Consider the following 140120-nt stretch of genomic DNA (forward strand, 5'->3'; position numbering starts at 1 on the left):
GGTGGAGGGAGAGAACAGATTCCTTGCAGGTTGTCCTCTGACCTCCACATACTCACACACTTACACGCAAAACAAATAAATAAAAAATAAATTCAAAAGTTTATTGTGAGGTGACTTCTAGGCCACCTCACAAAAGGCACCACCATTGTCTCGCTTTTCTGAGTCACTCGCTCTGAGACACAGTTTAGGAATGCACCGGGGAGCTGTGCCCATGAGCTAAGGGTGCACCTTGTAAACACCGAGGGACCTTTCTTGAAAGTGACTCCCCTAGCTCCAGTAAACTGGCCTATAATCCAGTCAATGTCTTTATACCACAGACTCTTAGAGGCCCTGAGCCAGGAACACTGACGTAGCGACTCCAGGCTACGTGATCCACCGAAACTATGATAATTGGTGTTTTATTAGAGTTGAAAGCTAAATTTGGGGATAATTTGTTTGGTGGCAAAAGATAATCTATAGATGGAGGTTGGGGGTGAGGAGCTGAGGCTGAGGTGGGTGAGCACAAGTGCCAGCCTGGGGTGTACATGGAGACCTCACCCCAAAAAGAGGTGAAGCCAGCAGGTGTGGCAGCTCACACAGGGAAACTCAGATCTCCAGAGGTTGTGCAGAAGAAGCAGCGTGAATTGGAGACCGGTATTGCAAATTCCTAACCAGTCGTGCTCACATATTGAGACCGGGTGTAGCTCAATTGGTGAGCTCTGGGCTCCACCCCCAGGACCACAGCAGGCCAGATGTGGTGGTACACACCTGTGGTCTCAACACGCAGGGGTGAAGGCAGGAGGATCAGGAGTTAAAACTTCTCCTCAGCCACTCACTGAGCTCAAGTCCAGTCTGGGATGAGACTCTTTCTCAGCAAACAAACACACAAATGTACCTTCAGACCAGAGAGCTCCGCCGAGCAGAGGTTAGCCAGCCCTGCCCACAGGACAATACGTTTTGTGAGGAACTGCCATAGATCAGACACAGGCTCCCTCTTTGTGCTGTAGAAGGCTAGTCACCATGAAGCCTAGACTCTTGGCCCAGAGAGATCTCTGCTCTACCCAACTGCTGTTTCACAGGTCAGCAACCTGACACACGGAGATGATGGCTACCCTGCCCGAGGTGACAGAACTGTTGTCCTGAAGGACTTGACCTCAGTTGCCTTGGTCCTCAGTGGCCTCTTCATGGCTCTCAGGGACTCGGGCTGTGGCTGCACCACACTTCACACCTCACAAAGCCCTTTCACGCCCTTCTTCAAACCCATCGATCTGCACAGCTGCCTCACATGCTTGGCGTCCACGTCTCCTGAGGCAACCCCCTTTATTTCTTTGATTTTTCAAGACAGGGTTTCTCTATGTATCCTTGACTGTCTTGGAACTATATAGTCCAGGCTGGCCTCCAACTCACAGAGATCCTCCTGCCTCTGTCTCTTGAGTGCTGGGATTAAAGGCACGTGCCACTAAGCTTAGCCTACAGTCCCTTTCTTTAAAGACCATCCACTCCCCAGAGCCCTCAAACTGTCAACAAGCGTTGTTTAGACCTGGGGACAATAGAAGAAGGGCCATGGGGCTCCTGGCCCAGGCTTCATGTGCTGAGTTCCTGGGACACTCTGCTCCTCTCTGTGGCACGTGGGTCAGGCACAGCAGACATTGTCCTGGCCTCTGGGACAGTGCATCATGCCCCAGAACCCATGGCCCCAACTCTGCCAACTGCTCTAACTTTTGCCTCCAGATCGAATGACCATTAGTTTGGTCCTGTGATTTGGGCTGATTCTTCACCGAGGGTGAAATCAAAGCCTATGACTGAGACCTCAGGTTCCTGAGGGAAAGTCCAGAGCAGAGGCAGAATGAACCCCACACCCTGCGGTGCGGGGGAGGGGAGGGGCAGGTTGGAGCAGGAAGACACCTGAGACAGATCTGCTTCTCGGTGAGCGGTGTACTGGGTGATTAACCCGGGAAGCATTTCAATGGGCTGGAAACAGGAGGGTGTGAGAGGGAGATGGAGTGATTCCTTCCCCCCTGGCATCACTACCCCTGCAATTTCATCATCGTGGGCCAACTCTCCCAAGAACAGGCCATTCCACTGGGGACAAACAAACATGAAAGACCCTTGGGGATCGACTCCAGCAGTTCTTCCTCTTGGCAGATGAAGCCACTGGTGGTGGGTGTGGCCTGCTGGGTATCACATTGCAAGTTTTGCTCAGAGGGAGTCACAGCCTAGGTTGCAGCCCTTGGCCAGGGCTCTCTCCTACGATCCAAGAGGCCTCAAACTCTCAGGTTTCTGAAAAGTCCCTTTTCTAGTGACAATCCCAAAGAGCACAGACTTAGGGACTGAGTTCCAGCCCTACCAGTACCAGTCGTGGACATGTGGCAACTCCATATAGCAATCTGTTCCCCATCTAAAATGGAGGCAACGATCAGGACCCGGACAGTTGAACATTCCAGCCAAGCCTGTTAGTGCATTTCTATAGGCCAGCTGCTTGGAGACTAAGTCATGAGAATCAGAATCCAAAAGCAAACAAGGCTACAGTGAGTTGAGATCAGCCCTGTCATCTCGGTGATTCCCCATTTTAAAAGAAAGAAGGGGCTGGGGATTTAGCTCAGTGGTAGAGCGCTTACCTAGGAAGCGCAAGGCCCTGGGTTCTGTCCCCAGCTCCGAAAAAAAGAACCAAAAAAAAAAAAAAAAAAAAAAAAAAGAAAGAAAGAAAAAGGGAAAAGAAGATTGGCCACCTGACTGTTTAGTCAAGAAAAAAAAAAGAAGAGGTAGTTGGTTTTTTAGCGGAGTCCGTGGTCTGTCTCCCCACCAAGCACTTTGACCAGGTTTACAGAACCAGCCATAAGTTCAGCACTGTGGGCCGAGCAGGCCTCAAGTTGAACCGGAAAGTACTTGGTTACCTCCACAACACCCATACTATACTACTATTACACCAGCGGGCACACATGCACTGTCCGGCAGTCACTGTTGTAGCTCGCAGGGGTCACAGCTAAGTAAGACAGTTGATAACTTCTCTCCCCCAGCGGCCTGCACAGCACCTTCTAGGATTCTGAGGGGCAGTCAGAGCGGAGGGCGCTTGGAGCTCAGCTCCATCTTTTTTTTTTTTTTTTTTTTTGGTTCTTTTTTTCGGAGCTGGGGACCGAACCCAGGGCCTTGCGCTTCCTAGGTAAGCGCTCTACCACTGAGCTAAATCCCCAGCCCCAGCTCCATCTTTTTTAACACCTCTATAACCCGGGACCGAAGGGTGGGTATCTTCAGCAAGAGGGTCTTATCAGCAAGTTCTGGTGGGCCACCAGGGACGATGGAAAGAGCCTGTGTGGTTTGGATGTGTACCAGAGTAAGATGTCTTCTGGATGTGACGTGGCCATTCCATTCATAAACTCACTGCAGCTGTGGTTATCTGACTAGAGTTGCACAAAATTGGGTGCATCAACATTTCATCGTGGGAGGAGGAGGGGCCCGAGAGGTGCCACTCTTCCCAGCATTCACTGCTGCTTACAACTCATGCTTGTAGGAGGAAGACTTGTTGAGAAGGGGTTCCGGTGGGAGAGGGAAGGGACTGAGTGGGGGAAGGGAGGTGAGGGTAACTAGCTTGCACGAGATCTTAGGTTCTTAGGTTCCTTCTCCAACAATACACACATGTATACACACACACACACACACACACAGAGACACACACATACACATACACAGACAGACAGGACAGACAGAAACATACATACATATACACACAGACACAGACACAGACACAGACACACAAATGCACACATAGATACACAGAGACAGGACACACACACAGACAGGACAGACAGAAACATACAGACACACACAGAGAGACAAAGACACATACATAAGACAGACACACACAGAAAGACACACAGACATACATACGCACACAGGCATACTCACACAGACACACATATACACACACAGAGACACAGACAGACACACACACATAGACACATACAAACACAGTCACACACACAGACACATTCACATACACACACACAGAGACACAGACAGACACACACACATACACACACAAACAGTCACACACACAGACATACATATACAGTCACATACACACACACAGACATACACAAACACAGTCACACACACAGACATACATACACACATAGGCATACACATACATTGACAGACACACATACACATAGTCACAGACACACACACAGACAGACAGACAGACAGACACACACACACACACACACACACCAAACCAAGCTGGGCTTGATTATAGGAGCTTGTTAGACTGTTCTCCCTACTTTCATATGTTTGAAATCTTAATTAAAGTAAAAATAAGCTGGGTATCATGGCATCCTGTACTTATAATCCCAGCACCTGGGAGGCAGAGGCAGAAGCATCAGGCCTTCGAGACCAGTCTTTGCCAAGTCCCAGGCTCTATATTAAAATAATATACTGTATTAAAATAATAAATCCTGTATTAAAATCCCTGTATTAAAATAATAAATAGGGGGGGCTGGGGATTTAGCTCAGTGGTAGAGCGCTTGCCTAGCAAGCACAAGGCCCTGGGTTCGGTCCCCAGCTCTGAAAAAAAAAAAGAAAAATAAATAAATAATTAGTAAATGAATGAATGAAGCTTGCAAGGCACACCTTTAATCCCAGCACCCGGGAGGCAGAGGCAGGTGGATCTCTGTGAGTTCACAGCCAGCCTGGTCTACACAGTGAGACTGTCTCCCCTCAAAACAGTCTTGGGTCCGACTCCTCACTGATGGTTTGTACTGATCTCTTCATCTGCCTGTCCCATAGCGGTTACCGAACCCAGGGCCTTGCACTTCCTAGGCAAGCGCTCTACCACTGAGCTAAATCCCCAACCCCATCCCACAGCGTTTTAGTTTGTTCTAACGACTGGTAGTGATTTGGTTTATAACTTCCTGGTGATGCCATTGGCTGTCACTTGCTTCTGGTGGAGCTTGACCAAGCAACTGTACCTCTCTAACCTCTGCACATCAGCCGGAAGCAGGTGCTACTCTCTGCCATGCAGAGTCACTTAGAAGACCTAATGACCGGAAGTATGGAAAAGTCCCGAAACAATGCCCAGCCAATAATAATAACTCAGCAACTGCTCTAATTCATGAGCATGGGTTTGAGAGTCGCTCTGCCGTTGGTGGCTGTGTGACCTAGGCCAAGTCATCTTTCTCTCTGGACCTCATTTTCTGTTGGGGGAGAGAAAACACAGCTCTCCCTGAAGGACAGGTGTGAGGCTCAAATGACCAGACGTGTTTGGCTGCCCGGTGTGGCCCACGTGGGAATTTCCCCATCTCACCCCTTGACTTTCAAAAGTGATGGCCTTACCAGGCTGGAGGCTGTCCCACTGTCCAATTTGCTGGGTCTCTGCACCTGGCCTGCCCAGTGTGGCTGAGTACGTCAACAGGAATTGCTCCTCCCAGATGACAAGCATGTCCAGGACACAGACAGCAGCAAGGCCCCTCCCCTTTAGACACCGCTGATCCAAACCCACTCTCCACTGCCTGGGCTGCTCTTGTTGCCTTCCGCTCGAGCTGTTCTTCAGGACAGGATTTCTCTTCGTAGTCCTTGGTTTTCATCTCTCCCTTCCCCTCCCCCTCAGGTGATCTGAATGTATCAACCTGTTCCCAAACACACCTCCACAGAGACACAAGCTCGTTAGGGGCTGTGTCTCAGAGCCACCGCTGCTGGCTGTGTGACTTTTCGGGGGTTGCTATGCCTCTCTGTGCCTAACCTGTCTGTCCACGAATGGGGGTGCAAGGGTTCTCCCACTGTAGACTGTTCAGGTGGAGACTTGAACCTAAGCCCTAATCCCATATGCTAGGCAAGTGCTCTATCATTAAGCCATATTGCTAGCTTTCTTTTTTTAAAAACCCTTTTTAAATAAAATTTATTTTTCTTCTTCATGTGCGTGTTTTGCATGAATGCATTTCTGTACACCATGTTCAGCCAGAAAAGGTATCGGATCCCTTGGAACTAGAGTTTCAGACAATTGTGAACTAAAACGTGGGTGCTGGGATTTGAACCCAGGTCCTCTGAAAGAGCAGCTGGGATTCTTAGCCGATGAGCTATCTCTCTAGCCCCTACTATTTTAAAATTTTAATTTTTTTTATTTTTATGTATATTATGTGCCTCACAAGCATGCAGTTCTCATGCCGGCCAGAAGAGGGAGCCAGACCTCCTGGAAGTGAATAACTTGCGAGCTGCCACCTGGATGCCAGGAACCAAACCCTGGTCTTCTGCTCTGTCTTTTTACTTTTAAAAACGCATTTTTAAACAAGGAGATGGTGACACACACCTTCAATCCTAGTACTTGGGGGTGGGGGGGCAGATGTTTACAAAGCACGTTCCATGATAGCCAGGACCACACGAGCAACTCTGTCTCTTAAAACCTAAAAACCAAACCAAAACAAAAAACCCCATATTTTAATACCTGTTCTTTTGGGGTTTGTGGTGAGGGGTCGTGGTGGTGACTGGGGGTGTGTAGTGACATTATTTTGTTATTTTGTGATAGGGTCTCATATAGTCCAGGCTTGCTTTGAACTCCTGCCTCTGCCTTCTAAGTACTGGGGTTATTGGCATTTACCCATCATGCCCTGCTTTACCTTTTATTCCAAGACATGATATCACTATGTAGCTCATGGCCTTAAACTTTGGATCCTCCTGCCTCAGCCTCCTGAGGAGCTGGGAATATAGGCTGCAGATCACCCGCTCTTAGAACTCTGTTCACTCCTGTCTCCAGAGAACCCCATATTCCAATGCCCCGGAAGTTCTTCCTGGGACCCAAGAATGAACACATATGTAAAGAGTCCAGTGGAGCCTCCTGTATCCACAGGTGTCAGGGCAGGTTCTGAGGCAGCACAGGAAGTTCCTGTTTGTCTCTGGGCTGTGAGCATGGCAGTTCAGGGAAAACACAGGAACCTGGGAAGGCAAGTTGTCAGCCTTGGCGGCAAGCACCTTTACCCACTGAGCCATCGAGCTGGCCCTCATGAAACCCTTGTCAGCATGTAGTGTGATGATTGGCTGAGGGCTGTCAGGGTGGGCTGCCCAACATGGGAGTCTCAAAAGACTCTAGTGAAATGCTTGACTGGAGTCTGGGGCAGGAGAAAGCCCTTTCACAGAAGGGCTATCCCAAGGCCTTAGAGCTGTTCAGAATCCAGAAGGGGAACAGACTTAGGTTGGTACAGGGGCGCTGGCTGTTAATCTTGTGTATGCCAACCCCACCCCCCACCCAAGTTCCACTCCCTTACTCCCAATTCACTGGAGGGGCAGGAGGGTGGAGACCAACTTCTTCATGAAACTAGGGTACCTGGCCCTCCCCTGAACCTGGCTCTGAACAATCTGTTCTTGTTTACGACCCCCATTGCAGGGCAACAGCGATTGCTCACCCCTGCATGTGATCTGAGAGGGCCAAATCTTTGAGGCCTGGAGGAAACTCAAGCCCTGCCAGCCGCTTGGCTTCGGAATGCTCAGCTGGTCCCCTCCTGGGGCTCATGTGACTGAAGGGCAGCTATAAATATCAGAAGGGCCTCAGACCAAGACAGAAGCCGGGTGTTCGGGGAGGAAGACAAAGAGGATCCGAGTGGGATCCCTTCCACTCGGTGTGACGCAGGTGGAAGAGACAGTCGCAGTTTCGAAGCAATATGGATTATAAATCTGGCTTGATTCCGGACGGAAATGCTATGGAGAACCTGGAGAAGCAGCTCATCTGCCCCATCTGCCTTGAGATGTTTACCAAGCCTGTGGTCATCCTGCCCTGCCAGCACAACCTCTGCCGGAAGTGTGCCAACGACATCTTCCAGGTCAGCGCTAGGCAGGGCCGGGACCTGGAATCCCCCCCCACCCCGCGCCCCCCCCCAGACCTCCCGCGGCTTCTCAGAGGCCCTTCCCCTCTCAGCCTAGAACACTTGCTCCATTAAGAAGCCATTCAGAGACCCCTGGGAAGGACTAGGGCTGGAGGTAGAGAAGGGGCTAAGGGGAAAGGGGGAGCTACTCCAGTCCTTCCGCAGTGTACTCATCTAGTCCCCACCCTGGCCACAGCTCTCTCCTCTGCTGGGAGAGCTTGCTGTTGATTCCCCAGTCAAGAGTCAAATACCTCAAGTGATAAGAGGAGGAGGTGGGTAGAGAGGAGAGAGAAACCAGGCCCTGGGGCCGGAGCCAGCTCCAGGTGGCAGGGGGCCCAGACTTTGGGAGGCGGGTGGCAAGAGGAACGTAACCTCAGCAGCATCTCAGAGGCTGCGTCCTCCAACAGCGGGCGAAGGGGCCCCATCTTCTGAGGAGGGAAAGGGCACAGTTGAGGCAACGCACTGGGGAGAGCGTCCAGAAGGACGACAGGAAATGCTCTTCCAAACTCAGGTCTAGTTGCCTATTCCAATAATCTCACGTTCAGGAACCTGAGGCAGGAGGATTGCTAAGAGTTTAGGGTCAGTCTGTGCTACCTGATTAGTTTGAGATAACAAGATCCTGCCTTAAAAACAAAACAAAACAAAAAAATTTCCCTACAGTTATCTTTAAGGTAATATCCTAGGAGCTGGCTCTAATTCTAAGAAAGACCTGTGGTCTCCGTGGTAAACTGAGGCATAGCGAGATTATAGTTGCGCGTCTGAAGTCACACGACTTGAACTCATGTTGGCTGGTACTGAACCTCTTGCCTGTTTGAGTGCTTCAACCACGATGCTTCAGCACATGGTTGGGCTGGGCCAAGGCCAGGAGCCGGTGGGTGCCCTTTGGTTTGGCAAGTGTGTTTGGGGCAACTGGGGCAAGGAGAACTGAGACCGGAGAGGATGGGAACGCCCGCCTTTTCTGCAGGCTGCCAATCCCTACTGGACCAACCGCGGTGGCTCGGTGTCCATGTCTGGAGGTCGTTTCCGCTGCCCCTCGTGCCGCCATGAAGTGATCATGGACCGGCATGGGGTGTACGGTCTGCAGAGGAACCTGCTGGTGGAGAACATCATCGACATCTACAAGCAGGAATGCTCCAGGTCAGTGTGCAGCTGAAATGCCCCGCCTCCTGACCACGCCTCCTGACCGCGCCTCTCCCCAGACCCCTCCCACCTCAGCGAGCCACATTCATCAGCAGGCAGAGCCAACAACCTCTTCCTCAGACCAAACCTCAGCTCTTGAGTTTTGCGTATACGGGGAGCTAGAAAAAGAGTCCTGAGACTAGGGTGCAGGGGCGTGTGTGTGTGTGTGTGTGTGTGTGTGTGTGTTTGCGCTCATGGTAGAGATTGGACCTCATTAGGCTAGGGCTCTTCCACTGAACTACATCCCCAGAGCTTGCAGTTTTAAGATGGAGCCTTGACATATAGTGAAGGTTGGTATCAACTTGAGATCCTATTGTTTTTCAATCTCAGCTTTAAAATTTTATTTCTTTTATTTTGCTTACAAAGAAGGGTGTGTGTGTGTGTGTGTGTGTGTGTGTGTGTGTGTGTCTGTGAATACCAGAAGAGGGTACTGGCTCCCTGTATTAGTCAGGGTTCACTATAGAAAAATAACATATATTAATATATATGATCGATTGGAATGGCTTACAGGCTGTGTGTGGTCCAGCTAGTCCATAATGGCTATCTACCAACAGAAGGTCCAAAAATCCAGTGGCTGTGCAATCCACAAGGTTGGATGTCTCAGCTGGTCTTCATTATGTGCCAGAGTCCCCCAGAGAGTAGGCTCTAACGCCAGTGAAGGAACAGACTTGCTATTGAGAGCGAGAGCAGCAGGCCAATAGACAGCCCCCTTCCTCCATGTCCTCTCTATGGGCTGCCAGGACAAGGTGTGGCCCAGATTAGAAGTGGATCTAGATTAAAAGTGGGGCTTCCCACTTCAAATGATTTAATTAAGGAAAAACTCCCTGGCTAAGCAGTGGTGGTGTACACCTTTAATCCCAGCACTCAGGAGACAGAGGCAGATGGATCTCAGTGAATTTGAAGCCAGCCTGGTCTACAGAGCGAGTTCTAGGACAGCCAGGGCTACAAAGAGAAGAAACCCTGCCTCAACAAACAAACAAACCAACAAGCAAACCCAGCCACTTGGATTTTAGTTCATTACAGATGAATCAAGTGGACAAGATTCAGCTCTCCCAATCGCCCTGAAACCAGAACTGGGGTTACAGACAGCTACGAGCTGCCATGTGGGTGCTGGGAACCAAACCCAGGTCCTTTGCAGGAATAGTAAGTTCTCAACTGCTTTCCCCAGCCTTCACAGTGACTACCATATACCTCTTTGTTACATCGTGTCTCTTGTTGCTAGAACACAGCACTCCAAATGGACGTTGTTGAGCCCCAGGCACGGTGGCGTAGGCCCTGTGGTCCCAGCTACTAGGGAGTCTGAGGCAGGAGGATCTCAGTTTCAAGGTTCATCCAGGCTACATTGCAAATGCAGGGCTTGCCTGGACAACTCGGAAAGATGCTGATTCGTAGTCAAACCGTACTAATGAGAATGAGGGGCTGGGATGTAGATTGGTGATAGAACTCCTATCTGACACAAGGCTCTGTCCGGTCCCCAGTGTCTTCTGCATACCATGTGTGGAGGTCAGGGAGCAACTTTGTGGAATCAGTTCTCTCCTGCCTTTACATGAATTCCAGGGATTGAACTCAGGTCGTTAGCCTTGTGCTGCAAGCACCCCTCCCCCCTGAGCAATCTTGTCAGCCACAGATGCCTATTTTGGATTGTGGTGGTGGTGGTGGTGATGATGGTGGTGGTGGTGGTGGTGATGATGATGATGATGATGATAATGACGACGACGATGACGACGACGTAATTTATAGTATACTTACGTCAGCCTAATGCTGTCGAGTTTTGAAAATTATGCTGTGCCTTGGAGGTTTTTCCCTAATAAGGAAAGACAATAGCTGCCCTTAAGCAGGGTCTGCTCAGAGCTCCGCAGGCTACATCCCGGCATGGTTGGCACAGCTCTGAGAGACACTGAGGTGTGAAGGACTGAGATCACAGAAAACAAGTGAGTGTTTGACCCTGAGGCCTGGCCACAGAGAGGGAGGTGTTCTCAGGCAGCCTGCAGGCCCTCTCCACCCGGCTACACATCCTGTACCACATTCCCAGGGCATCACAACAGGTGGCAGTGGCACTAGGGAAATCCTCACCACTGTGGCCACAGTATGGGGCTCCTGGGCTCAAAGATTGAAAATAAAAACAAAAAGATCAAAACTGAGTGTTTGGAAAGTGACTCCCTGGAGGGGGCCCGGTAAGCCTGGATGTGACTAGTCATGCAGAGCTGTGGGGAGGTATGACAGGGACACCGATGGGGGGGATAGTCACTGTTGAAGATGGATTGGTGTAAGGGGCTGGGGGAGTGTAGAAATGGCAGCTTATCCAACTGAATGTAAGGTCTATCTAGCCTCAACTCTAAAACCCCAGCCTAGGCTGGGAAATCACTTATGTGGGAGAGGAGCATGCCAGGTGCCCTAGTTGAAGAAGCCATAAAGGGAGGAGACAGAAAGCAGAAGCTGTGTGGGGCTGGCTAGATGGTTCAGTGAGTACAGGTGCTTGCAGCCAAGCCTGATACCAGAGTTCTCTCCCCTGGACAAACATGGTAAAAGGAGAGAACCAACTCCTTCAAGCTGTTTTCTGACCTCCATGAATGTGGTATGGCACACATTGCCTCCCCCTCCAAATACACATATACTAAATAAATGGCATTTTTTTTTCCTTTTCTTTTTTTTCGGGGCTGGGGACCGAACCCAGGGCCTTGCGCTTGCTAGGCAAGTGCTCTACCACTGAGCTAAATCCCCAACCCCATAAATGCCATTTTTAATATTAAAAAAGAAGAGATTCGGGGCCTTGGAGAGCCTTTGTATAGCGGAGGTTTGCTCTGGGCTTCTATGTAGCCTTGCCTTTGCCCTCCGACCAAGTGCGCATGTATGGCTTAGGGTGCAGAGACTGCCCCCTTCTAGGACACCCTCAGGATGTGTTTACTGATGTATTTCATTTCCACGGTCTCCACACAAGGTACTGTATGTTATAGACTCAGGCAAGGAAAACAAGTAGGCTTCCTGCCTAGCTTGAGGGTACAGTCTCATGGGTTAAATATAGATGTGAAAGCTGACATCAGAATAAATTGCCCAGGCCCCAGCAACCAAATCTGTGGGGGCTAAAATTAGAGCAGGAGAGTTCTGGTCTCTTCTGTCTGTGCTGCTGGGCCACCTTGGGCAAGTCCATTTATTTCCCAAGACTGTTGTGTCTCCCATATGGTTAGCACCTTCTGGTCTACCTGGGATTCTGGGGCCCTCCCCATACCCTCTGCACCAACTCAGGCCAGGTCCAATGCTGGGGGCCTGAGTTTTAGGGCTAGGAACAGGTTTGTTGGATATCATTAGCTTCTTTGACCTTGGGCTCCCAGAAGTTAAAAAGGAGACTGCTTGGGGCAGCTCGATCCACTGGGAGCTCGCATATGGATGGGTAGCTTCCTGTGCTTGAAGCTAGGACAGGACAGGGAGATGGGACACCCTGACCTGTGATTCTTCTCCACCTCAGTCGGCCCCTGCAGAAAGGCAGCCACCCGATGTGCAAGGAACACGAAGACGAGAAAATCAACATCTACTGTCTCACGTGCGAGGTGCCTACTTGCTCCTTGTGCAAGGTGTTCGGGGCTCACCAGGCCTGTGAAGTTGCCCCCTTACAAAGCATCTTCCAAGGACAGAAGGTACTGGCTACAGCTGCTGTGCCCAGAGGATTCTGGGGTGTGGATTTGACCCTTGTGGATGTGCTGAGCCGGCCTTTCAGGAATAGTCTCTCAGGAGGGACTTCCCAGGTCACAGGGACAGCAGCCGATGCCTCCCTGGGGGAGGTGACTGAGCTCATGGGTTATACTTAGAGTCACTTGAGAGCCCCTGGGTGTGGCCATGGGGAAGAGGCCATGGCTTCCCTGTCCTGTCCACTCTGTAGTCCCAGACCTCTCCACCTGAGCCTCATATGAAGCATAAGGCAGATTTGAGGCTCTTCCCTGGGCCCTGGCAACCCAGCATCCTGCCACGGAGTAAGCTGTAGCCCTACTGTCTGCCACACTTCACTCGTCTCTTTCTTCTAGAACTTTCCAATCTATTCCTTCTCTCCGAAAGTAGCAGGCTGGGGATGGTAGCACAGGCCTTTAAGCCTAGCACTCAGGAGGCAGAGGCAGGATCGCTATGAATTTGAGGCCAGCCTGGTCTATATTGAGTTCTGGGCCAGCCAGGGCAGCACAGTAAGGCCCCTGTCTTTAAAAAAAACTGGGGTGGGGGCAAGAAAGAAAGAACGAAAGAAAAGGAAGGAAGGAAGGAAGGGAGGGAAACTTGTTTTCTTTTGTTTCTTTATCAGTGCTTTGCTGTGTGTTTTGGGTTGCTCAGTTTCCCTCTCTGGGCCTCATCTGTCCATAAAGGATACATCTGTGGTAGTCTCTGCTTTAGACCTGAGCTGCACCTCAGAAGGAGGGATAGCAACCCTATTGGTGACTCTGTCAAAGACAGGGGCATGAACACCATGTTGCTATAATTCTGGAGAAGCAGCGGGCCCTGAGTCTATTTCTGTCTCTCCTCTCTCACGCCCCTGCCGTCCAGACTGAACTGAGCAATTGCATCTCCATGCTGGTGGCAGGGAACGACCGAGTTCAGACTATCATCTCGCAGCTGGAGGACTCCTGCCGAGTGACCAAGGTGAGGGTGTAGAGCTGCCCTGTCAGCGGTGAGGAGTTCAAGCCTCCGGTGCAGCCTGTCTCCGGGAAAGCCCTGAGCTATGGTGCAGATTGGGGTTTGGAGTCTTGGGTACCCAACAGAGATGGCAGGAAAGGACACAGTCATTTCTCCATCACCCTTGGCGAACACAGCAGCTGTGTCAGACCCTGTAGAAGGACAAGACAGACCCAGTTGGTCCCTGACTGCAGAGATTCACCAATAACTCCCTGAATTGTTCCAGCATTAATCATTTATCGATAGAGCAAGAGTCCTGACCTGTAAAAGCTCACACCTGACTCAGGACTGTGGAACCTCAGGGGCTCTGGAACAATTCAACATTCTGCACTTCTTCCTTGCTTGAATTTTATTTTCCATGTTTACTGGTGTTTTGCCTGCACATATCTGTGCCTCATGTGTGTGCAGTGCCAGAGGAGGCCAGAAGAGGGAGCCAGATCCCCTGGAAATGGAGTTCCAAGATGGTTGTGAGCCAACACAAAGGTGCTAGGAACTGAATCAGGGTCTTCTGGAAGAGCAGGCAGTGCTCTTAACCACCAAGCCATCTCTCCGGTCTTCTTTCTGTCTTTCTGCCTTTGATTTGATGTTTGTTTGTTTTTCTGGACAGCGTTTCTCTGTGTAACCCTGGTTGTTCTGGAACTCACTCTGTAGTTTGAACTCAGAGCTCCAGGCCAGCCAGGGTTATAGAATTAGACCCTGTCTCGAAAGAAAGAAAGAAAGAAAGAAAGAAAGAAAGAAAGAAAGAAAGAAAGAAAGAAAGAAAGAAAGAAAGAAAGAAAAGAACAGACAGAGGGAGGGACGGAGGGAGGGAGGGAAGAAAAAGAAAAGAACAGAACAGACAGAGGGAGGGACGGAGGGAGGGAGGGAGGGAAGAAAAAGAAAAGAAAGGAAAAAAACCTGGTCCCTTCTTGAGGAGGGTTGGAGCTGGTAAGTTGGGGAAGAGCCATCCATCATCACCACAAGTGGACTGCTCTGTGGAGTGGAGAGGACCATTGTAACCCTGAGAGGTATCTCATGCCGAAAGGCACCACTGCCAAGCCCATTCGACTTTTTAAGACCAGGTCTCACTAGGTTGCACCAATTCAGCCTTCTGTGGGTGCGGGCATTTTCCTCTTCGATAGCTTTGCTCCGTGTGCGATCGAGTCTTGCCTTGCTGCAGAGAGTCCCTGGGGCCCTTTCTGACTCAGAAAGTGGGTTGGCACTTCATGGGATGTGACTGTAGGATTTCTGTCCTCAGGAAAACAGCCACCAGGTGAAGGAGGAACTGAGCCACAAGTTTGACGCCCTCTACGCCATCCTGGACGAGAAGAAGAGTGAGCTGCTGCAGCGGATCACTCAGGAGCAGGAGGAGAAGCTGGACTTCATCGAGGCCCTGATCCTCCAGTACCGAGAGCAGTTGGAAAAGTCGACCAAGCTTGTGGAAACAGCCATCCAGTCCCTGGATGAGCCCGGAGGGGCCACCTTCCTCTTGGTGACTGGAATCTGAAGGGTTTGGGTAGATTTGAACTATTACTCTTTCCTGATCTTCAAATGGGCCTGGGCTGTTTAAATCTTGGTGAAATGTCAGGCATCTCCGGTCACTACAGGCTCCTGACCATAAATAATCCCAGTTCTTGGGCAGCTGAGACAGGAGGACTCCAAGTTCAGGGGAAAGCAGGACAGTTTGGTGGAATAGTATCTCAAAATAAAACATGCCAGGCTAGGCTTGGTGACACACGACTTTGCTATCCCAGTACTTGGAAGACACAGGCAGAGGCAAGAGGATCTCTGTGAGTTTGAGGCTAGCCTGGTCTATAGAGCAAGCTCCAGGCAGCCAAGACTGCATGGTGAGACCTTGTCAATAAATAAACAAAAAAAACAAACATAAGAAATATTGGGAGAGGAGAGATGATTCTACGGCTAAGAACATGTCTTATGTCGAACACTTTTAATCCCAGCACTGGGGAGACAGAGGCAGGCAGATCTCTGTGACTTTGAGGCCAGCCTGGTCTACAGAGTAAATTCCAGGACAACCAGAGCTACATAATATCGAGAACTTGTCTCAAAACAAAACAAAGAAAAATAACACTTTGGTTTTGTTCTTACAAAGGACCTGGGTCCAGTTCCCAGCACCCACATTGTGGCTTACAACTACCCATAGCTCCAGTGCCAGGGTACCCAATGCCCATTTCTCACTTCCAAGGGCACCAGGCACATATGTGGTTCACATACACACACGCAGGCACTCATACATACACTTGAAACAAAAATAGGTCTTTTAAACAATATCAGCAAAACCCAGAGGGGCTGGAGAGATGGCTCAGGGGTCAAGAGTGCTTACTATTCTTTCAAAGAACTTGAGTTAGGTTCCCAGAACTCACGTCTGGCAGCTCACAAATACCCATAATCCCAAGAGCAGTGGAACTTGACACCCTCTTCTGGCCTCCAGGGGCTGCAACATACATACATATACATACATATACATACATACATACATACATACATACATACATACACACATACACACATACATACACACATATATACATATATACACATACATACACATACATACATACACATACATGCATACACATACATACATACATGCATTACATACATATGCACACATACATATACATACATATATACATACACACATACATACATTACATACACATACATACATGTATATACACACATATATACATAGATACACACATACATATATTACATAAGTACATACATGCATACAAAGACAATTTTAATGTGAGTACACTGTAGCTATCTTCAGACACACCAGAAGAGGGCATTAGATCCCATTAGAGATGGTTGTGAGCCACCATGTGGTTGCTGGGATTTGAACTCAGGACCTCTAGAAGAGCAGTCAGTGCTCTTAATCACTGAGCCATCTCTCCAGCCCCCAAGAAAAATTTAAAAACATATTAAAAAAACTACAATACCCAGAATATATGCCTTCAAGCTCTTATGGTCTAGCTTTGTCCAACCCATGGAAGAAAGTTTGGTTGACTCTCGTCCAGGAGACTTCAGACATTTTGAGTGCTTGGTCAGAGAACCCTGGCTTCCTGCCCAGACAGTAGAAACAGACTGGGGTTCATGTTGGCCAAGATCTGTGAGAAAATGTCCGAGTTCTATTTAACAGGGCAGGATTCAAGTTACGCCTGTACCATGGAATGGTACCTCGAGTCTATCCTTTGGAATTTCGATGTTAACCTCTGTTCTTTTTCTCCACAGAGTGCCAAGCCGCTCATCAAGAGGTCAGTGTTCCCAGGACTACAGCCTGTGTCCCTAGTTCCCCTCAGGGCTTCTGACACCTGCCCAATGGATCCCTGTGCATTAGTTCTGCCAGGATCGGGGGGGATCGGGACTCACCCCAGACCATGTGCCCTACTCTGTTAGATCATCCACTCTGCTTGACCCTAAAGAAGAAATGTCCTCTGCCCCTTCATCCCCTCACTTCAGGGATGGATTGTGGGACTGGGACGGACCCACATAGAGCCAAGGCTAAGCTGTCCCTTCCTGTATGCAGCCCGAGACCTCACCCTATCTCTCTCCCCCACAGCATTGTAGAAGCTTCCAAGGGCTGCCAGCTGGGGAAGACAGAACAAGGCTTTGAGAACATGGACTACTTTACTCTGAATTTAGAACACATAGCAGAGGCCTTGAGGGCCATTGACTTTGGGACAGGTAAAGGACATGATTGTGCTACTTGCTTTGTGCATGTTTGACCTTGGAAAGGCAGTGCTCCTCTTGAGCGCTGATCGGAAGCAGATTCATATTTTAAAAAAGCCAGATTTACGCAGTCAATGTTGACAGGGCCTCTCTAAGGAGCCCTGTCGGTCTTAGAATTCTCTAAGTGGACCAAGATGGTCTGGAACGCACAGAGATCCGCCCGTCTCTGCTTTCTGAGTGCCGAGATGAAAGGCGTGTGCCCTCCATGCCTGGCTCCACAGTCAACTTAGTGATGAATCCAGGGCCTAGCACTGTGCCCGGTTCATAATTATTACTAAGTAAATTATGTGCGGATCCAAAGTTCATGACATCTGGCATTAGACAGATCTGACTTCAAATCCCCATTCTGCCATTTTTGTGTTATCTGTGTGACCTTTGGCATCCTTCCACCCTCCTCCTTTGTGGTCTCCCATTTCGTTGGATTTTTTGTAAAGATTTATTTATTTATTATATATAAGTACACTGTAGCTGTCTTCAGACACCAGAAGAGGGCATCAGATCTCATTATAAATGGTTGTGAGCCACCATGTGGTTGCTGGGATTTGAACTCAGGACCTCTGGAAGAGCAGTCAGTGCTCTTAACCACTGAGCCATCTCTACAGCCCTCGTTGGATTTTTGAGAGGAACCATTACTAGTGATTGAACCCAGGTCTTGGACTCTTACCTGGAAAGTTTGGGCAGGAACATAGTGAGTTGGAGGCCAGCCTAGGCTACATAGTCAAAAGGATAATTCAAGACAGGTTGCACTGTGTTAACGTAACATGGTGAAGGTTTGAGCGATCCACCTCCACCCCCAGCAGGGAGAGCATACCAACAGCGTTCCTTGAGTCCATTCGTGAAGATCGAGGTGGCCTCAAACTCACAGAGATCTGATGGCCTCTATTTATTGCCTGAGTGCGGGCATTAAAGTCATGTGCCACTACGTCCAGCCCCGAGCCCATTTTTTTGTTGGACTGTCTATGCTCTGAGCACTGAGATGCTGTCGTAAAGACGTAAATCCCATCTAGGATGCGGCTCTGTTAGCTTCAGTTTGTAGCGTAGGAAACTGAGTTTAGACAGAGCAATCCCTTGTTCAAGGCCACATAGCTCGTAAGTAGCTGGTGCAGACTTCACCTTGGGCCACTTGGCTCACAAGACCCTCTGAGGACATAGGAGACAACAGAAAGACACCATGGCACCTGCCCGTAGTCATTCTCTGGGGAGAACTATTTTGAGCAATAATTACGATTTAGATTCAACCACGGGCCTTCTGGATTATCGCGGTTATGCGTGGGTCCTGGGTGTTTGATTGGAGGTTTTAGTTGACAATTTTGTTGTCTTGCTTTTTTGTTTGTTTGTTTGTTTGTTTGTTTGTTTGTTTGTTTGAGACCGGGTGTTACTATGTAGCCCAGGCCATCCTTAAATTTGTGACTAATCTCCCACCTCAGTTTCCTGAGTGCTGGATTTACAGGGTGGGCGTACTGGTTTGTAGATGGGCTTGAGAAACGTTGACTCTGCAATTCTCTGGAAAGGAGTGGGGAAGGGGCAGGGTCCTGTTAGGAAGGTTTGAAGGTCACACCCCAGGATGAGAAAGTGAGAATCCAAGCTGTGGGGGTGGGGTGGGGGAAGGGAGGTGGGGGGATGGGGTGGGGACATGAGACTGTCCCACTCTCCTGAACAGAAACATCCCCCTCCCCACCCAGCCTCCACCCCTCCCAAGACTGCCTCTCTGAGGACTGAGGAATCAGGCAAACAAGGAGACCCTGAGCCAGCAGATTTCAAAGGCTGAGCAAACTCCTTTAAGCCAAGGACTCTGATCCCTAAGAGTAGGCCCTGTCTGCCCTGCCTCCCCTTTGTGATATGTCTGTTCCTCTGAGAAGCACAGAACCGTTAGTGTGACTCCTGCCTCCCTGAGGCCCCAGACAGGCCAGTGGTGAAGGACGCTGGTGTCTTGGAGAGAAAGGACTATGACCTGGAAGATGGAGGGAGGCAGGATATGGGGGCTGGACTCTGTGAGCTTGAGTCCTACAAGCCACTCCCAGGTCCCTGCTGCCTTTAAGCGCCCATTTGATCCCAGAATAGGGACTGATGTCCTCTGTAGGCCAATCTTCTCACAGCTGTTGTGAGAAGCCAGTCCCATCTTAACACAGTCGTCTCCTCACAGATGAGGAGGAGGAGTTTACTGAAGAGGAGGAGGAGGAGGATCAAGAAGAGGGCGTGTCCACAGAGGGTAAGGAAGGTAGGAGCTCTGCCCTCGGAATGCCAGGCTACACTTTGCCAGGGTGTGTGCTTAGTGTCTATTATTATTATTATTATTATTATTATTATTATTATTATTATCTTGGCTCACCTCTTTTGTTGCAGGGGGAGGGTTATGCATGCACAGATGCATGTTTGCACACTTATATGCTCAGAGGTGCCCATGCAGAGGCCCAAGGCTGACATCAAGGGTCTTTTGAATCACTCTCCACCACATTCACTGAGGCAGGGTCTCTTAATAGAACCCAGAGCTCATGGATTTGCTAGTCTAGCTAGCCATGTTGCTTAGGGATCCTTTTTTCTACCTTCTGAGCTCTGGAATCAAGGGGCTACCATGGTCACCTAGCACTTCTTTGAGTGCTGGGGATCTGAATTCTGGCCCTTGAATTTATTATGTAGGGACCCGCCCACCAAGCCATTTTGCTGCCCAGTTGCTGCTACTGCCCCCTCCCCTTTTCTTCCTCTTTTCTTATACCCATGGTTTGCCAGGAACTTACTGTGGGGACCAGGTTGGCCTCTTAGCTGGGATCAAAGGCATGCCAATTTAGTAACCCTAGTTACTAAAGCCAAATTCCAATCCAGCTAAAGTAACTTCAAAGAGTCTAAGGCAGAGGTTCTCAACCTGTGCCTTGCAACTCATTTGAGTGGGGGTGGGGGTGGAATGACCCTTTCACAGGGGTCACCTAAGGCCATTGGAAAACACAGAGATTTACATCACAATTCATAACAGTAGCAAAATCACAGTTACGAAGTTGCAATGGAAATAATTTTATGGTTGGGGTCACCACATGTCGAAGCACTAGGAAGGTTGGGGACCACTGCTGTAGGGTACCTGTGACCCACTGGATTCTGACTGCTAAGTTCTACCCAGGCTGGAGATTGGAGATTTGGTTTTATTTGGCTAGTCGCCACAGCTCAAAAGGCCCTGGGTCCTCTCCAATCTGTGTCTCACCATGAGCCTGTGTCTGGTTTTCTTTCAGGACACCAATGAAGAACTGGATGAGTGAGACGCCCTCTGGATGCAGAGATGGGGGAGGGGCGGGACAGGCCCATCTCGGGATGGGGTTAGGGCTCCTTGGGGGCACCATAGGGAAGTGTGTCTTCTCTCTGCTCAGAGAGCAGGGACTAGCATAGAAGCCCCACCATTGTGTCCAGCAGCTGCTGAAACACGATTGGAAATGTATCCAAAAATGTCCCAGGACACTTTTTTACGTTGGTGCAAAATGAAATATTTTGTATGTTTTTAAAATGTGATTTTTGTATAAACTTGTATATGTATGCCAATTTGGTGCTTTTTGTACAAGAACTTTTGTATGATCATGCCTGGTCATTGTGTGACCAGCGATTGTCACAAAGGGGGAAGGAAGCCAAGTTCATTGAGCTGCCCACTTCCTTTCCTTGGCGGGAGGGTTGGGTCTCACTCAAAGGCCTAGAAAGGGGCAATGTACTGTACTTCAGTACCCATCCCCAAACATGGGGAGAGGACTGAATTTGTGTTATATGTTGTTTTAATAAATGCAGAAGGGGCTGGGTATTGGGGGGTGCACACCCTTTGATCCCAGCACTCTGGAGGCAGAGGCAGTTGGATCTCTATGAGTTCGAGGCTAGCCTGGTCTACATGGAGAGTTCCAGACCAGCCAGGGCAACATAGAGAGACTCTCTGTCTCAAAAATAAAAAAATGAAAAAGAATAAAAAATAAACTCACAGCGCTCTTTTCCTGTAACTACAAAAAAAAAAGTGTGATTTCATTCAGCTTGAGTGTGAGTGTATGTGTATGAGTGTGAGTATGTGAGTGTGTGTGTGGGGGGGGTGTTGCTAGCAGTGAAACTGGGGTTCCTGAAAGCACTAGATGAAAGTTCTCCCCTGATTTACAGGGGGTCCCAGCATCAGCCAACCTTTCACCCCAGCACTTGAGAGGTAGAGACAGACACAGCCAGTGTCAAAAAGCAGAAACCCTGTTTGATGGCACGGCCAAGGCTAGGCTAACATACCCCACAGTCCTCCACACTTCCCAACGTGAGCTCCATGGAGAACCGGCTCTACCACAAGCCTCACGAAGCAGGTTCTAGTTCTCCCAAAGACCCACTCCTGGCCGGCTGTTAAGGGGTTTTATCCGGAGGTCCTATCCCACAGCAGACAGCAAAGGAGGATGAACTCCGGGTAGGAGAGGAGGGAGCAAATGTGTACAGTGTTCCGTGACTGAGCTGGCCACTGCTTCAGCACTCCAGCCTGGCTCAGTGGTGTGAAATGTTTCTAGTGAGTGGGAAAGGCACAGCTTGACTGAAATAGTTCATGGGGGAGAAGCGAGAGCTTATCTGCTGGCTTCTCCCTATCTCCCACTTCTCAGAGCTCCAGTTTGCCTCCTTGAGCAATTCCAGGTGGGATCCCTGGGTCCCTGGAGTCTTCGGAGCAGCGAGCAGGCTCTCCGTTGTAGTTATACTTGGTGATGCTCTGGTTTAGTCTGGTAATGATGGGAGGGGCCAGAGTTTCAAGGTCCAGAGGAGTTGGGTCTGGAACTGCTGCTGTCTATGGGCGACAGACTGAATGAAGGTCACAGTGGAGCCTAGACGTCTTCCACGTCTTCCACGGAAGACCAGAATAACCACCAGCTCTGGGGAATGATACAATGATACAAAGCCCAGCTCTCAAAGGGGCAAAAGGAGAGGCTCAGGGGCAGGAGAGGCTCAGGGCAGGAGAAGCTCAGGTCGGGGGAGGCAATGAACCAATACACCTTGTCTAATCTCAGAGAGCAGGGGAGAGTCTGCTCACCCATAGGCAAGCATAACACAGGAGCAACACAAATACCAGAAGCAGCCTACCAAAAGAAAGCTGGTGAGCCAGAGCTTGGCATGGTAGCCCATACCTTGAATCCCAGCACCTGGAGGCAGAGGCAGGATGACATCTGTAAATTCAAGGCCAGCTTGATTCCAAGTTCAAGGACAGCCTGACTTAGGCAGGCAGACCCTGTCTCAAAATATAACAAAACAAAACAAAACAAAATAAAGCAAAACAAAAACAAAACAAAATGCTAAAAAGCCAGAGAGCTGGTGAAGCTGGCTTGGTGGTACTCACCCATATCCGGCTCATTTCTAAGACGGAGGCAGGAAGATCCAATGTTTGAGGCCACCCTCAGCTACACGGCAAGTCTGAGGACAGCCTGAGAACCTGTCTTATAAAACAAAAAACTGGGCTGGAGAGATGGCTCAGCGGTTAAGAGCACCCGACTGCTCTTCCAGAGGTCATGAGTTCAATTCCCAGCAACCACATGGTGGCTCACAACCATCTGTAAAGAGATCCGATGCCCTCTTCTGGTGTATCTGAAGACAGCTACAGTGTACTTATATATAATAAATAAATAAATCTTTAAAAAAAAAAAAATAAATGCACACTACCGTGTTGTGGCTGTGCTTGGAAAAAAAAAAAAAAAAAACTGACAAAGCTGAATGGGGTGTACACCTGTCCTCTCAGCCCCCAGGAGGCTTTGCAACAAGACTGCCATGGGTCTGAGACCACACAGGGCTCATTGTAAGCAGCAGGCCAAATAGGGCTGTGTGACAAAATGTGGCTTTGACAATAACAAGGCTAGGGAATGTGGCTCGATTAATGGAGTGACTGTGTAAGATTCATGAGGTCGGAGGTTTGATCCTAGCACTGCGCAAACTGAGTAAGGTGACAAAGTTTATTATCCCAACACTTTTGGACTAGGAGTAGGGAGAATCAGGAGTTCAAGGCCAGTCTGGACTACAGAATCAGTTTGTTTTCCTATGTATGTATTGTATGTATGTATGTATGGGTCTTAGTTAGGGTTTTACTGTTTTACTGTTGTGAACAGACACCATGACCAAAGCAACTCTATAAGGACAACATATAACTGGGGCTGGCTTACAGGTTCAGAGGTTCAGTCCATTATCATCAAGGCAGAAACATGGCAGAATCCAGGCAGGCATGGTGCAGGAGGAGCTGAGAGTTCTACATCTTCATCTGAAGGTTGCTAGGAGAAGACTGATTTCCAAGCAGATAGGATGAGGGTCTTAAAAGCCCACCCCCACAGTGACAGACTTCCTCCAACAAGGCCACACCTCCTAATAAGTGCCACTTCCTGGGCTGAGCATATTCAAACCATCACATTCCACTCCCTGGCCCCCATAGGCTTGTTCAAAATCATGAGTCTATGAGAATCACACCTTGCCATAGCATAATAAAAATTACATTTAGTCCAACTTCCAAAGTTCTCAAAGTCTATAGCAGTCTCAACAATGTTAAAAATTCAAAGTCCTTTCTGAGATCCATCCAATCACTTAACTGTAATCCCCAAAGCAAGACAGGAAACCAGCCGGGCAAACTCCAAACTCTGCATCTCCATGTCTGACGTCAAAGCGGTCTTCAGATCTCCAACTCTGTTTTCATCTTTGTTGACTGCAACAAACTTCTTTCTCCTGGGCTGGTTCTACTCCCTGTTAGCAGTTTTCCTCGGCAGATAGCCCATGGCTCTGGCATCTCAAACATCTTGGGGTCTCTAAGGCAACTTCAACATACGGCTTCTTGTTTCAATGTCTGGGATCCACACACGATCTTCTGGGCTCCTCCAAAGGGTTTGAGTTCCTTCTCCAGCTCTGCCCTCTGTAGCACTCTAAGCTCAGGTTGACTCCACTCCACTGCTGCTGCTGTTCCTGGTGGTCATCCCATGGTACTGGCCTCTCCAATGGTCTTCTACTGCAACTAGGCTTCACCAATAGCCTCTCACAGGCTCTCTTCATGGTGCCAAGCCTTAACAAGTTTGCATGACCCCTTCAGTCCTGGGCCGTCAACTGCAGCTGAGGCTGCACCTTCACCAATGGCCTTCCCTGGCCTCTCACAGTGCCAAGCCTCGGCTGCTCTTCATGAGCCCTTCATGCCTTCAAAACCAGTACCACCTGGGTGACTCTTACACATTGCCAAGTCCAGCTGAAGTCCTTATGCTGCAGCACAAGGTACAACCTTGTCTATCTCTGAAACACAGCTTCTCTGTGCTCTCAGAAAACACCTCCCAGAAGATTTCACCTCCATGATGTTGGTCTCTTCTTAGTCACTGCTCCTTAGCTCCAGCCAACCAGCATCAGTTGTCCCAGTTGTCCCTTCTGATTTTGACTCTAAAGACAGAGCCACATGACTGAAGTTTCTGAGTTCTGCTGCTTGCTGGGGCTGGAACATGGCCCCCTGTTCTATGACATTATCACCAGCTTTCTGTTTTCCAACTCCTTCACTGACTAAACTCGGCTGTCCTGGATCTTGCTCTGTAAATTGGCTTTGAACTCAGAGATCCACGTGGCCCTGTCTCCTAAATGTTGGGATTAAAGGCATGTAACACTATGACTGGATTTAAGTTTTTCTCTATTTGGAACTCACTCTATACCAGGCTGGCCTTGAACTCAGAGATCTGTTTGCCTCTGTCTCCTGGGATTAAAGGGGTGTGCCACCATGATTGGGCCTACACATAGCTGGGTAGGATCTTGCCACAAAGTCACTGCTCCCTTCATCCATTTATCTCCTTGATCACAGGATTCAGCTCCATTCCACCTCCTGGTGCCCCTTTATTACTTGAACCATACATTTCATATTTTTCCGTTCTTAGTTTGTTCCTTTTCACTAAAATACTCTTCATACGACTAAAACAGAGAGCAAACTTTCTGCAGGACTTTTTGGAGACTTCCTTGGTCAGTGGAATCAATATAAATCTCTTTACCTTAGCCTCAGATAGACTCTTCAGACAGGGGCAAAAAGCAGTCAAATCCGCATTCTTCCAAACAACAACAACAAGAAAAAAAGGTCAGGCCTGTCACAATACCCTCCTCCCAGTACCAACTTCTGTCTTAGTTAAGGTTTTACTGCTGTGAACAGACACCATGACCAAGGCAACTCTTTTTTTTTTTCCAAGGCAACTCTTAAAAGGACATTTAATTGGGGCTGGCTTACAGGTTCAGAGGTTTAGTCCATCATCATCAATGCAGGAACATGGCAGTGTCCAGGCAGGCATGGTGCAGGAGGAGCTGAGAGCTCTACATCTTCATGTGAAGGCTGCTAGGAGAAAACTGACTCCTCAGGCAGCTAGGAGGAGATATGTATGTATTATGTCTGTCTGTCTGTCTGTATTATGTATGTATGTGTATGTGTGTATGTATGTATTTAAGGCAGGACTTTCAACAGATCCCTATTTGAGACAGGGTCTTTCTATAGATCTCTGGATATCCTGGAACTTACTATGTAGACCAGGCTTGCCTTGAACTTAGAGATTGGCTTGCTCCTGCCTCCTCAGTGCTGGGGTGTATGCCATCACACTCAGAACATACTGAATTTGAGGACAAGCCTGGGATCCGTGAGATGTTCAAAAACAAGACAAAACAAAAAACAAACCTTAGAGCTGCCATAGATATTTCTACAGGTCAAACACTTAACCCAGCAACTCTGCAATTTCCAATTTCCCTGTTCAGGTGACACGAGACACCGTTTAGACTTCACCTACCAAGGAACGCACATTGGTCAAGCTGCCCCACCTGTGTTCACTTCAGAGAGTTTCCCTGTGCCAGGTTGGGGGTCATTGCTAGTCCTGACACTGTGCTTCAAGCTTCTCTGTGTTCATGCGTGTGTGTCGTGTGCTCACAGAGTGCACATGTGAGTATGGTACGTATGCAATGGGCCTGCAGAGACCAGAGATTGATATGGGGAGCTGCCCTTGCTCTCACCACCTCCTCCCGCTTTTTGAGACAGGGTCTCACTATGTAGCCTTGACTGGCCTTGCCCTCTCTATGTAGACCAGGTTGACTTTGAACTCACAAAGGTCCTCTTGTCAGTATTGGGATTAAAGGCATTAAAAAAAGAAGAAAGTGCCCAGGCTCGTCTTCAGCTATCTCTGCCTCTTGAACGCCAGAATTACCAATGTGGGCCACCATGCCTCGACTAATTTTTTGGTTTTGTTACGCAATTTCTTTTTTAGTTAGTGATATGTACGCAGTTGTAAAATTCAGTGAATTATTGGAACATATAACTCCTTCACTAAAGTCAAGCTAAGAAAAAGAATACAAGCTAGCCTTGGAACCTTCCTATGCTCATGCTAGCCCAGCTCCTGACTGCAGGGGCTGTTACCCTGCTGTTTTTACTCTCACACACCTGCTTTTCTTCTTTTTCTTTTTTTTTTCTTTTAATTTTCTTTCTTTTTTTTGGGGGGGGAGGGAGAAGACACCACAGTTCAACCTAACTAAGAACAAAACAATTTGGGGGCTGGAAAGATGGCTCTGTGACTAAAAGCACTCGCTGCTATTGCAGGGGACCTGGTTTTGGTTCCAAGCCCCCACACCATGGCTCGCAACTGTCTGTAACTCCAGTTCCAGGGGACTCAAAGCCCCCCCTCTGACTCCAAGGCCACCAGTGCACAGATATACATGTAGACAGAGCACATGAAAGAAACAAACTTTTACAACTGAGGCCTTTTATTTAATTCCCGTCTCAAGCCGTGAATTCACAGGGAACAGGCTTCTATCTGCTAGGTCTCTCAGTGCGCATGCTTCTCGGGGTGGGATGGTGGCTGGTGCTTCAGCGGTACCCAGGTACCCTTTTCTTTGGCTTTTTCTTTCCTTCCCGTTTGCGGGAGTCGCTTCAGACCATACTCAGCATACAAGTTAGCTCTCTCGGAATCTTGCCCTTGACCTGTTTGTTTACAGTGCCAGTAGCACTGGCTGACGCGGCACACTGTGCCAGCTTCGCCATGGCGACACTTATGGTGTGTTTCACTTTGATCCATAATTGTTTCTTTGATGTCTGCAATAGGGCTGTTTTTGTAAACTCATACATATGTGGCCAAAGGAGTTAGTCCATGTTGCCTGAGCCCAGTGAGCAGCTGTTGGGTGCCCGCCCTCTCTCCCACTGCGACGAGACACCTTGTAGAATGACCGCTGGATGAAAGCACTTAGCTCCTTTACAGTCTTTTTTTGATATTTTATTTACCTTTATTAATGTGGGGGAGGGGAGACCCATACCACAGCCCATCTGTGGAGGTCAGAACGGAAACTTACATGGAGTCTGTTTTCTCCTCCCACCACATGAGTACCAGGTCACCTGGCTTGGTGAGACCAGCTTCGTCCGCTGAACCCTCTCCAGAGTCTTATTCTCAAGTATTTTCCCACAGAAGACTTTAAAAGTCTTTCTTCTTTTAAAAGTCTGGCTTTAGAAGCCAGAAAGAGAAACGGGGCATGGTGACCTTGGATTCCAGCACTCTGGAGATTGAGGCAGGAGGATTAAGAAGAGTTCAATCTAGTCTGAAATATATAGGTAGAGTATGTCTCAAGAGTGGATAATTTAGGGCTGGAGAGGTGGTTCAGTGGTTAAGAGCACTAACTGCTCTTCCAGAGGTCCTGAGTTCAAACCCAGCAACCACATGGTGGCTCACAGCCATCGGTAATGGGGTATGATGCTCTCTTCTGTTTGAAGACAGCTACAGTGTATTCATGTAAATAAAATAAAATCTGTTTTTAAGAAAAAAGGAAAGAGGAGTGGACAATTTAAAAATGAAGACTGAGGTTTCCTTGAAATGGCACCATAACAGGTATGCAACATCCTGCTTCCAAGTCATCTGTCCATGTTACTGACTAGAGAAGCAAGCATCATCCCCACCCCACCCCCATCATCAAGAGGAGACAGGAAGCAGCATTTACTCGCTCCAGATAGGGAACCAGCAAAGTACAGATGAACCAATGGGCTTTATCTGGGTTACATACAGGAATGTGGGTCAGAGGTTTCCTCCAGGTACAGCAATGACTCAGATAGCGGTATCAGGAAAACCCTACTTCAGCACAGGCCACAGGTCAAAAGTTGGAAACCTAGAACACTCAACCTAACATGTGGTCAGCTCAGCAGGTTAGGGAGGGTCCTTTCCAGGCAGTTAAGTTGGAAAAGCTTTTTCCTGGCTTCTGCTTCTACTATGACTTTTTTTTTTTTCAAGACAGGGTCTTTCTGTGCAACCTTATCTGTCCTGTCACTTGTTCTGTAGACCAGGCTATCCTCCAACTCACAGAAACCTGCCTAGTGCTTCTACCTCCCACGTACCAGGAGTAAAAGCATGCGCCATCACTGCCCAGCTTTACTGTGACTTGCTGGGGCAGATCAGCTTATCTGAGAGTGTCTCCCTGAAATCAGGCACTGCTTATTTAAGCTTGGGGAAAGAGGGGCCTAGAGAATCTAGTCAGTTTCAGGGACTTCCTGAAGATACTGACTGTTTACTTCCTGACTTAAGGAGCTTTTCCCACAGTAACACCTTTTTGTTTCACCTCTCCGTAAGCCCCCACTCTTAAAATATCCTGTTATTTTATCACCCTTTTAACATAATGCATCTGAATTAGCTTCCTTCCAAGATACAAGGCTTTAATCTAGAAGGAAAACGCTACACAACGCATTCTCAGCTCTCTTTTGTTCCTTGTACCCGGGGTCTAGCCTTGATCTCACTATCTAGTTGATAATCCTGGTCTCCTAATTCTCTTGCCCTTACTTGCCAGACGCTGCCCATCTTGTGAAGTCTTATTTCTATCTATTATTTATTTTCGAGAGAGTGTCTATGTGGACCAGGCTGACCTCTAACTCAGAAATATCCTCCTGCTTCTATCTTTTTTTTTTTTTTTCTTTTTTTCGGAGCTGGGGACCAAACCCAGGGCCTTGCACTTGCTAGGCAAGCACTCTACCACTGAGTTAAATCCCCAACTCCCTGATTCTGTCTTTTAAGTGCTGGCTTACTTGTCTTATTTTATGTGTATAGATGGGTTGTACTGCCTACATGTAAGTGCACTGCGTGTGTGTCAGGCACCAGTGACTTCAGAAGAGAACCCTGGATCTGCTGTACAGACAGGAGGGGTTTATGCTCCTGGTAGATGCTGAGAAATGAAGGCCTCCTCCTTGTTTGTTTGTTTGTTTGTTTGTTTGTTTGAGATGGGATTTCTCTGTGTAGCCCTGGCTGTCCTGGAACTTGAGCTATAGATCTGCCTGTTTCTGTCTCCCATGCGCTGGGATTAAAAGCATGAACTGCACCACCTCCTGGCTTGAAGTCCTCTTGAAGACCAGTGGGTGCTTTTAACCATGGATTAGGTTAAGTGTGTGTGTGTGTGTGTACGCGTGTTGAACCCAAGGCCCAAAGAAGCACCCTTTTACTGAACTACATCCTCAGCACAAACTCCTCCAAATCAAATCAAATTCTTTCTGAGGATACAGGGAAAGGCCAATTCAAATGCAGTTTCCCCCCTGCTAAACTCTCAAGGCCGAGCTTCGGACACCAGATGCACACACTAGGCAAGCAACTGATTTCCACAAAAGCGGGTTGTCCACAAATTGAGTTCAGCTCTGCTACTCTCTGCCTGCAGTGCTAGGCCCTCAGGACAGTCCCCCTTCTCTTCTGACGCCAAGCACAAACTCCAGGTCGTTTGTTTCATCTCCTCGTGGCTTCCCTCCTAGGGTACCATCAATTTGCTGAGAATCCTGGGAAATGATAACTTGACATGTATTAGTTCATTAGAAAAGATATCATGACAGAACCAGATAAAGGACGGAGGGCAGGGTGAACGGGAAGGGGTGGAGTCGCTCCATGCCCTCTCTAGACACACCAGCTTCCAGGAACCTTCCTGTGTTTGCTATCTGAAGCTTCTGGAACTCTCCCTGTCCCTGTACGGATGGGGGAGGGGATGCGGGGGGGGGGTGGCATGCATGTACTGGAGATGTCCTCGTGTAAACACAATTAAATTGCAACCCTGAGCCATTTGATTAGATGAGAAAAGTCAGACCCAATGCTAATAGTTAGGTGACAAAACCAAGCAGAGCCTGTCTGTTCACTTTCCTCGCCTCAGATACTGAGCAGGGCCTCTCTGGTTGGTCAGGCCAGAGAATTCTTTTATGATCAGCTCCTAAGATTGGAATTTCTGTGGTTCAGGTGGGGGAGCAAGGCACGAAGATCAGTAGCTCAAGAAAATTCATGGTCAGCCTAGGCTGGCTCAATCCGGTCTCAAAAAAACAAAAAGTAAAATCAAAAGGAATTTAGTTGGGTGGTAGCTTGCAATCCCATCACTCAGGATGCTGAGGCAGGGGGATCTTAAATTCCAAGACAGTCTTAATTACATCGGGAGACTGTCTCAAGTCAAACAAGCCATGCCAAACTAAATTGTGTGTGTGTGTGTGTGTGTGTGTGTGTGTGTGTGTGTGAGTGTGTGTTCACATATACAAACATATAAACGTGCATATTGGAATATGGATTTAAAACAAATCTGTTGAACTGGGCATGGTGGTGCGCACCTTTGATTCGAGTGCTTGGGAGGCAGAAGCAGGCAGACCTCTGTGAGTTTGAGGCCAGCCTGGTCTACAAATCAAGTTCTAGGACAGCCAGGTCTGTTACACAGAGAAACTCTTGTCTCAAAAAACCAAAACCAAAACCTTGAGAATTTATGTGTTTGGCACCAAGGAGGAAGAGGGTGCTCTAACACTGTCGCCGTCTCTCTACCTTAGGTAAGATAGGGCAGTGATCCTACAGCAACTCCCTTGAACAGCACTTTCTGCCTCTCACCCGATTCATGTTTATAGGAGCAGGGACTGCACTAAGGGCTTTGTGCCTAGTAGGGGTCCTCTGCCACCAAGCTCACACTCCAGGACTTTTTCACTTTGGGACAGGTCCCTGAAAGTTGCCCAGGCTAGCCTTCTGCCCAAGGATCCTGAATTCCTGGAACGCAGGCCGGTGTGACCTTGTCGAGTTCTCCTATTTATTTCAATTTAATTTCACAGGTGTTGAGTGCCCACCCACATGCTCAGCCCTAAACCAGGAAGACCAGGGGTCTTCGTTAGGGTTTTACTGCTGTGAACAGACACCATGACCAAGGCAACTCTTATTTTTTTTATTTTTTTTAAAGATTTATTTATTATTTATAAGTACACTGTTGCTGTCTTCAGACGCACCAGAAGAGGGCATCAGATCCCATTATAGATGGTTGTGAACCACCATGTGGTTGCTGGGAATTGAACTCAGGACCTCTGGAAGAGCAGTCAGTGCTCTTAACCACTGAACCATCTCTCCAGCCCCCCAAGGCAACTCTTATAAGGACAACATTTAATTGAAGATATCTTACAGGTCAGAGGTTCAGCCCATCATCATCAAGGCAGGAACATGGCAGCATCCAGGCAGGCATGGTACAGGAGGAGCTGAGAGTTCTACATCTTCATCTGAAGGCTGCTAGCAGAATACTCAATCCCAGGCAGCTAAGATGAGGGTCTTAAAGCCCACGCCCACAGTGACACACCTACTCCAACAAGGCCACACCCACTCCAAGAGTGCCACTCCCTGGGCCAAGCACACCAGGAGAGGAGTGTCTGTCCCTGCTCCCAGGCACCGAATTCCAGGCCTATGCACTACACCCAGAAATTTTGTTTCTTCTGCTCCCCACTCTTTGAACTGAGAGGGTTTGGTATGGGCTTCTTTTCATTATTCTTGTTTATTGAGAGAGGGCCTTCAAGTCTTAAGTACCCCAGGCTGGCCTCAAGGTAGCTATATAGCTAAAGAGAACCTTCAACTTCCGATCCCTTCCCTCTCCACCTCTGCAGAGGTGGGACGACGAGCCTATACCATCACCTGGTGAATGTGGTGCTGTGGCTGGAACTCAAGGCTCCACACTACCAGCTGAGCTACCCTAATCCAGTCCTTCCTCCATCCCCTTGAGACAAGGTCTCATTCTAGCCTGGGCTACACATGGCCATAGTCCTTCCTTCTCCCACTCTGGGCCCTGGAGATAGCCTCCAAGGATTTATTGACCAGTCGACCAATGAACTACACCCCCCCACCCCCACCCCCACCCCCGTTATACTTAACAAGCTGTGGTCATGAAGACTCTAGGAGAAGGAGTGACTGAGCAGGGAAGTCATCAACCGGAAGGAGATACCCATCAGCAGTCAGTACTGGGGTGTGGGGGAGGGCGAGCCATAGGGCCCAATCCCCAAGAGATAGACTGTTTAGAGTACATTGGGCAAGCGGAGTACAGTGGGCACATGCCTTTAATTTCAGCACTGGAGAGGCAGAAGCAAGTTTGAGGCCAGCCTGGTCTACAGAGCAAGGAGAGTTCCAGGACAGCCAGGGTTGCACAGAAACCTTGTCTCAAGGAGAGGGGGGGGGGGGCAGAAGGACGGAAGGACGGACATGTGGGGCGTGGTCTTCTCGGTTGAAGGTACCACGCCCTCTCAGGAATTTTCGGGGCTTCTGGGGTATACAGGCTGCTGCAGTAAGTCTGTTCTGCCCAGATAGCATCGATTAAAAAGACAGGACACTGTTCTTTGTAGAGGTAGAGATAAAGCAGCTACTCCAGATCGCAATCAGAGAGTGCAAGGCAGGAGGAACTTTCAAAGTGGATCTGTAACTCCAACTACTGCAGTCCGTTGGGCACGGCCCCAGCAAAGGGCTGCAGCCACAGGGCAAGAGCACCAGCCCACTGTGGGAATGTCATTCCCTTGAATCAAGAATCAAACTCCAGGAAGTCTCTCTTCCCCTTGGCAGCCCCCATCAAAGCTGCTAGTAGTCACATCCCTGCCCTAAGGGCAATCAAAGAATTTTCTTTCCTTTCGTTCTGCCGGTTGTTGTTTGGTTGGTTGGTTGGTTTTGTTTTTTGAGACATTGTGTAGCCTTGGAACTCACTCTGTAGACCAGGCTGGCCTCGAACCCAGAAATCTGCCTGACTCAGCCTCCGCATTGCTGGCATTAAATGTGTGTGCTACCACACGGGGCTGATTTTCTAGAAACCCAGATTCCAAGGCTTTTTTTTTTTTTTTTTTAAATTCCTATGGGATTCTGGGAAGAGCGGGTGCTTTGGTCACCTAGTCCTATCTTAGCAACTCTGGGCAACTCTTAGCAAGTGCTTTCCTCTTTGCTCCAGGCAAAAACTTTAGGTCGCTGGCCTCTCGGCTCCTTCAGGCTCCGGACGCAGGAGACGGGTCCTGGGGGCAGAGCAGCGATTCCCTTTGCAGCCGGCCGCCCTTCCCCCTCCCCGCGGGCTTTTGCACACGACGCGCTGCGGGCGGCTTCACACGAGGTGGTGAGGGCCGGGGATAAAGCGAGCGGGCGCGGGGCGCAGAGGCAGGACCAGAGCTGAAAGTAGAAGGTGACTGCGAGCTGCCATCGTCCCGCGCGCAACTTCGAGGGCTCACCGGGAGAGGTGGCATGCAGACCATGGACAAGCAGAACCTGCTGGAGAGCACGCGCGGAGCCCGGTAAGTTCAAGCCCCAAGGGGCGGGAATCTGGGCGGCATCACACGCACCTCCTCTTTGACCATCTTGGCTGTGGTTGGTCTGGGCGGGGGCTTGAACTGGGACCCGATCAGAGGGATGGGGTGAGGCAAGAAAAAGGAAATTGGCAGGGACCTCGTAGCCTCAGGGATCACCTGTCTCACCTGGCCAAGCACACAGATCCTGAACGCTGCCAGCCCGTGCGCCCGAGTAGGACCTAGGGTGCCTGGAACCCCGCCTTCACTCCAGCACTTTGATCCCGGGTAGCCCTGAGGTGGGGAGGCCCTGTGCCCTCGGGTGCGCTGAGCTATGGTCTTTAGCTGCTGTCTGAGCCAGAACTCTGTTCTCTCTCTGAGCTCGACCGGACGGACTGCCCTTTGGCTAGTTCGCAAAGACTCTCCTCAGCCTGGGGATGGGTGGAGGAGGAGGGGACCATCCTAGAACAAGGTCCCAAGACTTACCTCCCCAGTACCACCCCCACCCTCCTCGTAACATTGGCTGCTTACCTCTGCTTACCCGCCAGCCACTGCGGCGTTTGGAGTGTTTTTACTTGTTCTAGAAACTTCGCACCAGCCATAACACCAGAGACTGGCTCAGGGCTGCCTCCCTGCCTCCGGCCAAGCAATTTTTTCTGCCCTAACCCTGGCCTCCAGGTCTTTCTTTGGAGCTCTGTGGAAGAGTGAAGCTAGCCGAATCCCGCCTGTGAACCTGCCCTCTGTTGAACTGGCTGTCCAGAGCAACCATTACTGTCATGCGCAGAAGGATTCTGGAAGTCACCCCAACTCCGAGAAGCAGAGGGCCCGACGCAAACTCTATGTGGCCTCTGCCATCTGCCTGGTGTTCATGATTGGAGAGATTATTGGTAAGGCCGTGTGTGGGAATCAAGTGAAGTTGTTGCGCGGATAGGCCGAATGCTCACATCAATGCTAATGGCACTAATAGCCACCCCAGTTTAATCGCTTAATTCTCTCTCTCTCTCTCTCTCTCTCTCTCTCTCTCTCTCTCTCTCTCTCTCAGTAGCCTTGGCTGGCCTTGAACTCATGTCTCTGTCTGCTCCTCGAGTGCTGGGATTCATGGTGTGTGACACCACAACCACCAGTATTCATTTGTTTATTGTTTTTTTCGAGACAGGGTTTCTCTGTGTAGCCCTGGCTGTTGTAACTCCCTCTTACGCCAGACGGGCTTCGAACTCAGAGATCTGCCTGTCTCTGCCTTTCATGGGCCACTACCGCTGGGCTAACTTTTTTTTTTTTTTTAAGGTAATCTCTTGGCTAGAGCCATGGCTCTGTAGTTAAGAGCACTGGCTGCTGTTCCAGGGGACCTGCTTCCCAGCATCTACCTGGTGGCTCATGGTCATCTGTTATTCTAGTCCCAAGGAATCAGGGAATCAGATGCCCTCTTGTGGCTTCAGTGGGCACCAGGCATGTGGTATACATATATACATACATATATACATACATACATACATACATACATACATACATACATACAGGTAGGCAAAACACATACACTAAGTTAATAATAAAAGAATTAAGAAGAGCCCCTACTGAGGCCTGAACTGGATTTTCTGTCAGTTGGGATTAACGTCTGAGACAATCTGCTGAGGTGCATATTGAACTAAACAAAGTGAACCTGGCCTCCAGGTTCTCCCAGCATCCTTCAGTCTCTACATGGCAAACTCTGCCTTCAACCTGAACTTTCTAGCCCAGGGGGCTGAACTTCTGACCCCAGAGGCTCGGTCCTGTATAATCCAGACATTTCGGTACCCTGCCTTCCTGCCTTCTTGTCTTCTTGTTCATTCTTGTTTGTTCTCTCTCTCTCTCTCTCTCTCTCTCTCTCTCTCTCTCTCTCTCTCTCTCTCTGTCTGCACACTAGAGTGCCACCTGCTTTTTCTTCCCCCTCCCGTCTCCCTCTCCATGACAACTTCCCTGACCCTCACAGGGACCAGTGAACTCACCTGAGTGGTTTCCCAATAAACCTGCCTTCATATATACTTTTAATCTGCTTGAATTAGCTAACTTCGCCAGTGGAGAAATGACTTACCACTTTCTTTTGTTTCTTCCTTTTTTTTAAAAGAAGATTTATTTATTTATTTATTTATTATATGCGAGCACACTGTCATTCTCTTCAGACACACCAGAAGAGGGCATTGGATCCCATTACAGATGGTTGTGAGCCACCATGTGGTTGCTGGGAATTGAACTCAGGACCTCTGGAAGAGCAGTCAGAGCTCTTAACCACTGAGCCATCTCTCCAGCCTGTCTTCTTTTCTTTGAACTTTTTTTTTTTTAAGTTAGATGGAATTTTTCTCTGTAGCCCTGGCTGTCCTGGAAGTCATTCTTTTTTTTTTTTTTTTTTTTTTTTTTTTTGGTTCTTTTTTTCCAGAGCTGGGGACCGAACCCAGGGCCTTGCGCTTCCTAGGCAAGGGCTCTACCACTGAGCTAAATCCCCAACCCCCTGGAGGTCATTCTTTAGACTTAAGGCTGGCCTCAAACTCATAGAGCTCCACCTACCTCTGCCTCCTGAGCGCTGGGTTTAACGGTTTTTGCCCCCCTCCCACACACACACTGGGTTCTTCCTCTGTGTATCCCTGAGGTGGCTTGGAACTTGGCTTTGCCTCAATTCAGTGACTTGTCTGTCTCTGCTGGGATTAAAGGTGTGTTCCACCATGGCCTGAGCCTGGGAGTGGACGTGAATGAATTCCACAGGAGTAGTTGTGACTCAAGAGAAGAGGTCAGGTGCTCATGTTGTACTGAGAGGTGCAGAGACCCTGAACCCAATGGGCCTCATCTTCCAGGGCTGATGGGCTCTCTGCTGTGCACTACTGGGGGAGCTGGCCCTCTGGGGGAAACTCACCGCCCTGGCTCTCAATTCCTCAGGTGGGTACCTGGCACAGAGCTTAGCCATCATGACCGACGCGGCCCACCTGCTCACTGATTTCGCCAGCATGCTCATTAGTCTCTTCTCCCTCTGGGTGTCCTCCCGGCCAGCCACCAAGACCATGAACTTCGGCTGGCAGCGAGCTGGTAAGGATCCTCAGTGGACCAGAGATGGGGTTGATCAAGAGAAAGCATGTGGGGCCTGGTATGGTTCTTTGTTTGTTTAGAATTTTAAATGTTTTTTTAAAAAAGATTATTTATTTATTTTATATGACCACACTGTCGCTGTCTTCAGACACACCAGAAGAGGGCATCAGATCCCATTACAGATGGTTGTGAGCCACCATGTGGTTGCTGGGAATTGAACTCAGGACCTCTGGAAGAGCAGACAGTGCTCTTAACTGTTGAGCCATCTCTCCAGCCCATTTTAAATGTTTTGAGTCAGCATCTCTGTAGTGCAGGCTGGCCTTGAGCTTTTAAGTAGCTGAGGCTACCCTTCCTGTTCCTCGTGTCTCCACCTCCTGAGTCCTAAAATTCCAGGCTTGTGTCCCGCCCAGCTAGTTTTCTTGGAGCCTTGCTGTCTGTATTGTCCATTGGGGTGCTCCCATTTCTGGCTGTGCAGTATCAGTTTACAGGATCTTGAGAGGTAGTCCAGGCTAGCCTCTAACTCACTCTATAGCCCAGGCTGGCTTTAAACTCACAGTAACTCCATGTCAGAGCCAAGAACTGGAATTAGGCATGTACCACCCCAGGAATGCCACGCTAGGACAAGGTCTCTTAGGGGGATCCCTAAGTAAGGCCAAGAACGTAGCTTCTGTGGAACAAGAGAGTGTCTACCTTGGCTTCTGTCCTCCCGAAACTCCTGAGCATCTGGGAGCTACTAGTTAATGGAGAAGCAAAGTTTACCTTGCTTAGAGAGTAGTGGCTTAGAAAAAATGGCATTAGCATTGCCCATTGCTAGGGCTCAGCTCTGAGAGAAGAAACAGTCAGTAAAGGCACTGCCTTGAGTGGTTCGTTCACTTCTGGGTTGGCATAGATACTTCCCCTGAGGGAGAGATGGCCTGCTGTCTTCAGCCTCCATTTATCAATTGAGCAAAGCAAGGAACTTGGGATGGCCCAGCCCTTAGCACCTGCTACTCTTGGTTCACAACTGTGATTCCAGCCTGGGGAGGGGGGAGGGCAGGGGCGGTGGTGGCGACAGCTTGATCTGGGCCCCCTTCTGACCTGCTACCTTAATTAAAGTAGGCAGTGATACTACCTTTATTTGAGGGTGGAAAAAAAAAAAACTAGGCATGCACCCTTAATCTTAGCACAGGGGAGGCAGAGGCAGGTGACTCTCTTAAGTTCAAAGGTAGCCTGGTCTACATAATGTGGCCCCAAATAAACAAGAAAGGGAGGATCTCAAAGCCAGGCAGGCACCCTGCCTTAAACCCATATTGTGCGAAGGAGAGGGACGGGGTGCGCAAGTGCTGGAATGACGGTAGCCCTCTTACAGCATGGTCACCAGCATGCTAGCTACAATATATATTAGTGTCCGTTTCTTCCCATATAGAACAAACAGGGTTGGCCTCGATGACTCTGTAGCTCCGATGTTCACAGACATCGCTGGTGGGATGAGATGGGTCCCGAGGAGCTGACAAGGAGACCCAGGCCTTGATGTTTCAGTAGGAGGGCCTAGCATGGAGTGGGTAGGCCCTCCCACCCTTACTCCACCCACAACCCGGGCTCAGGTTGCTGTTGTGGTTGGGCTCCTTTCCAGAGATCCTTGGAGCCTTGCTGTCTGTACTGTCTATCTGGGTGGTGACCGGGGTGCTCGTGTACCTGGCTGTACAGCGGTTGATTTCTGGAGATTATGAGATCAAAGGGGACACCATGTTGATCACTTCGGGCTGCGCTGTGGCTGTGAACATCATGTGAGTGTGGCCCCAGTTCCCTCCCCTCCCCTCTCTCTCTCTCTCTCTCTCTCACACACACACACACACACACACACACACACACACACACACACACACACACACACTATCCCCACCACCATTGCAAGCCTCCATCAGCTCCCAAGGGAAGGAGTCTGCGCTCCCCTTCCAGGAGCTGTAAATGAGTTCAGAGTTTAAGGCATTCCACCAGGACAGAGTTTCCCCCATGGTTTTGAGTTCTGGCACTTGCTTCACATCATCTCGTTTAGACCTGAGGGCAAGGACATGGGTGTTATGGAATGTTATGGAGCAAGTGGGTGCCTGGCAGGCCCATGGCAAGGTGTGCCCCTGAGTAATTCCAACATGCAACAGATCTGGTATAAAGGAGGTTTAGCAGGGGAAGGGAGAGGAGTGAGGACCTGGGAAGGGGCAGAGGCAGAGGAGTGGACGTATAGACAGGCAGAGGGGAACAGAGCCAAGAGGGCAGAGAAGAGGGGAGGGGTACAGGGAATGACAGAAGGGGGGTGGGGAGAGGGGTGGAGGGGTTGCACAAGTGCTGGAATGGCAGGCAGTCCTTTTATATGTAGCCCACACCTGACCACCTGGCGGATCATGATGTGAGCCATTGCTAGGTCCCCGGGAGGAGCCTAATGCAACCAACCGCCTGTAAGCTAACAGCCAGAGGTTACAGACACACCCCCCCACACACACATTTTGTGTCTGAGAATAACCTCCAAGGCCAAACACAGCAGTCGGGTGTATCTGGTCCATGCTGGAACAGAGGCTAAGTGAGGTTGACATGGCTAAAACTGCTCTCACTAGGAAGGGCCGGTGGGCACAGCATGGGTTTGTGGGTCTTCTGTCTCCTGTGCTCACAATCTCGGTCTTCCCACTTGTAATGTGATGGGGTGAACCTGCTGACTTCATTGCCCGCTTGCTCCGAAATTCAGCTCTGGAGATTGAGCTCAGACAACCTCCCATTATGGGCAGAGCTCTTGGCCCTGTGGCTCTGAGCCAAGGCTGTAGATTGCTAAGCCTGAGAGGCTCACCGAGTACTGAGGCCTCAGGATTTCACTGGCGGGGAGGCAAGCCCTAATGGGTAGACTGTGCCTGGCTGATTTGAAACCTCATCCAGCCCCTGGGCTTTGTCTGTCTTCACAGAATGGGGCTGGCCCTCCATCAGTCTGGACATGGACACAGCCATGGGCACAGCCATGAGGACAGCAGCCAGCAGCAGCAGAACCCCAGTGTCCGAGCTGCCTTCATTCATGTGGTTGGGGACCTTCTACAGAGTGTGGGCGTCCTGGTGGCAGCCTATATTATATACTTCAAGGTCAGAACGGGGCACAGGTGGAGAGGGATGGGCTAGTACCTGGGGCTGCCCTGCACAGGGCTTTTTCCAGGCTGGGCTCCCTCCAGTTTGGGATGAGAGAGTAGAGAAAGGGAAGGAATATTTATGTAATACTTAGCAAATCTTGGCACCTTTTTTTTTTTTAATTTTTTTTTTTCGGAGCTGGGGACCGAACCCAGGGCCTTGCGCTTGCTAGGCAAGCGCTCTACCACTGAGCTAAATCCCCAACCCCGGCAGTTGTTTTGTATGTGGTTCCGGAAAGTCCTGTAACTTGTCCAGTTTCACATAGGCTGTGAAGCTGGATCTAAGCCCAAGACTGTGTTGCTGAAGCCCGGGCATTGCACATCACACACACAGGCAATGGGAGGTAGAAAGAGCCACTTGTGTGTCCAAAGCTGTATGATGAATGAATTGCTTGGGTCTCATTCAGCCTCAGTTTTTCCACCTGTAAAATGGGAATGGTGAATGAACTACTGGGACCTCTTTTTAGCTCTGCCTAGATCTCAGCTCTTTAGGAAGGTGCGTCCTGAGCTCTTGGTGGAGAATAGAATAGAAAACTGATGGACAAGGGCCAGAGTGAGGCCTCTTCTCACCCTGAAGAGCGACCTCCCCTGATAGAGCGCTGCTGGAGGGAAGGAGGGAGACCCAGGCTGATGCTGATGAGGCCCAGGTTTGTTTTCCTTCTGCAGCCCGAGTACAAGTACGTGGACCCCATCTGCACCTTCCTCTTCTCCATCCTGGTCTTGGGGACAACGTTAACCATCCTGAGAGATGTGATCTTGGTTCTCATGGAAGGTAACTTGGACCTTAGGGCTCTGGGGTGGGTGGCACACAACCTTAGGTTGTGTGTGGAAACCAGAGCTTGCCACCCGGGTGTCTTCCTCAGCCGGATTTTGTTGTCATTGAACCAGAGTCCCACTGTGTAGCTCTGGTTGTTGTCCTGCAACTCACCACGTAGACCAGGTTGGCCTCAAACTCACAGATCTGCCCCTGCCTCCCAAGTGCTGGCATTAAAGCTGAGTCGCTGTGCTCAGCTCTCCCCCAGACTTTTAAGACAGTGTCTTAGTTAGGGTTTACTGCTGTGAACAGACACCATGACCAAAGCAGCTCTTATAATGACAACATTTAATCGGGGCTGGCTTACAGGTTCAGAGGTTCAGTCCACTAGCATCAAGGCAGGAACATGGTAGCATCCAGGCAGGCATGGTGCAGGAGGAGCTGAAAGTTCTACATCTTCACCTGAAGGCTGCTAGTGGAAGACTGACTTCCAGGCAGCTAGGATGAGGGTCTCAGAGCCCACACCAACAGTGACACACCTGCTCCAACAAGGCCACATCTCTAAATAGTGCCACTCCCTGGGCTGAGCATATTCAAGCCATCACAGACAGGGTCTCACGTAGACCAAGCTTGAACGCACAGGTTGTCTGCCTTTGCCTCTGGAGTGCTAGGACTAAACCTGCTACCATACTCACCTCACCGTGTTTTTTTAAATTGCGTATTAGGGTCTCTCACTGAACCCAGAGCTTTCTCAAAGCTGGGCTGCCCAGCAAGCCATGGTGTCCTTGTTATTCATCTCCCACCCAGCTCTAGGGTTCCTGAAGAGATTTTGGTTTTGTTTTGTTTTGTTGTTTGTTTGTTTGTTTGTTTGTTTGTTTGTTTTTGGGTGCTGGGCACCTGAAGTCAGTCATGTCCTAACTTTACTCCCTCACCCATCTCTCCACATCTGAGGCTCTCTATAATTAGACTAAGCTGACTGGCCAATAAGTCCCAAGGAATCTGCCTGTCTGGGATTACAAATGTGCACACCGAGTGCATGTGTGTGTGTGCACGTGTGTCTAGTGCGAGTTCTGAGGGATCTAACAGGCATCTAGCTCTGTGGTTACCAGCTGAATTGTCTCCCCAGCCTGCCTTTGGGGCTCTCTTTCAGCCTGTGTCTAATCAGCCTCAAGGATGGTGTGGATGTTTGGAGAACCACTCCACCGCACTGGAGTGGGAGCCGGGCTCTAGGACCTAACACCGGTCCTCAGGGCTCTGAGCTGACCAAGTGTGCCAGTTCCCAGCTGGGTCTCAGCCAGTGCTCACCCTCCCTGTAGACCCTGGGCTGCCTCCTCCCCAGCTTGGAATGTGTCTTCCTTGGCTGGTCACGTGGCTGAGTGGCCTTGGTAACACCTGGTGTTCCAGCCATTCCTCCCCCAACAGTCAGGTGCCTTTGAGCAGGAGGACTGGGATTCGGGTGTGTTCTGGGTTCTGTGGTTTTGTATGAGGGGCAGAGTTTGAAATAGCATCTTTCAGCATCATCCTGGCCCTGGAACTCAACACCAGGTTGGCCACAAACTCTGCCTTCCAAGCGCCAGGTTTAAAAGCATGTACCTCCAAACCCAGCAACTCTTTTTTTTTTTTCAATTTTTTTCATTTATTTATTTATTATGTATACATCATACAGCTTTCTGCCTACATGTATGCACCTGCAGGCCAGAAGAGGGCACCAGACCTGATTATAGATGGTTGTGAGCCACCATGTGGTTGCTGGGAATTGAACTCAGGACCTCTGGAAGAGCAGTCAGTGCTCTTAACCTCTGAGCCATCTCTCCAGCCCCCAGCAACTCTTAAAAATGAAGATTTTATTTCATTTTTGAGACAAAGTCTCAATTTATAGCCCTAGCTGTTCCAGAATTCACTATGTAGCCCAGACTGGGCCTCACATTTACAGAGATCCACCTACCTCAGCATTCTGACTTCTAGGACCTTTAAAGGGTGCTGGGAATTGAACCTTGATCCTCCAGAAGAGCAGCAAGTGGTTCCAATCTCTCTAATTCCTTGTTTTTGAGATGGGGTCTCTATGTCCATCTCAGACTGGACCGCCCCAGCCTCCCAAGTGTTGGAAATAGAGACGCATGTGGCCACAGATGCTGGGTGAATCTACCCCAGCTCAGTCCTTTCCCACAGCTCTCAGGGCACTCATCCTGTTCATGCCCCAGCGGCAAAGTGGGCTATAAAATGATCTCCCTGGAGTCACCTCAATTCACGGGGTTCAGGGACAGTTGGAAGAGTAGAGCTCAGGCCTGGGGTTGGCAGGGGTTCCAAGGCAAGGCAGTTAAGGCATCCATCCTATGTGACTGCCGCACCTCGTGGGCCCACATCTGTAATCCCACCACCCAGCAAGCTGAAGTAGAATCTTCCCAGACCAGTGTGGGGGTGCATAGCAACAAGACTCTGTCTAAAAAGCAAACAGTTTAAAATGAAAATTTAAGTAGGGTTCTGCTCTGGGCACTGACGTTATAGCTGTGAGCAGAACCGTCTCATGTTCTTAGAGTTTCCAGACACAGATAAATCATTGGGGCGTTGTGGGGGGTTGATGTTCCCTGTGAGGGATGGGAGCCTCGTGGAGCCGCTGGTCATGGAGGCCTTCTGCATAGGTAGCCCTGGAGGAATGGGGGAGGGAGGGGCGAGACCTTTAGCATTGTGTTCGATGTCCCCAGGGACTCCCAAAGGTGTGGACTTCACAACTGTGAAAAATCTTCTGCTGTCCGTGGATGGTGTGGAAGCCTTACACAGCCTGCATATCTGGGCGCTGACAGTGGCCCAGCCCGTGCTGTCTGTCCACATAGCCATTGGTGAGTACTGGTCGAGGGAGAAGCGTCCAAGGGCCTGGGCCCTTCAGGAGGGTTTGCCAAGGTCTGGCCACATGCTAAGCATGCCCTTTGACCTCGACACTGTGTTTCTGGAGAGAGATAACTCCTTTGTACAGGGGAGAGGCGAGAGGGGGTGAGTGGATGGGGGAGACAGGCTCAAGTTCTCTGGCTTCCCTGATGCAGGACCACCCCCTAGTGTCTCTTGTCCCCTAGTCTGTGCCCCAGGGGTAGACGTGAATGCAAACACCCATGTTTCTCTCTTCCTAGCCCAGAATGTTGATGCCCAGGCTGTGCTGAAGGTGGCTAGGGACCGCCTCCAGGGGAAGTTCAATTTCCACACCATGACCATCCAAATTGAGAGCTACTCTGAGGACATGAAGAGCTGCCAGGAGTGCCAGGGTCCCTCGGAATAACTCCCTGGCCAGACACCATCTCATTGGAAGTATGGCCAAGACCTGAGGGCAGAATAGTCCGTGTGCAGCCGGGACCCCAGGATCAAGACATGGCCTGGTCCACTACACCATGGGACTCTCCTAGGATGGGGACATAGCAGACGAGGCCCCACTTCTCTTTCAGGACTGTGTTTAGGCTGGATCCTGGACTAATGTTATGCTCACACCACAGCTGGAGAGACACTGAGGCGCAGAAAGGGATTTTGGGGTGTCCTTGTATAAGCCAGGGTCTCTGTCTGAACCAAAAGTTGAACAAGATCCACGTGTCACGTGACTGGATAGTTGGAGCTCCCTTTAAAAGAATCGGTCACATTGATAAAAGAGTTTTTGAACCGGAGTCAGGGGGAAGATCTGAGGATGTTTTATTAGAATTTGGGAGAAGGAAAAAAAAAAAACAAACCCAATCACAGTCCAGGCAAGCCAAGCCGGACATCTCAGCAGCTGCTGAAGGAGAGGGAGGTTGGAGAGAGAGCCAGGGCTTCTGAGTTAGGGTCAGCAGTGGAGTTCTGTAAACAGCTGGATGGTTATAATGGGGGAGCGGGTTAAAGGAACAGTGAGAGTGTCACACACCGGCAAGCAGGTGTGCGTGCACACACGATTTAAAGACAAAAATGAAGAGAGGAAAAGGGGGAAGGAGAAACCGGCTTCTGAGTTAGTTTGGGAAAGCGAGCTAACTTAGCGGTTAAGGTCTATAAGCAAGTGCCTGTATGTGGGACCCCAGGGAACCATGAGTGACCTAATCAAAGAACTAATTGTTCCTTGGCATGTCTTTGGGTGACTGACCGGCCCAACTGAACAAACTCTGAAAGACTGCGTAGAGGTCGGGCCGTAACTTGGTGGAATTGTTCCTCTCTGTCTTTAGGTGAATTTCTGTGATCAGTGTCAGGTAATCAGGTCTGAGCCACCCTCGAGGGAGGGCTATGGGAGGTTGGGACAGGTTAACTCCATCCTCACCAGGGGTAGAAAGAACCTAGTTTCCATTCTTTTGTCCAGGAGGAATTTGCTCCTAGGGGATCCGTCTCTGATTAGCTTTACTGAACTGGGAGAAGAGCCTATGTCTTGGCTATATAACATGGCTTGCCAAGGCCTTGGGGACAGCATTCATACAACTGCCCCCAAGACATGAGGCCAAGGGGCACCTGAGGCTTCCCTCTGCCTTGCTCACTTTGACTGTTGGGCCCCAAGTGACTTCCTGGAAGAGAAGGAGGAAGAGAGGCCTCTTCATAGGGAAAAACCTGGCTGGTTCCTTCCTGGTACCCCAGCCCAGGAAGCCATGTCAGTGGCCTTAACAGGTGGCAGGGACAGATTCCAGTTAGCTCTTGTTCTCATAGCCCCAGGGCCAGGCCACTTCCCTTGACCTGTCTCAAGAGATAGAAGATCCTGCTCTGTTGCCTAATCGACCGTGACCTTATTAGGGGTGAGGACGAGTCCAGGGGCTGACAGGAGGGGTGTCCTTGGAGTCCATTTGAAGAATCCTTAGAGCTGGCTTGAGGTTACAGGCGCAACAGTTGAGAGATGTCCCCAATCTTATACAGGTGACAGGCCTGCCTTCGTAGGAAGTCCTGGGCCAATGTGTACATGTTCATGCAGGCCAACTGGTTGTCACTTCTTAGTACCCGTGACTCACACGAAGACCAGGGACATCCTGACATCTCCCCCACAGGAGTGTGCAGGCAGCCCAGCCTGGTGGTTGTGTATTGGTTTCTTTGATCAGTGTCCTGGAAAGGCTCTTGTGAAGGGCCAGACAGGCCTCCCACGTTCCTGTATTGGCTGCCCTAGCACATAAGAGGAAAGGCTAGGTGTTGGCCTCCACCAACACCACCCAATTTTAAAAAATAAATGGCTAGCATTTGCTTTATGTGTGTGAGTATTTTGCCTTGCAGGTATCTATGTGCACCACCTGCATACTTGGTACCAGTGGAGACGAGAAGGCATCAGATCCCCTGGAACTCAAAGATGGTGGTGAGCCACCCTGTGGCTATGGGAACTGAAGCCAGCGGTCTCTAACCCCTGAGTCATCTCTCCAGCTGCTCAGTTTCTGTTTTGTTTTTCAGACAGGCTGCTCAGGTAGCCCTTGAGATAGCCTTGAACTCCCGGTCATCTTAAATTTTTTAAAAAATTGATTATTGTGTGTCTGTGTATGGGCGTGGGCATGTGTGTTCTATACTGAGCTAAGGTCAGAGGACAACCTCAGGGAGTTGCTTCTCTCCTAACACTGTGGGCTCTGGGGATGGACTCCAGGTCACCAGGCCTGCCCTTTCCCCCACAGAGCCATCTCACTGGCCCTCTTGTCTCTGCTTCCTAAGCTGTCATTAGAGGTATACAGCAGACATCAGGCTTTTTCGATTCTTAGTTTTAGATAGCCCGCGCTAGCCTGACCTTCCCATCCTTCTGCCTCAGCCTCTTGAGTAGCCTGTACCCGGCCCCCATGTCTTTGAACTTCCCTCCAACTGTGAAGAAAAACTAGGCCTTCCAGCACTGTCCCACTGATTGAGGGTCAGGTCTGTGTGAAATCAGTGTGGACCTGGAATGGGGAAGATAGACTCCTCCAGTCTCAAGTAATCAAATGCCCACCCCTCAGCCCCCATTAACCCCAGGATTTAGGAGGATTCAGGCGTCACAGTGTGCCACATCCTTATACCTCTCAAGAGATGGTCACCTGGGACCCCTTTCAGAGGGGTCTCCTGCCCCTGCCCCTGCCTCCTGAGTATTGGAGACTATAGACGCCAGCCACCAGAGTCTCTTCTTTCTTTCTTTTTAAATTGTGCGTGCACACACACATACTTATCTGTATGTGAACCACAAGTGTGGGTGCCTTCGGGGGCCAGAAGAGGGTGTTGGATCCCCGGGAACAGGAGTTATAGGTGTTTGTGATCCAATGTGGGAGCCAGGAACCCAGGAAGGGGTCCTTTGCAAGAGTAGTAAGTGTTCTTGGGGTTGGGGATTTAGCTCAGTGGTAGAGCGCTTGCCTAGGAAGCACAAGGCCCTGGGTTCGGTCCCCAGCTCCGAAAAAAAGAACAAAAAAAAAAAAAAAGAGTAGTAAGTGTTCTTAACCACTGAGCCATCTCTCAAGGCCCCCACCCCCCAGCTTTCATTTTTATAGAAAATGAAGGTTCAGAGGGATTAAGTCCTACAGCTGATGTGGGACAGATGTCTCTCATTCCTGGGCAGTAGAAGTTGAGACTTGCCCTGAGTTGAACATTTAGCACAGTGCGAGCCCTGAATCCAACAATGTCTTCCACACAGGCATAACCATCCCAAGGCAGTTGGTCCATCATCCTGGGTGTTCGAGCCACCACTGCAAAGGTGCCTCTGTCCCCCGGCTGGCCCTGGCACGGGGTGCCCTTTCTATCCTTGGCAGGCTGCCTAGATCGCAGCTGTGTGTCCTCTCACCCTCAACTGTTCTTGACCCTGGGCCAGGCCACCTCCCCCACTTTAATCTCCAGTCTGCCCCCTCCCCCCACCTTGCACCTCAAAGCATCTGACAGCTCCCGGCTTCCATTAGACAACTGGCTTTCCACACCCAGCTGTGACAGACTCCAGGAAAGACCTGAGTCATACAGGGGCAGGAGTGAATTGGAGAAAGGGGGTGGGAGGCCTCAGGGGACAGCCTGTTCCAGCCAGCAACCTAGTCACGGGAGTTTCCACAGCGACTGAAGCCATCAAAGAAGGAAAACACCCGATACCTTGGACTGGGTTAGACCGCCCCCCTCCCTGTCTGGAATCACACCAGTTCCACACACGCCCCTCGTTGACCCTGAGCGCCCCGCCACACAGCTAAGCTGCTGGAAGGGTATTTATAGCCGGAGCGTGAGTGGGCAAGGACACGTGCTTTATTTCGGAAGCGATAATTCCAGTTCCAGGTGGATGAACCCAGGAAAAGCAGCCTCCCCTCCCCCACTCCACTCTCACCTACAGGACGCTGAGGACAGCTCTCTTCCTCAGGACCAGCCCATCTGCCAACAACCCGAGCTCCAAGTGTTTGGGTCAAAGTGGAGTTCTGTCATATTCCTCCCAGGTTCTCATACTAGGGTCTGCACACACCAGTGCCCCATTTTATCGGTAGTCTTTAACTCCATTTCAGTCTGGCACTGTGGCTCACCCCTGTAACTCTAACACTTGGAAAACTGAGGCAATAAGACTGCTGTAGAGTTCCAGGCCAGAGTGGGTTACAGACTCGGACCTTGTCTCGCCTCCTCCCCCCTCCCGACCCTCTAAATTCAAGAAGCAGTCGGGGAGTGTAGTGCATGAATTTAATCTCAGCACTCAGGAAGCGAACGGCAGGTGGATCTCTGTGAATTTGAGGCCAACCTGGCATACAGAGTGAGTTCCAGGACAGCCAAGACTACCCAGAGAAACCCTTACTTGAAAAACAAAAACAAAAACAAACAAACAAAAGCAATAACAAACTATAAAGAAAGCAAAACCAAACTTCATTCCTTTGGAGGGAGAGAAGTGCAGCAGCTGACCTCTAGTGGTCAATATTGGTAGTGCAATGCTGCTGGTCACCCAAGATTCGGCGTCTGCCGTGAAGCTGGCACGCAACACCCAATCCTCTGGTTATCCCGGACTCCTGACCTCTGTTCACTCTTGATTGATCCTGGCAATCCTGGTGACTGCATTCTACGTTGACTCCAGGGTAAGGGACAGCGTATTGTCTAGTGCACATTCTGCCCGTGTTCCCCCACGCTGGCAACCAGTTAATACTCTCGCAGCCATTGCTCAAATACGCACAATGCACCTGCCAGACCAAAGAGAGGAGGGCAGGACCCGTTCTCCGGAGCTCCCAGGCGGGTCCTGGGGCCGGGTGGTGTGCTCAAGGCCACTGGGCGGGAATCGTGCGAGGACTTCGAGACCACCAAGGAGGTGAGTGCGGGTCAGATGTGGACCAGGCAGAGATGCAGAGAAAGCCATTTCGGGGAACAAGATGAGCCTGTGCACCATCCTGTACACCGGCCTGTACGAAACGTGCCAAACGCAACCCCACCGCAGCCGGGGAAGGTCCGGGTTCCCGGCCCTCAGCAATCCCTATTGTGATTGGCCAACCAGGACAGGACTTTGATCTGTCTCGTGTCCAGCAGGCAGTTAGAGCGACTCGCCTAGGGTTTCTCTAAACTGCGATACTTCTTGCGTTGCACTGATACCGGGTCCTTGAACAGCACCGGATCCAGACGCACTCGAGAGGAAACCAGAGGCATGTGGCCCAGCCCTGCTGCTAAACGGTTGATGCAGTCCTGATCCAGGGCCTGAGGCTCCGGCACGGGTCTTGGACCCTCAGAAGCCTAAGAGGTGAGAGGGAAACGTGTCCGTGAGGTTTGTTTTCTGAACCCTCACCCTGTTGCAACAAGATTTGGATTAGAGTGTGAGGAGACTCCGCCCTCTTTTCGGTACCCAACGGGCGCTTTCCGAGTGGGGACCAGTCCGTGGAGTCGCCTCACCATTGGTGCAGCCTCCTGGTGCTGCCTGCTGTAAGGCACCTTGATAGGGGGCAGTTTGGTGACGGTTGCTACCAGGAAGTTCATCAGGATGTCAACACAGGTGGGAGTCTCATCGGCTATGCTCCTCAGGGCTTTAGGCAGGGAGTGAGTGAAGAGGGTGTGGTAGTATCTGTAAGATACAGAGTAAGCCTTTGGGGAGGGGGACAGGAAGAGGCTGCAGGCAGGATCCATTTCCCTTCCTTTGACCCCAGATCCCAAGTTCCAAGACCTGTACCCGATCCCCTAGCTCCTCTCACAGGGCATTCCCATCCTGGGCATGACCCACTCTCCAGGTGCCCTGTGATTTAGGAGGTGGGCAATGATTCTATATTTGCCCCAGTCCCTCCTTGGGGACCTCTTTCTGTGTTCCCAAGTCTGAACTCTGACAGACTTGGTGACAGGGAGAGTGCTAGGCAGTTCCAAAGCCACCAAACATGGCTACCCAAAGGCCAGCTTCAGGGAGGCTGTGTACAAGCTGGACCCACTCTGCACCCATGGAGGTTATCCTCTATTCTGAGAACTCCATGCAGAGCCTCTGGGGGAAAAATCTACAAAAAGTTTCACGATACATGCATGAGGTCTAAACAGATTAAAGAATCACTTTCCAAAGGCCCCAGAAGCCAGGCCTGGTGGTGAACGGCCCCAGAAGCCAGGTCTGGTGGGGAACAGTACCTGTAAGCTCAGCACAGAAGCAGAAGATCACACACCTGAGGTCAGCTTGGGCTACATAGGGAGGCCCTGTCTCTGAGCCAGGGTTCCATGTTCCTGGGGCTGACCTCAAACTCACTACCCAGCTGACTGTGACCTTGAACTCCATATCCCAGTTTCCACAGGACCAGCACTAGGATTACAGATGTGCGCTCTCATGCCCAGGTTTGGCAGATACAGTGTTAAGGTTAGAAACCAGGACTTTCGAGTGCTAGGGACTCGAAACAAACAAACAAACAAACAACACTCTCACCAACTGGGCCATATCCCCAGCCCAGTTCAAAGAGCAAAAACCAATCGGGGATGAGGATCCCACCCACTCCGGGTCAGGACCGTGGCGTAGGGCCCTTTCTCCCTGCTCTGGGGCCAAGGTTTGCACCTGTGGTAGAAAGCCGCGGTGGTCAGGACCATGGAGAATTCATTGGCCATCTCAGCACTGTAGCCCCAGCCCTGCCGGGCCTCATCCCAGAAGTGGCTCCACGTCACAAAGCCCACCATCCGCTCAGGAAAACTCTGCCACACCACAAAGGCAAAGTCCACCTGCAGAGGGAAGGTGAGGTGTGAGGAGGGGTTTCCTGACCAGAACCCTTAGAGCCTAAGGTGGCGAGACCAGCCTGGCTGACTACGGTTGGCGCAGGGCTTAGCGCACAGGGGATTAGAGCATTGCGTGAAGTCCATAGTTTTTTGGTCTTTTGGTTTGGCTTTTGGTTTTTTGAGACGGGGTTTCTTTGTGCAGCTCTGGCTGACCTGGAAATCAATCTGTAGACCAGGCTGGCCTCGAGCTCACAGAGGTCCACCTGCCTTTGCCTCTCCAGTTCTAGGATTAAAGGTGTGCGCCATTGCCCGGCTATTAATTACTTGAAGTTTTACCGGAAGTTTAACGTGAGTGTCTCTGAGGAGACTTGGAGGGAACTTTCCCAACCAGGAGCTCTGTATTAGACTTCTATTTGGAGGCCACCACAGCAAGAGGCATGGGAGCTCAGCGTGTGGGAACCTGAGGGGGCTGAAGTGCCCTTGGGCTCCATTCACACCATACTGGACATCTCCCGGGCCCAGCCCCTCACCTCACTGGTAGAAAGAGTGCTCTGAGCATCAAGGCTGAGGATGACATTGGTGCTGATGTTGCTGTACAGGAAGAAACGGTCGCTGACCTGTGGTGGGGCAGAGGGAGTTTAGGGCGACTCAGCCATGAGAACCACCCCTCAACACTCCCCACCCCCACCAAGTATGAACCCTTCAGATAGGGTGTAGAAGAGGGAGCCAGGATTACGGAAGCCTGCCCGCAAGCCTAGTTTATGGTTTCCTGCTTTGGCTCTAAAAGCTAAGTTCCCTCTGCTGGTATTCCACTCCTATTAAGCTCAGACCATTTATTTGAAAGAATCAGACTTGGTGCCAGCATGTGGTGCATGGGGCCCCTGTGATGCCATTTCCCAGGTTCCCAGCTCCCACCCCCTCCGAGTGCAGTATGCTACCCTCTCTGGTATTTCTCCATGAGCCTACGTTCCTCCCCACACCCTTTCCGGGACATCCACACAGTCTCCTGTCTCCTACATCTCAGGAACCCCAGTGCTGTGGAAGTGTACTCCCCAGGGCCAGGGAGGGAAGGGCGTTTTACACTGCTGGAAATGGGGACCCCAGGACCCTGTACAACAGCAGGCAAATCTGTACCGCTGAGCCTCACTCTAGTGTAAGATCATTCCAATCAGACCTGTAGCTAGAACCCAATTCCTTCAGACCCCTATAGAACTCCAGCTTGGCTCAAAACATCCTGTGGCTGTCCTCCCTGGTCCCTAGTGGGAGTCCTCCCGCTTACCTTCCTGTGTCCCTCAATGACTGTTAGGGGCACTGCTGTCTTGGGCCACCTATCAGGGGGTGGCTTCTCACTGTTCCAGAGGATCAGGATCTGGGAAGAAAGGGGACTTGTCTGCAGTCTGGGATTGGATTAGAACGGGAGTCCCCAGGGTGCTCTTTCTTGGTGGATGGAGCACAGGGAACAGCTACTTATGAGCACATGACAGGTGGGGGCCGTGGGATTGGCCTTATGACGGGCAAGAGTTCTGGCTAAGACCGGAATGGTAGTGCATGCCTGTAATTCTAGCATTTGAGAGGCAGAGGGAAGCAGATCTCTGAGTTCAGGGCTAACCAGGATTAAATAGTAAAACTGTCTCCAAAAAATCTTTTTAGTGTGGCTGCCCTAGACTGGGTTCTGATTGATTGAGTGAGTGAGTGAGTGAGTAAGTGAGTGAGTGAGACAGGATCTCTCTGTGTAGCTCTGGCTGTCTTAGAAGTCATCATGTGGTTCTGACTGGCCTTGAATTCACAGTCCTCAGCTCAAGGGCTGGAATTCTAAACATGTGCGACCATACCTAGCAACCTGTGTCCTCTGGAAGTGAGATTGGACAGTGTTGGTACTAGGGGCTGCTGGTGTTAGGAATCATGGAGAGGAGTCCTCTCCTGCCTATCCCTTGATCCTTAGCACTTGAAGCCCCAGGCCTGGTCCCAAAGTGACCGTTGAGTGAGAGAACGCTCAAATGAAAGAAGAAACGAATGAATGCTTCTTTCTCCAGCCTCACCAAGAAGCACCAGCTTTCCAGGGGCTTCACCAATTCTGATGGTGTTTGGAGAAAGAACAAGAAACCTGATTTGAAGTCAGCAAGAATCTTTGGAAATAATCCCTGTGCCTCCCCCATGATGTGTGGTTATCTAGGGCCTTGCTCTGTTTGCATTCACCCTGGATCCTAGAACCCCAGCTGACGGGGGGGGGGGTGGTGGAGTGGGGTGGGGGGGGGGCAGACCTGGGCACAGTGCCGGGAACCTGCCACTTCCTGGATGAGCTTCGGCGGGGACTCTTCGGAGACGCCCACCCAGATCACGGCGCTGAAACTGCTCCCAGGGCTGGAGCCTGGAGAAAGGAGACACTGGTGTTAGGAGGGAGAAGGTGGAGCCCCTTGGAGGCTTTGTTGGGGGACCCCAAAGAACCAGAAGCGATGGAGTTTGAGAGAGTGTCTGGAGATGAAGCTGGAGTGAATCTGGGGAAAGCTGAGACGACCTCATGTTGTCGGACTCCCAGAACATACCCAGTTGCAGATGATAAAAGGGGAAGTCTTGAAGGCTCGTGGAAAAAGTGGGCAGAGCCAGGAGTGCCCCCGGGGGGCTATTCCACATCAGTGAGGGGTGAGCTGATGCACCCCAGATCCGGTCCTGAATGATCTGTGGAAAGACAAAGTGTCTTGCAGGGGGACAGACAGCAGAATGTGGGTGGGACCTATGAAAGAGCAGACCCTGAGAGGCGGGGCCCGAGGAGAGGCGGGGCCTAAGGAGAGGCGGGGCCTGAGGAGAGGGGAGCGGGTTGTGGGCGAGGATAACTACCAGGAGCTTTTAGCTCAGACCTTTTCCTTCAGGCTTCTTCTAGGGGAGAGACTTGGGCACAGAGCAGCTAGCTGAGTAGCTAGAGGCCAGAAGAGGCGACTTCTGTAGTGGGAATCAAGTGAGAGACTCATGGCTTTTCTTCCTTTCTTCATTCCCACAGACACAACTGTGGGGTCATGCCATTCTCTCGGGACCCAAAAGTCAGAAAAAGCCAGACTCTTTTGGAAGTCGGCACCCCAGACTGCTTCTGCCAGTGAGCATATACTTGGAATCCATTGGCTACAGTGGTCCCCAGAGACAAAGGAAAGCTCAAGATTGGTGAAAGACATTTGCCCAAAATCACGCTGTCACGACTGTTCCCTCACTGTTGCATCCAGGGAGGAAGCAAGACGGGAGGAGGGAGACGGGAGACATCTAGAAAGATGGAGAGGAGGAGGGCTGAAGGGGAACCCGGGCCCCTGCAGGTGAACCCCCTTACCTCTAGGGTGGTATGAACGACTTTTTCCACTGAGGAGAAGTAAGCGGTCCACAGAAACTGGGTCTGCTGGCGCAGGGCGAGAACCCGCGAAGGGAGCATTTCACGGAGCGCAGCCAGAACCTGGAAGCACAGAGGGAGGGAGAAAGAGAGGAGGCCTGGGGTCCAGCCTCCTTACTGACCCCGCTTAGGAGAAGACTCCTCTTAGAGCTCGGGGATCTGGACACTTCTAATGATGTGCACCCTGTGTTCAGGGTCGCACAGGTTTTAAGTGACACTGTGAGGTGGCACATACCTGGAAATCCTGGCACCCAGGTGACTGAGACAGGGGGATCTTGAGTTCAAGACCACCTGGGCTACATAGGGAAGAGACCTTGCTTTAAAAACAAACAAAAGAAAGGAAGGAGTGGCTGGGGATGTGGCTCAGTAGAGAAAGAGCCAACACAGCATAACATGGACCAAGCCCTGGGCTTGCTCCCCAGCACCACATAAACTGTCACCATTGACACAAGCCTGCAATCACAGCATCCAGGAGCCAGAGACAGGAGGATTAGAAGTTCAAGATCCTCTAGGCTGTAAAGGGAGTTTGAGGTCAGCATGGGCTACATGAGACCCTATCCAAAATACCAAGGCGAAGAGGGGGCAACAGTAACTGATACAAAGTCCCCAGCCCCAGTTTCCCCATCTGTGGAATGGGTGCATTAAACCATCTCCCTCCCTTGCATGAGGTTGTAAAGACTCAACTAGAAAGTGTTCATTTGGGGCTGGGGATTTAGCTCAGTGGTAGAGCGCTTACCTAGGAAGCGCAAGGCCCTGGGTTCGGTCCCCAGCTCCAAAAAAAAGAACCAAAAAAAAAAGTGTTCATTTAGTGCCCAGACCATGTGGAGACTGTCTGAATGACTGAATGATGGTAGCACTGTGTGTGGTGTGGTGTGGTGTGTGTGTGTGTGTGTGTGTGTGTGTGTGTGTGTGTGTGTGTGTGAGAGAGAGAGAGAGAGAGAGAGGGGGGGGGGGATCCCAGGCTGGCCTCAAACTTGCTATGTAGCTGAAAATGACTTTGAATTCCTGATCTCCTGCCTCACGGACCCGTTTGTTGGGATTGTAGGTGTGGGACCCCAGCTAACAGACGGCCATTGCTCACCTGCCTGCCGGCCTCCACCCAGCTCCCCAGACTTCTCATGGCAGCTCACACAGATTCTTCAGGCCTGGGCAACTTTCCTTTCATCAGCTGGAAGAGCCATGGCTTCTTACCTATTTATTTCCTATCAGCTGAGATCTAACCTACCCCATTGTACAGATGGGGAAACTGAGGCAGAAAGCGGCTCACAACTGCTCTCAGCACATCCACAGGCCCCCACCTTCATCTACATCTCTGAGAGCCCCAGAAGAGGGGGGGCAATAGGTATAGATATGACTGCTAGAAGGGGGCCGGGATCCTGGGGTCCCTCCCCTGACATGTCCCCCACCATGAGCTACCTGCAGTGGGAGCCTCTCATCCGCAACGATGGCTGCTTTGGTCCAGTCGATGACTTCAGAGAAAGGCAGCTCCCAGCGGGGGCTGAGGAGCACAGGGATGCAGCCAGCCTGGGGGGGGGGGCAGGGCAGTCATTGGGGAGCCTAGCCCACTACCCCAGGTCACCAGCAGCCCCGCCCCCGTGAGGGAAAGGACAAAGAGGAGAGTACTGGGGGGGGGGGGCAGGGACCCTCCTTCCTATGTGCAGGTGCCCAGCATTTCCTGTTAGCTCAAGGAGAGGCTGGGGAGTGCTCAGATTGGGGTGTACCTGAAGGGCTTGGAGAAAGCAGGAGGTAGCAGATCGGTGGCCAGGAATGAGGCAGAAGGTGACATTGGGAAGTATCTCTCCTGGGTAGGTCCTGAGAAGGTACAGGAAGGTCTCTGGACACAGGAGCCTGAGACACCCACCCCTCACCCTGGCAGCTCCAGTGGCCCCTGGCACCTTACCATGGCATTCCCTCAGTCACAAGACGTTGACCCCACTGTGTCCTCAGACACACAGCCATACACAGGAGATATAACTTGGTTATAACAGACATAACCAAGAGCAGCGACCTGGTCTCTCTGCTCCCTGCTCCATGGGGATTCAGAGACCCTGCCTGCTAGTTCTGTGTCTGCCCCTGGTGGCCTGAGGCAACTCTCTCTTCTTCCTTGTACCTCAGTTCTCTCGTCTGCAAAATGGGGGTGCCTGGATCTCCGGTCCTTCCTTTCACTTCTGCTCTGGCCTAGGCATCCTCACCTGAGTAACCCCCACATCCAGCCCTCTTCCTCCTCACCTGAGTGACCCCCACCCTCAGCTCTCCCCACATTGGTAGCTCAGCCATGAAAGGCTTCTCTGTACTGAGGTGGGCTGGGCCTCCAGCCTGGAACCGCACAGGAAGCTCTAAGACAGGCCTCCTCTGTTCCCCCACTCCTCCCCCAGCCCCAGGACCGTGATCAGGTTGTGCCAGGGATTCTGTGAGGGAGGTCCCAGAGCCACAGCCCCCTCAGAGCCACCTCTCTGGTACTGCCAGTCCAGGGAACCGATGGCTAGCATCCTGCTGGGGAGGGAAGGACCAGAGGGACCCATGGGTGTGCACAATCCTCAGTAAGGTGCATGAAGAGGACCACTCAAGACCCTCCCCAGTGGCTCACTGCTCTGACCTCCAGCAGACAGATCTGGGACTATCCAGCAGTGCCTCTGGACAGTTGGGGAACCCGAGCCTCAAGGAGAGGGACCCCGACTGTGGTTAGAACTAAGTCGGCCAATTCCAACCCCAGGTTTTTCAGCTATCATGAGGGATATGTCCAGGGGTGCACCAGGAACCTCTGGAAGGAACCACAAAGCAAACTTGACCCCCACCCTTATCACATCAAAAGCTACAGTACTGATTAGGCAGCCCCAGCTCCCTCCAGTAAGCTATAAGGAACTAAAAGGCCCTAGCTGAAGACTCCAGGGAGCCCACAGAGAGAAACAGACTCATCAGACTGTACCCCTTGGCCTCCAGGTCCCCTTTAATCTCTCCTTTGGATGTCCTCTCCCCTCACTCTCTGCCTCATCTACTTGGGGGAATTCCTTTGGCTTTATGTCACCTTCTCCAAGAAGCCCTCCTTGATACCCGAGCCAACCACCACTCCTGGCACAGTTCTAAGTGCTTTGCTCGTAGGAAGGTCGTTCTCACAGCAGCCCCTGAGATGGAAACCACTGCTGTATCATCCTATCTGACAGTGAGGGAACAGAGGCCTGAAGTCATGCTTAGCTTTGAAATAGATCAGACTCCAGGCTGGAGAGATGGCTCAGTGGTTAAGAGCACTGACTGCTCTTCCAGAGGTCCTGAGTTCAAATCCCAGCAACCACATGGTGGCTCACAACCATCTGTAATGAGATCTGATGCCCTCTTCTGGTGTGTCTGAAAACAGCTACAGTGTAATTATATATAATAAATAAATAAAATCTTTTAAAAAAGAAATAGATCAGACTCTGAAGCCTCCCTCTGCCTACCAGTGTACCTGCTTCCCAACAGGACAGAGTTAACTGAGCCCAGGGGTGGAGGGACTGGGGGTTTATGGGAGATGGTAGGCAGAGGTTGAATGAGTAGCTTTGTGGGGCTCAGGAGAGAGAGAGGGAACTTGTGCTTCTGTGAGCTGACCACCAAGAAGTCCAAAAATGTTTTGCTGGGGTTTTTTGTTTGTTTGTTTTTTTCTTTTTCTTTTTCTTTTTTTTTGGAGCTGGGGACCGAACCCAGGGCCTTGTGCTTGCTAGGCAAGTGCTCTACCACTGAGCTAAATCCCCAACCCCAGTGTTCTGCTGTTTAAGGTATGCACCATAGGCCTAGGGTTTCGAAGCCCAGGGTTAAAGTAATGGCTTTGCCCACGGTCGTGGAGTTCACCAGGGCCTGACCTTGGCAGAGCCACACTGTGATTTCCATGGATCCTGAGCACTTTAACTTTTGCTGTTACTCCTACCCTGGGAGAAAAGTTTATATTTAAAAAATACATTTAACTACTGTGTTGAAATAAAAGCAAATACTGTCATATATTGGAACGTTTTCTTTCACCTAAGCATTCAGACATTTTCTTTCGAAGCTACTTTCCTGTGGCCTCAAAGTGTCCCTGGGCTCCACAGATCGTCCAAGGGTTCAAGCAGGGATGTGGAAACTGGATTTATACTAAAAATGGGAGAGATCGCTAGGAGTGGTGGCACACACCTCTAATTCCAGCACTCAGGAGGCAGAGGCAGGTGGATCTCTGGGAGTTCAAGGCCAGCCTGGTCTATAGAAGTTTGATTCGTGGACCCATATAAAGATGGAAAGGCAAAACCAGCACAGTTTTGTCCTCTCTCTCTCTCTCTCTCTCTCTCTCTCTCTCTCTCTCTCTCTCTCACACACACACACACACACACACACACACACACACACACACACACACGAAGACAAAACTAAACTTCCTAATGTGGAGGGGAGATGGGAATGTTGTTCAGCAATTCAAACGCTTGCAGCACAAGAGACCTTGGTTTCAGGCTGAAGAGCTGGCTCAGCAGTTAAGGACACTTCCTGCTCTTGCAAAGGACCCAGGTTTGGTTCCCAGCACTCACACAGTAGCTCACTGGAACTCCAGTAACTGGAACTCCAGTTCCAGGGGATTCAATGCCCTCTTCTGGTCTCTGAAGGCATCTTGCATGCATACCGTACACATAAACACATGAAAGCACGCACACACACACACACACACACACACACACACACACACACAAAACAATAAATAATTGGTTTTTGGGTTGCTCTTCAAGACAGGGTTTCTCTTCATAACCCTGGCTCTCCTGGAACTCCCTCTGTAAACGGAGCTGACCTTAAAACTCCAAGATCCACCTGACTTGGATTAAAGGTGTTGGCACCACTGCCCAGTTCTAAAACCATAATTTTTAAGAGCCTAGACTCTGGGTTCCCCAGCCCCCCGGCTAAACCCATCTCAACATGAGGTATATGCAGATGGATCTCTTGGGTAAGCTGACTGATTAGAGCAGGCAAGCGCTGGGTTCAGGTGAGGGACCCTGCCTCAATGTATCAGAGAGTGAGAGAGGAAGCAGCAGTCAACTTTGGGCTTCCCCATGCACATACATGCATGTACATGCATGTGCATGCATGTGCAGATGTACCCCCGACATGTGCGGCTGCATAAATGTAAATTAGCATGCACGTCTGTCTGCACACCACAGGCAGGTACGGAAATTTAAAAATGGAGAAGGAGCCAGGCATGGTGGCCAGATACCTGAAGTCTCAGTGGAGGCGGGAAGATCGGGAGTTCAAAGCCATTTTCATGCAGTCTGGGCTATAAGAGACCCTGTCTGGAAAATTCCAGACAAATGAAAAGAAGAGGTGAGTAGAAGTACATACACCCTGTCTATACAGAGCTGCCCAGAAAAGAAAGACACCCGAGACACTGCAACCAGTGCTCTAAGGAAGGAAGGAGAGAGACCTGGGTGGCTGGGCCAGGTGGGAGGGGGACTTTTGACTGTGTACCCCTTTGTACCATTTGGAATTCTTCATCCTGTGAATGAATCGCCTATTCATAAAAATAAAGAAATTGTGATTTAAGTGGGTGGGCGCTGATTCCAAAGTGCAACAGGATGTGGATTCAATTCAACCAATGTGGAAAAACACCGGCACCTCGGAGCCACAAGTACAGTGTGGACTCCCAACCCCACTCCAGCTTCTGAGTGCTTCCTGGATCAGAAAAGTGAGGGCCTCTGATACTCCTCCACACACAAGGCTCTGTGCTCTGGGATGGGGACTGAGAACTCCTGTGGAGGATGCTGGGGGAAGCAGCAATGATTGAGGGAAGGGTAGGCACAGCTCCTTCCCCTGGAGAGCCTCCTCCACCACCACCTGCCTGCCTACCTGGAACAGTGACTGGGGCTGAAATACCTCTTTCTCTAGCCAGTACCTGTTTATTCAGACTGTCTTCTGGGGCTGGCCTCTCTCTATCACCCTGTCCCTATGCTGTCTGGCTTGGGCAGCTGCCAAATACTTCTGAGAAACTAAAGGCAATACCATGCAGCATATCTTGGAAAGAAAGGTATCATGGGAAATGCTCCCAGAGCAGAAGGGAGGTGCACACACCTGTAAAGAGCCCCCACCCCACCCCCACCCCGTACTCAGGAGGCAAAGGTAGTAGAATTACTGCAAGTTCGGGCCAGCCCTGTCTAACTTGAGCCTTCCAGGTGGGTCAGGGAAAAACAGAAGAAAAGAAAACTACAGGAAGTAATCACAAAGTATCAGCACATAGCAATAACCATGGTTAGCTCAAAGAGGGACTTCCAGAGTCAGTGAGTGCACAGCTCAGTGGTACAGTACTTGCCTAGCCTGTACACAGCCCTGGACACACACACACACACACACACACACACACACACACGCACGCACGCACGCACGCACGCACACAAAAAGATGGCCACCGGGGTTGGGGATTTAGCTCAGCGGTAGAGCACTTGCCTAGCAAGCGCAAGGCCCTGGGTTCGGTCCCCAGCTCCGAAAAAAAGAAAAAAGAGAGAAAAAAAAAAAAAGATGGCCACCCCCAGCAATAGTAAGTTTTTAAGACTACTGTTTCTAGTCACTGGAGAGTTTCTGTCAGGCTCTGGGTCTGAAGAGCTGGAAGTTCTCTAGTCTCCAGAAGGGCTGCCATGGGAATGACAGAGCAGGCTCCCAGGTCTCCCAAGTGCCTTGAGGAAGGCAAGGATTCTGTTCCCTACAGATTCCCCAGAGCTTCAAGCAGAGGCAGAGCTGGATCTTGGCCAGGGGAGGGAGTCCTGAGGGAAGCTGAGCTCAGAATAGCCACGTTGGAGGACCGGGAGGGAAACCACAGGAAGATGAAAAAGAGGAGACACCACGGGGACCATAAACTCTGGGGATTTGGAAAGGGAGCCTTGGAACCCACAGCCTGCACAACCTTGGAAGGAGACAGCTGAGTGACCAGGTTCATCACCTGAAGTGTGCCCCAGCATGGGCAGAGGGAAGCCTCTACCACACAAGGTCTCCTTATGTCTACGCAAGTATCCTCAGAGGTAGGAAGTTCTTTAGATCTCTAAAACCAGAGGCTGTTATTTCCTTGAGAGATTAATCTCCAAAATTAGACACAGGAGAGAACAGGTTCCAGCTGGGACCAGCTACCAGTCTCCATGGCTCCCCTGAGGCCTGGGACAGGACTGCTCCCAACTCTTGCTTAAAACTCAGAAGCCTTCAAAGACAGTTCTGTGTTCACTCTGGCTGGGTGGCCATGGGTAAGTTACCTAATGTAACTTTAGAATACAGACACCTTATCGACAGCAGTTAGAATGACTTTATTATACATAATTGTGGGGGGGTGTAGAGATTGAAGGTGGGTGTCTTGTTCAGTTCTGTGAATGAGTGGGGTACCTACGTGTCTTGGACCATGTATGGATGTCAGAGGACAATTTCTAGCAATCTCTTCTCTCTCTAACTTGTGGGCTCAGGGGACAGACCCTCCAGTCCTCAGGCTTGGTGGCGAGCTCCTTTGCCCATTCAGCCATCTCTCTGCCCCCAGGGTCTCTCACTGGTCCTGAAACTCACCCAGTCAGCTAAGCTGGTTGGCCAAGTGCTCTAGGGATCCTCCTGTCTCTACCTCCTCAACACTGGACTGACTCGTGGGGTGGGGGTGTCTCGTGGGGTGGGGGTGGGGCCTGAACTCCTGTCTCTACATTTGTAAGGTAAACAAACACCTATGGCTGATCTACCTCCCCCCATCCACACCCTTGCTTAGGTGGGTGCTAACACCAAGTGAGTGGTATACAAATGTCTGTTACATAAACGTTAGATAGAGTAGGAGGGACCAGCACACCAGGCATGGAGGAGGTGGGAGTGGGAGGCAGGCTTCTTATGTTTCTAAGATCCCCAAAGGAGAATTCCAAAAAATCTGCCTTTCACACCCTTGGAGACGTCATCATTCCGTCTTGGTGGAGGTCCGTTCTACCGTTCTACCGTCTTAACCCTATCTCTCCTATGCGGCTGAGACTGGTTTGTCCCTACAGGATGACAATCTGACAATCTTAACCCCTTACTACATCCGCTGGACCTGCTCCCGTCCAGCAGCCGCCTCCCACTCAGGAGTTCCCTCCCACTCAGCAGCTCCCCAAGGGTAGGTTTACTTACTGTTGGGGTCCAGGATCTTGTTCACAGTTCCTGTCCCAGGGGCAGGCTGAGGCGTGGGTGGTTGTAATACGCCACCTGCCCCTCTCCTCTGCTACCGCCACTAAGGTGGCCCCAGGCTGGGGACCGTGCCGCTGCAGGCTGCCAGGGGCCCCGCCTTTCAATGGGTGAGCTTCAGGGAGATACGGGAGCGCTACATCGAAGCCTGGTCGGAAGATGTCCAAGGAGGGGCTAGCCTCAGCTACCATCGCCTGTCCCAGCCTGGTGCAAGGGGCTGGGTAGAGACTGAGCACCAGATGGTTCCGGCCTCCGTTCCAGTTCGGAGGCAGGGGCCCGCATGCTCCTCTACGGTCCTGGCTGGGGAGAAAGAGGAGAAGGCAAGCCTCCGCTGGGCTGAGTGCATAGTAGCGGGAGCCCTCCAAGGAGTCCAGGATCCTGCGCTGAGCCTCAGTGGTCGGACCAGCCGCGGAGTGTACAAAGATCTTGAGGACTTTCCCCCTACATTTGGAGGTGTCAAAGCAGGCTCCCCAGGTGCAGCTGCTCCCCCGGGAGACTCGAGGGAGCTGTTGAACATCTTCTTCGGGGTTCGTCTCAGGCTGGGAGAAACTCTGTAGGAAGGTAGCATCCAGCCAGCGGGGCCAACCTTGGGAGCGCCCTGGAAGAGGACGGGGAGACACTGCCAGGCGAAGGGGGAAGACTCCTAGGAGGATGAGGAGGAGCCAGAAGGCTGACAATGCCAGCCAGAAGGACTTTCTTCTCCACAGCATGTGGCCACCCACAGCTAGGGCTAGAAGGAAATTAGGAATTTCTGTAGCAAGTAGGGAAGGAGGCGACCCCAGGCCGGAGGGAAAATCTGGCAATCAGCCTTCTGGGTCCAGCTCTCACCACCATTGAAGGCAGACTCCCTGCCTAAGTTCGACCAACCATTGGCCACCTGTAGGATTGACCCCGGGTGGGAGGTGTAGGGAGGCTCTGGCTTCCTAAATTTGCCTTCCCACTCTCCGACTGCTTTCTTTGCCTTCCTGAAACCTAGCCAGCCTTTGCCCTCTCATCGGGGCCTCTGCCCTGGGTCACTGCTGGGGCTGATGCAACTGCAACCCTTGTCCAGACCACAAGACCGTGTCCATCTGCGCTGGGGACTGCACCCCTGACCTTGCCCTTGACCCACAGGCAGGCTATCTATCTACTAGACTATAGAGAATTCTCTGGGTTCATGAGGGGCTGAGGGGTGGCCAAGGAAGATGTGGAAGAAGGCAGGACTGGCCTCTCTCACTCTTCCCTCTGCCCCGATAGCCCTTGAAAAAGCCTGGCTACCCCTGTGCTTGGTGGCTGGCCTTCTGTGACAGAACTATAAATAGACCTTGTGTCCATGTGGGCCACCAGAGCCAGCTGAAGTTAGAGCCTGAGTGCATCCCATCCTGCTGGCTGGGGGATGAAAGATTCGGAGTGCTGGTCTTCTTTCCCTCAGCGATGGCCCTAACCCAGGTAGCTGTCCTGCACCCTCCGGCTGGGAGCTGTCACAGGGCAGAGGGCAAGACCTACGCTCCTGCTCCTGCCCCACAAGTCCAGCCGGCAGCTCCAGGTCCCACTCCAGAGGGTAGCAATCTGGTCGGTCCAGATCTCTTTCGCAAAGGCAGCCTGGCCCCGCCCCCGCCAGTTCTGATTGGCTCCTGGCTAGGAGGCAGGGTCTCCAATTAACCCCTTGTAATCTCTCGCTGTGGGAACCGTTTCGTTTCGTTTTCGTTTTGAGACCGGTGTGGGGTAGGGGTGTGGGGAATTGGTGTCAAACCCACCTTGCAACCAAAGAACCTGTGTTTCTGATCAATCTGTCTTCACCTCCGGGTGCTCGGGTTCCAGCTATGTTCCATCACGCCTGACTCTGGAAGATTAATAATGGTCAGGAGGGCACCACACCTCACTGGTGCCCCGTGGATTGACAGCTTGTTTCTCTCCAAGGTCTTTACCAATGGTTCAAAGTAGACATTTATCTGTCTTTTTTCCTCCTCCTCCTCCTATTATTATTATTATTACTATCATTATTATTGTTATTGTTATTGTTATTATATTTTTTAAAAATTGATTTTGTGGTACTTGGAGTAGAACCCAGGGCTTTGTGCACACTAGAAACGTGTTCTATCGCTGAATTACATCACCAGCTTTTTTTTCTTTTTACCAATAAGAAAAGTGAGGCTCAGAGAGGGGATTGATTCTCCCGAAGGCGACCCAGCTTAGATGTGTCCAGGTGAAGATTTGAACTCAGGGCCTGGCCTGATGGGGCCTCTGCTTGTCCCCTCGCCACTGAATGGAGCTGGGCACGGGCCCTGCAACTATAAAATGGATTAACAGCATCCCCCTTGGAGGGTTGCTAAGGTAGGTCCTAGAAGAGCCCTTGGTGGGCTGTCCTTCCACAAGGAAGTATCCTTCCGCTGACCAGGGAGGTCTGCTGATTTGTGAGGTAAACATTGTCTCCTCAGTGAGCAGCCCCAGGACAGGGCACAGCCATGTGCCCCCAGCAGCATTCTCAAAATGGAATCAAGAAGGTATGGGACATTAAGAGGTTGGTCGCTCCGTGATAGACAGCTGCTCAGGCAAACCGCAGGCTTTCTCACTCGGAGGACAGGTGTGGGCATGCGCTGTTGCCATCCCACCAGGCTTGGAATTGGCAGAAGGTTCCCTTCCTATAGGAAACTGCCTTACTCTCCTGAATCAGAGCAGGACCCTCCTCCAGGTTCGCATGCCTGCCCTCCCCTCATCCACGTTCATTCATCTAAGAGATTCCTAGCATCGTAACTTGGATCCGGTTCCCCGGGAGGCACTGGAAGTGCTATGGGGACTAAGAGAAACCGCGCAGGTGACCATGTCCAGAGCATGCTGGAAACGACTATAAAGGAGATACTGTTATCATTCCCATTTTACAGAAGAGAAAGTTGAGGCTCAGGGAACTTGAGTAACTTAGCCGGGTCGTAAGCCATCTATATGTCTTCCCTTTTATTCGGAGGCAGTGTTTCTCTATGTAACCCTGGCTGTCCTAGAATATACAATGTAAACCAGGCTAGGCTTGAACTTGTAAAGCTCTGTCTGTCTCTGTGTCCGAAAGTGTTAGGATTAAAAGTATATGCCACCATACCGAGCTCTCCCCTTTTAAAAAGTATTTATTTTTATTTGGCGTGTGTGAGTGTTTGCCTGTGTGTGTGTGTGTGTGTGTGTGTGTGTGTGTGTGTGTGTGTACAGCGTGCATGCCAACTTGTTCCTGTGGGGGCCAGAAGAGGTGTCGGATGCACTGGAACTGAAGTTGCAGATAATTGCGAGCTGCCATGTGGCTTCTGCGAACCAAAGCTGGGTCCACTGTGAGAGCAAGCGCTAAGCCGTTCTTCCAGCTCACCATCCATTCCTTTAACCACTAAACAGGCAATCTGCCTGGTGGGATGGACCTTCCTCCACCCCTGTTGTTAGAGAGTGTGTGGCTGGGGGGACCTGACAGCATACGGGGCTGCTGCACCCAGGGGCAGAGAAGGCCTCTGAGGCGTGACCTTGCTCTTAGGACAGGAAAGGAAGCAATGCAGTTTTGCGTTGTATTTTGCCCGCACTGGAATGGAACCTTGGGACTTCCTGGCTGGATAACTGCTCTCCCACTAAACTACTACAGTACTAAAGCTGTACTCCCAGCTACATTTCTGTTTGGCTTGCTTCGGAGGCTGGCCTTGAACGAGCTATGTAGTCAAGAATGCCCTTGAACTTCTGCTCCCCTTGCCTTGACCTCCTGGGTGCTGTGATTGTGGGCTGGCACCACCACGACTGGGTTTATGTGGTGTCACACCTAACCCGGAGCCCCCTACATGCTACACCCTACCAACGGAGCCACTCCCAGCTTCAAAATACGCTTTTGAGAAAAATCACCATCACAGTGAGGGAGTGAGAAGAAATGGTCACCTCCTCTCATTCCACAGTTATTTAGTGAGCGTCGTCCTGTGGGTCGGGCTGGCCCTGTGGGGAGCAGGTAGCTGATAGCATCTTGACTTCATGGAGGATTCTTTCCCAGAAGGAAACAATGAAAATCTTTCATAGTGTCGGGAAAGGGTAAGAAAGGCAGCGGCGTCAAGGGGCTTACGGTAGGCCTCACTGTGAAGCTCTCCTCGGAGCTTCAGAGAAAACTGCTCCACACAGAGACAACAAGGGGACAGGTTCAGGGGCAGGAGAGTGCATATGTGACCTGTTTCCCCAGCAATAAACAGACTCCAGGCTCCCTATCTAGGGTGCATAGATGTATGTGTAGTGTCTTTTCAAGAAAAGATTCCTCACACCAGAGGGATATCCCATCTGACTACCACCCTACCCCCAACCCTGGGCTCATGAATGGTTCATGCTGGAAGCATGCTTCCTTTGCATTGCAACATACACACACATATACACCAGCACACACACATACACACATACACACACACACACACCCTCCCCCTTACCACACATACACACAGCAGCACACTCATACACACACCACATACATACAAGCACACACGTCCTCCCAGCACACACACATACACACACCCAGAACACACACACCACACACATAGCAGCACACACATACACACATCACACATATACACACACATCCTTCCAGCACACACATATACACGTACCCAGCACATACACATACACACTTATACACATACACACACCACACACACATACACACACATCCAGCACACACACACACACAAACATACCACATACATTCACACACCCAGCATACACCCAGCACACACTCAGCACACACCCAGCACACACACACACACACACACCACATACATTCACACATCCAGCACATACCCAGCACACACACACACACAAACATACCACATACATTCACACACACACACACATACCACATACATTCACACACTCAGCACACGCCAAGCACACACACACACACACACACACACACACACACACACACCCTCTTCACCTTCATTCCCGCAGGGGAGAGTCTCAGGCCTACTGGGCCTGGGCTTGTCTAAACCCAGTCCCGAGCTTGCAGGCTTGGGTGGAGGCAGAGAAGAGGGGTGTCCTCAGCTCATCCTAAAAACAGACTTGGCTGGGGTGTGTGAAGGACTCCCCGGGCACAGTCATCAAAGCCACTTGGAGGCCCATGCCCTGTTGCTGGCTGCTGATTTATGGGATGGAAACTATCATCCTGTGGAGCAGGGAGTGGGCAGGGCAGAAAGATGAGGACAGAGGGAGGCAGAGTGCAAGTGGGGAGGAGGCGAGGCTCCTTTCTCTCTCTCTCTCTCTCTCTCTCTCTCTCTCTCTCTCTCTCTCTCTGTGTGTGTGTGTGTGTGTGTGTGTGTGTGTGTGTGTGTGTGTGATCTTGAGAACTAACCAGTGCTCCAGGATCTCTAAGCTCAGTGGTGTTTGCCTCACAGCTAAGGTAGCTTCACCTCCCAGCCTGGGGACAAGTGTTGCTTCCTGCCTGAGGCACAGGGACTCAGGGAACGGGAGCTTAGGTCAACTCTGTGGAGTTTGGTCTGAAGCACTCCAGTCCTCTCCCTCCTTCAGTTTTTCTCAGGCTGAGCTGACGACCCTCAGAAAGACTTCTATAACCTTCTGTGAGGAAGGGCCCAAATGTGAACAGGCACGGCAGCTGACAACAGTACAGGCCAAATGTTCCCAATAAGCTGTGCCTTCCTGGGCAGGTGACTGTCCCTCTCTGTGCTTCTGTTCTCTCACCTGTATAATGGGGATGCTCAGAATAGCTGTTTCCCAATAGTCTGCAAACAGTGCCTGGCAGGCCTCAAATAGATGGATTCCCAGGGGCTGGGGTTTGACTCAGTGATAGAGCACTTTTGTCCTTTGTGCAAGGACACAGGTTCAGTCTCTGACCGTGCTGGCATGTACCTCGGCCTGCCATCCCACATCGTGTTGTTACCACCCTCCACCACACACTCAGCACGAGCTCCAGACTCTAGTGGGTCTCACCCTTCCTAACACTGCAACCCTCTAATACACGTCCTCATGTTGTGGTGACCCCAACCCTAAGATTATTTCTGTTGCTACTTCATACCTGTAACTGTGCGACTGTTATGAATTGTCCATATCTGGCACGCAGGATATCTGATACACAACCCCTGTGAAAGGGTCCTTTGTCCCCAGAGGGGTCGGGACCCACAGTTTGAGAACCACAGAGAGAGTCTTCTGGCATAAAAAGGACTTCACTTGAAAAGGTATCTCTGATTGGCTGCAGGCAAGTCTGTGGGTGCTCGTCCTTGGCGAGTGAATTGTGTGGTCCTGAACTTCGTAAAAACCAAACAGGCTGAGCAGCTCATGAAGAACAAACCAGGGCGCAGCCTTCCTCCCTGGTCTCTATTTCAGTCCGTGCCTCCAGGCTCTTCCCTTGAGTTCCTGCCCTGACTTCCCTGAATGGTGGACTACCAACAGGAGGGTGAAATCAACCCTGTCTTCCCCAGACTGCCTTTGATCATAATGTTCACCACAGCAACAGAAAACCAGCTAAGACATCGGCTCACCGAGGACGCCCCACCCCTCAGCCCCCAGCAGAGCAAACCGGCAGCTGGACTCTCCGACTCCCAGTCGCTAAGATTGTTTTCTATTGCTGCGATGGACCATGACCAAAAGGCAATGTGCGGAGGAAAGGGCTTATTTCTTCTTACGTCACTGAGGTAGAGGCAGGAGGATTGACAGTTTGAGGTGAGTTAGGGATGGATGTAACTCAGTTGGTAGAATGCTTGTGTACAGTACATAAAGTACTTGGTTCTCTCCCCGGTAGCACGGTGGTGAACACCATAGGAGGTAAACACAATAGGATCATAAATTCAAGGTCATTCACAGGTAGGTTTGGGCTAGCCTGGGCTACATGAGACCCTGTCTCAAAACAACAAAACAACAACAACAACAACAACAACTACTACTACTACTAATAATAATAATAATAATTTTATTCCACTCAAGTCTACCTTCTAAGTGGCCAGACCTGAGCTTCTCCTCATCCCTGTGTGGGTCTCTGCTTCCTGTAGGATGAACTTCTGTTATTCAGAGAAAACTGGATGTGGTAGAGCCTACATGTAATACCAGCAGACAGGAGTGAGGAGACAGGGAGATTGCTATGAGTTCAAAGCTAGCCCGAGCTATATATACATAGCTCTTTTTCTGTTTTTTTAAATTTTTTATTAATTTTTATTTATATGAATATACTGTAGCTGTCTTCAGACACATCAGATCTCATTACAGATGGTTGTGAGCCACCATGTGGTTACTGGGTTTTGAACTCAGGACCTCTGGAAGAGCAGCTGGTACTCTTAACCGCTGAGCCATCTCTCCAGCTCACATACATAGTTCTAAGCCAGCCTGGCTTTCCTAGACCCTGTCTCTAAATTAATTAATTAAAAAATTTAAAGTTGGGCAGTGTGGTCCATGCCTTTAATCCCAGCACTCAGGAGGCAGAAGCTGGCCGAGCTCTTGTGAGTTCGAGGCCAGTCTGGTCTACAGAGCAAGTTCTAGGATATCCAGGGCTACACGAGAAACTAAACTAAATAAATAAAGCTGGAGGCCGTGGAGGTGAGCAGCCACTGTACACAAGTCGGCACTTACACCTCAGGCTGCAGGCTGAGTTCTGAGGCATGGCCATTCCCAAGGGACAGAGTTCTTTGAAATGCAGGATTGGACAAAGCAAGTAAGTAAATTTCAAAGCTTGATCCTGAAATAATTTTATTCTCCCCTCCACTGCGTTCCACTAAAGTAGACTCTGACGATATCTGAAGTCGTGAATCCCTCAAGGGAGTTCCTGGACCTTCTCAGAGCTGTCCACACCCAGACGCCTTCCTGTCAGCCCTGACCACCTGGGGATTAACCAGAAGAGCCAGGCTGTTACCTAGCAAGCCGGCTGCCTCAACCCCAGGTAATTAAGAGGCTGCCTTCCAAGCAGAGGCAAGAGGATTCATTTCTCCTCCTCTCCCCATCCCCAGGGATGGCTGCCAGGCATCTTGAGTGATGTCAGCTCTCTGTGAGTGCCTTGAGGAGAGAGTCTGCAGAGGGCTGGGGACTGGGGTCGGGTAGGGAGCAGGCCCAGAGGTGAGCCCTGAGGAGAAGACAGAGGGACCTCAGTTCCACAGTCCCATTTCTCTCAGAGTCTTGGCTTACCTCTGCAGCCTGGCTGTGTTACATGAGGTCATTGCTGTGGTAGCTGACCGAGCCTGTGCAAGAGCTGGGCCCAGACAGACAGAGCCCCATTCAATTCTCCTAACTTCGAGAAGAACTAGGCCTTCTACCTTGGCTTCCGGATAAGGGGAGGGAAGATGGCTCTTCAGGGTGGCCTAGCTAGTGGAGAATAGGGCTGGTACCCAGAGCGTGATCTGACATCAGCTCTGACAAACTCTTTACTTTCTCCGCGGATGGGGGAGCAGCTGTGTACTGAGTCCCACTATGGGTCAGACATCGAGTTCACTTCCTGTACATCTTGAACCCTGGGGGTATCATGGCCTAAAAATCCCTTTATTAAGCCACCAAGGTCATTGTGGTAGTTCAGGACACAACAGAGGCTGTGGTGGGACACACACATGAATTCCAGACTAGGAGCAGGATGGGCCTCTTAGAATGTAATTGGCACCTTCTCTGGTTGTCCATAAATTCCCCCCCCCATGCCACTTTCAAACAAGCCTTGAAGCCTAGTACCCATCTCTTCACCCCTACTCCCCGTCCTTGTTCCCACCCCTACCTACCACTTGGCAGCAGGATCACAGCACTGGCCTCTGTTCTCCCTGTCTCCTAAGCAGCCCCCACCCCAGCTTGGCCTGGATCCTTACCAAGGCTCTCTTTGTGAAGTGAGAGTCAGCAGCGGGCCCTGGAGTGAACTGGACTTTTCGGAGGCTTTCCACTGAGCTCAGAGCTCATCCCTGTCACCTCCTCAGCTGGCCCACTCACAGGGCCACTGTTCTGCTTTGGCCACCAGGACCAGGTACCAAAGACCCAGGGACAGTCCCTAAACCCCTGAAATGGTACAGATAGGTTGGCCAGGCCTAACCTTCCTGTTGCACCTCCCTCCCATTCCCAAGGAGACCACACTAGAGAATCCTGCCTCCCGGCTGTTCAGGTAGTTCTCTGGATGCTCTCCCAGGGCATGATGTCAACCCTCCTCTTGAGATCTATGAGAAGTCTTCTAATGGAAGATGCTGTGATTTGTGGCCCTTGTCATATTTAAGTGATAGTACAGCCAATGTTTACTTATATTCTTTTGTGTGTATGTGGTGTAAGCATAGGGCCGTGTGTGTCAGTGTTCCTGTGTCTACATGTCTGCAGAGCCCCGAGGCTGACATTGGGAGTCATGTTCAATCACTCTCCGCTTTATTCATTGAGGCCAGGTCTCTCAATCAAATGCAGAGCTCACCTATAAGGCTAGTTCAGCCATCCAGCTTGCTCCGGGTTTCCCCTCTCTCTTCCTGGAATTACAGGTGGGCTGACACACCCAGCTAGTATTTACGTACGTGTGGAGCAATCTCTTTATCGGCGGGGCCATCTCCCCAGTCCCGGCAGCCAATGTTTTAAAGCCAATCCCAGACTTAGAATAAGATACACATGTGCCGTGTATGATGACACACGCCTGTGGGCAACACGCAGCTTGCTGAGGCAGGAGGATTGCTGTGAGTTCAATCCTAGTCTGGGCTTCTAGCAAGACTGTCTTAAATTATTCTTCTCATCCCAGTGACAGAACACCAGGTAGGGAGAAGGTCACTTCAATGTTGTGTGTACTGTCGTGGGGGGCGGGGTGGCTGTTAGAGGACGGAAGAGGAGCATGGGAAGCGGGAGGGGAGATGTCCAGGAGAGACATCTACGCTGGGCTTGAGAGAAGGTACTGAAGTGATGAGAGCATCCGGAGACTTGAGAGGAGAGAGGTGGTCAGGTGTGTGGCGGCAGGGACCCATAGTCACTCTGCCTGAGGAAGAGGAGTGGAATCTGGCTTGCAGGAAGACACTAGTCTGAAGCGTTCAGGGCTTTTGACAAAGGACTGCTACTTTGTGTCAAGCTTGTGACCGTCCCCAGAATGGTAAGTAAGAGCTGATAGTAACCTTTCTACTTCCAACCTGTGTTGGCACCAACCCCCATCCCTAAACTCTTGAGTGCTTCGTATCCTCAGGCTGCCTTACGCTTGGCAGGAGGTCAAGCCTCTACCAGCTTTTGATCCTTTTGATCGATCGGGTCTGTGACAGCAGGGCTGGGAGCCAGAAAGAGTGGGAATCAGGCCCTGCCTTGGCCTCTGGCATCTCTGAGCTGGCTCTGTCTCCACCAGTCCTTTCTGAGGAGAGATTCTGGGAAGCAGGATGTTTCTGGAGCCAAGAAACTCTCAAAGGCCTGAAGGGAGCCAGGAAGCAGAATGTGGATGCCCTGCCCATCTTCCCTCTGCCCGCTCTTCTCTGGGCTGGGTCATCCCCGCTCCTCCCACCCTGGTCTCTGGTGATCCTGAGGTCACACCCAGGCCTGGAGTCAGGAGAGAAGAAAAATAAGGGACCCCAGAAACTCCACTTCTGGTTCTTTCTGTAGCCAGGAATCAAGATGTCACAACAGACTAGGTCAATGGTAGTTTTGATCCTGGGTCTGCGGGGACCCTGACAATCATCCCGGCCCTGTCTCCTTCTGTTTGCTGCCTATGAACTGGGCATGGTATGACTGACATTTTAAATCTATCATGCTAACTGGGTGAGTGTCTAAGCACGGGTCTTTCCTGATGATGGAATGACATTTGGGATTTGTCAGATAGAAGACAGGGAAGGAATGAGGATGAATGTTGTGGTTTGGATATGAAATGCTGTCCGAGTTTGGTTTTTACTGCTGTGAAAAGACACCATGACCAAGGCCACTCATAAAAGAGTTTAATTGTCGCTGGCTTGCAGTTTCAGAGGTTCGGGTTGGGGATTTAGCTCAGTGGTAGAGCGCTTGCCTAAGAAGCGCAAGGCCCTGGGTTCGGTCCCCAGCTCCGGAAAAAAAGAACCAAAAAAAAAAAAAGTACAGTTTCAGGGGTTCAGTCCATTATCATCATGGCGGGAAGCCATGAAGATTTGCAGGGGGAGATGGTACTGGAGGAGCAGAGAGTTCTACGCCTAGATCCGAAGGCAACTGGAGACTGTGTGCCACCCTGGGCATAGCTTGAGTATAGGAGACCTCAACGCTCCTTCTCCACAGTGACTGAATCCTTCAAGAGGCCACAACCACTCCAACAAGGCCACACCTCCCAATAGTGCCATTCCCTAAGAGCCAAGCATTCAAATATGTGAGTCTCTGGGGGCCATACCTATTCAAACCACTGTATATGCCTAAACTGGGCTTATGTCAAAAAAAGACTTAGTCCCCAGCAGGTGGCACATTGGTTTTTAAAAGATAGGGCTTTTTTAAAAAATTTATTTATTTTATGTATGTGAGTACACTGTTGCTGTCTTCAGACACACCAGAAGAGGGCATCAGATTCCATCACAGATGGTTGTGAGCCACCATGTGGTTGCAGAGACTTGAACTCAAGACCTCTGGAAGAGCAGTCAGTGCTCTTAACCACTGAGCCATCTCTCTATCCCAAAGATAGGGATATATATATATATATATATATATATATATATATATATATATATATATATATATATATCCCAGGCTAGCCTCAAATTCATTATGCAGCCAAGAACGACTTTGAATGTCCGATCCTTTGTCTATACCTGGGACTATAGGCAATACGTCCACACCCAACTTTATACTGATGCTGGGAATGGAACCCAGGGCTTTGTGCACGCTAGGCAAGCACTCTACAAGCTGAGCCACATCTCCAGCTAAAGGCACCATCAAGAAGGGACTTCTGCTCATCAAAGTGCTGACTTTACCAGTGAGTACAGGGCTCATGGACTATTAGGAGCAGGGGTGGGGGCAGGGGCATTGGTTGGAACAAGTAGGTTACTGGGCGTTTGCCCTAGGGGGTGTGGTTAGGATAAAGCAGTGAAAAGGAACCTTGTTCTGGTTAGAGCCAAGGAACACCACAAAGTCACACCATGAAACAGATCGAGGGCAAGGGGTTTATTGGAGGAAGGGGGAGATTTAAAGGCTGTCTGAAAGAGGGGGAGAGAGGGAAGGACAGGAGAGAGAGAGAAAGAGAGAGAGAGAGAGAGAGAGAGAGAGAGAGAGAGAGAGAGAGAGAACAGACAGAATGAACAAGACAAAGGAATGAGAGAATGGGAGAGAGGAATGGAAAGCAAGAGAGGGAGGGAGGGGGAGGGAGGGAGGGAAGGAGAGAGGGAGGGAAGGAGAGAGGGAGGGAAGGAGAGAGGGAGGGAAGGAGAGAGGGAGCGGGATGGAGGGGAAGGAGGAGGAGGAGGAGATGGGGATGGGGAGAGAGATTGGGGTGCCCAGGGTCTTTTATGTATTTCACCTAAGCAGCTGCAAATGAATTGCTGAAAGGCAGGTTGGGGAGCATCTAACTTACAGTAGATGTCTCATCCGCAGCCCCTTCCTGCTGTCTCTGCCTTCGCTCCACTATGAGATGAGCCACTTTGCACCATTCTGAACTTGCTACCACGATGGTTGGCCTTACCGCAGGCAAGGAAGCAACTGGATAGAAGTCAGATCTTGAGTGAAGGAGCTCTCAGGAGCTGGGGTAACCTCCCCACGAGATGACTCAGGGAGGTGGGGGTGCGGGGTGGTGGTGGGGGAATGAAGGATATATAGTGGGCAGTTGACAGCGTCTGTTGGGACCTTTTCACCCCTGTGTTCCCTTGTTTGAAAAATAGGAAGGCTGTTTTCTGTTCTGGAAATAAAAAGGTATGTTCCACTGGAGGATTAAATGACTTGACAGCACATGTGCCTTAGTTAGGGTTTACTGCTGGGAACAGACACCATGACCAAGGCAACTCTCACAAGGACAACATTTAATTGGTGCTGGCTCACAGGTTCAGAGGTTCAGTCCATTAGCATCAAGGCGGGAACATGGCAGCATCTCTGCAGGCATGGTGCCGGAGGAGGAGCTGAGAGGAGCAGAGATCTTCATCTGAAGGCTGCTAGGAGAAGACCTACTCCTCAGGTAACTAGGTGGAGGGTCTCAAAGCCCATCCTCACAGTGACACACCTACTCCAACAAGGCCACACCTCCTAACGGTGCCACTCCCTGGGCCAAGTGTATTCAAACCACCACACAGGGTGACTGGTCACAGGGTGACTCACTGGTCACAGGGTGACTCACCAGTGTGGTTGGGCTCAGGACTCAGTTCAGATACTGACTCCTCTAATGTGAGGGCCAGGCTTCTGGGGCATCTGTCCCTCCATTGACCACCAAGTTTGAGTCAGCTAATCTAGCTGGTGCTGCTTTCCTCCGTCACTGCTCCATGTGTGTCCCTCCCCATGCAAGCTCCACCAGAGAGGATCACATCCCCTATAGAAGATCATTCCTGGGTCAGGAGTCTGGGCAGAGGCTGGAGAGATGGCTGCTCTTCCGGAGAACTTGGTCATGCAGCACCCACATGAAGGTTCACCAACATCTGTAATTCCAGGGGTTCTAACACTCTCTTTTGCCCTCTGCTGCTACTGCATGTGTACAATATACAGACATACCTGCAGGCGAAAAACCCATACCCATAAAATAAAAATAAAGGTTAATAATTTTTTTAAAGATTTATTTATTTATTATATATGAGTACACTGTCTCTCTCTTCAGACACACCAGAAGAGGGCATCAGATCTCATTACAGATGGTTGTGAGCCACCATGTGGTTGCTGGGAATTGAACTCAGGACATAATTTTTTAAATAAAATAATTAGGGGGTTGGGGATTTAGCTCAGTGGTAGAGTGCTTGCCTAGTAAGCACAAGGCCCTGGGTTCGGTCCTCAGTTCCGGAAAAAAAAAAAAAGAATTAGTATATAAACACAGAGAAAGCTAGTTTCTGACCCTAGCTAAACTGAATTTATTTTTAAATTTTTTTAAACATGGGTTAAATCCTTAGCATCACAGAAAAAAACGAGAAATTAAAAATAATGGGTTCGGTCCCCAGCTCCGAAAAAAAAGAAAAGAAAAAAAAATATGATGTTGGGCTGGAGAGATGGCTCAGTGGTTAAGAGCACTGACTGCTCTTCCAGAGGTCCTGAGTTCAATTCGCAGCATCCACCTGGTGGCTCACAACTACCTGTTATGGATCCAATGACCTCTTCTGGTGTGCATAAAGACAGCTACAGTGTACCCATATGCATAAAATAAATAATTCTTAAAACAAAACAAAACCCCACCTAATATAACTAGACAGGTTTATTTCTTCTTAAGAAAGAAAGGAAGGAAGGAAGGAAGGAAGGAAGAAAAGAAACCCACAGAATAAAATGATGTCAAAAGGGTTTGTCTGGACTCGGCTGGACACGGTGCAGCAGCACTCAGAGCGCCTTGACTCAGTCCTTCCAGACTTCTGCATGAGAAATGCCAAGAGGCTTGAGCCGGTGTTGCTGAGTTTTAGGGGAACAAGTTGACTCTGTGACTTAGAAAGCATGAAGGCCATCCTGTCCCTTTGTCCCCTTTCATTGTCAGAGTTGCTGTAGGGTTACAGATAGATGATTCCTCTAGGCTCCTCCCAACAGTGCCATGAAGCAATAGCTTCGTCACGTGTCATAAGATGGGCGTGGCGTGGCTCTCCACCCCAGCCCCCCCTTCCTCCTCTCCTCTGTCCCCTCCTCTCTCTCTCCCCCTTCTCAATCTTTCTATCTCTCTGTTCTCACGTGTTCCCAGCCGGCTTCTCTTTCTCTTTTTGTCCTCTGCCTCCCTCAACCCTTTTCTCTGTTGCTACCCCTTTTCCAGGTCCCCACTCCCTTCCCCCTCAGTAAACTTCCCTTGAGTCCGGTCTATCACATGGCTGTGATTTCCCTTGGCATGGGCCCACCACATACACCCTTACTCCTGCCACCACTGTATTATATTTCATAACAGTCATAGAAGAACTGGGGAAGTTTCACCTTCCTGTGGCCCTGGGGAGGGACCTCGCCTTGTACTCACATGATCATATGGTATGAAGTTTACTACAAGGAAGATATTTTATAATGCTTTTCTTGCTGTGTAGATTAGGCTAGCCTGAAACTCACTCTGGAACTATGTAGCCCAGGCTGTCCTCAAACGTGTATTGATCTGTCTGCTTCAGGCATCCTGAATGCATTGTAAGTGTAGGTCGCCATGCCATCTGGGCCCATTGTGCTCCTTTTTCCAAACAAGGGTCCAATGGAGACGGGAAAGGAGGCTTAGCGAGTGGTCATCACGTACAACTAACAGCGGTGCCACTGCAACTCAGGCTGTTTAAACACAGGCTGCAGGCCTGCAGGTGGAAGCCGTGGTAGAGCAAAAGGTTTGCATGTACGAAGTTCTGAGAATGATCCAAAGTCCCCAGTCACCTATTGTCTCTACAGAACCCCGGGACACAAAGTCCAGTCATTTCTACACATCCCAGCTACAACCCGGGGTGAGACAGCAACCCATCAGATAAGAGAGAAAGGCCGCTGGCTGAGCTCAGGGAACGCCCTCGTTGACCGTAAAACTCCACAAACAGCAACAACAGACAAGCTCACTCCGGGGCTGTGAAGTAACCACACAGATAAAAGTACCTGGGCATGGAAAAGACAAGAATATTGTCCAAACCAGGAGAACCAAGCACCTCCATTCTTGCTGCCAAGACTCCTGTTTCTTTTCTCTGATAGCTTTAGCTGAGCCCAGACCTCCCTCCCTCCTTCCAGACAAATCTTATTGGGATAGCTTTTCATCAACTCACTGATAAGTTATTTCTCCAGTGGTGAAATGAGCCAATTAAAGCTAGATTAGATTATATTAAACACGGGATTATTGGGAAGCAGTCCCCGAGGACTGAGGCCAGAGGAGTCGCCATAGAAAGGGAGAGAAAGGGGAGGGGAAAGAGGAGGAGGAGGGGGGTGGCTAAGGAGACCAAAATGTCTGGATTATAGAAGGAAGAGTCTCTGGGGGGAAGGGCAGCTCAGCCCCTGAGAAAATTCAGGGTTGAGACCAGGTAGGGACTGAGGGATGCTAGGAACCTGGAGGTCAGGTCTGCTTTGATATGTAAAATACACACCTCAGGTCCTTGTGCCGGTCTGAAACCAAACACTTCTTGAAAATTTTTTTAAAGAGTTATTTATTTCATGTGTATGAGTGCACTGCCACTGTCTTCAGACACACCAGAAGAGGGCTTCAGATCCCATTACAGATGGTTGTGAGCCACCATGTGGTTGCTGGGAATTGAACTCTGGACCTCTGGAAGAGCAGTCAGAGCTCTTAACCGCTGAGCCGTCTCTCCAGCCCCCGACTTCTTTAAATTTTTAAAGTTTATTTTTTTCTTTATTTAGAGGTGTGTGTGTGTGTGTGTGTGTGTGTGTGTGTGTGTGTGTGTGTGCGCACACACACACCCGTGTTGATTATCTTCTCTTATCAGTGAGGTTCTGTGGATTAAACTCAAGTGGTCAGGCTTGGGGGCAATTGCCTTTACCTACTGAGCCAGCTAACTGGCCCTGGCACTTCTTGAAATCCTCCATCTCAAAGCAAAGTCATGTTTCTTTTAGCTGTCCCCCAGATAAGGAAGCAGAAGTCTAGACTTCTCGATGAGTCCTTTGCAACACCTTCTTACTGAACTCCCCTGACCTTCCCTGCAACAAGGGGAAATGCAGCTTGTTCACTGGAACTGCACTTCTCTGGCCTTGGACTAGAATGGCACTGACGTGAGTATCATTCAAGGAGCATAAAACACCATTGTGAAAATTGACAAACTATTGCTTGCCCCACTAACAAGAGAAGGAGCAGAGGTTTCCTCTCTAGGGGCCAGGAATGTCGTTTCTTCTGGCTCCGCCCAACAGTTACCTAGCAACAGCCAGGTAGGAGCCAGGCTGAAGAATAAAAAGACTGGGCTAGAGCTCTCTCTCTCTCTCTCTCTCTCTCTCTCTCTCTCTCTCTCTCTCTCCCCTCTCCCCTCTCCCCTCTCCCCCCCTCTCCCCTCTCCCCTCTCCCCTCTCCCCTCTCCCCCCCTCTCCCCTCTCCCCTCTCCCCCCCTCTCCCCTCTCCCCTCTCCCCTCTCCCCTCTCCTCCCCTCTCCCCTCTCCTCCCCTCTCCCCTCTCCCCTCTCCCCTCTCCCCTCTCCCCTCTCCCCTCTCCCCTCTCCCCTCTCCCCCCTCCCCTCTCCCCTCTCCCCCCTCCCCCCTCTCTCCTCTCTCCTCTCTCCTCTCTCCCTCTCTCCCCTCTCCCCTCTCCCCTCTCCCCTCTCCCCTCTCCCCCCTCTCTCCTCTCTCCTCTCTCCTCTCTCCTCTCTCTCTCTTCCTCTCCCCACCGCATCAGCATTCAGCATTACAGAACATATCAAGGAGGGGACTAGTTTTAAATTGCTGTGGCAACCTTTCAGGGTATGGGGATTGTTCTATATTTCGAGGCGGGCAGAAGTTACAATAGAGGCTTTAAAGGCCGTGGTGTAGGGGCACAGTGGGTGCTTTGGAAAGAAGGCTCAGCAATTAAGAGCACTCACTGTTCCACGTTCAGCTCCCAGAACCTACCTATTGGATCACTGGGTATGAAACTGCCCTTTCAGGGGAACTGACGCCCTCTTCTGGCCTCTTTTGGCACAAGACACGTACGTGGTGCACTTAATATATATATGCAGCCAAAACAGCCATGCACATAAAATAATATAAATCTTTTTACAAATCAAGGAAGGGAAACTGGAGATCGAGCTCAGAAGGGAAGCCCACTCGACATATAGGCATGAGACCCTGTGTTGACAAGATCGATCATGAACACCAAGGTGAACGACAGCAAAGGACTCAGCGTAACCGGGAAGCAGAGAGCGGCTTCTTTATTCTTAGCCATTTTATACTGTTGCAGCTCCGATCACAAAGTCCATAGTGTGTAAGATAACAACCTGTTGATTGACCTTACTGTCTGCCGGTCGGTCTTTCTCCCCTTCCTTTTTTTCATGTTCTTCTGTTAGTTTTTTTTTTTTTACAAAGAGGGTTTCTCTGTGTAGCCCTGAAACTCACTCTGTAGACGAGGCTGACCTCGAACTCACAGAGATCTGCCTGCCTCTGACTCCCAAGTGCTAGGGTTTAAAGGCATGCGCTACCACCATCCAGCTCAAATTTTTAGGATCCAGTCTTTGTTGACATTTATAGGACTCTCCAGTCCAGCTCTCAACTCCTGTTTAAGAGTGAATTCACTCTTATCTGATATTTCCACATTCCCTGTACTTTTCCTTCCGACCCAATATTAGCATTTTTTTTTCCTTTAAGCATCTTGAGATCTGGCTCCCTTTCCTTAGTTTGGGCGGGTGCTTTTCAAGCCTTCTGCACTTGCTGTTGTTCACCCCCTGTTTTCTGAATTCTGCTAGATTGTGATTTCTGCTAACCCTAGAGACAATATCTTGTTCACCAGTGTGTCTCCAAAAACCCAGCACCGGACACTTAAATGGAGGTGAATAGGAGAAGGTTGAGTTGTGCATGGATCCCAAGATCCCTTAGGTTCCTCCCTGTTCTCAGCTGAGTCTTCCTGAGAACAATGGACACCTTCCAAGGTGTCACCGGGAGCGGCTTGATGTGTCCTTGACAATCAGTCTCATATTTTCACAGGGAATAATGTCTACAGAAACGGAAAACAACCTCTCATCTCCAATCTCCCTGAGAACAAAGTGAAACAGGGTGTGTTTCCAGGCACGCCTGGGAACTATCTGAGGACCGGTGAGGCGGAGGGTTACTTTCCAGTACTATAACCCTCCGCTCGAGGCGTGTCACCATGGCTACTGCTCCCTCAGACACCAGGGGGCGCAATCTCACCTGGTCTTGGCTGATTTCACGCCGCCCCAGGGTGTAGTCAGGAAACCTGGGAATTGTAGTCCTGGAAATGATAAGGCGCCGCGTTGTGTCCCGGGACTTGTAGTGTACATTTAGAGACAGGGAACGAGTTTAAGTTCGCAGGTTAAGTGAAAGAACTAGTATTCCCAGAGGCCCACGGGCTCCTGGGCGGTGCCGGGTTTCTGTGGAGTGACCCTTCTGAGGTTGCCTTTGAATGATCAGCGTGACTGGGTAAGTTTGATTGACTAAAGCTCCAGTTCGTAACTGAGCTCTCCAAAGACCTTTCATATTCCAGCGTGGGGCCTCTTTGTCTCTCAATCCCAGAATCTGCGCGCTAATCTTTGCTCTTTATCGTCTCTGTTTCCTATTCAGATAAATCCTGACAGAATCCACCCTGCACCTATGCCCTCCCAGGGTCATTGGGGATTGTCACTCCCTCATTTTGAGATTCCTGCCCTGACTCTGCCTCACGTCCGTCCGTCCCTGAGAGCGGGCAGTTTTGTGTCCTTGACGCTGCGTTCCACTATGTGCTGTCCTGTTTTCCATACTGGTGGAAGAAGAGACACAGTTCTTCCTCACAGTGCTCTATGAACTTGAAATGCAGCAAACAGCTCTGCCTCACGCCCCCTGACCTGGGCGAATCATATACATAGGCTCTCTGGAACCTCCTCCTCCTCCTCCTCCTCCTCGACCACCACCACCACCACCTCCTCCTTTTCCTCTTCTTCCTCTTCCTAGTCTCCTTTTCTATTTTCCTCCTCCTTTTCTCCTCCTCCTTTTCCTCTTCTTCCTCATCCTCCTCGCCTCCTTTTCTCTTTTCATCCTCCCTCTCCTCCCCCCCCCCCACTCATTTATATTACAGAGTATGAAAGTGCTTTGTAAACTGCAAGGCCTCCACAGGCAACAGAGGTTCTCCCTGCCGTTTGTTGCTTCCCCAGACCGTTCCTATCGGGCGGCTTTGCTGGTTTTACCGCCTCGTTGCTCAATCCTGTCCCTGGAGTTCTTGATGTCTTCATCCAAAACCAGGTTATTTCTTCACTTCCTCAGAGTCCAAAGATCAGATAGGCCCCGAGAGCCCATACCTCCAGAGAGTTCTGGAAAGGAAATCCCAAGAGGGGTGCCCCTCCTGAACTCTGATGGGAAGTCCACGGGACTGGCAGAGGGACAGAGCTGCTCCCCAGGGGCAGGATGAAAGCCCTGCGCTTTCCCTTTGGGCTCTTCTGGGCCTCTTTAGTGGACTTTGGTCGGTGTGTCTCAGGCCTGAAGAGCCTGGGAGAGAAGAATTCATTTTGCCAAAGGATCTATGCCAGAAATAATAGGAGGCCTCAGTTATTGAAAGAGCAACAGGATTGCTGAATAGTTTGCAATATATCAGGCCTTAGGCCGTATCTGTTTTCTCCTTTAAACCTCATTTATGAATGTCCCTAATTTACATATGTGAAAGTCAGACTTGGAGCTGTCCTATAGTTCTTTAAAGGAATTAGTTAATAGCTGCCTTCGGGAGTCACAGTGCCTTCAATATGCCAGGTCTTTTACACACATAATCTTCAACCTCATGAGTAGCTGTAAATGACCAGTTTAGGGATTAAGGCATTTGTTGAAGGTCTTACTGCTGTGGCTAGCTGGATTGTTCGGTGTGTAAAGGTGTTGTCATGGTGGTGACCTGAGTTCCATGCCAGGAACCCATATGGCGGAAGGAAAGAACCAACTCCTGCAAGTTGTTCTCTGACCTTCACCTGGGTGCCATTTATATATAAATTATATATAAATATTATTGATAATATATATTATATATGGCAGAGATTGAATACAAAGTCACCAAACTTCTCTTTTCTTTCTATAGTGTAGAACCTTATTTTTTGATAAATATGACAGATTAAAAAATAATTGAGCTGGGGGCCTAGAGAGATGGCTCAGCAGTTAAGAGCACTGGCTACTCTTCCAGAGGACCCAGGTTCAGTTCCCAGCAACCACATGGCGGCTCACAACGGTCTGCAACTCAAAGTCTAGAGGCTCTGGCGCCCTCACAGACACACATGCAGACAGAACACTAATGCACACTTAAAAGTAATTGATCTGGATACTGTGGCGCTTACCTAGCACTTTTGGGGTGGACGAGGAGATCTTGAATTGGGGGCCTGTTTGGGGTTACATAGAGAGATCCTATCTTAGAGCAGCCAAGGAGAAGAATTGGGTGATTTTTAAAACCAAAGCCAAAAGAAGACAAGTAAGTTCTGGCTAACTGTGGAAAGCACGTGATAGTTTGTCCTGCTGGTTAAAGCACTCTCTTTACCCGCTGGAGTTCACATGGAGAGGAAAAGCACACATGTGTGAACCATTCAATAGCACTCATTGAAGAAAGTCCTTTTTAAAAACATGTATTTATTCTGCGAGTGACTGGGTACCTGCAGTCCATGGTGAATGTTCAGAGGTCAGAGGACCACTTAGGGCCTGGGGACAGATTTCCTCTCTTCATAATGTAGCTTCCTGGAATTGAACACAGAACATCAGGCTTAGAAGGCAAGCTTGCCTGGTGAGCCATCTTGCCTTCATTAACCCGCTGAGTTTCTGGGCAGCCATGTCTGTTTTCCCAGTGAGAAGTCCACAGGGTACACTCAGTGTTTGGTGCATGTGTACGTGCATGCTTGAATGAAAGAAAAGGCCCTCCCTCTGTGAAAGAACTCTTAAGAGATTTTCAAAACCTGCTGGTCAGGAACACCTAGGACTTAATAAGAAAAAAATTAACTTGGAGCTGGGAGTGGAGCTCAGTTGTAAGGCACTTGCCTGCATGTGAAAGGCCCTGGGTTTTAGCCCAAGCCCCTCGAAAATTAAAGAAAGGAAGAAAGAAAGAAAGAAGGAAGGAAGGAAGGAAGGAAGGAAGGAGGAAAGAAAGAAAGAAAGAAAGAAAAGCAAGCAAGCATTGGTTTCTCTGCAAATGAAAGGAATACACTGTTAGAGATTGCAGAACAATTGGGTTGTGGGTTCAGAAACCTCTGAAATAGATTTCACATGGTCTCACTGGGAGAAGCAAGTCACTGAGGCGGCCAACCCAGGTCTTACACCTTGAGCCATTTGAGCAGCCTGTGTCAGGAGTCCAGGTAAGGGAGGGGGGCCATGCTTAGACCTGAGAGGAGGGAAGGTAGGGGTTGAGGAACTTGTCCCAGTGAACCAGGAGGTCTCACTGGGTCTGGATGATAGATAGAGAGGTTCTGGGCGAGCACTGCCGTGAACTGTGGAGCCAGGGTGAACATGGAACACAGGTGAACAACTCCCCCGGGAAATCTCATGGCTTTTATGAGAAACAAGGCTGAGTGTCTCTCCGTTGTAGTTTGCAAGCGAGATTGGCTTTTACCTCCCTGTTCATCCTCCTTGGGCATCAGTCAGCACGAGCCTCGGGAACTCTGGCTGTTTTCAAGTTAGCCTCAGTCTGGCCAGTCGTCTTCTTCAGGTTTTTGGTTTTTTTCCCAAGCAGAATTTAACTGATGGCCCCTCTCAGAAGCCTGCCAGGACCACCAGGATCCTGTGCATCCCACCTGCACGACTCTTTTGAAATAATTTCGCTGACGCCTGACCCAAAATCCTGGTCACAAAATCTCCCGCCCTGTCTCACCCTTGCCTATCCCTCTTTCTTTCCCGTCCCTTTGTTTCTGCTTTTCTCAAGATCACCAAATGCATCTAGATACTTGTTCAAGCCAGGTACTATGCAAGGCGCTTTAATTGCAGGGTTTCATTTATCTCCATAGCAACCACAAGGCTGACACAAATCCCCGTTTGCAGAGGCAGAATTAGGCTCAGAGAGATCAGGTTAACTTGCCCAAGCTAGGGTAGCAAAGCGCCTGGGTCTCAGGCTTGGGTCTTTCATGGTGGGACAGCTTCGTTGCTATTATAAACACATGGCCGGAGGTTCAGATCCTTAGGGCTCACGTTAAAAAAAAAAAAAAAGAAAGAAAGAAAAGAAAAAAGGATAGCTGGGTGTGGTCACAAATGGCTTTTAAACCACCTCAGGAGAGAGAGGCAGGTAGATCTCTGAGTCCAAGGTTAGCTTGGTGTACATTGCAAGTTCCAGGACAGCCGCCTGGGTTACTTAAAGAGACCCTGTACAAAAAAAAAAAAAAAAAAAAAAGCAACAGGCCAGTAAGATGGTTCAGCGGATAGAGACACTTGCTACTAAACATAACTGAGTTTGATCTCTGGGACTCTCAAGATAGGAGAGAAGAGACTCCCTCAGGTTACCCTCTGACACCCACAAGCACACTTGTCACACACGCATTTCCATGCATTAAATAAATAAATGTAATTAATTTTTAAAAAGCCCGACTTGGGGCTGGGGATTTGGCTCAGTGATAGAGCGCTTACCTAGGAAGCGCAAGGCCCTGGGTGCAAGGCCCTGGGTTCGGTCCCCAGCTCCGAAAAAAAAGAACCAAAAAAAAAAAAAAAAAAAAAAGCCCGACTTGATGGCATGCTATAATCTCAGACGACTTGATGGCATGCTATAATCTCAGACGAGGGGAGTCTGACCGGTAAGTCCCTGAAAACCAATGTGGTCTAGCTCCCCGCTAACGCTAATGGAAGACCCTGTTTCAAACAAAAGGGTGGGAAGCACGTGAGAACCAACAGGAGAGGTTGGCCTCCGCATGCACATGGTTCCGCTCACCCACCCACGGGAATGCGTGGGAGCTTGCACGCGCGCGCCCCTTTCTCCCTCTGCAGTCAACACCAACTGCCCCCGTGTCTCACACACCCTTTCCTAACTTTCTTTTCTTTCCTGTCCTCCCCTGCTCTCTGCTCCCACGCTCCGGGGACTCTCTTTCCTCAGAACTCCAGTGGCATTTTATCTCTCTTTTATGACGGGAGCTGCAGCTGCTTCGCCGTCTTGTGATCCACTTGAGTCCCGCAGCTGCAGTCTAGGTTCTCCAGTGCGAGCCCTCGGCCCCAGTGCGAGCCCTCGGCCCCGAGGGGGAACGGGCAAAGGCTCCTCCCCCTTCACCCTGGCTGAGCGGGTCTGCAGCCTGCAACAGAACTTAGCTCCTCCTCCCCTTCCTCCCCTTCCTCCCCTCCCTCCCCTCCTCCCCTTCTTCCCCTCCTCTGTTTCCTCCCTTCCTCCTTTTTGTTATAGTGGATGTCTTAAAATTTGCACTGGAAGAACAAAAGAGGAAAAAGAATAGTAGAAAGAAAATGATTGCTTCCTAACATGAAGTAGAGTGACTCTTTGGGGCTCTTGGGGGTTTTCCTGTGGATCAGATGATTGGCAGGCAGAAGGGTGTGTGTGTGTGTGTGTGTGTGTGTGTGTGTGTGTGTGTGTGTGTGAACAGCTGTGATCTTGAGCAGCTCATCGAGCCTTTCAGTGACTTCTTCAGTAGTGCACACGTTTGTGCCGAGGCAGGGAGAGGGGTGATGGCAGGGAGTGTTGGCAGTAACCATTTCCAAAGTCTTTTTGTCCAGGCGTGCTCAGACTTGCACACTGATCCTCCCAGAGGAAGAATCAGAATGTCCAAACAAACCTTGGGGTCCCGGGGGCCCCACCCATGCAAGTGGTTTTGGCTGTAAGGAATAGGAAATCTAAATGTTGCTTTAAGCAGGGTGGGTTATGAGCTAGACCTCCATAGCAGGGGAAATTGGTCCAACTACCTCCCTTCTCAGAGAGCTGTTGAGAGGGTTAGATGAAGCAGTGTCTATTAGGACTTAGTACAGTCCTAGCTGAGGATGAGCTAGATCTCAGTGGGCGTTATTGGCCAGGAAAGGGCAAAGTCTGGGCTGTGGTCACTGCAGCAGTTTCTATGGGATGGATACATGGTGGGTGCAGTGTCAGTATATGTTGATCCTGAGACAGGGTCCCGTGCATCCCAGGCTTGCCTTGAACTCCTAACCCTCCGGACACCCCCTCCTCAGTGCTGGGATTACAGGTGTTTATTGCCACAGAATTGTTCTCTGCAATTCTGGGAATCAAGCCCAGGACTTCTTGTTTGCTGGAACTGAACCACACCCTTGTGGTTTGTAGGTTTTGAGGGATCTGAGGCTCATCACCACCGTCTCCTCACCCCACCAGAAGGAAATGAAGACTACAGTGCTCGGGGCTGGGAATGGAGTGGGTCACTAGCATATGTAAGGCTCCCAGCTTCCTTCCCACCACTGCAGAAAGACAACAGAAGGATCAGCCTGTAAACGGAAAGTAGCAAACGTAAATAATGCGTGCGCTTCAGTGAGTAGCTGGCAGGAAGGTCAGTTGGGGTGATAAGGATGTCAGGAAGTACACAGGGTTGGCACATGACCTAGAGAAACAACAAGCGAGGAAGAGACCAGCAGGAGGCTGTTCTGCGCTCTGCCTTCCAGCCAGCAAGTTCCTGAGCACCCGCCTTTGGTTCAGCTGGTGATGAGATGGGGGCCGGTCAGTCTATATGCTTCCCGCCCATCTCCGGGCCCCACCACATTGGCTGCACGGATGTGATGGAGGGTCACAGTCTTGAGGTAAGTGTCCCAAGCTCTGCCCTACTGTGGGGACTTCACCACCACCAGTCCAAGTGTGTAAGTTCTGGGGCGCTAAGTTACAGCTGAGCTGGATTTGGTCATCGGTCCTTAGGCCTGTCTTCCTGTCATTTCTTTTAAATGCCTCATTCAGACTATTGGAACCTCCCCAGATGACAGAGAGACTTGCGTTCTTGCTCAAGGAGGAGAGGCGTCTCTGGCTTCAGAGGCAGCTCACAGACCCTTTCTCCTTTCTTGAGTCCGGGCCTGTGATCCTGGAGAGGTTTTTCCATGCCATCCTGATGTGGGGGAATGGGAGGAAGCACAGTGGGCCGCAGGCTGCTGTCCTGAGTCTACGCTTCGGTGGGAAGGTGGGGTCTTTGTCTCCAGCCTCCCATTGGCTTCTGATCTCCTGCTAATATCTAGGCTTTTCTTTTTCTTTGTTTCCTCTTCTTCCTCCTCTTCCTCTTCCTCCTCCTCTTCCTCCTCCTCTTCCTTCTCTTCCTCTTCTTCCTCCTCCTCTTCTTCCTCCTCCTCTTCTTCCTCCTCCTTTTTTTCCTCCTCCTCTTCCTCTTCCTCCTCCTCCTCTTCCTTCTCCTCCTCCTCTTCCTCCTTTTTTAAACATTTTCGAGGTTTCACGTGTAGCTCAGGAAATGTAGCCAAGAATGACCATAACCCCAAATTCTCCCACACCACCATGACCCAGCAAGTTCCTTAAGTTTTCATTCCCAGTGCTTAGACTCACCTCTGTTCTGTGAGAGACACCCACTTCCTGGTTACCCCCCTCCTGCTTCCTCTCCTGACCAAGCATACTGCCGCTGCCACCAAGTTCATCCTAAGGGCAAAGATCTAATCCCCCACTCCACCCGAGCCCTCGCCAAGCCTAGGTCCGCAGTAGGTGCCATTCCAGGATGTAGTTGGAAATGCAGCTTGACGGTCAGAGGAACATAAACCTTCTGATGTGCTAGCAACAAAATTGTTTCTGGATCTGAGGAAGCCTCTGTTTCTCTGTGCTGGTGTCCAGCCTGGCTGGTACCCAGACTCCTGCTGACCCGAAATGCTTGAGCTTCTTGGTCCCAAGCAGTTGCTCCCTTCTTCTTCTTCTCTAGGGGAGCCTCTTCCGACTCTTCTACCCCTGCGAAGCATCAGAGACGTGCGAGCAGCCCCTGTGGATTCCCCGCTATGAGTACTGCGTGGGTCTGGCTGACTACCTGCAGTATAACAAGCGCTGGGTGGGGCTGCTGTTCAACGTGGGCATCGGTAAGGCTGGCCTGGCCCTGGCTGCTTCCCCAGTTGCCTGGTTATGTCCCGAGAAGAAACTGAGGCAGACACAGTAATTATTTAGCTTGCATAGTTGAGTCCTTAGTTTGGAGAGATGGGAGAGAATGGAATGCGTGAGAATCTGGGTCATCGATTCAAATCCAGACTGTCATTTACTGGCAGTGGGACTTGGGCACATCACTTACCCCTGCCAGCTTTTGTAGTGCTATGGTGCCAGGTACATGTACACCTAGAACCTCTCGTGCAGTGTTTGGGACATCAGATGGGATACGGTGCTGGCTGTGGTCCCTAAATCCAGCATGCACTCTTCTTTTTTTTTCTTTTTTTTTTTTTTTTTTTTTTGGTTCTTTTTTTCGGAGCTGGAGACTGAACCCAGGGCCTTGTGCTTCCTAGGCAAGCGCTCTACCACTGAGCTAAATCCCCAACCCCCACTCTTCTTTTTTTATTAATTTTTTTATTTATATGAGTACACTGTAGCTGTCTTCAGACACACCAGAAGAGGGTATTAGATCTCATTACAGATGGTCGTGAGCCACCCTGTGGTTGCTGGGAATTGAACTCAGGACCTCTGGAAGAGCAGTCAGTGCTCTTAACTGCTAAGCCATCTCTCCAGCCCTCAGCATGCATTCTTATTCACTCTATAGATCCCCCTTTTCAGTACTGGGGAGCAAACCCAGGGCATCATATAAACAGGTCAGAACTCTGCCACTTACCACTGAACCCCATCCCACTAGCTATACACTCTGCCCACCAGGAGCTCCTGCTCTCCTGCAGTGGCCGTGCTCTCAAGGCCCTACCGCAGGAGTTCCCCCATGGCCTTGGCTTTTCACAGATCTGCCCCAGATTTCTTCAGTGTTACCCCCTTGGGTCTTTTTATCCCCCTGGTGATTCTGGAGAGGGGAGGACCACGTATGCCCACCCCTACCTGTGCTCAGGCTGCCCCTGGGATTCGCTAAGAGCAATCAGAGAGTCTACATACAGCCTGTGTCTCTGCCAGGATCCTGTCGCTTGCCTGTTAGCTGGAACGGCCCCTTTAAGACAAAGGAATCTGGATACCCTTTGATCATCTTGTCCCATGGCCTAGGGGGCTTCAGGTAAGAGCTTTGTCCCTGCACCTTTCATATCTCTTGCATTGTGACCATGTCCTGGCATAGTCTCAAAGGGCCAAATAACAGTTTATCTGCCGGCCATCTTACTCCCACTGTGCCCCTTGCAGGAGCATTGGGCCCTCCTTCCCGAGTCCAGGGCTTCGGAAGGCTTCTCACTTTGCGACTCGCTTTCGCCTGACACTTTTACATGACTGTCCACTGTCTAAGTGTATAAAATAAGAATACGGTCAGATGCTCATTGGTAAGAAATCGCAATGAGCTAGATTTTAGGACAGCGATTTGGAATGCGTGTCATCTTACTACTCATTAAAACCAAAGGGAATTTGCATGCCAACCAGCCGGGTGTGCTATTTTTGTATAAAGAATCGACTCTAAGCTGAACGTTTGATACCGTAAGACCTAGAGTATCTTTTCACAATAGATTGTAGTTTTTGGTTCTTATAATCATCAATGCTGAGAATTCTGTCTCTCAGAAACACGTAGCACAAAATGGCAGGCGCATGTTTAGGGCCATTTCAGAAACTGGAAATTCTGTCTTAAGCTCAAGCCAAGATCCATTTAACACTCTGTGTGTGTGTGTGTGTGTGTGTGTGTGTGTGTGTGTGTGTGTGTGAATATGTGTGTGTGAAACTAAGTTTAGCAACCCAGACACCAGTTGGTTTTGTTTTTTTTTTAAGATTTATTTTTATTCTTTTTATATTTTTAATTACGTGTGTAGATCGAGTGTCTTTGTGTGGGCATGTGCGCACGAGTGTAAGTGCTCCCAGAGGCCAAAGGTGTCAGATCTGGCTGAAGTTACAGATAGGTACGAGGCACCTGAAGTGGATGCTGGGAATCAAACTCCAGACTTCTGTAAGAGCAGCCAGTGCTCTCTTAACGGCTGAATGGTCTCTCCAGCCACCTCAGGTGCCAGTCTTTAAAGATGCAACATTCTAACACAATACAATCCCAAAATAGACTAACTTGATATGTGGTAAGAAAACAAGGGAAGCCTCTTGCTCTCTGTGAGTTGGCCATTGTGTTTTTGTAGGCGCGGAGATCTTTGTCTGTACAGTAAAAACACTGCAGTTTGTGGCGAGCAGCAGGTCACAGCTGCGTCCAGATGTTTCGGGTAGCCTCTTTGACACAGCAGGGCATAAAGGCATGCACAGTGCACAGTGCACAGTACACATGCGTGTGCAGAGCTCAGGCTGCAGAGACGTTTCCAGATGCAGCTTTCGCCAGCACTGTCGGAAACACTTTGGCTTTACCTCACCTTTGACTTTCAGTTAGCTAGTTTTGGCCGTCTGGGGATGTATGTGCTAGCCTGCACGTGTGGCCTGACCTACCCAGGGCCCTTGCATCCCGAGTGGGCTAGGGACACTGTGCTACTCTCTGAGTCTAGATTTCAACACTGCCAGACGAGGATATGGCTTCCACGTGTGGTTTTTGAGGTTCCAGTTGGATCGGTGCCTACTAGATGCACAGCCCTGCCACGGCGGCTCTCCTGGTTACGCGGAGGGATATGGTGATGGCCAACGTGATAATCTCTTTCACCAGACATTGGGCAACTGGCTTCAACTTCATAATTCAGTATCTAGGCAGGATCGCTCCCCGGACCTTTTCTGTCTACACCATGGGGTGTTATTTAGCTTATGACAGTAGCTGCACATGATCACTTGAGATTGTCAGCGCACTCTCTCTGCACCCGTGATTAGATATGTCTAGTGTATATCCCAGAGTGCCACACCACTCAGAAGCTGCCCACCCTCCAACTTTTATCCACGCTATAGCCGAGGAGGTCTCTCTCTCTCTTTTAAAAAGATTTATTTATTTTATGTATATGAGTACACTATAGCTGTCCTCAGACACACCAGAAGAGGGCATCAAAATCCCATTACAGATGGTTGTGAGCCACCATGTGGTTGCTGGGAATTGAACTCAGGACCTCTGGAAGAACAGTCAGTGCTCTTAACCTCTGAGCCATCTCTCCAGCCTGCAGCAAGTGCTTTTGTAGTGCAGTGATCTCTTCAGCTCTGTGCTTCTTATTGGTTTTGAGATAAGATCTTGATGCACAGACAAGGCTAGCCCTGACCTCCTGATCCCACCTTCATGTTCCAAGTGCTAGGATAACATGTGTGCATTGGCATGCCTGGCCTGCCTTCCCTCCCTCCCTCCCTTCCTTCCTTTTTTGTATACCCCAAGCTAGCTTTATACTTACGATGTAACTAAGGATAACTTGGAACTCCTGATATTCCTGCCTCTGGCTTCCAAGTTCTGGGATTATAATTATGCCCTACCACAACTGGCTAAAAAAACCCACCCTTTTCTTTGTTTTTGGCCTCAGTGGGGATCGAACTCATCACCTTGTGCGTGCTGTAGGCAGGTGTTCTACCACTGAAGCACAGCCCCCTCTGTGTGTGTGTTTATTTTTTACATGTGTATAGGTGTTTTTCTTGCATGTATGAGTCTGTATATCATATGCATGCAATACCTGTGGAGGCCAGAACAGGGTACTGGAGCCCCTGTAACTGCAGTTACAGGTGGTTGTGAGCCACTGTGTGGGTGCTGGCAGTCAAGCCTGGGGCCTCCAGAATAGCTAGTGCTCTTACCTGCTGAGCCAGCTCTCCAGCTACCTCGACGTCCCCTTTTAACTTAACTTAAAAAAAAAATGACAACTTGAAAACTTCGAGTGACTTTGATTGGTATGTGTGTGTGTTTAATATGTATTATCGGGGCTGGGGATTTAGCTCAGTGGTAGAGCGCTTACCTAGGAAGCGCAAGGCCCTGGGTTCGGTCCCCAGCTCCGAAAAAAAGAACCAAAAAAAATGTATTATCATATATGGCATGTGTGGACTCATTTGTGGAAGGCAAAAATAACTTTGCGAAGTAAATTCTCTCCCTCCCCCAGTGATGTGTGTTCTGGGGATCAAATTCTGGTTGCTAGACTGGTGAGACGAGCATCTTTACAGATAAGCCATCTTGCCAGCCCCAGTGTTGTTTAAAAAATGTTATGCTGAGCACCGTTCAGCATATGGTGAGTTCAAGGCCAGCCTGGACTACAATCACAGCGTTCCAGGCCAAGCAGGGTTATGCACTGAGAGTCTGCTCAGTGTGTTAAGGGCTTGCTGTACACGACTAAGACAGACTTAAGCTTGATCTGCAAAACCTGTGTAAAATCTGGCCATGGCCACACACACTTGTAATCCCAATCAGCAGTGGAGGAGTCAGAGTGGTCCCCGGATCTCCCTAGCCAGCTAGTCTCACAGAATTGATGTGCTCCCGGTTCCGTGAGAAACTCTGTCTCAAAAATAATGACGAGGAGAGGCCAGGTAGTGGTGGTCACGCACGCCTTTAATCCCAGTGCTTGGAAGGCAGAGACAGACGGATCTCTGTGAGTTCAAAGCCAGCCTGGTCTCCAGACTGAATCCAGGACAGCCAGGGCTACACAGAGAGATCCTCTCTCAGAAGACAAAGCAATGACAACAATAACAATGAAAAGAAGAAAGCAGAAAATGATTGAAAAAGACACCTGACAACATGTGTTCCTCTCTTCCTCTCTCTCTCTCTCTCTCTCTCTCTCTCTCTCTCTCTCTCTCACACACACACACACACACACACAAACACACACACACACACTTGGAGTGCCCTGACTCAGTGGGGTGGAGAGGCTCCTCAGTTGGAAGCTTATCTTGCAAACACCCTGTGGAGGACACCAGAGCCCTGCTGGAACCTGCTGGGACCAGGGCTGTACTATCTGGGGAAAGTACTTGGGGAGGGCCACCCACGACACCTACCTAGCGGGAGTGTGGGTGACACTGGGCCATGTGTTTTTTACCTCCTCTCCTCTTGACTCTCCAGGGTGTCATACTCGGCCTTCTGCATGGAGCTGGCCTCCCGTGGCTTTGTGGTTGCTGCCATAGAGCACAGGTGAGGGGGCAGAACCGACGAACTGCGGTCTGTTGGATACTTGTGGGGAGCTAGATATAGGCTAGCTGCCTATCAATGTGTTCTTTCTTTCTTTCGTCAGGGCTTCAGACCCACACACTAGGCAAGTGCTCTGTCACTAAGCTACGTCCCCAGACAACGTATCATTACTAATGACCATGCAAACGGTTATTATACCCATTTAAGAGGGTAGAACAACAAGGCTCAAAGATGTCCATTAGCTGCCTGAAAGTAACACAGATGACTCTGGGCTCAAACCCTGTCCCTAACGTTTATTCTGCATTCCTTTGCGCCCCTGACCTTACTTACCAGTCAAGTGGAGAGCCCATGTGGAAGGGAGGCCTGAGTACAGGGAGAAGTACTTCACCACTGTCTCCTTTCCTTCTCTCCAATGACACTCGTGGTTCAGGGACCAGTCAGCTGCAGCCACCTACTTCTGCAAGCAGACCTCCCAGGAGAGTTCGCCCACTGAGTCTCTGGAGGAGGAATGGATCCCCTTCCGTCGGATCAAGGAAGGGGAGAAGGAATTCCATGTTAGGAATCCCCAGGTAGGTGTGCGTCCCACAGTCCCTTTTCAGGGCAACTCTTCAATGACTTAAAGACCTCCCATGGTTCCCACCCTCTAAAGACTCCATCTTCCAACAGCATCCCCATGGAGGCCAGGTCATTAACATGAACCTTCAGTCCACCACAAGCAAGACTTTTGACTAACTTTCTCTATCAAAAGACTTAGCATAGTAGGTCTCAGCTCACCATATCTGGGATTACAGGACTCTTGCAGTGGCTGGGGAAATCCAGCTTGAGCCAGCTTAAGTGGCAAGGGAGCTGATTGGCTCATGTGGGGAGGAGGAGGGAGCGTGAGACCCTGGGGCAGCCTCACAGTCAGTCCTTGGAATGCTCTCAGAGGGTTGGCTTACTTTCCCAGACCCTGCCAGCTGTGACTGCAGATGTTCTGCTCACCAGCTCTGGTGTTGTTCCCCAGTCCTCCATCCCAGAGCGAAGCTCACCTTGAAAACTCCCAGTAAAGGATTCCTAGCCTGGAGAAGAGAGGCAAAACGAAAATTCCCACCAAGAAATCCATTGTCAGATTGTTAGGGGAGGGCGGGCGGGGTGGAGGTCAGTGGAGGAGGGGAGGCAGACAAAGGCAACAGTCCGTGTTGTAAATGGGCGAGTTGAACCAAATCAGCCTGAGAACAGAACAATCTCCATACCTTCTGGTGGAAAGTTCTCTCACCTGCCCATCCTCAGGGCCTGGCGGGCAGGCAAGCAGAATAAGAACTCTTAGGTCCACTCACTATGCTGTCCCGAGAACCCGTGTGAGCTGCGAGAGGCCTGCAGTGTTGGCTGAAATGGCAGTGGGCAGACTCCTCTCCCATTGCATTCTGCTGGGCTCGTGGAGGGGCTGAAGTCCTCATCACCGTGCGGTTGCGGGATGCTTCTGTTGCAGGTGCACCAGCGGGCGAAAGAGTGTGTGCGCGTGCTGCAGATCCTTCAGGACGCCTCTGCTGGCAAGCCTGTCATCAATGTCTTCCCAGGAGGACTGGATCTGATGACCTTGAAGGTAAAACAACGGTTGGAACCACCCAGAGCTACACATCCCTCACAGCCTCGCTGGCTCACACAGCCGCAGGAGCTCAGGCTGACCTCGGGGCAGCATAGTGAGATCCAAGGTCTTGGACCTGTGCGCTCTGCCTCTTACCTTTTGGCTGTGGGCTCAGTTTCCTTGTGCGTATGTGGCCTTCATCCTCATCAGATTCCAGGCAAGAAAGATAGTTGCTAGAACTCCAGGCCTGTGCCTGGACAGTCCCAGAATCAAACAGAAAAGAGTCTCTTAGCTTCTAGGCTGTGGCCTTCCTTGTGTGGCTTACACAGTCCATGTGGACCGCTCACTGTGACAGAGAGAGTATTTGGGTCCGTCTGCATAAGCTGTGCCACCTTCCCAGTCAAAGGAGCTGAAACACCAGAACTGAGGGCCCCACTGTGCCATATGGGTTCCCCAAAATTAGGGTGTTAAGGAGAAGTGACCCACTGCAGGCCAGAAGCCAAGAAGGCTTCTGAAGGAGTCCCAAGACCCCTTAGAGAAGGCATGACACCGTCCTGGCTGGAGACTTGGAGACAGGGAGGTACAGTGTCTACCCTGCAAATACCTGATCTTTTTTCTTTTCTCCCCTGATCTTTCTTTTCTTCATCCTCTAATGCTAAAACAAAATGTAGTAGCCTTTTCTTGTTCAAACACCACACACACACACACACACACACACACACACACACACACACACACGGGGGGGGGGTCCATGCTAGTTAATTTGTTTAAGACAGGGTCTTGATTCATAGCCCAGGCTAGCTCAAAACTCACTCTGTAGCCCAGACTGACCTTGAACGCATGACAGTCTTCCTGCCTCAGTCTCCCGAGTGCTCAAGTTACAGATGTGAGCCACCACTCCTAGCTAGTTAAGCTTTCCCTGTTTTTCTCTTCTTGTTTTGTCTTTTTGAGACGGGGTCTGGTACATTCTACAAGAAGACTGGCTTCAGACTTCCTATGTAGCTGAGGCTAGCCTTGAGCTCCCAGTCCTCTGAAGTACTATTTTTAATACTCGTGTAATATTCCACTGGGTAAATAGGAATTCTACTGTGGTAAGGGCTCCCCACATAAACTCATGGCGTCAGTACATTTGTACATCCAACAAGAGAAGCATGTGAAAGACCGAATACCTACAAAACGCACTCCGTTAAGAAAGTGGTGGAAGAGCCGGAGAGATGGCTCAGCGGCTAAGAGCACTGACTGCTCTTCCAAAGGTCCTGAGTTCAAATCCCAGCATCCACATGGTGGCTTGCAACCATCTAACACTCTACTTCCAGGGGATCCAGTAGCTTCTTCTGGTTTCCATGGGCATCGTCAGGCACACAAGTAGTATACAGATATGCATACAGGCAAAGTGCTCATGCACGTAACATAAAATTAAAAAAGAAAGGGAGGGGGCTGGGGATTTAGCTCAGTGGTAGAGCGCTTACCTAGGAAGCGCAAGGCCCTGGGTTCGGTCCCCAGCTCCGGAAAAAAAAGAACCAAAAAAAAAAAAAAAAAAAAAAAAAAAGAAAGGGAAACGGTGGAGCCGGCTTTAATCTGGAATTTCTGTTCCCAAAGGCGTTTATGTCTCAACACCTTTTTTTTTTAAGCCGTTTTAAAGGAAGACGCTTATGCCCAAGTGTGGCATAGAACTTGGACTCTGTTGGGCATTAGTGACTGTTTGCTAAGTGGAGAAGTAGGTCCCTAGGGCTGACGTCCAGAACCACCCGCCTAAGATCCCTACCCAAGTTAGGCACCGAGGAGCTGCAGTCACTGTTCAGGTGAATCCTAGAGGAAAAGCAAAATTAACTAGTGAAGTAAACCTTACCAGTGAGACTGAATGAATCTAAACATGTTATCCCACTGTGGTGAAGAAGATAGCCTCCTCCCTGCTGCCCTGAGGAAGGCAGTGTGTCAGAGACACTTCCTTTCTTTTTTCTTTTAAACATTTATTTATTTATTATATATGAGTACACTGTAGCTGTCTTCAGACACACCAGTAGAGGGCATCGGATCCCACTATAGATGATTGTGAGCCACCATGTGGTTGCTGGGAATTGAACTCAGGACCTCTGGAAGAGCCGTCAGGCTCTTAACACTGAGCCATCTCTCCAGCCCCCCCCCCCTTTCTTTCTTATCCATCAGTTTCCAGTCTATATCCAGTATCCTGCATGAGCTTCATTGTTCCTGAAAGCTAACTGCTGGGAGGAGCCAATATGTTCCTCTCAGAGCCATAGGGAATGCTAATTGCTAGGGCACACAGACCCCTCTCAGCGACTTGATCAATACAATGTGTCTCTCTTGTATGGTCCACAGAGTCCTGTGCTGTAAGAGACAGTCTGGGGATCCAGACTCCTTTCGGAATTGGGTACTTAGGGGTTGGAACAAGCTAGAAAGCCATGCTACCCGAGGCTCCCTTTATCTGAGGGCTCTACCCTCTGGACTCTTGAACTCAAGTGCACAACATACCGTAGGTCAGCAGAAAGGCACGGGCAGGGAACTACCTGAGAGCCTTTGGAGTTGGAATATAGTTACATATATACATGTGCGTGCATATATATATATATATATATATATACATATATATATACACATATATCACATAATTTTCAATTATGTGTTAGTGTGTGTATCTGCATGTGTGTATGTGCACATGAGTACAGGTGCATGCATGCAGAAGCCAGCGGTGTGGAATCACCTGGAACTAGAGTTACAGGCAGTTATGAGGCGCCTGACTTGGATGCTGGAAGTCAAACCCCGGTCCTCTGCAGGAGCAGCAAAGTGCTCTTAACCATACAACCATCTCTCCAGCTCCGGAAGTTAGACTTTTGCTCACGCTGTTAGCTAGGACCCAGTCACCTGGAACCGATCCAGCTGTGTGTCCGGGGACAGATTTGGTGAGCAGCCAGCTCTCTATTTCTGAGGGATGTCTAGTGTAGCCGTTGGGAAGGACGAGGGATCAGCTTCTTTGGACTAATACTGCAATGCAGAGACACTGGCTGGAGGAGCGCCTGCGAGGACAGGGATAAGTGCGCATGCGTGCGCGGCCATGTTTATTTGTATGTACAGCCTCGAACTCTGAAGGACACTGTTGCTGGATAGGAGTGGGAAGAAGGCAGCTGGTGGAAAGGATACCATGGTGGGAGGCTTCTCCACATAGCTGACTTCAGAGGCAGACGAATACAGCCACTCAAGTTTAAAGAGCTAAGGAGCCATCTGTCTTGGGTGCTTCTCTCAGCCAAGCGGGGAGAATGGGTACACACCCCAGGCCAGAAGGAGAGGAGAGCAAGGCTCCTGAACAGAGGCGGTCACACAAAGTCTGCAGAGAGATCTCCCGAGCCCCTTAGCAGGCATCGGTGGTGGCTTTTTATAAAACCGTGCCCTGAAGGCTTCTGGGAACAACCAGAAATAGACACTCCGAGAGCAGACTGAGCGCACACACTCTTCCCCTGAGCTGTAGATAAAAATCAGGACAGATCCACAGAGGAGGTAGAGCCTGAGTCGCGTTATGCACAAGCAGCCGTTGCTCTCAGGCAAAATGGAGGGTACCAGCAGTTAGCATGCTCCTCCTGTCTGTGTTCTCTGAGGTATCCTTGAGGACCAGCTTGTGAGACGGGATCTGTGGAGCAGCGGTTCTCAAACCTCCTAACGCTTCGACCCTTTAATCCAGTTCCTCATGTTTTTTTGTTTTTGTTTTTGTTTTTGTTTTCTTTTTTTCGGAGCTGGGGACCGAACCCAGGACCTTGCGTTTGCTAGGCAAGCGCTCTACCACTGAGCTAAATCCCCAACCCCCCAGTTCCTCATGTTGTGCTGATGCCCAGCCATAAAATTACTTCATTGCTACTTCATAACTGTAATTTTGCTACTGTTAGGAATCATAATGTAAATACTTTGAGAGGCAGAGGGCTACCTAAGGGGTCACCACCCACAGTTTGAGAACGGCTGTCCTAGAGGCTCTGAGGAGCTGCTTCTCAGGTAGCTTTTGGATGAGTTGGTGAAGCCTGGCAGCTTCTGACTGTCTGGGTACCCACAGCCATGATGATACCATGAGCATCAGTAACAAAAGAATTAGGGAGTCAAGGAAGATACAAAGCCATGGTGGTGTCACAGGCTTTTAATCCCAGCACTCGGGTGAAGGGAGGATTTCCATGAGTTTGAGGCCAGCATGGTCTACAGAGTGAGTTCCAGGCCAGCCAGCAGTGCATAGAGAGACGCTGTCTCAAACAAAGCAAAACCAAATCATGTCCAGTTGAAAAGCACAGTTTGTTCACACTGAAGATTGGCTCTCTAGGACAGACCTTTTCTTTTTTCCTTCTCTTTGCCATACTGGGGGTCAAATCCAGAGCCTTTTGGTGCCAGATATGCTCTCTGCCACTGATTTGCACCCCAGAGATTACTTTTATTTTTTTTTAAATAAGATTTATTTATTTATAGGTACACTGTAGTTGTCTTCAGACACACCAGAAGAGGGCATCAGATTTCATTACAGATGGTTGTGAACCACCATGTGGTTGCTGGGATTTGAACTCAGGACCTCTGGAAGAGCAGTCAGTGCTCTTAACCACTGAGCCATGCCCCCAGCCACTGAGATTTTTCTTTACTGTGACAATGTCTAACTGTGTGACCCGGGTTGGGCTTGACATCATTCCGCCTCAGAATCAGAGGCTCAGATGGGCAGCTTGGGTTTGCATCCTTCCTCACTTCCTTCCTTTACGGGTGCTCCTCTGTGAGTGTTTGGTGCAGCTAAGTTCTCTGCTCCCCTCAGGGCAGCATCGACATGAGCCGAGTGGCTGTGATGGGACACTCCTTCGGAGGGGCTACGGCTATTCTTGCTTTGACCCAGGAGGCCCAGTTTCGGTGAGTGCTGGTGATGCTGTTGTCGTCAAGCTTCACATCCCATTCATTCATTCATTCATTCATTCATTCATTCAGCAGGGAAGTGTCACACAAGGGTTGAGTCCTGGGCATGGTTTGATGGGCTGTGCGTTCAGTGGTGATGAGCGAAAATGATCTGACTTTAATCGATTATGTCCTGGGGGAGGAAAGAGGCTAGCAACGGAGCTAAGAATCCTTACTTAGCACCTAAACGCAATGAAGAAAATAAACAGGCCTAGAGACGTGATGTACACACCCATATCACTGCTCTCTGTTGGCTGAGGCAGGAGGATTGTAGAGTTCAAGGCAAACCCGAGCAAACCCCTGTTTTGTTGATGTTTTGGGTTTTTTTGTTTGTTGTTTGTTTTCCAAGGCAGAGTTCCTCTGTCTAGTCCTGGCTGTCCTAAAACTTACTCTGTAGACCAGGCTGGCCTCAAACTCAGAAATCTCCTTGCCTCTTCCTCCCGAGTGCTGGGACCAAAGGTGTAGGCCACCACTGCTGGACGCAAGACCCTATCTTAAAAAATAAAATAAGGGGGCTGGAGAGATGGCTCAGCAGTTAAGAGCACCCGACTGCTCTTTCAGAGGTCATGAGTTCAATTCCCAGCAACCACATGGTGGCTCACAACCATCTGTAAAGAGATCCGATGCCCTCTTCTGGTGTATCTGAAGACAGCTACAGTGTACTTATATAATAAATAAATAAATAAATCTTTAAAAAAAAATAAAAATAAAAAAATAAAGTAAAGGGGCTGGAGAGGTGGCTCAGCGGTTAAGAGCACTGATTGCTCTCCCAGAGGTCCTGAGTTCAATTCCCAGCAACCACATGGTGGCTCATGACCATCTGTAATGGGATCTGATGCCCTCTTCTGGTGTGTCTGAAGACAGCGACAGTGTACTCATATAAATAAAAGTAAACATATTTTTAAATAAAATAAAGAGCACCATTAAAGAATGTTAGGCAGAGAAAAATGAATGTTGTATTTTAGAAAACCTCCTCGCCACTGTGCGATGTAGATGGTCCACCTGAGGGCTGGGTGGGTACAGGCCATGTTAGCAAAGCTAAGAGGATGAATTTACACGAGGTGGAGGTGGAAGATGAGGATCTTGGACAGAGTCGGATGCATTTGAGTTGTAAGGCCGCAGTGATGTGTAAAAGCAGGAAAACAGGAAGTGGAGGCCTTATGGGTGCACCTGTCCTTGCAGTGGAAGGTGCCTGCCCCCTGTTAAAATGGAGAAGACGGAGTGGGCGTGCCTCTGAGTCCTTGGTACCAAGGAAGTTTGCAGGATTCTCTGCCACCAAGGCTCTGGGCTCTTGTAGCATCTTGTGCGTGAGAGCTCTGCTGTGGTTCTGATAACTTTCAAAGTCTCTCGGTCTCTCTCCACCTCGGCCTCACCCTGCTGTCCTGGGATGCATGGCCTTTCTCACTGATCTCTGCATCAGGAGGATTAAGCCCACAGTGGTCACTCAGTAGGGACCGAATTGAGTAATTTAATGAATGAGGTGACATTGTGCAGAACTAGAGCTTGTCACCTGAGGGTAGATCCAGAGGAGGAAATCTGACCCTTGTTGTGAGGGAGTATATATTCTAGAAGGCTCTTTGGGGACGGGTAAAAGGGATTCCTATATAATATCATGGTAGGAGGGTGTGGGTCCCGGCACCCAACTCCTGGTTTGCTGAATCAGCAGTGCATTGGTGAGAGAGCCCCATTGCAGCCCGTTCCACTGTAACTAGTCTTGCCTGGGTTTCTTAGTGATGGCTCCCCAATGTCTGTCTGACCCTAGGTGTGCTATAGCCCTGGACGCTTGGATGTTCCCTCTGGAACACGACTTCTACCCCAAGGCCCGGGGCCCCGTGTTCTTTATAAACGTTGAGAAATTCCAGACAGTGGAGAGCGTGAACTTGATGAAGAAGATATGTGCCCAGCACGAGCAATCCAGGATCGTGACTGTCCTGTGAGTATCCCCCCTAGGCGCTTCCCCGGGGTCCTGTCCAGTTTTCAGTCAGCTGGGACTCCCTTCATGTCTTCTACGTTATCCAGAACTTATTATATATCCATAGAACACCTGGATATTCCAGAATCCCACATAGCTGAACTATATGCCATGCCGGGCCTCTGAGTGCCAGTTGGCTGCAGGCAGTGGCTTCAGTGGCTTCCTCTCTTGCCTGCCCTGGCCTAGCCCCTCCTCCTTCATTTTGACTTCATAGTGTTGGAAGGACAGCAGTGCTGGACCAGTCAGTCTCAGTCTCTTGTAGTCTGTAGAGAAGGGACAGGGCACACGAAGGGGACTTAACTACAGGTAATATATTCTTTAGATATGGTGGCACACACCTTTAATCCCAGCACTCAGAGGCTGTTGGATCTCTATGAGTTCAAGGCCAGCCTGGTCTACATAGTGAGTTTCAGGACAGCCAGAGCTACATAGTGAGACCCTGTCTCAGCTTCCCCCCCCCCCAAATTTTTTAGATGTATTAATTTTATTATTTTATGCATATGAGTTCTTCCTGCCTGTATCTATCTGCTGTCCATGGAGGCCAGGAGAGGGTGTGGGATTCTTTTTGTTTGTTTGTTTGATTTTCAAGACAGCGTGTATCTGTGTAACAGTATTGACTGTCCTGGAACTCACTTTCTAGACCATGCTGGCCTCTAACTCAGAGATCTGCCTGCCTCCGCCTCCTGAGTGCGGGTATTGAATTCTTAGACCTGGAGACTTGTGAGCCACTCACTAACAGAACCCGTGTCCTCTGCAAGAGCCAGGGATTTTAAGCGCTGAGCCATCTCTCTAGCCCCAGTATATTATTTTTTAAATCTAGTTCTGAATACTCAAGAAGCCAATGTATTTATTACTGTGCACACGTTTTTTCATGTGCCTTAAATAGTACATTTTGAAAATCGGTTTGGGGCTGGGAAGAATGACGACGCAGCAGGTAAACGCAACTTCCGTGAATATGGAGCTCTGTCTCTGGGCACAGTATATGGACAGATCTAATTTTTAAGCAACTGTTTTTCTACTAGACGGGCGTTTTAGCATTTATATTTTTTCCATACCACATTCATCTGAGTTATGAGTAATTTGGCTCAATGGGAACCCAGCAAGGATTTCACGTGTGAATTACATTTATTTAGAGGGCTGCGGTTGTGATGTAATGGCAGGATCTCTGCCTAGCATGTGCAAAGCCCTGGGTCAGTCTTCACTACCACAAATGAATGGATGAGTGAGTGAATGAATGAATGAATGAATGAATGATGCATTTACAGCCAAAGGACTTAAGTCAAAACCCATTTGCATTGCTTCTCTGCTATGATTATAGTGTTTCCTGTCCCTGGTGACTCCAGGGCACAGTTCTGGCAGTGAGGTTAAAGGTTCCATGGGCGTTGGGGGTCACTGGATAAAAACTGTGGCGTGGGGCTGGGGATTTAGCTCAGTGGTAGAGCGCTTACCTAGGAAGCGCAAGGCCCTGGGTTCGGTCCCCAGCTCCGGGAAAAAAAAAAACAAAAAAAACAAAAAAAAAACTGTGGCATAAGCGGAACAGAAGGTGTCAGGAAGCTCACCTCCCTCTCCCAGCTCCCAGCCCACCTCAGTTCAAACCGTAGTGCTGTCTGCTGTCTCTTGATCCTCCTCAGATTCTACCACAGGCAAATGCTTCCCAGACAAGGTCACTGGCAGAGTCACACCCACACACAGGCAGCCCTTTGCACACTGTAGGTGCTTGACACCCGTGCTCAACCTCCGCCCGCCTATGGGCGGTTTCTCTTTCTCTCTAGAGGCGCTGTTCATCGGAGTCAAACTGACTTTGCCTTTGTCACGGGCAACATGATTGGTAAACTCTTTTCCAGCGGCACACGTGGGACTTTGGACCCTTATGAAGGTCAGGAAGTCATGGTGCGGGCCATGTTGGCCTTCCTGCAGAAGCACCTCGGTAAGGAGACAAGTGGGGTTTATGGAGCACAGGCGGGGTCCCTTGGGTCTCCTGCAGCACCCTGTCCTGTCCTGACATGACATGACCAGGACCCAGGAGACTCATGGCAAATGGAAGGCTGGCCGGAAGAGTGAGTGGGCAGCACAGCAGCCCAGAAAAGTCCTCTCCTGAAGGTTTGCCCCTCTAGGCCCTGACTTACTAGGTAAAGGATCTAGGTCTGATCATCCAACCTTTCGGAGCCCGAGGTTTCTCACTGTAGGAATACACTCACCTCTCTTTCCTCTACCACCTCGGCCTCCAAACTTAGCACTTTGTGCATTGTGGGGTGTTTGTGGAAATAATTGGCCAAAATGTGTGGGAGTTTTTAAAAGAAACCGAGTATGAAAAGATTGTGACCAATACCGTAAGTCACAGCTAAATGCAAAGCCTTTTGAGGTCTCTGGTGTCACCTCTACCCAGAGACACAAAAATCAGCTCCCCCACTGGGATTTTGAATGCTAGAACTGATCGTCTAGGGGCTGGTGAGATGGCCCCGTGGGGGAAACGGTGCTTGAGGCGCATGCCTGATGACCCAAGTTCAATCCCTGGAACCCACATACAGGTGGGGAAGAGAACAGGGCCCACAGAGCTGTCCTCAGACACACACACACTCTCTGTGGCATGTGCACACATGTGCCCACACGCAAACACTGCAAAAGGGAGTTGATGGGCTAGTTAAACTGTTTTTGGCCACGAAGACTAGAATTTTAGTTTACTTCAAGAAAAATAAAAGTGAAAGTGTGTTTGTGAGGAGTACCCACCCGGCACTGTCAAGGGGGCCAGGGTCAGTGCAGGATGGGTTTTTTTTTCTGTGTCTTCCTCCTGTGACTTCTTGTTTCCTCGGCTTCTTTCTTTCTGTGCTCCTTCTTTCTACACCCGAAGCGTCTGTTTGTTCACTCTCTGACTCCTCAGAACTTGGCTTAGCTCCTGCCACCGATGGCTGGTTCTCTCCTTGAGGGTCCACGTCTTCCTCTCCAGAGCCCTCTCTTCACGATGTATTTGAGGGGGTAAGCCTTGAGTACAGTAGACTATTTATTATAAGTTTATTAAGGTTATTTCCTTCCTTCCTTCCTCCCTCCTTTCTTTCTTTCTTTCTTTCCTTCTTTCCTTCTTTCCTTCTTTCCTTCTTTCTTTCTCAAGACAGAGTTTCTCTGTGTGGCCCTGGCTGTCCTCGAACTCACAGACACACACTTGCCTCTGCCTCCCCAGTGCTGGGATTAAAGGTGTGCGCCACCACCACCATATGATTATCTCTTCACACCAGATTCCCAAGAGAGATGCTTGTGCCAGCTTCTCTTTGCCTACCAAAACACATTGTTGGTCACTGTCCAGCCCCAGCCTGGAACTGTCGTGATCACATGTCCCTTTCAACGAGGTCAGCAGGAAGGAGGAAGTACCGTGACCCTCGTGAAGCTGACCTCTCACAAGTCACTTTCATCCGAGGCAGCCATGCTTGCCTGGACAGTTGAGGTCTGAACTCTGACCTGACAGCAAAATCAGATACCTCATCAGCACACAAACATGAGAGCACACACGTAAACACATACACACAAACACACATGTGAGAGTACACGCGCATATATACACACACAACACACACATAAACACAAAAACACACACGAGTACAATGCATACACATACACAAACACATACACACATACACATGAAAGTACACACGGATATATACACACACACATACATATACACACACAACACATACGAGTACACATCCCTACACACACATGCCATGTATATAAAAACATACACACAAACCTACACACACAAGAGTACAATGCATACACACACACACACACACACACACACACACACACACACACACACACCACGTACCCACATGCATGTATGCACACAACACAGTTGCTCTGGTTGTCACTCGAGCTGACCAGATAGCAGTTCGTTAGGTATCCATGGTCACCTCTAATGTCCTCTGTTCATTAAGCTAACTTCCCAGGGACCTGCGGCTTCTCTTCAATCCCCCATGTAGTTTATTAGTACCTTCCTTTGGGTGCAATTGTCAGGGCCTCTTTTAAAGAGAGGTGCCCTGGCTGGAACATGGTCTGGGCAGCTCCTGGTCCAGCAGGACCGCCCTCTCCGTGCTCTGGACATGGCTTTTCCCCTGGATAACCTGGTCCATTCCCGTTTCCCACAAGGTGTGCAACCCGTTTGGTTTGTATTGTGCTCATGTTTAGGACACGTGTGTCCTATTAAGAATGCACTGATGCTTTGAGCCGGATTGGCCTGTTTATATCTCCTCATTTCACCTTGCAAATCTTGAGCAAAGAGCTGTTCTGAGTCAAGTTCAGAGATTTGTAGGGGGCTCACAGAGACATGCCTTTTCTCCTGACCAGAAGGGGTGGGCCCACCCATGGAGACTTGAGTAGTTCCTGCTCCCTGCTCTTCAGCCCACTCCTCCTGGTTCCTCTGGGCACATGGGAGCCCATGACTAAGAATGGCAGGGGATACTAGGAATGGCGGCACACACCTTTAATCCCAGCACTTGGGAGGCAGAGACAGGCGGGTCTTGGTGATTTGAGGCCAATCTGGTCTACATAGAGTTCTAGGCCAGCCAGGCCTACATTGCAAGACTGTCTCAAAAAAAAAAAAAAGTTGAGGTGACAGGGGAGCCCGAAACGGTATGACCCTTTGGTAGCAGAGACAGCCAAGGGGAGCGGCCAGAGAGGAGCAGGTGGAAGGCAGCAGTCGAGACTGTAGGGAATTTACTGATGATTCAGATACTTACACCCAGGAGTACCGAAGTCACCAGGACTTGTCACGCCCTGGATACACTGTCTGTCATGTCTGATTCTGAAGACAGCCTTTTCCCGTAGTTCTTTTATTAGCTCTGTTTGTTTTAAAGATGAATACTAAAGCCTAGAAGATCTCTGTAACCGGTAATCTTTTCAAGGTTATCTGGTTATGGCGTTATGCAGTGCCAGCACGTAGCCTGGCTCTCTAGCTCCATGGCCCACGGCCAGTCATTGGTGTGCCGAGCTGTGGTGATATACAGCAGTGTCTAACAACTGTCTGTAACTCCAGTTCCAGGGGATCTGACACATGCAGGCAGAACACCAGTGCAAATTAAATAAATAAACAGGTAAATAAATAAATAGGGGAAAAGGAAGGTTTTAGGCGACTTCATGGTGCCTTGTCACATGAAGAACTAAAACAGGCCAGAGGTGGCTTAGCAACAGCTCTCAGCTCCTGCCTAACGCCTCCAGAGCACGGTGCAGCTTCCTTCCTGTCAACTACCCTCCTCGCTGTCCCTCACCCGCTCCCCTGGAAGAGCTCACACCTCCCCCACGCCCTCAGCACCTCCATCCCTCCTGTCCCTGGTCCCTCCGGCTGTCTCCCCGAATGACTCTGCCTCCCACTTTGCTCACATGAAAGCCACAGTGCTTCCACGGCCTCTCCAGGCCTGTCTGGGTAGACCCAGCTGTCCTGACTCCTGGATCTCCCTCCTCGGCTCCCCGGGAGGCCTCCATAGCCATTCCTTTTCATTTCCCAGATGCTCTCTGTGGGATGCCCCACTGACCCATGGGAGCTACTCAGGCCTTGACTTAACAGTGGTTCCCTAACCCTCCTTCCTGTTTGTTCCCACCTAGACCTGAAGGAGGACTATGATCAGTGGAACAGCTTCATCGAAGGCATCGGACCGTCGCTCATCCAAGGGGCCCCACACTATCTGTCCAGCCTCTAGGTTGCTTGACCTGAGTTTTCACTTAGGAGCTGCCCAGGGATACTTGCAACCTATTGGCAGGACCTTTCTCCCCAGAATGAGAAGATATATATATAATCAGAGCGCTGACTGGGCAACCGGATACTCTGCCCTTGGGATTGTTGATCTTAAATGCACCTCAGAACAGATTGTGGATGGTCGCTGGCTGATTGGGAAGCTGATTTTTTTTTTTTAAAGTCAAGGACTCGTGACCCAGACTGGCTCTGAACTTACTGCATAACGAGGATGGCCTTCTTTCTGAATGACAGACATTACCACCAGGCCTGGCTGGTATTCAGTGCTGGGGATTGGAACTGATGCGAGTCACTGTGCTGGACTAGACTTAAAGACTACGAAGTGCTTAGGTGCTGAGGCCCTGTTCTCGGTAGTCCCCACCTCTGTCCCGGGTTTGCCTTAAGTAAGAACAGTGTTTATCTGCTCAGCCGAGTTCTCTCTTGGCTTGGGCCATTTCTAATATTCCAGCCATGCAATTTATCATGTGGAACCCTTACCACTAGGTGCCATTCCCTCTGTGCCACCATAACCCCACGGCCAGTCTTTTTGGCATCCCAGAGCACATCTCAAGGAAAACACACTGGCCCTGTGGCACCTACTTTGGACTGACTTTACAGTGAAGGCTGGGCAGACCACTGTACTAACTGACCACATCCCCCACTCTCGGCAAGCTAACTTTCTTAGGCTGAACTGAGAGACTCAGTCATAGGCTGAGACTGGCTGAACCCCCCCAAGCCCCAGGCGGAGCCCCATGGAGCCTGAATATGACAACTTGGCTGGGCGAGCCCACTCTCTCACCTTGGGCAATTGTTGCTTCCTGAAGCCAAAGGCCTGACAGACACCTTAGGGCTTCCAGCCCTGCCTGGTGCTCTCCACATGCCCTCTCTCTCTCTCTCCAGGGCAGTCTTCTCACTGTGTGAAATATAGTAGTGGACACTTTTTTTACTGTCATGCTTAGAAGCCCATGTAGGGCAGACAGTATTGTCCTCAAAACACAGACACCAAGAAGCCCCTCAGAGGCTCAGTGTCTTTGAGATCTCCCAAGTATTTCTTGTCAGGAAACATCCTGAGTGAGTTGAGATGGGCTTGAACTATTAACAGAGCGGAGTTGCCATTTGCACAGACCTCAGAGGGCACCGGGTTGGCCAGCTCAAATCCAGGAATGTTCTAGAGAAGTCTGAGGGCAGCTTGGTCTTGCCTCTTATTCCAAACCAGGGTGCTTTAGTTGTCTGTCTTGCTTTGTTTCTGGTTTTGTTTTTCCTTTTCCTTTTTTCTTTTTTTCTTTTCTTTTTTTTTTTTTTTTTGAGGCTATCCCCCAATTTAAGTCAAGGAACAGATCCAGCCTGTTTCATCCTGTTTCACTGAATAGTGATGCTCATGTTGGCCTTCGGGCTCGCTGTAATTTCATCTGTTTAATTGACATTAGAGCGAGTTGGAGAACCATCTGGAAGTCACTTTCCTGATTCTCTTTGTTTGCTAATCGTGTGCCCTGTGGAAAATGAAATCTTCCCAGAGTTCCAAGTCCAGTGAGAAGGCTCACCTAGGACTGTACCTCTGCCACACAAGAGAAGTCACCTGAGTCCAAGGAGGGAAGAACCCCGGAGAGGCAAGTACAGAATGGAGACGTATCCCTGCACAGTAGTCCAAGGTCAGGGCCAGCAAAGCAATCCAAAGGGACGCGCATACATCGGGAGGCTCCTCAGGCTCCGTTCCGCAGCTGCACGACTGGGCGTGGAGTTCTGGCTTCACCACTGCATCGATCGGAGCAAATTCTGTTGTCTTCCCAACCTCCATTACGAATGGTCGGAATGATCGAGTGAAGAGATGGATAATCCCCGGGTTCTTAAATGAGCGTTCCCCACGCCCCACACATGTGCTTTCTTTTTTCTTTTTTCTTTTTTTTTTTTTTTTTGGTTCTTTTTTTCCGGAGCTGGGGACCGAACCCAGGGCCTTGCGCTTTCTAGGTAAGCGCTCTACCACTGAGCTAAATCCCCAGCCCCACGCATGTGCTTTCTAATTGTATGTTCAATGTTTCCCGTCAGAAAGATCTGTATGATCGCTACACTCCAAGATTTGTTGGAACGTGATTGTTCGCCCACTCACTGTATGATTAAAAAGTATTTTTTTCTGAAGTCGCTGGCTGGCTTTCTTCTCTCATATCCCATAGAATTTCTTTCCAAGAGGCCATATACTGGTCTAAAATAGGATCCCCTAGCTCCCCACATGGGGACCAGAGTCCCCAAGTCCCCACAGGCTATACCCTAAGAAGATGCAACCTTGGGCTGGTCCTGGAAGCCCAAGCACCTGTGACCTCAACTTTACCTGAGACCCCAAAATAATACAGGTGCAAAGCTGTGAGGGAGACGGGACCCCTCTCATTCTGCTAGTGGTCCACGTGTCCAGCAGGTCCGGACCAGGGGGATCTACTCCCTAACAGAGTTATTCAATAGTCATAGAATCCATCGCCTCTAAATGGTTGTCTGCATAAAACCCCACACATGCTGGGGCGCACACCTCTGATCCCAGCACTCAGGAGGCAGAGGCACGTGGATCTCTATGAGTCTGAGGCTAGCCTTGTCTACAGAGGGAGTTTCGGGACAGCCAGAACTCTACAGAGAAACTCTTGTCTTGGAAAAAATTATCATTTTATCATTTTATGTTAATTTAGCATATAGCTATTTTTCATTTGTGAAATGAGTTCTCTCTCTTTTGGTTGGTTTTTTTTTTTGTTTTTTTTTTTTTGTTTTTTGTTTTTTGTTTTTTTGAGACAGGGTTTCTCTGGGTCCTGGAACTTTCTATGTAGACCAGGCTGGCCCTGAAATTTTAGAGATCCACCTGCCTTGGCCTCCCAAGCGCAGGCCTTAAAGGCTAGAATTCTGCCTAGCAAGAATTCTAATTATTTTTTTCCTCATAGGGTTATTGAGATCACTCTAGCTTCACATGGTACATTATTTCCTGGCGGCTACTGAGGACTCAGAAAACAGTAGCTATCACCCATGCTCCATTTATCCTTTCATAGCTACTAGGCTAGGTGTCATTTTTCCTTTCTCTAAATAACCAGGGCTATTGGTTAAAATTTTCATTCCGGTGGAATGAGTGCCTGCCAGAGTGCAGGAGGCCCTGGGTTCTGTCCACAGCACACCAAAGAGAAGCCAAAGGTCCCTTCTCATTCTAATCTCTCCTCACACGAAGCTTCCCCTTACCTCAGCCATTGTGTGCTCTGCCACAGTGAAGTTAGGTGAAGAGAGACACCCGCCCATTGACTTTGCTCTGACTTCTTGGTTCTCATATCAGAAATCCAAATTCATAGTGCGGTTGAACACTGCAGGTCTCTGACCACCCAGTGGTCCACACTAATGGACTGACTTGGGTTTTAATTTCACACCCAGTCATCCAACACAGGCCCAGGTTCTAAAACATCAGATGGTGGGGGGGAAGATGGGTCTTTGGTTAAGAAAATCCTCTGTTCTTACAGAGGACCAGGGCTCTTGTTTACAGGATCCTGGAGTAGCCCCTCGGCCCACTCTATTCTGTTGTCACATCTGTCAGAAACATGGTCTTTGTCAAAATCCCAGCCTGACAAGGTGGTCTTCTAGTGGAGAGAACAAACCAGTCTGTTGGAAGCCCTGGGTTTTTGGTTAGTTTTTTTTAGATGTTATTAGCATGTGTTAATTATACACAATAATAGGTTACAATATTTTCTTTTGTTGTTTTTAATTTTTTCCTTTGAAACAGGTTTTCTCTATGATTTATTATTATTATTATTATTATTATTATTATTATTATTATTATTTATTAGTGTGCATGTGTCTTGCATGTTTTGAAATCCCACATACATACAGAATTCCACAGAGGCCAGAAGAGAGCATCTGATCCTCTAGAACTGGGGTTACAGATGGCTGTGAGCCACCACGTAGGAGCTGGGAACTGAACCTGGGTCCTCTAGAAGAGCAGTCTACGCTCTCAATTGCTAAGTCATTGTGCCAGTTTCCTCATAATAACATCTTCATACACACATAAAATATACTTTGACCCCTGCTCTCCCCGTCCCTTTGATCTCATTGCTCCTCCCAACTAGCCCTCTTTCTGTATTGATGCTACACATGTATGTGTCTGTATGTATGCATGTGAATGTGTGTATGAATATGCATACACATTGTGTGTGCTTGGGCATGTGTGTTCATGAATGCATTTTGTATATATATGTTCATGCATGCATGCATGTTGTGTGTGTTGGTGTGCACATGTGCATGTGTGTGTCCCATCTCAGATCCTTTACAGAGACACGGGTGAGGAGGAGTCATTTCCAAGAGCATGGACAGGCTATCTGTGGCCACACCACTAAGGAAAACGTCCTCCTAAATTTTTGTGGAGGCACAGAGTTTCACCAGCCCCTTCCCAGATCCCTCGGTTCTCTCTTGTTCAGTCCCTTGTCACCCTCTCTCACTGTGCACCCTGGGGTGCGCGCTCCTCTGTTGACTCTAGCTTTCTTCTGTGTGTACCAGGATGCAGGGAAGCACTTGTTGAGTTGACTGGTGTCCGAGGCCCCTTCAGTTCTGACTCCATGCTGACAGTATACAGAATCACATTGTATTTCTTCACTGTTTGCTCTCCCCAACCTCTTTCCATTCCCTAGCCCTCCCTCGGGGTGCTTTGCTGACCTCCCAGCCCGGTTTCTATGCATCTCAGTATCACTAATGCGTCAGTCTGGTCTTCCACTCCCAGCCAGTCTACCTCTTCAATGAAGTGTCTTGATTGCGTTCAGTTAACATTTGATCTCTCAGCCTCCTGCTCCCGGGAGAGCTGTGGTCTGGACCGTATTGAATGTTACACTTTATTACATGATTCCAGGGCCCATCTGTTGGACGGGAAAGAGCATCCTTCTGTTGACTGACATGTGGAGCAGGAATCCTGCCCTTTGCCCCCTATCAGCTTCCTGTTCCCTACCCAGCCGTGCAACCAGCTGGTGCTGGCCCGGCTCTCTGATGTCTCGAGCAGCTGCCCCCGTCTCTTCCTTGTCTTCCAATCCTCCCTAGATCCCAGCTGTGGGGCCAGGGCAGAGCCAGAGCCAACCCAAGCTTCACAAGACTCCGGGCGTGCGAGAGGCCACAGACAAGGAACATTTGGGAATTAGAAGGAGGGCAGAGCTGAGCACAAATCACACCATCCTCGAAAACGAGGGAAAGCAGTTTGCCAGCTTCTGTTTCCCATCTTGCTCTCATCTAAAAAAAGCAGCTTAGAAACACGGACCTCCTCGAGCTGTGAAGCCAGATGGCCCCGAGACACTGAGCTTGCCCGGTGCGCATGCGTAATTATTCATCTTCACAGAATCACGCCCAAGACTGATTTCAGACACAGACACTTTCTTTTGCTGTTTGATCTGGAGCCAGTGGGCCCTCCTGAGCCTTTGTTTCTTTTTCAGTAAAGTGAAGTTACTCGAGCGGGTCTTGCCCACCTCGGGGTGTTTTTGTTGGGACTGGATAGCTAATGTAAAATGCAATGGCCTTTGCTATCTGCAAAGCACTAGACAGACAGACACATGTTGCTGTTCACAGTAAGGTGCGCCGGATTTTGCATTTGCTGGGGTGAGCCACTACTTAGTAAATACTTGGCTTCTGTGCCAGGTACCATGCTAGGTGCTTTTTGCACACTGCAATTTAAAGCCTAACCTCATTCCCATAAGACACGACATTTATTCCCATTGTTTGGATCAAGAGGGTGGGACTTGGAGATTTACTGGACCAGCCAAGACACGAGCATCTAGGGGTAGGGGACCAGGATTTGAACCCAGAATGTGGGCTCCAACGCCACTACTTTAGCTCCTAACCATTCCCATTCCACAAAAAGAAAGAGGCTCTCAGACTGGGTCAAGCATGAGGACCCAAGGTTGGATCCCCAGAACCCATGTAAAATCCACATGTGTGTGTTTGGGGGTGTCCACGTCTGAAACACTGTTGCCAAGGCAGAGAAGGTGAATCCCAGGCTTCCGGGCCAGCCAGCCTAGTCAGTGTATGAGCTTACAGGTTCAAGGAGAGATGCTGTCTTAAAAAATGAGAGGAGGGGTTGGGGATTTAGCTCAGTGGTAGAGTGCTTGCCTAGCAAGCGCAAGGCCCTGGGTTCGGTTCCCAGCTCCGAAAAAAAAAAAAAAGAAAAAGAAAAAAATGAGAGGAAGCTCAATAGAGAGAGGAAAAGACATTGCATCAGCCTCTGGCCTGCTCATAACATACGTACATGCATGTATACCTACACACACAGGCATACATGCACCACACACATAAATACGTAGTTAGATAAAGAAATAGAATAAGCATTCTTGTATCAGCTGAAATTACCCATAATCTCTTCTCCAGTCAAATGCATTTCCCAGTCTGTTCATACAAAGAGCTGCTTCTAGTAAAAACACCACTAGGTCCAAGCAGTAAAACATGCACTTTGAGTAGCAGTAAAAGACAGGTTTCACCCACCTCTCATCCATCCATCCATCCATCCATCGACCCACCCACCCACCCATTCATCTACTCACCCACCCATTCATACACCCATCCATCCACCCATCCATCCACCCATCCACCCATTCATCCACCTACCCACCCACCCATCCACCCATCCATCCACCCATCCACCCATCTACCCACCCATCTACCCACCCATCCTTCCACCCATCCATCCACCCATCCACCCATTCATCCACCTACCCACTCACCCATCCACCCACCCACCCACCCATCCATCCACCTGACATAATAGGAATGTCTCCATAATCCACAGAGCCATTTGCTGAGGGAAACACTACTCAGACTTGCTTGGAAATGAGTGATCTCATGATTCTGATTAGTTTGCCCTAGATTCACATCACTTGGGAACTGTGGGCAGAGATACTCAGGATTCATCTGGGGTTCTGGAGGATCCGAGGTGGGCCCGGATGAACGGGGTATGCAGACACTCAGATGAGGTCAAGACCCCTTGCAGTGACTTAGAGAAGCTGACCTCATTTTAGAGAATAAGAGGAAGTCCTAGAACTCAGAATGATGACATTTTGGAATTGGAAGGGGAACTGGCTGATTTAGTCCACGAAGAAACCAGAGTTAATAGATATAAACTTGGGTTAAAATCTCAGGTTCAAATCTTGGGTTGAGCATGTAGCCCGGTTGGTAGGGTGCTTTGGCTAGCATTCCCTCAGGGTCTGTGAAAACAAACAGGCCCTAGGTCTTCCAGCTTTCAGACTACACAAGTATTTTAGAGACATTCATAACTGCCCGGGTTTAGTTCTCAGACAGACAGGCAAACACACACACACACACACACACACACACACACACACACACACACACACGCGCGCGCGCGCGCGCGCGCGCCTCATTCACTGTGACACCCATAATTTCCAATAATTGTACCTTGGAGCCTTTGTCTAAGGAAGAAGCCTGGCCTAGAAGTCTGGACAGTTAACACTGACCCCTGCACTGTGGTTGGGTCTGTGCTCACAGAACTGAATCTAAAGGCTAAGGAGGGCAGGTTAACAGGTAGGTCTGCTGGGGTGAACGCTTTCACCAGGGACCTACACTGCTCAGAAGTGGCCCAGGGGACCAGGTTCAGCTTAGCGGAGAAGAGCAAGAGCTTAAAGAGCATCAGGTATCTGAGCGTGAGAGCCAAGCCTGGTAGCGGACACCTGCAATCCCAGCACACCAAAGGCGGAGGCAGAAGGATCAGTTCAAGATGATTCTTTTTTTTTTTTTTTCTTTTTTTCGGAGCTGGGGACTGAACCCAGGGCCTTGCGCTCGCTAGGCAAGCGCTCTACCACTGAGCTAAATCCCCAACCCCTCAAGATGATTCTTAGCAACGTCATGGTTAGTGTTCACTGTCCACTTAGCCAGGGAGACAAGCCTCTCTGCACCCCTGTGAGAAGTTGTCTAGGTTAGGTTAGCCTCTGGGTGTACTGGGAGGGGGTTATTATGATCACACGGATTGGCATAGGAAGACTCTCCCGCTGTGGGCATCATCATTCCCTGGCTGGAATCCTGAACCCTCTGAGTCTAGAAAGGAAGCTGACCAAAATTGTATCATCCGTCCCTCCCTGCTTCCTAACCCTGGATGCAAAGTGACCATCTGCTTCAAGCTCCTGTGGCCCCAACTGTCCATCACCATGGGCTGTACTTGGGCCAAAACAAACTCCTTCTCCCTTAAGTTGCTCTCTCTATTGGAGCGCAGAAATAGGAAGAGAAACTATGGGAGCTATGGAGTAAGTTCCAGGCCAGCCTGTGCTACCTGGAACCCTGTCCCCCAAAACAAACTACCTGCATATACTCGGTTTGTTTATTATCTATCAATACATAACCAATTATCCCAAAATTTAGGAGTGTTCTTTTACCCTTTCAATGGCTCAGGGCCCCTGGCGTGTGGTAGCTGGATTTTTCTGACAGATCGTCTCCCAGGAGGCTGGGCCAAGGGGCCTTCATGGTTTTCCCTGTCAGTTTCAAGGCCTGCAGTTCTTAAAATGGGGAGAGTCCAGACTTAGCTGCCGGCTTCTCCCAAAGCAAGTGATGGAAGAGAGAAAGTGATAAGAGAGCGGGGATGCAGGAGAGTAAAATGCAAGCCACGCTCTTGTTCAAATGTTATTCTTTTTATTACTGTCCTGCATGTGTCTGCGTGTCCATTCGAATTTGTATGACTGCCACGTGTGTGTGCGCACGCCCACAGAGACCAGAAACGGACATCCGACTCTCTGGGACTAGAGGTTCAAGAGGTAATGAGTCACCCAGCATGGGTACCCGGAACTGGGACAGGCGTCCTCTGGAATAACAGTACGTGCTCTAACTTTTGGGACATCTCTCCAGTGTGCTTTGACATCTTTATTTTTTATAATTTATTGCATGGGATGGTGGCTGGTGGAGGTCAGAGGACAAGTTCCTCGAGAGTCAGTTCTCTCTCTTCAGTATGCAGGTTTCAGGGAGGAAACTCAGGTCGTTAGTCTCAGTGGCAAATGCCCTTACTCATTGCGCACCAAGGAGGCGTCCACTGTCACCCCTAGAGGCATTCCATTCTCCTTTGCAGAGATGGGCCCTACATGGTTCTGGTGGACAAGATCGTGGCCACAGGAGCAGGCTCTGGTGGGAGCATCTTGGGGGTTGGCCACCACAGTATTGAGGATGAACAGGGTGTTCTGGCAGAGGAGGCAGAAGAAATAACATGTAAAGGTACACGAATGTCTCTCAGAAAGGCGTGACCTCTTCAGGACATTTATAGCTGGTGTGGAGAAAACAGATGAAAATCGTGCAGGAGGGTTCTTAAGGAGCCAGAGTCAGTCTGCTGCAGCCACGGCCTTCACCCACAGGACAAACCTGGATCTGGACACCGGGTGGGGTGGGGGGAGAGGAAGGAAGAGGAGGAGGAGGGGAGGAGGAAGAAGAGGAGGAAGGGGAGGAAGAGGAGGAAGAGGAGGAAGGGGAGGAGGAGGAAGAGGAGGAGGAGGGGAGGAGGAGGAAGAGGAGGAGGAGGGGAGGAGGAGGAAGAGGAGGAAGGGGAGGAAGAGGAAGAAGAGGAGGAAGGGGGAGGAGGAGGAGGAAGGAAAGAGGAGGAAGAGGAGGAAGGGGGGAGGAGGAGGAGGAGGAGGGAAAGAGGAGGAAGAGGAGGAAGGGGAGGAGGAGGAAAAGGAGGAGGAGGGAAGGAGGAGGAAGAGGAGGAAGGGGAGGAGAAGGAAGGGGAGGAAGAGGAGGAAGAGGAGAAAGAGAGAAAGAGACCAAGACAGAGAGACAAAGGGACAGAGAGCCAGAGAGTCACACAGACATAGAGAGAGATAGAGAGTCAGAGGAAGACAAAGTGCATCAAATGTCTTTCCACAAGTACCTTCCAAACACCCACCCTTCCTCCTTCCTTTCTCCCTCCCTCCTTTCCTTCTTCTTCCTTCCCCCGCTACTTCCTCCCTGCCAACATCCCTCCTTAACTCTCTCCCTTCTTCCCCCTCTGTTTCTCTTTCTTTGAAACAGGGTTCCTCACCAGTCTGGGACTTGACAAGTAGGCTAGTCTGACTGGCCAGTGAGCCCAGGGATCTGCTGGTCTCTACCCCCAGAGCTAGGATTATGAGGTGCGACCTCTTAGCCTCTTGCTCCTGCTGCTGTACCTGCTGCTGGCCAAGATGGACTCCTCCCTCTGGACCTTATGCCAAAACAAACTGCTTTTTCCTTAAGCTGGCTATGGTGCTTTGTAACAGCAACAACAGAAGTGTATCTAAGGAGCGTGGGGTTACTGTGGAACCCTGGCTCCTTCAGGACTCACCCATCCACAGGGTACGTGCAACAGGCTCTGCCTGGGTATTTCTCTAGTATTATTTACAAAAGTTTTTGTGTGTGTGTAGATACATATATTTTTAAGGATTTTAAAGATGTGGGGTGTGTGTGTGTGTGTGTGTGTGTGTGTGTGTGTGTGTGTCATGGCCAGAGGACAATGTTGAGTTTTGGTTTTAGCAGGGGTCTCCAATGGCCTAGAACTGGCCGAGTAGGCTAGGCTGGATGGCAGTGAGTCCCAGATCTGCCTGCCTCCACCTCTTTAGCTCTGGGATTAAAAGTCTGCTGCCACAACTAGCCTTGCTTATTTATTAGATGGTTTCTGGGATCAAATTCAGGTCCCCATCCTTAAAAAGCAAAAGCTTTACTAATTGCGCTATCTCACTAGCCTAGGCTGTCCATCTCATCGCCGCCTTCCTCCTCCTCCTCCTCCTCTTCCTCCTCCTCCTCCTCTTTCTCCTCCTCTTCCTCTTCTTCTTCCTCTTCTCCTTTTCTCCTCCTCCTCTTCTTCCTCTTCCTCTTCCTCTTCCTCCTCCTCCTCTTCCTCCTCCTCCTCCTCCTCCTTCTTCTTCCCCTTCTCCTTCTCCTTCTTCTTGAGACAAGGTCAGTCTCTTATAGCCCAGGATATCCTCAGGCTTACTATGTTGATGAGCCTGGCCACTCCTGATCTTGTCTTCACCTCCTACCTGCTGTGATTAAAACTGTCGGGGTTGGGGATTTAGCTCAGTGGTAGAGTGCTTGCCTAGCGAGCGCAAGGCCCTGGGTTCGGTCCCCAGCTCCGAAAAAAAGAAAAAAGAAAAAAAAATGTCTGCCACCACCGCCAGCATCATATACATTTCTTTGTATACATTGTTTGGATTACACACACACACACACACACGCACACACATAAACACATATGCACACTCACACACATAAACACATATGCACACATATACACATACTCGCATACATACACACGAATACGTACAAACACACATATATGTACACACATACCCACACATACATAGCATATGCACACACACATACACACATACACACATACACACATGCATGCGCGCGCACACACACACACACACACACACACACAGGGACCTCAATTTTTGGACGCAGAAATCGAAGATTAGAGAAATTAGAGGCCACACTGCTTTTCATTCATTTCTTTGGACAGCCAGGACCAGAGCCAGATCCCAGATACCCCAAGCCTTAGACTGACGTCGTCGCCCTGCCACCTGACTCCTTACTCCCTGGAGACCAGGCCCTTCCTGGTTTTCCTCTGGGCTCAGTGGTTCTGATCTCCTGCTTTATCCTCTGACATCGACTCTCTCACCGTTACATCATCCTGAAGTCCCTCATCAATTCGGCATAATTGGAGGCTCATCCTTTGGGCCTCCTGGGAAGGGGAGGCAGACAGTGACTAATGTTGTGGAGACCCGGCCTCAGCCCCCGGCGCCTGTGCCTCTCTGTGGGCTGATGCTGTCACATGGGGATTGGCTGTGTCCTCTCTCCTACCTGGGATGTTGTCTGACTTCACTGAATCAATCTGGCAGAATTTAAAGGGAATATAGTGTCCAGTCGCTAATCCTGACCCTGTTTTTTATTAATTAATTAGTTAATAAGGAATCCAGGCTGGGGAGGCACCTCGGAGGTTAAAGTGCTTGCTGCAGAAGCGTGCAGACTGGGGTTCACAGCCCCAGAAGCATGAATGCTGGAGAGGTGTGGTAACCTGCCTGCAATTCCAGCCTTGGAAGGCAGAGATGTGGCAGCCCTTGATCTAGCTGCCTAGCAAGACTAATCAATGCGCTCTAGGCTTGATTGAGAGAGCCTGCCTCAATGAAGAACTATCAAGAAGAAGCCCTGGCTTGGATCTTGAGCCTCCACTTTTGCACACATGTGCACCCACACATATGCAGAAACATGCATGTGCACACCCATGTACACATGAAAAATGGAAGAGGAGGAACTAGAAAGAAGGAAAGGAATGACAGACTTAGTCACGAAGGCTTCAGCAGCGCAACTGTGGACGAGAAGCTCGATGCCCTGACCGCACTAGGATGGTGCTAAGCTGAGGGCTGCAGGGATAGGCAAGGGCTGGCAAGTGACTTAAGTGACGGTCACTCTGTGGGAAAGAGTCACACCCAGTGCAAACGGGAGAGCTGGTGGAAAGCCGGGGACACAGTGCACAAAAGCAGGGACATATCCCAGAGCACTGGGGCCAGAGCAGCCTTCAACCCTCCATCCCCACTTGCTAGCTGTGTGCTCTTAGAAAACTTCCTTCAGGCCTGATATAGAGCAGAGGGCAGACGTCCCAGGTGATCCTTGGCTGCACAGAGTCCGTCATGGTAGGGAGGGCTTGGTGGCTGGAGGGCTGGGGGTTGGGGGTGGGGGCTTAGCATGGCTCCTTCAGCCCTGGGGTGGATCTGGAAGTAGGGGAGAGCTTGGATGTGAACTGGCAGTAGGTGTCGCCTGCAAAGGCCCGCCCCCAGGGATCCACTTCCACCAGCTTGTTCCCACAGCTCCTTCAAACACTGAAGACTAGGAACCAAGTGGCTAGGAACCAAGCCCTCAAACACATGAGACTGCAGGGGGATGTTTTACATCCAAACCATAGCAATGAATACGGTGAGTTTGGTTGGCATGGAAGGGTGGTCGTGTAAGTTTTCCTTAGAACACAGGGTTCCCGTCCCAGAGTGGGCAGTGTAATTAGGGACTGGGGATAGTCAAGTGTGGGATCTCCGTATGTACAAAGCTCAAGGAATAGAAGGTCGTGTTCGGGGCCCGTAGTCACAACAAAATATAGACCCCATCTAGTCTACGAAAAAAAGGGGATTTATTGGCACTGGAAATCCTTAGTAGGGTTGTTGACTCTCCATGAGGCCCCAGGCTTCCAGCATCCTCCTAGACCACAATACTAGAGGAAGACATTGACTGTGCTCTCTGCCAGGGACCAGATTACTGGGCCCACAAATACCTAATCTGACGCTGCTTGGGCCTTGTGTCTTCCTCTTAGACTTGTTCCTGGGACAGGAGCTGGATCCTGAGACAGGCTAGGCCTGCTGTCACCTACCCCTTACGCCACATTGTGCTGTGTTTTTTATGCCTGGCCACGAAGGAAGGCGGGACCAGTGTCCTCCCAAGGACTGCCGGGTGCTGCTCCATTCCTAGGGGCTCCCTTCTGAGACCTGGCCTCTTCACCTGGAGGCCTGCCTAAACCTCTCACTTTGTGTAGAAGCTTCCAGAACCTTTAACACCTTCTATGCCCTTGCACACTTTGTAGCAGATATTCAGTCATGGACATACGGGCATGCCTTTGATTTATGTGACAACATTTTTTTTCAAGACTGGATTTCTTTGTGTAGTCCTGGCTATCCTGGAACTAGTTATGTAGATCTGGCTGGCCTCAGACTCAGAGATCTGATTGGTGGGATTAAAAGTGTGTGTCACCATCACTTAGCTAAGGACATTTTCTCCTCTTCTACTCTTCCTCCTCTTCCTCCTCCTCCTCCTCTTCTTCTTTAAAGATTTATTTATTTTAAGTATATGAGTATACTGTAGCTGTCTCAGACACACCAGAAGAGATATCAGATCCCATTACAGATGGTTGTGAGCCACCATGTAGTTGCTGAGAATTGAACTCAGGACCTCTGGAAGAACAGTCAGTGCTCTTAACCTCTGAGCCATCTCTCCAGCTCAGGACATGTTTTCTAAAGACCAGATATTGATATTGATACAGACTTGCATTACTTTTAAGATTTTATTTTTATTGTCTTTACTTATGAGTCTGTGTAGGTGGCTGTGCATGCAGGGACCCTTAGATCCCTGTAAAAGGATGTTAGATTCTCCTGCACTTGGACGCAAAGGTGGTTGCGAGCCATACAACATGGGTGCTGGGAACTGAGCCCAGGTCCTTGGCAAGAGCAGCAAACCCTCTCTCCAGCCACCAGATTATTATGTTTTCAACCATCACCATGAAGTAATGCCTGCAGAGCAGACACCCTCACTCCTGCTCTGAACCTCAGCCTACAGTAGCTCTCAGTGTTGGGAACCAGGAATGATCCACAGTGAGTGGAGAGGGGGTCAGAGGCCTGGTGATTGTCGGGGACAGAGTGAAGGTCAGTGGCGGTGGAATGGTTGTCAGGGCTGGGTGAGCATCAGAAAGCAAGCAAGGGCTGGCCAGGTCTTGCAGAAACTGATTTTTCTATTCTATTCAGTGCTTTGACCACAAAAAGGCCTCCGCTATCAAAATGTCCCCTGTGTCCTAAGGCTTTCCCAAGCTGCCCTTCTGTGAGGCACAGGTCAACTGGTACTCAGGTGATAACTCCCAGACTCTTTTTTTTTTTTTTTGGTTCTTTTTTTCCAGAGCTGGGGACCGAACCCAGGGCCTTGCGCTTCCTAGGCAAGCGCTCTACCACTGAGCTAAATCCCCAACCCCAACTCCCAGACTCTTATCTGATAGGACACTATATCCTTGAGCCGGGCAGATTCCAGATGACTCTACCCTCATCTGCTGCTTGAGCAAATGCTCTGCCCAGCTTGTCTCCGGCACACCACATTCCTCTCCTCCCTGGGTTGCAGATCTGGGCGATGAGGGTAGAGCCGGGCATCCTCCAACCCTGTCAAGGTGCTCCCTGTTTGAAAAACAGCTAAGGCTGGGGAGTTGTTTCACCTCCCTGCTCACCAGGTCACAACCTGGAGCTGCAGAACTTGGAAGACCCCTCTCTAAGCTGCTCTAGGAAACAGACCAGAGCCCCCCAGGTCCTTGTGGGAAAACCCCAGGGAGCTATGCCTTCTCCATTTTGCTTCTCTGCCTGAAGTCCCTATTTTCCCCTTGCTTTGTGTTTTTATCTCAGCCCTGCTTGCTCCCCGCTTGCAGTTTACAGCTCCCACCCCAACTCTTCTTCAGCTCAGCCTGCAGTAACCTAATAACAGGCAAGAGCAGAAACAGCCACTGAGGTCCACTGCTGGCAAGACTAGGAAGGCCAAACCCAAGCCTAGTTGAAGCTCAGCGTGGTGGTGCAGGCCTCTGATCCAGAACTGGGAGGCAGAGGTAGGTGGACGCCTGAGTTCGAAGCCAGCCTGGTCTATAAAGCAAGTTCTAGGACAGCCAGGACCACGCAGAGAAACCCTGCTTGAAAAACCAAAAATAAAACAAAGAAACAAACAAAATGATTCGAGTAGAGTTGGCTCCTAGAGGGTTACCCAGTTCCAATGACTGCCATCTTGCTGCTGTGCACTATCTCTTACATGGTAGAGAGACGTAGCTCTTTCTTTCTTTCCTTCAGGTAGTCTTTCACTGAGTTACATCTACTATTCCTTCCTTGTCCTACAAGCATACAAATCAGTCATGGGGTCTGCCCCCATGATCTTTTTTTTTTTTTTTTTTTAAGATTTTATTTTTATTGTATATGAGTACACTGTAGCTGCCTTCAGACACACCAGAAGAGGGCATCAGATCTTATTACAGATGGTTGTGAGCCACCATGTGGTTGCTGGGATTTGAACTCAGGACCTCAGGAAGAGCAGTCCGTGCTCTTAACCACTGAGCCACCTCTCCAGCCCTGCCCCCATGATCTTTAATGCACCAAACTGTTTCTCAAAAGTCCCACCCCTGAGTGTCATCATATCAAGCAATAAGGTTATAGTTTCAACATGGCTTGTTTGTTTGTTTGTTTGTTTGTTTGTTTTGAGGCAGGGTCTCATCTAGCCCAGACTGGTCTTGAACTTGATATATAGCCAAAAATGACTTTGAACTTCTGATCCTCCTGTGTCTACCCCCAAGCCCTTCCTCGGCCAATTTATACAGTGCTACAGACAAAACTCAGAGAGCCAAGCACGCTAGGCAAGCCCTTCCTCAACCAGCTACACTTCTAGCCTCATGTGTGGACCTCAGGGGAGGACACTCCGTCATTACAGAGGCTTTTACAGAAAAAAACTTAAACAGCCTAGACATGGCGGTTCTCACACACACACACACACACACACACACACACACACACAATCCTAGCATGTGAGAGGCCAGAGTGGGAGTCTCAAAAGATAGAGGCTAGCCTCGGGTATATGGTGACTTCCTGGCAAACCTGGGAGACCAAAGGAAACAAAGAGTTGGGTTTGGGTTGACAGCTCAGGGGTTTGCTGCTCTTGCAGGGGACCTGGGTTCTGTTCCCAGACCCCACAATAGGCAGCTCTCAACTCTTTACGACTCCAGTTCCAGGAGTTCTGAGGCCCACTTCTGGACTCTGCCTGCACATTCACACCCATGGTGTGCACACAGACAAGCGGGCACACACATGTGCAAATAAGGAAAAAGGATATTAAAGTAAAGTAAGATACTGTAGTGACACTGGGCTTAGCAGCACAGGCCTGTAGCACCTCAGCTACTCGGGAGCCTGAAGCAGAAGGGTTCCAGGTTCAAGCCCAGCCTGGGCCACTTATGGGGTGGCTGGGGACGTGTCCAGAGATAAAGGATCCTGCCTAACATGTGGAAGGCCTCTAGGTTAAATCTTCAGGACTGTACCCCATTCCTGAAAAATACTCCGTGTGTGGGCATGTGCGTGTATGTGCGTGTGTGCGTGCGTGTGCCCATGTGCCCAGGTGTGCGTGCGTGCATGCATGCATGCCTGTGTGTGTGCTATCTTTCATATACACATGTAGATACTGCAGCTTCTAATTACTCCCTTCCAGAAGAGTCCCCGGAGAGAGATTTCAAAGGAATTCAATAAGAAATGAAATCTCAGTCTCAGCATATCGGAATTTACTGGCTACCTTCCAAGAAGGCTCGGAGGCATAAACAAATTGATCTCGATAGGTGAAAAGGAGAGGGCTTGGCCACACCCCTAGATTGTCCTAGGAAGCCAGAATGCTAGCTCACTAAAACGTGGGTCGGTAGCATGGAGAGCAGGAAGAAGCCCCGCCCCCAGCCAGAGCATCCTCTGCTGTGGGGAGATTGACTGGCGATCTGGAGCAAGGGTTTAAGTAGCAGTAAGTTCTGCTATCAGGCCAATGGGCCTGGGGGCGTAGCTCAAGGCAGAGCACTCGCCTGGATGAATGGCTGCAGCCGGGGGTTTGATGCTCAGTGTGGCAAAAAGAGAAGATGGCATCAGGGGCTGGGGAGATGGCTCATTCAGAAAAGTGCTTGTACGCAAGATGAGTCCCACCCCACCCCACCCCCTATCTCCCCTGTAAAAAGGCAGTGTGGTGGCAGATGCTTGCCTGAAATCCAAGCGTGGAGATGGAGACAGGGCCCCTGGCCGGTTAGCCCAGCCTGCTTGGCAAACTTCTGACTAGTGCAAAGGCCGCCATCTCAAAACACAAGGTAGGCGGCACCCGAGGAACGTCCAACGCTGACCTCTGACCTCCACAGACTCATGCGCGTGTATACACATGCATCTATACACGCACCAACATGCATACATATAAACGTGCACAAAAAGAAAAGGGGAAGACAAGACATCAGGCAAAGACTCTGCTGAACATGTCCATGGTAGTCCCAAGACATGGCTGCCAGGGACAGATGCAGGGGCTTGGGGGTCAGGATACCACTCCCTCTGCAGTGCTTGAAAGGGGCATCCTATATTGATCTATTTTCAGTTCTGGGCTTCTGTGGTTTGCTGACTCCTGTTCCATAAACACATCATTCCTTCAGGCATGCAAATGTTCAGTTGCAAAGCTATTTAGTCTGTCTCCTAGAGCTTGTACCCAAATCCCGGTCCAGTAGGCTCCCAAGGACTAATCACTCTCAGAACTGCATGCAAATCAGGTCCTGGTCAAATGTGTATTTTCAGGGGAGTTTATAGTGTTACCAGAGTTGTAAGAAGAGATTTCTATTGATATCGGGGAGTGTTTGCCACCCCCCCACACTCCACCCCACCACCACACCAGGCTTTGGCAGGAGCTGTTTTTGTTTTTTTTTTTTTTTTTAAGTGTGATCCCATCTAATCCCCACTGAGGCCAAGCCTGAGCAAGCCGAGCAAACATCTCCCTAAGGTGACTTTGAAAATCTCTTGCCTGGACTCGTCAGTGTTTGTGCTGTGGGCGAGCCTTCTTTATCCTTTGGTCTTTCTGGATGAAGGGGCAGAAGAAACACAGGCAACCTATGCCACATGGCACTGTGGAATGGGTCTGCCCAGAGGCTGGGCCAGCACAGACTCCAGTCACTTGTTTTCTTTTCTTCTTCACTTGGCTCTGTCCATGCTGAAATTACCTTGTGAACGAGCCCCTCCTGACCCATCTCGTGTACTGAGATCTGGATGCCACCTTCGGCAGACACCCCTCCTTCCCAAGGTGCCCTGCTCCTGTTCTTCCTTCCACCCCTGCAGAGTCTAGAGCCTCTAGGCTCCCTGAAGCTTCTTGGGTTGTTATTTGTCAAAAGTGGCACCAGTAGTCCCCATTATCTTAGCCACTGTTGCTGTGAAGAGACAGAGGGTCTGATTGGGGCTGGCTTACAGTTTCAGAGGTTTAGCCCATTGTCATGGTGGGGAGCATGGTGGTGCACAGGCAGACACGGTGCTGGAGAAGTAGCTGACAGTTCTACATGCAGACGACAGGCAGCCGGAATAGAGAGACACTAGGCCTTCCTTGAGCTTCTGAAGCATCAAAGTCCACCCACAGTGACACACTTCCTTGAAGTAGGAACTTAAGGGCTCTTTGGAAAGTCGGTTGCATGGCGTTTTGCTGGGGCAAACACAGGAAGGAGTGTTTTCCTAACGTGGACACAGGTGACAGGCTAAGGCAGACTCTTTTTGTTTTGTTTGTTTGTTTGTTTGTTTGTTTTTCCGGGGCTGGGGACTGAACTCAGAGCCTTGCGCTTGCTAGGCAAGTGATCTACCGCTGAGCTAAATCCCCAACCTAAGGCAGACTCTTGAAGGGACGCTTCACTGAAGCTGACACAGGAGAGAGGATGTTCTGCTAAAGCAAGCACATGAAAGGACACAAGATGGAGGATTCTATGCTAACGACACGCATGTATTGGTCTGCCTTACATTGCGTAGTTGAGCTGCATTTGTGGAGACGCCATAGAGAGAAAAGCACACCAAAAACCTTCTGGTGGTGTCCTGCAGCTTTTTGCGGCTTCCTCCACCTACTCGGGCTGATGGGTGGAGTGAGGTCAGCCGAGAAAGATGCACGCACGTGCTGAGGCAAGCCCCGTGGAGGGCAAACGATGTTTGGAGGGTATAACTAGGGCTCGCCAGACAGTGACGGAGACAGAGCTTGGCTTGCTGGTATGGCTAGCTGTGCAACACTCGTGGGTCTTGCGTCTTCGTTGATCTGCACTCAAGAAAGGCACAGCTGAGCGCTTCTCTTAGCGTCCCTCTTGGTCCCTCCTGCTGAGGCCTGGCTGTCTCTGCTAGGTCATGCCACCGCTGCTGATTCATGTTTGCTCTCCTGGCTCTACCAAACTGGACTGCTGGTGTATCCATAAAGTGTTTGCGAGTGGATCAAGCTGCCGCAGCTGACCTGTGAACTGAACCGCTGATTTCCAGACAACAAAGACGGGAGTTGTTCCAAAGAACCTTTCTAAACAGGTCCACTTCCCCTGTATCCTTTCTCTGGTGGGCGGTGGGCTCCAAGGGAGGTTAAAGCATTTAAGAACCATCATTAAAATTAGGTTTTGAAAAGATTACAGTTATACTTCCTCCAAGGCCACACCTCATCTTTCTAAGAGCGCCACTCCCTGGTGACTAAGTATTCAAATATATGAGTCTATGTATGTCGTTTTTTATTCAAATACCAATACTTGGAAGGTTGAAGCAGGAGGATTGTGTGAGTTTGAGGCCAGTCTGGGCTGCAGAGTGTTGCCTTGTCTCAAAACACAAATAGTAAAGAACCTACCACATCCAAGGACATGACAGAAGTGAAGGAAGGACAGGTATACTGGTGCTGGGGACAGGGCACTGTGTGCTAAATCCGTCAGGGAGACCTTGCTATGTAACAATTAAACCAGTCTCTTGGGAACAGAGAAAGCCTGGATTTTGGTGTTAGACAGGCCTGTGTTCAAATCCTGCCTCTATACCATTTGTTTTGTTTTTGGCTTATTTCTTTCTTCTGTTTTGCTTTTCAAGACATGGTTTCTCTGTATAGCCCTGGCTGCCCTGAAACTCTTTAGACCAGGCTGGCCTCAAACTCACAGAAGTGGCTACCTCTACCTCCCAAGTGGTGGGATAAAAGGTACATATTACCACTGCTTGACCTTTTTTTTTTTTTTTAAGTGGTGGCTGGTTTTGGCTTACTTCAAAACACAACCTTGCTTGTATACCTTTGATGGGCCTGGAACTTGTGATATAGACTAGGCTAGCCTCAGATTTGTAGTGATTTTTTTTTTCTTCAGAGCTGGGGACCGAACCCAGGGCCTTGTGCTTGCTAGGCAAGGGCTCTACCACTGAGCTAAATCCCCAACCCCTGTAGTGATCTTATTTTTCTGTCTCCCAAATGCTGGGTTTCCAAGCAGGTACTTCATGGCTGACTTTTTGTTTTGTTTTGCTAATTTCTAGATTACATGTTTGCATGGGGTGGGGGGGGGGTGCATGTGCCACAGCATACATGCGGGAAGTCAGAGGAGAGTTTTCAGAAGTCAGTCTTCGCCTTCCAGGTGGGTCCTGGGAGTTGAACTCAGATCATCAGAGTTGGCAGCAAGCCCCTTTACCAGTTGAGTCATCTTGATAGCCCTTGTTTTAGGTTGTTGCTTTTTTGATTGGTTTGTTTGTTTTCTTTCTTTCTTTTGAGACAAGGTTTGTATTAGTCAGGATTTTTCAGGTCATCTGTGACAGGGTCCAAAAGTGACCTCCAGCTCCCTATGTAGCCAAGGATGGTGTTGAATGTCTGGTTCTGCTGCCTTCACCAGCCGGTAGCTGGGATTCCCAGTGTGTGCCACCACATTTCATCTATGTGTGCTGAGGTACTCAAGGCCTCATGCACACTAGGCAAACATCCCTTGTTTTATTTTTGAGATAGCATTTCATATATCCAAGGCTGGCCAGAAAGCTGAAGAGTCCCTGAGACTGTCCTTGAACTCTTTTTTTTTTCTTTTCTTTTTTTTCGGAGCTGGGGACCGAACCCAGGACCTTGCGCTTGCTAGGCAAGCGCTCTACCACTGAGCTAAATCCCCAACCTGTCCTTAATTCTTAATTCTCCTGCCTCCACCTCCCCAGTGCTCTCAGTGCTGGGATGACAAGTGTGCAGCACCAGGCCTGGCTGTGGTTTTCTCAAGGTTTCCTCTTCCCAGGTGACTCTAGTTTGTGTCAGAGTGACAGTAAAAACCAACCAATACTCTTACTTAATGTTACAGAGAAAAGGGGTGGCGGAGTCTGGACGCAATAACGTATGCAATTTATCTGGCCCCAGATACTCCCATGGGAGCCACTCTCAGACGCCCTGGTTTGGGGAGGGTCTTGCTCTGATCCAAAAGCTCAAAAGAGGAGCTAGAGTGAGTGCATCTGTCCTGGACACCAGCCCCAAGAGAAAAACTAAGTCTCTTCTAGCAATGATTTTGAAAGAAGGGGATTAGTTTTTTTAGTTCATTTTGTTTGGTTTTGGTTTTGTTTGGGTTTTTGGAGGTTGTTTTTTGAGACATGGTTTCTCTGTGTAGCCAACTGGCTATTGTGGAACTCAGTCTGTAGCCCAGGCTGGCCTGGAACTCACAGAGATCCACCTGCCTCTGCCTCCCAAGTGCTGGGATTGAAGGCCTATGCCATGAAGGTTAGAGGACAATTTGGAAGAGTCAGTTCTCTCCTCCCATCATGGAGATGCCAGGGACCGAACTCTGGCTGTCAGGCTTGGCAGCAAGCCCCTTTGCCTGTAAGCCATGCCGTTGTCCCTGGGGTTCATTTGTGAAGATCGTACTCCTCTCTCCTAAGGAGTGGTCTTAAAGCCACCGATGGCAAAAACCCTGGATTGCTTCAACACTTGTTCTGTTTTCATCTCTCCACCGCCTGCTTAAAATAAGGAGCTCATTGCTATTCTGCCCACGGCTGCCTCTAACTCAGAACTGGACCGGGAATTGAATTCATTTTTCTCTCTTTTGCTAAATACCATTTTTATCTTGGCTCAGTCTGCGAATCCTTAGATGACAGCATCTGTTTTAGCAGTTCATGCCTGGACCTAAAGGAACAAGTGATAAAGGACCCCTCCCTAGCTCCCCATGACCTGTCTGTCTTCCAGGGGAGTCTCCCACACACAGAGCGGCCATCCTGCAAGCTGCCACAAGCCCCCTTCTTTTCTTCTCACCTTTTTCATTCCTGGGTGCCGGATGGGAGCCTTCAGAGTTTCACCAGTAAATTACAGCATCCCCCACTCCCCAGACTTCAGGCTCTCTCTCTTTGAAAGAGGAAAACGAGCGCATGGTAGAGGCAAGCTTCTCCAAGGGCAAGCTTCTCCAAGGGCCAGCTTCTCCAAGGGCAAGTTTCTCCAAGGGCAAGCTTCTTCCAGGGCAAGCTTCTCCCAGGGTAAGCTTTTCTTCGGGAGGTAGAGGCAGGCAGACCTCTGTGAGTTCAAGGCCAGCTAAAGCTGCCTGATGAAACTCTGTTCCAAATAAAAACAAAAAGTGGGGGAGGGATAGGGTGGGAAGATGACTCAGAGAGAGGTGGTTTCACAGTGTGCAAAGACCTGGGTTTGATACCCAGAAACCAGATAAGATGGTGTGTGTCCATGAGCCTAGTACTTGTGATGACCCATGGAACCCCGGGAGGCTCACTGGCCAGTCAGCTTGGCCTACACAGAAAGTTCCAGACCAGTGAAAAACTCTGTCTCAGAAATCAGGTGCCTAAAGGCCACCGGAGGGCATCTCTGCCTTCCACATGCACACACACACACAGAGACTCTCAGGCAAGGGGGTTAGTGCTAGGCCCTAGGATGCCCTGAGAAGATTCCTGAGAGGAATGATGTCATGCTTTAGAGTCAGCCTGAAGTTCTTGCTTTTTCACCTCTAATCTCCTGTCCTAGTCCCCTGCCCTCCCTCAAGCCTCTTCTCTTCACCCCCCACCATGCCTTGTCTCCAGCAGGGTCAGCATCTTTGTCATCATTTCATAATGACACACACACAGAGGGAGGGAGTCTTCAGGCCAGGGCCAGATTAGGATGTCAGGCTCCCCCGAGGACAGGTGGGGCCGGAGGTGGTTTCAACTGCCTCATTATTTTAATCATTATGAATTTTCCCTTTTAGCCACCGCGCACCTGTGAACCCAAGTCCCCAAACCCTGCCGCTGCCGACACTGTTGACAAGGAAAGACAGCAGAGAAAAGGGATGAAATCTGTATTCTGCGGCTGGGACACTGAGGGACGCCACGGAGACAAGACAAACAGGGTAAGAATCTGAGAGAGTCAGGATGTAACGCCAGGCCCGCTCTGCCTCAGCCTGAGCTACATTCAGCTGTGGAGGGAGATGGCAGTGGCCAGCTACGGGGAAGATTCTCAGCCTCTGGCCAACGCTGAACCTGTTGTCTCCTGGCCATCTGAATCTTTTTGTCTTTCTGAGCTGGTCTCCTCAACTGTAAAGTGAAAAGGCTTCTGCTTTCTACTTCCAGAATTCCGGGGTAGCCCAGGGGTAGAGCTCTGAACCTCCAGTGCTTCCTCCACTCTTCAGAGGCTCAAACGAAGCCTAGCATATTCAAGACCCCGCGTTTCACCCCCACCGCTGAATAAACACAGCATGGCGGTGCGCACCTGTAACCCCAGCTCTTGGGAGATAGAGGCCGAAGGGTCAGTTCAAGGTCATCATCAGCTACGTAGTGAGTTCAAGGCTAGCCTTCGACACATGAGACCATGCATGTCTAAAAAGGTCTAACACAGGACACACTAAACAGCAGTCATCTGAGCTAGTAAATGCCTACAGTATGTCAACCCGGGCTAGCTGCTAGAGAGCCTATGTGAACAAGACAGAGTCCTTTCCCTGGCTTCTGGCTAGGGTAGGTAAGGGCACATGACAGATGCTGCTCATTGGCTGGCTGGAGGGGACTTCTTAGTCCGTAGCTGAGGAATACGGCTTCCTGCCTGCTGGGAAGTTAATTAGGTGAGACTAGAGACTAAACTCTCAGCTTTAGATAATGGGAACATAAAAGGAATAATAACACAGTAATGATAATGGCTGGCCAGTTCCAGGGAGGTGTGCAAGCCTTCATGGCAGCCAGGGGCGTTGTTTTATCCTCCACAAAGCCTGATAAAACTCAGTGCTGACTGAAGTGGCTTTTCTGGAGACTTGAGAAATGTCATTGTCCCTCAGGCACTGCAAGGTTAACACTTAACTTCACCTCCTACTGGCACAATTAAGACTGCTGGTGTCCAGCTTTGAATCACGTGTCTCACCCACCCCACGTGGGAGACTATGTAGAAAAATGGCGGAAGAGTCTGTGGGGAGGGGCTGTTGGCCAGAGCTGCTGGATCTATAAGGTGGAACAGATCCATGAGTACAGGTAAACCTCCTTGCTGGTTTGTGTGACGAAGTGAACTCTGCCCTCCCTCGGCTGGCAATGGGGGGGCAGGGGAAGGGGGGGAGCTTTTCCTCCCCACAGTATGAAGCTCATCATTCTCGGGCATGCATAGGACACTTAACAGGGCACCAAGCCCTTCTGACCCTGGATCCCTACAGATTCTATAACAGTTCCGTGAAGTGGGCACCTGTCACTGCTCGGGAAACTGAGGCTCAGAGAGAGAAAACATAATCAAAGGGGTAGCCAGGTGTAGTGGCGTGTGTGTGTGTGTGTGTGTGTGTGTGTGTGTGTGTGTGTGTGTGTGTGTGTCTGTTATCCCAGCACCTGGAGACTAAAGGATGGCTGGGTTGTCAGTTCAAGGTCTAGACCCTAGCCTACCCCTTACCCTTACCCTACCCCCTACCTCCAACTCCAACCCCACCCCCGTCCCCGCCCAAAGAAAAAGAGCAAGTGGGAAAAACATGGTGGAAAACCACAGCTCTGCAGGCTCTGAGTCTTTGCGTCTGTGATTCTAGATTGTTCCTTATCTGGAGTCCTGGACCGGGCTTTCCTAAAAAGAAATGGCTCCCCACAAAAGCCACAGGATTCTTTTATTTCCCGCTTTTCGTGCCAGATGTTTCCCGGGACACTTGAAGAAGATGGAGGAAGTAGAATGAACCCAGGCTTAGCCCAGCAACTCAGCTCCCCTCTGACCTTGAACAGGTCCCTCCCGGCACACTGGAGGTTTCTCAACCACAGGGCATGGGTTTCCTTTCTTTGTGTACCTCTTGGTTGTGCTGAGAAGCAAAGAAAACTAGCAAAGTCAGAAGCACTTTGGAAATGTCGAGCGTATCACGTGACCTCAAGGCTCTTGAAGCATCACATGACCTGAAGGGTTCTGGATCTCTTCATCCAAAATGGCAGCGGGAAACTTCAGCCTGATTTCTTTCCTTCTTCCTTCCCGTTGTTCCTTCCTCACTGGAAAAGCACCGAGAGAATCCCGCCCCTGTACCAGACGCTGTTATTTTCTCAGGGACTGAGGATTCCCACAGGTTCCCGGAACTCAGAGGGAGGAGGGAGCAGATCTAAATAAACTATAATTATGATGAGTGGGTATGAGGCCTGTTTGTTTTGATCTTGCCAGGTAGCCCAGGCTAGCTGGCTATTGGTGGAAGGCCTTTTAGGAGATCCATCTTTTTTGAGGAGTCCAGGGAGCTGTGAAGTATAGAAAGAGGTTCATGCCTGTTAGCCCAGCATGTGGGAGGCTTAGGCAGAAAGACTAGGAGTCCAAAGTCTTTCCTCAGGAAACCTGGCTGTGTGGCTAAAAAAACGGCCCCAGAAGAAGTTGACACAGTAGATATATTTTCTTTTTTTCTTTTTTCTTTTTTTTCGGAGCTGGGGACTGAACCCAGGGCCTTGCGCTTGCTAGGCAAGCGCTCTACCACTGAGCTAAATCCCCAACCGATATATTTTATCCAAGGAAGAGATCTGTGAGTCTCTGACACCTATCTGACTAACAACGACATCCGGGGCAGGTGACAATCAGTCTCCTGGGTTTTTGTTTTCTTTTGTTTTCTGTCTTCTCTTCCTAAAGTCAGACAGGCCACACAGCAGGACTCTGGATCCAGCCATAGGCCAATAAGAGCACAGAGGAGCCAGAGGAACCGGAAGGGGGAGGGGCATTGAGTGACCTCCTGGCATGTGACCTGTTCCCTAAGCCATAAATCCTTACAGACCCCAACTCAGTAACCCAGAGCATCCAGGGAGACAAATCATCAATGGGTAGAAGGCCTCGTTCTTTGTCTTTGCTGAGGAGGCACGCTGAGGAGAGATACAGGGAATGTCTTTCTGGCTGGCACTGAGTGGGCAGTCCCGACACATTGGTAGGGAGGATGCTGACAGTCTCCAGGGAGTGGCTATGGGCCTGGCTTCTAGAAAGACAGGTTGAAAACCCAGTTCCAAGGTAAGATTCAGAGCCTGAACCCCGGCAAATTGGTCTTTTGGCCTGGTTGCCATGGAAACCGACAGGCAGCAGCTGCTAGGGAGGAAGAACCTGCAGCTTCTACATCTAGGATCGGGAGACACCCGTGGTGGGGGAGGGGGTGCATACCCTCCTTTCTTCCTGGAGACCGCTGACTGTCCCCATCTCTCAGGCTTTCAGTTCTCCACAAAGTCACAAAACAAGAGACAGGACAAACCCCAATTTCTTGCCTCTAAGTCAACGCCCATTTATATAACAGTAGCCTTCCGTTCAGCTTTGGGAGCAAACAAGACCCTGTAGCGCTGAAGCCTGGAGCCCTGGGAGGTTTTCTTGGTCACCTGCAGGAAGGGACCATGTCCTTAGATGTGTATTAGCCACTAGAGGCCAATTTGGCCTGGCTTTCTGTCACTTTCTCTCTGGAAAACCTGGCTGGCCAGAGAGTCTGTGAAAGCCTTTGTCTGGGTAGGGAGCTAGCAGAAGCTGAGCCCAGAGGCAAATGGCAAGTGACAGGGCTTATTGTCCCCTCGTTTGATGCTACACTGATATCATTAGTTTGCAGCCTGGCTGGCATCCTTCAGGCCGGGACCTTGCTGGGCCATGTTCCCCAGCTCCCCTACAGGTTATCTCAGGAAACCCCAGGAGGGAGGGGTGGGGCCTGGATCCAAGTCGTTGGTCCTCTTTCCAGAGCAGCGGCCAGCACCTAGCTTTCATCTTATTCTGTGAAAGGAAATGCGGGTCTGGTGTCATCTGGGGCTTTGGGCTTCTGTGCTGTGCATGTGAGCAGGGTCCTTATGTAAGAGAACGGAGCCGGCTCGTGGAGGAGCAAGAGAGGACAGAAAAGCAGAGCAGCTCCCAGACTTCCTGTGCAGCGGGCAGCGGCTTTAATCAGAAAGGTAGCGCAGACAGGGGCGTTATGTAAGAAAAAAGCCTGCGCCAAGGAACACAAAGGCAACGAGAGACGGAGCCATCACTTCAGACCCCACTGCCCTTTCACTGCCCCCCCATATTACTATTATTTATAAATTACACAAATGATATTAGAGCATGCTTTAATTTAAAAAATGTGTGTGTGTGTGCGCGCGCGCGCGCCCGCGCCCTATTCAGCATATGTCTGGAAGTCAAAGAGCAACTTGCAGAAATTGGTTCTCTCTAGCTCCCAGAGTTCAAAACGAGGCCCTCAAGCTTGGCGGCAAGCGTCTTTACCTGTTGAGCCCTGCTGCTGGCCCAAGAACTCCATTCTATAAAGGATGCAAACACACTAAAGATAAACTGGCCTTTGTTGTCCCCTTGCTCCTCCAGCCATTAACAATTTCATGTCGCCTAGAGACTCGGTTTTTCTTTAGCCTTTAGCGTGTGCAGCCATCACATCGCTTTGTCCTGAAGCTTTCCCCACCGCGCTGTTTCTCATAGTTAGGTTCTCCAGCAACTGCCAACCCACACTCTCCATTACAGACACTTGGTGATTTGTTTACATCATCGTTAGGAGTCACGCGCTATTTATAGTCTTTTGTTAATATGAATAATAATGCTTTGGGCACTCATGCAGCTGGGGCAGTGGGGGGCGGTTCTAGATGTGGAATTGCTGGGGTAACGTGTCTGTGTGTCTAATTTTCCTAAATACCATGGGTATTTATTTTTAAGCATTTTGTCTTTGTCCTTTTTAATTATCTAAGACAAAGATGTCCATTGTGGGGGGAAAAAAAAGGGCAGAAAAGAAAATCACTCAGGGAGAGAGAAATCACTGTGTCTCTTTATCCAGCAGTCACAGACTGTTTACAAAATTGGGGCATGTTTTTCTCCCAGTTATTTATTTAGATTTGTTATTTCTCTCCCTCCATCCCCCCCCACGCTCATGTGTGTGGACTGCCGTGTAGTGTGGAGTTGCTTCTCTCCTTCCACCTTCGGTGGGATCCAGGGATCAAACGGGGCTTCTGGGGCAAGCACTTTTACCATTCTTTACCGTTGAGCCACCTGTCAGCCCTATTTGTTTACGTTGTTATTGGTATCGCAGTCCAAGCAGACAGCACCGTTCCCTAACTAGCCTTTCTTAACCTTGTGAGCATTTCTCCTCATCCCTAAAGCATCTGTTTAAACACTGCTTTTATGATATTATGACAGACATTGTATGCACATACCATAGGTTTTAAATCCTATTTCTCCATTGTTGGGCTTTAAGTTGCCCTACATTATTTTCTACTACACGATCTCAGTGATTTTTTTTTCCTAAATCATTGTCCTCATTCCAATGACTTTCTTAAGCGACACTCCCCAAAGGAGACGCACTGGTTCCAAAGGCCAGAGATTTCAGTAAATCTACTTTTCAAGTTGAATTCTGCATTGCTAATGGGTGCACGTGGACCAGAATCCCAAAGGCACCTAGGCTCACAGGTGATGTTTTTGTTTGTAGAGGTCACACTGTGTAACCCAGACTGACCTGGGACTTGCAATCCTCTGGCCTTGGCTTCCCAAACACTGAGACACATACGGCCACTCCCAGCTTTGTGTGTGATTTTTTTTAAAGGGAAAACTATAAGCACGTCCTCCTTTGTCCTATGGGAGAGGCAGCGAATCAGAGACACATTTTGACAGTTTTTCACTACGTTATTGGTTGGTCTGTTTCTGAGACTTGCCAGATTTTCTAAAAAAAAAAAAAAAAAAAAAAAAAAAAAAGGTTGCAGAGAATTCTTTTAGATGGATGTGTCCTAATTAAATCAATCAATTCTATTGATATGTTTAAGATCCCCCCCCCACTCCATCGGTAAGCGTTGGGCTAGTGCAGTAATAAGTATCCTCACTCAGAAGATGTTCCACACACATCTGGGCAATCCCTTCCTGTAAGTGGAACTGAGCAGAGGGGATTGGCCGTTTGCCTTTTCCTGACAAGTGACCATTTCATCTCTAGAGGAAAGGAACAAGGTTAGAAGTACTTCATACAAATGGCCGGCTTGGACACACCTGTCTGCCTCTTCACCAGCTGCCACCCCCACCCCCTCCACCCTCACCCCCATCCCCCCACCCCCCTCCACCCTCACCCCCACCCCCCCCACTCCCCTACCCCCCACCCTCCACCCCCGCCACACTCCCGACTCAGAGGGAAACAGCTTGGCTATTTGCACAGTACCTGTCCTCAGTCGTCTTTTTGAAGAGGATCTGGTTAAAGATTAGCAAAGGTGAGCTTTTAAATCTTTAAAAAAAACATATATACGTGGCCAATTTTTAAATCTTAAAATGTGGTGATGCACACTTGTAATCCCAGGACTTGGAAGCAGAGGGAGGGGAATCTAGGAGTTAAAGGCCAGCCTCAGCTACCTAATAAATTTGAGTCCAGCCTGGGCTACCAGAGATCCTGTCTGCACAACACTAAACAAAACTATCATTTTAAAGTCGGTTTCTGGGAGAATTCCCTTATCCCAATTTTACCACTGTTTCCGTGTGACCTTGGTTCGGGACTCCTCATAAAGAGCCCGCAATGCCTTAGGACAATGCAGCCCGGGTAGTGACTCAGTAACCAGCTCGGGCCCCAGCAAGGTCTCAAAAGGTGGCAGCTGCCGGAGACAAACCAAAGACCAGAGGACAGGAGGTTTCTAGGCTGAGAAAAGGCGACTGGGCGGGGCCGGCGGCTTTGTTCTTTCAAATGCTGGCGCTGGCCTTTGCCGCACTGCAGGGTGCAGAGAGCGAGCTACCAGCCTCTGGGGTGAACACCGCGGTCCCCCAACCCGAGAGCCGGAAAGCTTCGGCGGGACTCCGCCGGGGCTGACCAGGTCCTGAAGGGGTTTGGGGCAAATGAAGCGAGCTAGGTGCTGCGTGCTGGGTACTGGGTGCTGCATGCTGGATGCTGCAGCCCGGCTCGCACCTGCACCCACATTCCGGACGGTGCCCGCGGGATATTGGAGTCCATTGCTCCGACTCCAGCACCCGGCTGCTGTGCCCTGAAGTCAGCCCGGGAAACGCCACTGCTCTCCCATCCTCGCCCCGCCCGGGACCCGCCAAGGACAACGCCAGGGTGCAGCTGTGCGCTCTGCAGGTGGCTTGGGAGCAGCTCCAACGAACACAGGGCGAAGCCATTTTTGGGGCAGATTTGCAAAAAAATTTCCACTCGTGGTGTCATCACCATGTTGGAGCATCATAGCTATGCCCTCCCCACCCTCCCCTTCCTTTCACTAAGGACTTGATTTTCCAGGGAGAGCAGATGCCCACCGCATGGTGCTCCTCACGTGGCCCCACCTGTGTGGTAGGGGTGGCGTTGTGGGACGGCACTGACCTTGAGGCTTAGTCTGGGTTGTGCTCCTAACTGCGCATGCCCCCACATCTTGTCTTTTCATCTGTTGAAGGGAAAGATTAAAGCTAGACCAGAGCAGGTATGGGTGGGGGTGGGGAGACAATAGACTAACTCAATTTGTCTTCACCTAATAAATCTGAAAATAAAATATTCATAGCACGCCTACCATGCCTTTTTTTTTTTTTGCACAGGGTTTCTTTGGGTAGTGTTAGCAGTCCTGGCATTCTGTAGACCACGTTGGCCTCAAACTCAGAGATCTGCTGGCCTCTGCCTCCTGAGCGCTGGGATTAAAGGCATGTGCCACCACCACCCTGATCTTCTTTTCTCTTTAACCTAGTAAAATATGTACGTTCAGGAAGCCTGTCCTTTTTAGAGTCTACCTAGTGGCAAACCTTTGATACAGTTCAGGGCGGGCAATGGAATGTGTAAGTAAGCTGGAGTGTGTACGGGCTATGGGTTACTGGATCAAGCTGGATGCAGCAAGCTAGACATGCGGGAAGCTGTAAGTAGAACTTAAAATGCCTTAAACAGGAGTAAAAGAATGCAGACCAAGGTGTTTACATACTATCATTTTTGCGACATATCAAACAAATCTCTGAGTTTTCTCTGATTTTATTCAAACACGTAAGTAATCTCAAAAAAGAGAAAGGGAGAGAGAGCAACACAGTCCTAACAGCGCCTGTCTCTGCCTGTGCCAGGTCCTGGGTTCCAACTCCTGTACTTTGAAAATAAATAAATAAACAAAATTTCAAAAGGCAAGTCAGTTACAGATTACTTAAGGGATGCTAAGCTGCATATTTATAAGGAAAACACCCAGGAGCTGTTGAGTAGAATCTCTGGCCTAAAAGTGCCTGTGAGTCCACTCTTCCCCCTAAACCTGATGGAGGAGCTTCTGCCCTAGGTCCCTCCCTGCTCTCAGGGTCAGTGTCCCTGCCTTCCACTTGAACCCAGGGCAAACTCCCAGTCTCCCCAAGCTGCACCAGGCTTACCATTTCCAGCACCCCGTGCCCCTGCCTCTGCCTGCAGACTTCCTTGCTGTCTCTTTAGGTTCTCCCTCCCCTCAGAGGCTTCCCCTGCTTTGGGGTTAGGGCTGGCCGTTCTCAGTGCTCTGAGCTGATGGTCTATC

General features: G+C 50.0%; 4 protein-coding genes and 2 long non-coding RNA genes across 17 annotated transcripts; 5 read left to right on the top strand and 1 right to left on the bottom strand.

Annotated features, from left to right (window-relative positions):
• Positions 1-7505: 7505 nt before the first annotated feature.
• Positions 7506-21323, top strand: Trim63 (tripartite motif containing 63). Of its 2 annotated transcripts, none has more exons than XM_039109192.2 (9): positions 7506-7781; positions 8788-8960; positions 12466-12634; positions 13524-13619; positions 14890-15123; positions 16887-16909; positions 17215-17339; positions 19528-19602; positions 20603-21323. In XM_039109192.2, the coding sequence occupies exons 1-9, from the start codon at positions 7623-7625 to the stop codon at positions 20611-20613; spliced, it is 1065 nt and encodes a 354-aa protein (XP_038965120.1). In that variant the 5' UTR covers positions 7506-7622; the 3' UTR covers positions 20614-21323. The 2 variants fall into 2 exon arrangements, with proteins under 2 accessions (XP_038965120.1, NP_543179.1); NM_080903.2 differs by having other exon boundaries at positions 7533-7781; positions 19528-19593.
• A 12424-nt stretch (positions 21324-33747) lies between these two features.
• On the top strand, positions 33748-45971 carry Slc30a2 (solute carrier family 30 member 2). 2 transcript variants are annotated; one of them, NM_001083122.1, is made up of 8 exons: positions 33748-33870; positions 34540-34748; positions 36766-36912; positions 38525-38678; positions 39840-40011; positions 40719-40824; positions 43509-43643; positions 43929-45971. In NM_001083122.1, the coding sequence occupies exons 1-8, from the start codon at positions 33821-33823 to the stop codon at positions 44072-44074; spliced, it is 1119 nt and encodes a 372-aa protein (NP_001076591.1). In that variant the 5' UTR covers positions 33748-33820; the 3' UTR covers positions 44075-45971. The 2 variants fall into 2 exon arrangements, with proteins under 2 accessions (NP_001076591.1, NP_037022.1); NM_012890.2 differs by lacking the exon at positions 33748-33870 and having other exon boundaries at positions 34478-34748.
• Positions 45972-47925: 1954 nt separating this feature from the next.
• Extl1 (exostosin-like glycosyltransferase 1) lies at positions 47926-63127 on the bottom strand. Its single transcript, NM_001107985.1, has 11 exons — positions 62300-63127; positions 55924-56014; positions 55619-55726; positions 54146-54265; positions 53376-53508; positions 53094-53200; positions 52112-52201; positions 51363-51449; positions 50678-50838; positions 49552-49720; positions 47926-49395 (listed from the first exon to the last, which is right to left on the bottom strand). The coding sequence occupies exons 1-11, from the start codon at positions 63061-63063 to the stop codon at positions 49213-49215; spliced, it is 2013 nt and encodes a 670-aa protein (NP_001101455.1). The 5' UTR covers positions 63064-63127; the 3' UTR covers positions 47926-49212.
• LOC120103006 (uncharacterized) lies at positions 49264-75938 on the top strand. Of its 4 annotated transcripts, XR_010066661.1 has the most exons (7): positions 49264-49402; positions 53828-53920; positions 55248-61194; positions 70050-70205; positions 74014-74165; positions 74780-75353; positions 75678-75938. It is a non-coding gene; the product is annotated as an uncharacterized LOC120103006 (long non-coding RNA). The 4 variants fall into 4 exon arrangements; XR_005505041.2 differs by having other exon boundaries at positions 53828-61194; XR_005505042.2 differs by lacking the exon at positions 75678-75938 and having other exon boundaries at positions 53828-61194; positions 70047-70205; positions 74780-74961.
• A 5109-nt stretch (positions 75939-81047) lies between these two features.
• Positions 81048-110193, top strand: Pafah2 (platelet-activating factor acetylhydrolase 2). 5 transcript variants are annotated; one of them, XR_001837842.3, is made up of 12 exons: positions 81048-81361; positions 87461-87595; positions 88702-88852; positions 89871-89967; positions 93823-93891; positions 94319-94457; positions 95357-95470; positions 100239-100330; positions 102135-102305; positions 104117-104271; positions 105193-105317; positions 107934-108069. XR_001837842.3 is itself a non-coding variant. In XM_039110041.2 (12 exons), the coding sequence occupies exons 3-12, from the start codon at positions 87506-87508 to the stop codon at positions 108026-108028; spliced, it is 1173 nt and encodes a 390-aa protein (XP_038965969.1). In that variant the 5' UTR covers positions 81052-81361; positions 87129-87348; positions 87461-87505; the 3' UTR covers positions 108029-110193. The 5 variants fall into 5 exon arrangements, 4 of the variants coding, with proteins under 4 accessions (XP_038965969.1, XP_017448893.1, XP_006239189.1 ...); XM_039110041.2 differs by lacking the exon at positions 105193-105317 and adding an exon at positions 87129-87348 and having other exon boundaries at positions 81052-81361; positions 107934-110193; XM_017593404.3 differs by lacking the exon at positions 105193-105317 and having other exon boundaries at positions 81052-81361; positions 87129-87595; positions 107934-110193.
• Positions 110194-117839: 7646 nt separating this feature from the next.
• Positions 117840-133848, top strand: LOC102546373 (uncharacterized). Of its 3 annotated transcripts, XR_010066663.1 has the most exons (4): positions 117840-118341; positions 127686-127859; positions 131492-131632; positions 133271-133848. It is a non-coding gene; the product is annotated as an uncharacterized LOC102546373 (long non-coding RNA). The 3 variants fall into 3 exon arrangements; XR_592729.4 differs by lacking the exon at positions 127686-127859 and having other exon boundaries at positions 117866-118341; XR_354334.5 differs by lacking the exons at positions 117840-118341; positions 127686-127859 and adding an exon at positions 130118-130775.
• The last annotated feature ends 6272 nt before the right edge of the window (positions 133849-140120 follow it).

This window comes from Rattus norvegicus, chromosome 5 (genome assembly GCF_036323735.1).
Source record: "Rattus norvegicus strain BN/NHsdMcwi chromosome 5, GRCr8, whole genome shotgun sequence".
Classification (NCBI taxonomy): domain Eukaryota; kingdom Metazoa; phylum Chordata; class Mammalia; order Rodentia; family Muridae; genus Rattus; species Rattus norvegicus.

Bases quoted from the DNA above. Each gene is read 5' to 3' on its own strand.
- Extl1 (NM_001107985.1), bottom strand. From the start codon at position 63,063: ATGCTGTGGAGAAGAAAGTCCTTCTGGCTGGCATTGTCAGCCTTCTGG. The intron at 53,201-53,375 runs GTATGTTCTGGG...TCCTTTCTCCAG, and splicing joins CTTTTATCATCTGCAACTGG to GCTCCAGCCCTGGGAGCAGT. The intron at 49,396-49,551 runs GTGAGGCGACTC...CTCACCTCTTAG, and splicing joins ACCAGGAGGCTGCACCAATG to GCTTCTGAGGGTCCAAGACC.
- Pafah2 (XM_017593404.3), top strand. From the start codon at position 87,506: ATGGGGGCCGGTCAGTCTATATGCTTCCCGCCCATCTCCGGGCCCCAC. The intron at 88,853-89,870 runs GTAAGGCTGGCC...TGTCTCTGCCAG, and splicing joins GCTGTTCAACGTGGGCATCG to GATCCTGTCGCTTGCCTGTT. The intron at 100,331-102,134 runs GTGAGTGCTGGT...GTCTGACCCTAG, and splicing joins ACCCAGGAGGCCCAGTTTCG to GTGTGCTATAGCCCTGGACG.
- Trim63 (XM_039109192.2), top strand. From the start codon at position 7,623: ATGGATTATAAATCTGGCTTGATTCCGGACGGAAATGCTATGGAGAAC. The intron at 15,124-16,886 runs GTGACTGGAATC...TTTTCTCCACAG, and splicing joins GAGGGGCCACCTTCCTCTTG to AGTGCCAAGCCGCTCATCAA. The intron at 17,340-19,527 runs GTAAAGGACATG...GTCTCCTCACAG, and splicing joins GGCCATTGACTTTGGGACAG to ATGAGGAGGAGGAGTTTACT.
- Slc30a2 (NM_001083122.1), top strand. From the start codon at position 33,821: ATGCAGACCATGGACAAGCAGAACCTGCTGGAGAGCACGCGCGGAGCC. The intron at 40,825-43,508 runs GTAACTTGGACC...CGATGTCCCCAG, and splicing joins GATCTTGGTTCTCATGGAAG to GGACTCCCAAAGGTGTGGAC. The intron at 43,644-43,928 runs GTGAGTACTGGT...CTCTCTTCCTAG, and splicing joins GTCTGTCCACATAGCCATTG to CCCAGAATGTTGATGCCCAG.